This window comes from Lolium perenne, chromosome 4, assembly GCF_019359855.2.
Source record: "Lolium perenne isolate Kyuss_39 chromosome 4, Kyuss_2.0, whole genome shotgun sequence".
In the NCBI taxonomy this organism is placed as follows: domain Eukaryota; kingdom Viridiplantae; phylum Streptophyta; class Magnoliopsida; order Poales; family Poaceae; genus Lolium; species Lolium perenne.
The window spans coordinates 341272245-341376510 of record NC_067247.2 but is presented as its reverse complement, the minus strand read 5'-3'; the positions used below and the strand labels follow the sequence as shown (position 1 = coordinate 341376510).

Here is a 104266-nt window from a genome sequence, read left to right as displayed (position 1 = left end):
CGAGTAGAACACAATGGTTTTGTGGGCGTTGATTCTTTTGTTGTTTTTAGTTAGTGCACTTTGCATCTTGCGGGATGGTGGGATGAAGCGGCCCGGGCTAACTTTACATGACCGCGTCTCATGAGACTTGCTCCACGCTTGACATGCAACTTGTATTGCATAAGTGGCTTTGCGGGTGTCTGTCTCTCCCACCATAGTGAAGATCTAATTTGCTCTTTCTATTGACAACACTAGTATCACCGTTGTGGTTCATGTTCGTAGATAGATTGGATCTCACTCGAAAACCCTAAACAATGTAAAATATGCAAACCAAATTAGAGGCGTCTAACTTGTTTTGCAGGGTTTGGTGATGTGATATGGCCATGTGATGATGATTATATTTGATGTATGAGATGTTCATTATTGTATTATGGCAACCGGCAGGAGCCTAATGGTTGTCTTTAATTTTTTGTTAAGACCTGCGTGTCTATTCATCATGTAATAGTTGTTATAGTAGCTATAAGTGATGGACAACCATGACGCGGCGCCACTGACCTTGACGCCATGCAGGTGATGATGGAGATCATGTTCGTGCTTTGGATACGGAGATCAAAAGCACAAGAATAAAGGCCATATCATATCACACATTATGAATTGCATGTGATGTTAATCCTTTATGCATCTTATTTTGCTTAGATCGCGACGGTAGCATTATAAGATGATCCCTCTCACTAAAATATCAAGATAATAAAGTGTTCATCCTTAGTATGCACCGTTGCTAAGACTTGTCATTTCGAAGCATCACGTGATGATCGGGTGTGATAGATTCTACATGTGCATACAACGGGTGCAAGCCAGTTTTGCACACGCGAATACTAAGGTTGCCTTGACGAGCCTACCATGTACAGACATGGTCTCGGAACACGGGATACCGAAAGGTAGAGCATGAGTCATATGAATGATATGATGAACACTTTGAGTGTTCGCCTTTGAAGCTACATCTTTTCTCGTGAAGATCGGACTTGGTGTAGTGGATTTGGTTCGTGTGATCACTAAGACAATACGAGGGATGTTGCTTTGAGTGGGAGTTCACTTAGTTAATTTAAGAATTAAAATTGAACTCATTTTGTCATAAACTTAGTCTAAACTCTTTGCAAATATGTTGTAGATCATGGCGGCCCCCTCCATCAGTTTTAACCAGTTCCTAGAGAAAGAAAAACTTAAAAGCAATGGTAGCAACTTGACCGACTGGTTCCGTCATGTGAGGATTTTCCTCAATGGTGGAAATCTACAATATGTGCTTGATGCACCGCTAGGACCCCCACCACCACCTGCAGTATCCCAGGACGAAAAGAATGTTTACGAGACTCGGGTCATTCGGTACTCTCAAGTTCAGTGTGCCATCCTGTGCAGCCTAGAGGCGGAGCTCCAAAAGCGTTTTGAGCACCACGACCCTTATGAGCTGGTCAATGAGTTGAAAACTATCTTTGAAACTCATGCGGCCGTGGAAAGCTATGAGGCCCCGAAACACTTCTTTGGCTGTATGATGGAAGAGGGCAGCTCCATTAGTGAGCACGTGCTCGCTATGTCCGGGCATGCGAAGAATCTCAGTGACTTGGGGATAGGGATTCCTAACCAGCTGGGTATTCATCGTGTCCTCCAATCACTGCCACCTAGTTACAAGAACTTCGTGATGAACTACAACATGCAGAACATGAACAAAGAGTTACCTAAAGTCTTCTCCATGCTGAAATCTGCTGAGGTTGAGATAAAGAAAGAGAACCAAGTGTTGATGGTCAACAAGACCATCAGTTTCAAGAAGCAGGGCAAGCCTAACAACAAGGGAAACTTCAAGAAGGGCGGCAAGAAAGTTGTTGCGCCTCCGGAGAAGCCTAAGGCTGGCCCTAAGACTGATACTGTGTGCTATTACTGCAAGGAGAAGGGGCACTGGAAGCAAAATTGCTCCAAATACTTGGCTGATCTGAAGAGCGGCCTCATCAAGAAGAAAGGTATATTTGATATACATGTTATTGATGTCTATCTTACTGTATCTCGTAGTAGTGCCTGGATATTTGATACTGGTTCGGTTGCTCACATTTGTAACTCGAAACAGGAACTACGGAATAAGCGAAGCTTGGCGAGGGACGAGGTGATGATGCGCGTTGGAAATGGATCCAAGGTCGATGTGATCGCCATCGGTACGCTCCCTCTACATCTACCTTCGGGATTAGTTTTAAACCTTAATAATTGTTATTTGGTACCTGCGTTGATCATGAACATTATATCTGGATCTTGTTTAATGCAAGACGGTTATTCGTCTAAGTCAGAGAATAATGGTTGTTCTATTTATATGAATAATGTCTTTTATGGCCATGCACCTGAGATGAATGGTTTATTCTTGTTAAATCTCGATAGTAGTGATACACATGTTCATAACATTGATGCTAAGCGAATTAAATTGAATGATAATTCTACTTATATGTGGCACTGTCGTCTTGGTCATATTGGAGTGAAGCGCATGAAGAAACTCCATTCCGATGGACTTCTTGAGTCACTTGACTTTGAGTCACTTGATAGATGCGAAGCATGTCTAATGGGAAAAATGACGTAGACTCCATTTTCTGGTACAATGGAGCGAGCTACAGACTTATTGGAAATCATACATACCGATGTGTGCGGACCAATGAGTGTAGCATCGCGCGGTGGTTATCGTTATGTTCTAACCTTCACGGATGATCTGAGTAGATATGGGTATATTTACTTTATGAAACATAAGTCCAAAACTTTCGAGAAGTTTAAGGAATTCCAAAGTGAAGTGGAAAATCAACGTAACAAGAAGATTAAGTTTCCAAGTTCTGATCGCGGAGGCGAATATCTGAGTTATGAGTTTGGCATGCATTTAAAGAAATGCAGAATACTTTCACAGTTGACACCGCCGGGAACACCACAGCGCAATGGTGTGTCCGAGCATCGTAATCAAACTCTCTTAGATATGGTTTGGTCTATGATGTCTCTTACTGATTTGCCGTTATCGTTTTGGGGTTATGCATTAGAGACAGCCGCATTCACTTTAAATAGGGCACCATCCAAATCCGTTGAAACGACATCGTATGAATTATGGTTTGGGAAGAAACCTAAGCTGTCGTTCCTTAAAGTTTGGGGTTGCGAAGCTTATGTAAAGAAGTTACAACCTGACAAGCTAGAACCCAAAGCGGAGAAATGCGTCTTCATAGGATACCCCAAAGAAACTATTGGGTACACTTTCTATCACAGATTCGAAGGAAAAATCTTTGTTGCCAAGAACGGATCCTTTCTTGAGAAGGAGTTTCTCACTAAAGAAGTGACTGGAAGGAAAGTAGAACTCGACGAGGTTATTGACCCTTCTCTCATAGATCAGAGTAGCGTAGTACCGGAAGATGTTCCGGTGCAGCCTGCACCGATAGGAGAGGAAGCAAATGATGATGATCATGAAACTTCAAACGAGAAAGCTACTGAACCTCGCAGATCGACAAGGGAACGTACCACTCCTGATTGGTATGATCCCTGTCTAAATGTCATGATTGTGGACAACAATGATGAACACCTGATACGTCTCCAACGTATCTATAATTTCTGATGTTCCATGCTAGTTTTATGACAATACCTACATGTTTTGTTCACACTTTATATCATTTTTATGCATTTTCCGGCACTAACCTATTAACAAGATGCCGAAGCGCCAGTTCCTGTTTTCTGCTGTTTTTGGTTTCAGAAATCTTACACAGGAAATATTCTCAGAATTGGACGAAACAAAAGCCGAACTTCCTATTTTCCTCGAAGGGTTCCAGAACACCGAAGGAGGGACGGAGAGGGCCCACGAGGTGGCCACACCACCTGGCGGCGCGGCCAAGAGGGAGGGCGTGCCCCCCTAGGGTGTGGACCCCTCGGGACTCCACCGATATCGCCCCTTCGCCTATATATACTCTCCGTCGCGAAAACCCTAAGACACGAAGTCATATTCCACGAAGAGTTCCGTAGCCGCCGCCATCGCGAAGCCAAGTTCGGGGGACAGAAGTCTCTGTTCCGGCACGCCGCCGGGACGGGGAAGTGCCCCCGGAGTCATCTCCATCGACACCACCGCCATCTTCATCGCCGTTGCTGTCTCCTATGATGAGGAGGGAGTAGTTCTCCCCTGAGGCTGAGGGCTCTATCGGTAGCTATGTGGTTCATCTCTCTCTCCCATGGTGTGATCTTTATGAATATGTAGATGTTACTCTTGTCTATTATGCACTCTAGAGGTTACTTTAATATGAACTCCGGATGTTGTGGAGCTTGTTTACTCCGGCTTGAGGTGTGCTCTTGTAGCCCTACACAATGAATGGTGTTTGTTATCCAACAAGAGAGTGTTTGAGAGTAGCACTTATTTGTTCATCTATGTGATCGTAGGCTTTGCAATCTAGATGTCATATGCTATTCAAGTATTTATTATGTGAACTTTGGAGTTACTGTGACCTCGGTGTAATGGTGACAGTGTGTGCGCCGTGTGTAACTCCCTTATGAATTGTGGTGTGTTAGTACCTCCTATGAATGCTCACGGTGACAGTGTGGGGTGTTTATTAGTACTTGGGAATACGCCTTTGAGGTGTGCTTTTGCACACTTGCCCAATGAATTTGAGTTCTTTATCCAACAGGAGAGTAGTATGATGAAGTGCTTATATTTATATTCAATTATGATTGCAATGTTGAGAGTGGCCACTAGTGAAAGTAGGATCCCTAGGCCTTGTTTCCAAATACTGCAAACATCGCTTATTTACTGTTTTACTGCATCTTTACTTCCTGCAATATTTACTTCAGATCGCAATTACCGTTTACCACCATCTATACCACCTGCGTTTTAATATCTCTTCGCCGAACTAGTGCACCTATACATCTGACAAGTGTATTAGGTGTGTTGGGGACACAAGAGACTTCTTGTATCTTAATTGCAGGGTTGCTTGAGAGGATTATCTTTGACCTCTACCTCCCTGAGTTCGATAAACCTTGGGTGATCCACTTCAGGGAAACTTGCTACTGTTCTACAAACCTCTGCTCTTGGAGGCCCAACACTGTCTACAGGAATAGAAGCGTGCGTAGACATCAAGCTATTTTCTGGCGCCGTTGGCGGGGAGGTAAGGTAAAAGGTATTCACATCCTCCGACTACTAAGCTATTTTCTGGCGCCGTTGCCGGGGAGGTAAGGTAAAAGGTATTCACATCCTCCGACTACTAAGCTATTTCCTAGCACCGTTGCCGGTGTGTGAGTGCTCGAAGCTATTTCCTTTAGATTCTGCAATTATATCTTTTTGTTTCTTGTTTTTATTTCACTAGTTAGGCTTAATAGAAAACAACAAAAATATTAGAGATCTTTATAGTATTTATCTTGAGTTAGGACATCAGGTGTTTGAAGAGAAAATTAAAAAACCTATGGAACTTTATATGCATGCTAATGGCAATGTTATTAGTATGAATGCTTTGAACACCATTGTTGCTAATGCTATGGAAAATTCTAAGCTTGGGGAAGCTGGTTTTGAGGAGCATGATATTTTTAGTCCCCCAAGCATGGAGGAGAAAATTTTCTTTGATGATACTTTACCTCCCATTTATGATGATTACAATGATAGTGGTATTTTGGTGCCACCTACTATGGAGGATAAAGGTTATTATGATTATACCATGCCTGCAATTTATGATGATTACAATGATGAATATGATATTTTCAGTCCACCTACTATTAAGGAGAAAATTAATTATGATTACAATATGCCTCCTATATATGATGATTATGGTGATGAGAATAATAATGAAGGCTATCTTATTGAATTTGCGCCCACTACAATTAATAGTAATGATTATGCTTATGTGGAGAGTAATAATTTTATGCATGTAGCTCATGATAAGAATGTTTCATGTGATAGTTATATTGTTGAGTTTGTTCATGATGCTACTGAAAGTTATTATGAGAGAGGGAAACATGGCTATATGCATCTTAATAATATTAAGTTTCCCCTCTTTATGTTGAGAATTTTGAAGTTACTCGTGTTTTATCTTCCTATGCTTGTCACTTTGTTCTTCATGAATTTATTTGTGTACAAGATTCTTATTCATAGGAAGTGGGTTAGGCTTAAATGTGTTTTGAATTTGCTTCTTGATGCTCTCTTTTACTTCAACTCTTATTTCTTGCGTGAGCATCATTAAAATCACTGAGCCCATCTTAATGGCTATAAAGAAAGCACTTCTTGGGAGATAACCCATGTTTTATTTTGCTACTGTTTTGTTGTGTCTTGGAAGTTGTTACTACTGTAGCAACCTCTCCTTATCTTTATTTTATTGCATTGGTGTGCCAAGTAAAGTCTCTAATAGAAAGTTGATACTAGATTTGGATTTCTGCGCAGAAACAGATTTTTAGCTATCACGAATTTGAGTAGATCTCTCTGTAGGAGAACCTAAAAATTCTGCAAAAATTCATGCGTGTTCCTCAGATATGTACGCAACTTTCATTAGTTTTGAGTTTTCTGATCTGAGCAAGTTAAGTGCCTCGAAAAAATTCGTCTTTACGGATTGTTCTGTTTTGACAGATTCTGCCTTTTATTTCGCATTGCCTCTTTTACTGTATTGAGTGGACTTCTTTGTTCCATTAACTTTCAGTAGCCTTGGGTACTATCCAGAAGTGTTGGGAATGATTGTGTCCTTGCTGAACATGTGAATTTTTGATTATGCACTAACCCTCTAATGAAGTTTATGAGAAGTTTGGTGTGGCGGAAGTTTTCAAGGGTCAAGAGAGGAGGATGATATACTATGATCAAGAAGAGTGAAAAGTCTAAGCTTGGGGATGCCCCCGTGGTTCATCCCTGCATATTTCAAGAAGACTCAAGCATCTAAGCTTGGGGATGCCCAAGGCATCCCCTTCTTCGTCGACAACTTATCAGGTCACCTCTAGTGAAACTATATTTTTATTCCATCACATCTTATGTGCTTTACTTGGAGCGTCTGTTTGTTTTGTTTTTGTTTGAATAAAATCGGATCCTAGCATTCCTTGTATTGGAGAAAGACACGCTCCGCTTTTTCATATGAACACTGGTGTTCTTAGCTCTATCTTTAATGTTCATGGCGGAATTGAAAACCGCTTCGTTGATTGCTATTTGGTTGGAAACAGAAAATGCTTCATGTGGTAAATGGTATATGGTCTTGAATAATTTGATACTTGGCAATTGTTTTGAGCTCTCATAGATCATGTTTAAGCTCTTACAACATGTAGTTTAAACCTATTAGTGGAGAACTACTGTAGAGCTTGTTGAAATTTGGATTGCATGATTGATCTCTCTAAGGTCTAGATATTTTTCTGGTAAAAGTGTTTGAGCAACAAGGAGACAGTGTAGAGTCTTATAATGCTTGCAATATGTTCTTATGTAAGTTTTGCTGTACTGGTTCATACTTGTGTTTGCTTCAAACAACCTTGCTAGCCAAAGCCTTGTACTGAGAGGAAATGCTTCTCGTGCATCCAAAAACCTTGAGCCAAAACTCATGCCATTTATGTCCACCATAACTACCTACTATGTGGTATTTCTCTGCCATTCCAAAGTAAATTGCTTGTGTGCTACCTTTAAAATTTCATTCCTTGTCTTTGCAATACATAGCTCATGGGAAAATAGCTTAAAAACTATTGTGGTATTGAATATATCGCTTATGTATCTTATTTCTTATAAGTTGCTTGTTGAGCGGTAACCATGTTTCTGGGGACGCCATCAACTTTTTACACCTTTGTTGAATATCATGTGAGTTGCTATGCATGTTCGTCTTGTCTGAAGTAAGGGTGATTTATCATGATTAAATGGTTTGAGTATGCATATTGTTAGAGAAGAACATTGGGCCGCCAACCAAAGCCATGTATCATGGTGGAAGTTTTAGTTTGGACATTAAACCTCAATCTCTTATGAGAATATTATCTGTTGTTGAATGCTTAAGCATTAAAGAGGAGTCCATTATCTATTTTCTATGTTGTCCCGGTATGGATGTCCTCAAGTTGAGATCTATCAAAACTGAGAAATCAAATGCGATCTATCTCCTTGGACCTTTGTACAGGCGGCATAGAGGTACCCCTTTGTGACACTTGGTTGAAACATATGTAATGCAATGATAATCCATGGAAATCCGAGCTAATTAGGACAAGGTGCGGCCACTATTGGTATTCGATGCATGAGGCTTGCAACTTATAAGAGGTCTTATGCATAACACATATGAATTATTACTACCGTTGACAAAATTGTTTCCATGTTTTCAGAATAAAAAGCTCTAGCACATGAGTAATCCATGCTTCCCTCTGCGAAGGGCCTTTCTTTTACTTTATGTTGAGTTAGTTTACCTACTTCTTTCTATCTTAGAAGCAAACACTTGTGTCAACTGTGTGCATTGATTCTTACATGTTTACTTATTGCACTTGTTATATTGCTTTATGTTGACAACTATCCATGAGATATACATGTTACAAGTTGAAAGCAATTGCTGAAACTTAATCATCCTTTGTGTTGCTTCAAACCTCTTATTAAGAATTTATTGCTTTATGAGTTAACTCTTATGCAAGACTTTTTGATGCTTGTCTTGAAAGTACTATTCATGAAAAGTTTTTGCTATATGTTATGTCGTCGTGGTGAACGAGCAGATGCCATAGGATGGCTTAGATTGGGGCCGAATGGACGCTAGAGGATTCGGGGGAGGGTTTGTGATCGGGTAGGATGAACTTCCGGATGGTTTCCTCAAGAACTTGGCCAAGGCCAGAGGTTGAAGAAGAAAGACACAAGGAAGAACTCGCTCTAGATCACCATGTTCATTGATTCTCACAAGTTACAGGTTTGTGCTGCTCATGTCCCGCGCCCGTAAGGAGGGCTGCCCCCTCTCCTTATATAGGGGAGAGGGTGGCTTACAATGCAAGAAAACCCTAATGGCATCTTTGACTAGACAAACTACTTTACAAAGTTACTTTAACCGTAGATGGCCTTGAGTCCTCTTTAATCAGAGCTGCTGATGTCCTCAAGCTTCTTTCAGCGTCACCCTTCTCTTTGGCGCCGGGCTCGATTAAAGCCACTTTGCTTAGCTCATCCTTGTCTTCTTGCTCTGAAGAGAATCTTTGACCAGTCTGCCGACAGACCTTGAAGCCGGTATCTTCTTTACCGGGTTCCGGCATACCCCCTTGGGGATGCCGGCTTGGCTTCATTCAGCCCAAACTCCTACCTTATCTTCCGGTAAGAATACTAAACCGGTATCTCGATGGCTCAAACCATCCGGTTTGGCATGCCTTTGGCATACCGGGGTTATCCCCCAACATTAGTCCCCGAAAGGCTGGGATAGTCTGGAGGATTCTATCCTACGGACCATGCCGAGTTTTCATCTTTCTGAGGATACCGGTTTTAATTCCTCCGGCCTGAGCTTGGATCCGGCATCTTTGCCCTTCTTTGTCTTTTCTTTTCTCTGCAAGGCATCTTCCGGCATCTCTCTTTTCCGGCATCTTTCGCATTTACTCCCTCCTCGGCGAAGTCGAGAATATTTTGGGCCCCGCGCCTGTCAGTGACATGCGCACTGTTAACTGCCACGCCAGTGTCAGTTGTCACTTCGCTTCGACTTCCGCGCGCTCATTAAATGCATCGCTGCGGATCCCACTAGCCGTTTTGGATCCCGTGTGTGCCTCCGTGTGGCGTCCCATTTTCTCGCGTGTATTCCCTCGCCACGTGGCGGCCCGTGGTGCGAACCGCCGCGGCCCGCGATGCGAACCGCCGCGGCCCAGCGGTTTCCAGCCCACCTTCTCTCTCCTTTATAAGCACAACTGCCCCTTCTTCTTCCTCTTCTTCGCATTCCTCATCCTTTGCGCACAGTGCTTCTCGCCTTCGCGCTTCCGCCGCTCTCCGTCCGCCGTCGCTCGCTCAAGCTTCGGCGCCCGGCGAACTCACGCCGTGCTTCCGCCGGACTTTGCTGTGCGGGAATCTTCAACAGCACCTTCACCACGCCCGCTGCATTCGCACTTCTCCGCGAGCTTCTCCGCCTCGCCGTCGACAGTGGTCGTTGGCGACCGCAGGCCCTGTCCTTCGCCGGCGAAAGTCTTTCTCAGCGACCGCGCCGCTCAAGGTTGGTGGCAATCTTACTTTGCTCACCGTTTGGTTGCTTTTCAGATTTTGGGTCTACGGTGTTCTTATTTCCTCTTTTTCTTTGGTTTTCTTCTTACTCGTAGATCTTCACGCGGGGTTCAAGAGTGGGATTTCTGTTTTTCCGCGTAGCCATCCAATGTCTGACGAGGAATCTTCCTCCGCATCTTCTTCTTCTCTTTCCGTTAAGCGCCGTAGACAATCTCCCGGCGAATCCACGGCTTCAGATCCGATGGAGATCGATTCCGGCAACCAGCAGGAATCCGGTAGCCGCCAAGAGTCCGGTGGCCATCTAGAATCCGGTAGCTTTAGCCAAGCTTCCGGTAGCCAAGAAACGAGTAGCTCTGGCCAAGCCTCTAGTAGCTCTAGCCAATCTTCCGGCGCAGAGCCTTCCCCACTCACTCGCGGAGCCTGGATGGGCTCCAATGTTACTGAGTTTGAGATCGACTGGTTATACCGGTCCCGCCGGATTCCGGAAGGAGTCACCTGCCGGATTCCTGGTGACGAACTCGAACCGGACCCCGAGCCCGGTGAACATGTTGTTTTTCTTGCTCACTTCGAGCGCGGCTTCGGCCTTCCTGCCTCCCCTTTTTTCCGGGAGTTTTTAGATTTTTACGAACTCCAACCTCACCACCTTCCTGGCAACGCCATCTTCTACCTCTCTTGCTATGCCACCTTCATGGAGGCCTATATCGGCATTCGTCCCACTCGTGAGACGTTTGCCCGCTTCTTTTGTTTGCGGATTAATTCCGTCCAGGGCAAGGAAATCCCTAAGCCCAAGCCGCCCGTGGAGTGCGGATCTTGTATCGTTGGCTCCCGCCAAGGGAGCACTTTCCTTAAGTTTTCCGGCCTCGAGTCCTGCCGCGCCTGGCAAGGAACTTTCTTCTATGTGAAGAACAACGGCCGCGCCAATCTTATCGATCTTCCTCCATACCAAGCGGGGCCTCCTAGCAGAGCCAATTGGAGCTACAACCCAAGGACGGATCATGCTGAAACCAACCGGGTGGTGCGCTTCTTGGCCTCTTTGAAGAAGGAGACCAACATCTGCTCGGATGATATCATCCGCACCTTTATATCGCGCCGGGTGCTTCCTCTGAAGCGCCGCGTGCATAGGATGAGCGAGATGTACGGCCCCGGCGATCCTACCAAGATCACAGGCCGTCCCCTTAGCAAGAAAGATGTTGTTCGCAAGGCTAAGCAGATTTGCCAAACTGCTATGCCATTTGCTTGGGAATGGGGCCTTCTTCCCCTCAGCACTACTAACCCTCCGACTCAAGAAGTAAGGGATTACGCAACTGGGATTGTTTTTGCCGGTAACTTTTTGCCTTTGTTAACCTTCTTTTTTCGTGTTCCAGGCCAAGGACCGCTTCCCTCTCATCGAGGCAGAGCGACGCGGGATTCCGGTGAAGCGCGCCCTTGACTCCTTCGACCCAGACCCCTATATTTTTTGGAAGGATGCGAAGATGGGCAGGACTCCGGCTGCGCGCCTTGGCCGGGACCCGCCGGAGCCAACCGGGTCCTCCGATGACCTGACCATGCTCGAGGTATTTTCTTTTCCGGTTTCTTGTACTTTTCCGCTATCGCCTTCTTGCGAATTTTTCCTTAGCTAAGTTTAACTTACAGATCCACGAGCGCGCGCCGCCCTGCGCTGGCGAGGCCGGCCAGAGTTTGTGGACAAACTCATGGCCCAAGGCCAAAAGAACAAGCAGCCGGCATCTAATGCCGGTTCCAGCCAGGCCCCTCCCTCCAAGCGCTTCCGGACTGAGCCCTTGGGGGAGAAGGAAGTGGGCGTGCGCCACTACGGGCGCAAGGTGATGCCGACTGCTTCCGGGTAAGTTTTTTATTTTCTTGCTTGCCTCTTTTGCCAAGTTCTTTTTCCGGTTGCTTTTCTCCAACCATCCTTCTTTCTTTCTTTCAGCCCCGCGCTCAAGCTTGGCTCAAAGCCATCGGGCTCTGAGGGTTCCGCAAGGACCTCAACCCCTCCTCCTCGCTCAAGCCCGGCACCATCTGGTGCCGCTAACACCTCTGCCTCTCCCTCTCGGGGCACAACAAATTCGGGCGTGCGGCCCCTTCATCATCAGATCACCGCACGGAGGAGGATCTTTCCTTTCTCCAAGAGAAACAAGACACCGGCGCCGGCAACATCGGCGCCGAAGAAGAAGAAGCTGCCGGGCGGGCGGGCGGAGCCTCCGGCTCCTCCCGTCCTTGAAAAGACGACACCTTCCGCGCCGGAACCTTCCGCGCCGGAAGGCTCCAAATCGGGTGACGCGCCTAGCGCTCCCCCTTCTCCACGAACTATCCTCATGCCACCGCCAGACGGTCCTCGCGCCAAACCCTCCAGGGCCGCTCCAACTGCGCCGCCGCCCAAGACTTCCGGGGCCGCTCCTTCCGCGCCGCCGCCCAAGATTTCCAAGCTCATTAAGGGGACGGCGACGGCCTCCGGCGCCTCTTCGGCGGCCGGCAGCCTCTGGTGCTGCATGTCTCCAAGGCCGCCGGGGATACCGCCCACGAAGGCCACCGGTCTTCTTGGCCGTATTGCGAGTTCCAACGCCAAGGCCGGGACACAGGGCATCTCCTGCCCTACGCCCAAAAGTGGAACGCCGCGGACATGACTCCGGCGACTGCGGTGCAGGCAAGGACAGGCTGCCGGCACCTGACCTGTCGGGGACCGGTCTTCCGAGGAGCACTTCATGCGGCCCGCGGCGCCGTGAAGGAGCTCGACAGCGCGTGGTACGATGCCACGAACAATCTGATGGTATGTTCTACTAACTTTTTTCAATCTTTACCGGTTTTTTTTGCTTCCATCTTGCTCTATCTTTTCTTTAGTTCATGCCGGTTTCTCTCTTGTCTATCTTCCCAGTCCCCGAGTTTTGTGGTGAGAGCGCAGCTCTTAGCGCAAAACTTAACTTTAAAACTTAGCGTGAAACCGGCACTGCCAGTCCCCGAGTTTCGGGTTAAACACCTTCTTCTTAGCGCACAACCTATCTCGAAACGCGCAAAACCGGCCTTTGCCCGATCCCAGGGTTTCGGGTTAAGAACTTTGTTCTTAGCTCAAAACTTATCTTAGAAACGCGCAAAACCGGCCTTGCCCGATCCCGAGTTTCGGGTTAAGAACTTTGTTCCTAGCGCAACACTGAACTTATTTCTTTTCCTTGAACAGCTCACGGCTGACGCTCGGAAGGCCCTCTTTGAGGAGCTCTTATGGGAGCATCGGGAGCTCGCTGAGGCACATGATAAGTGCCAAGGTAAGTTTTTGTTCTACCGGCATCTTTGTTACCGGAAACATTTTTTCCTCCTAACATTCGCAATTTCTGTTTAACAGTGATCCCGGAAGCTTCCATTGACGCTCTCAAGGAGCAGCTCGCCGCCGCCCAACGTATAACTTTTCTCCTTTCTCCTGTTAACTTGGTTTCCTTTTCATATTTACTAGCATAACCTTGTTAACATCTTCTTTTCCGGGTTGCAGGGGAGAAAGACCAGCTCATCCGGCAGCATCAGGAGGAGCTGAGCGCCCACAAGACCAGCTACCAGGAGCTCAAGTCTCAGCTCATTCAGCTGGGGCTTGACCACGCCAAGGCCCTCAAAGCCGGCTGAAGGCGATGCGGCGGCCAAGATGGACGAGGCTACGGAGGACGCCGACAACGCCACCGTTGTCTTGCGAGCTGAGCTGGAGGAGCTGGCCAAGGCCCGGAAGGGTGCTGAGGAGAAGGCCGCGCGGCTGGAGGAGGAGCACAAGGAATGCAACCAGTTGATCCTGCAAACTGACACACTTGCCTACCGTGAGTCCTTTTCTTTTACATACTTTGACTACTGCATACGAGCCTTTTTCTTCCGACCCCATTTTCTTTCCATTATCTTTCCTTCCGGTCTCTTTTTCTTCCGGATTCTTTTCCTTAGCCTTTTTCTTTCTTCGCACAGGCCTCTTTCCGGACTCACAGAGGTACGCTGTCAAGAAGGTTGACGCGCGCCGCAAGGACCAAGGCCAGGCGAATCTTACCGCGCCATGGACGCCCAATGACCATCTGGTCGCGCTTAATGCGCGGGTGTCTCATATGCGCGCCATAGATCGCAATCTATCTGACATTCCTGATGTAGCTACCCAGCTCTTCAGGACCACAGCTTTGGCGAAGAGGTGCCGGATACCTTCTCCCTCATCAGCGACCGTCTCAAGGGCGCCGGCAGGAGGATCCGCGAGTGGCAGTGCTCTGCTGCCCGTGCTGGAGCGGATTCTGCCCTCCGCGTCGCCTGTTCCTGGTACCCGGAGCTCGACCTGGATGCCCTTACCGGCGTGCGTGAAGGCGCGGAAACCGATTTGGACCCGATCCTCACCGCTAAGCGGCAGGATCGTGCGTACCACATTGCGGAGTACGCCGACATGCGCACCTTCATCCCTCCCCCTCCTGATGTCAAGGACTATCTCGACGAGGAGAAGGATGAAGCCGATGAGGAGCCTCTGGACGACGCTGGTGCTGGCGACGCTCCTCCGGAAGCCCCTGCTGCCTGATTACTTGCCTTAAAATTTACCTTGTCATGCTGTTTGGCCCTGCGTGCCTTAAGACAATGTTCTGTTAAATTCTGCCCCGGGATGCCGGGGCTTATGATGTAAAACTTTAAGTCTGCTTGTGGTTGCCGTACAACATTTTATGCCGGTAAGTTATACCGGTGTTAATTATCTTATGTTTACCTTAGCATACTTGCTTTTGGTTTTGATTTTATCACCTTGCTTTGCAAAGATTTCCAAATTGTTTCCGCATCCAATTTGATGCACACTTGGCTCTTTTGCCTTGGCTCTGCCTGCCTTCTCTGGGCGTTCTTTGGCGTATGAGCACAAGGTTCTTTCACCAAACAAGCATTTTCTTGAACTTAGAAATAATTTCGAAATTTTGCAAAAAACCGGTTAAACCGGGGTTAGTTAAATTTTCCGGATTGTTCTTTCCTGCTCTCCCTCTTCGCAGTTCATGTGCTTATCTCCTACCGGTTTATCTTGCTTGCCATGAAGCCGGTTTATGCGGACAACGGCAGTCGAAGACTCCGGTAGGATTTAGCACACTACTAAACCGGAAAGAAAAAACATTCAATAAGCAACCGGTAAACTGAAAAAATAAACAAGTTACATGCAACCTTATTGGGGTAGTCCCCGAGATTCATTCAAGGTTCCGGCATCTTTTATTCATAGCATATAAGGTACAAAAAGGAACTTCTTACACCACCACTTCAAGAGTAGAAAGGACGCAACAGAGCTACGTTCCATGGACGCTTGCTCTCCTCTCCGGACCTGTCCGCCTTTCCTTTCTTCCACTCCTGCGCATCGATCAAGTAGTACGCATCATTGTGAAGCACCTTGCTTACAATGAAGGGACCTTCCCACGGTGGCAAAAGCTTATGCCGGCCTTCAGTGCGCTGCACTAGGCGAAGCACAAGATCTCCTTCCCGGAAAACTCTCGGGTTAACCTTCCGGTTATGATAGCGTCTTAGGTTTTCTTTGGTAAATGGCTGTTCTTGCCAAAGCCAGCTCTCTTGCTTCTTCTAGCAAGTCCACGTCATCTTCTCTGGCCTCTTTGACCTCTTGCTCAGTATAGAGCTGTACCCTTGGTGAATCATGAATGATGTCAGTCGGTATGACCGCTTCTGCTCCATAAACCATGAAGAAAGGAGTGTATCCGGTAGACCGGTTTGGAGTTGTTCTTATACTCCACAGTACTGATGGTAGCTCATCGAGCCAGCATCCCGGTGACTTTTCCACTGCATCAATGAGTCTAGGTTTGATACCGGAAAGTACCAAAGCATTCATTCTTTCCACTTGGCCATTGCCTTGTGGGTGTGCCACTGAGCACAAATCCAACCGGATGTTGTTGTCTTCACAGAACCTTTTGAACTCACCTTGAGCAAAGTTGGTTCCATTGTCAGTGATGATGCTGTGCGGGTATCCATACCGCAAAATGACATCTTTTAAGAATTTCACCGCTGTGTGCCCATCACATTTTGCGATAGGTTTCACTTCTAGCCACTTGGTGAATTTATCTACCATAACCAAGATGTGAGTCATGCTGCTTCTTGCAGTTTTGAATGGGCCAACCATGTCAAGGCACCAAACGGCAAACGGCCATGTTAACGGTATTGTCTTTAAACCGGATCTTTGAGGTATGATTTTGCTTGGCGTACCTCGGCACCCGTTGCATTTTCTTACCAAATCCTCGGCGTTCTCCAAAGCGGTGGGCCAATAAAACCCATGCCGGAATACTTTTGCTACTAGCGCCCTTGATGAGGCATGATGCCCACATTCTCCTTGGTGAATTTCCTCGAGCATTTCTTTCCCTTCTTCCGGTTCCACACATCTTTGAAGGACACCGGTAACGCTTCTCTTGTACACCTCACCATTGATGAATGTGTAAGCTTTGGACCTTCTTTGTATCCTCCTTGATTCATTTTCGTCAGCCGGCAAGGTGCCGTTGATCAGGAATTCCTTAATAGGTTTAACCCATGACGGTGTCTCTTGAACCAAAAACACCGGTGCATCTATCTCCATGCTATCTACCAGCATCATTTCTTCCGGTATGGGTACAACAGTCCCGAGCTTGCTTTGGAGGGTCCTCAGCTTGCCGGAGCAGTCCCGAGTTTGCCGAGTACAGTCCGGGTTTCCTTCATCAATATCCATGGGTACTACATGTGATTCCGGTACGAAAATTGATTCTGATTCTGGACTTGGTTTGATCGATGGTACTCTTAAGTGAGCCAAAGCTATTCCGGGAGGAATTTCTTGCCTAGATGAGCCCAGCTTGGACAAAGCATCCGCGGCTTCATTTTCTGCGCGCGGCACATGGTGAAATTCACATCCTTCGAAGAATCCGGCAATCTTTTGCACGTGAAACCGGTATGAGGCCATGTTGGCATCTTTTGCATCCCAATCCCGGAACAACTGTGTACCACAAGATCTGAATCTCCATAGCAAATGATCCGGTGTGCACCGATTTCTTTTGCGACCTTAAGCCCATGGATCAAAGCTTCATACTCAGCGACATTATTCGATGCCCTGAAATGCACTTGCAAAACATACCGGAGGTGATCCCCTTTAGGCGAAGTAAGTACCACACCGGCACCTAGGCCCTCTTTGAGTTTGGATCCATCAAAGTGCATTTTCCAGTACTCTATCCTCTGATCTGGCGGCTTGTATTGCATTTCCGCCCAATCAACGAGGAAATCAGCCAAAGCCTGTGATTTTATGGCATCTCTTCTTTCATACACCGGCACGTATGGTGATATCTGGATTGCCCATTTTGCAATCCGGCCGCTGGCGTCTTTGTTGCACATGATGTCGGAGATTGGTGCTTCACTCACCACCTTCATGGGGTGCTCCTCAAAGTAATGCTTGAGTTTTGTGGCGGCCATGTACACGCCATAAGTCATTTTTTGGAAGTGAGGGTAGTTTTGTTTTGAGAGGGAGAGCACCTCGCTCAGGTAGTATACCGGCCTCTGGACGGTTTTTCCTTCCTCTTCTCTTTCAACCACCACCACTACGCTCACAACCCGGTTTGTTGCCGCTATGTATAATAGCATAGGCTCTCTTTCTAAAGGTGAAGCCAGTATGGGTGCTGTGGCCAGCATTGCTTTTAGCTCTTTAAACGCTGCGCACTGCTGAGGGGTCCGGCACGAACGTGTCAGATTTTTTCATGAGAGCATATAGTGGCAGAGCTTTTTCTCCCAACCTGCTTACGAACCGGCTCAGCGATGGCAAGCTTCCGGTAAACTTTTGCACATCTTTTAGCTCTCGAGGGACAGTCATTCTTTCTATTGTCCGGATTTTTACCAGATTGACTTCTATGCCCCGGCTTGATACCAGGAAACCGAGCAGCTTGCCGGCAGGGACACCAAAGGTGCACTTTGCCGGATTGAGTTTCATCCGGAACCGTCTTAGGTTGTCGAATGTTTGCCGGATGTCATCGATTAAGGTGTTTTTTACCTTAGTTTTTATCACAATGTCGTCCACATAGACTTGCACATTCTTTCCGATTTGATCAAACAAGCATTTTTGCATACAGCGCTGGTACGTTGCACCAGCGTTGCGCAACCCAAAAGGCATAGTGACATAGCAATAAGCCCCGTGCGGGGTAATGAACGCAGTTTTTATTTGATCTTCCTTTTTCAAGGGAATTTGGTGGAAACCGGAATACGCATCCAGGAAGGACAACAACTCACACCCAGCAGTTGAATCAATCACTTGATCGATTCGTGGCAACGGAAAAGGATCTCTTGGGCAGGCCTTGTTTAGGTTGGTGTAGTCGATGCACATGCGCCACACCTTCGGAGCTTTTGCCTCCAGGTTCTCATCTTTCTTCTTTTCAACCATTACCGGATTGGCCAGCCACTCTGTGTGCGTGACCTCCACAATGAATCCGGCAACAAGCAGTTTGGTTACCTCTTCTCCTATGATTTTCCTTCTATCTTCAGCGAACCGGCGCAAGGGCTGTCGCACCGGCTTAGCATCTTTTCGGACGTTTAGAGAGTGCTCAGCCAGCTCCCTCGGAACACCCACCAAGTCATCAGTGGACCAGGCAAAGATATTCCGATTCTCACGGAGGAAGCTGACGAGCGCGCTTTCCTATGCCTCATCGAGCCCAGTACCAATGCGAACGGTGCGCTCTGGGTAAGCCGGATCCAGCACAATGTCCTTTGTTTCATTTGTCGGCTTGAATGCCGGTGAGCCCAAGTTTCCACTCATTGCCGCTAAGCTCAACTGTGAGGACTGAGCCAGCGCAACAGCTATTTGCATCCTCTTCTTTTCCTCCGCGATCACCAGCGATTCCGCTAGGTTTGATCCGGCAGATGCGGTTTCCAGTGAGACTTTATAGTTTCCCACAACAGTCAGCGGTCCACGAGGTGCCGGCATTTTCATCTTGAGGTAAGCCGTATGAGTTGTGGCCATGAAGGCTGCCAATGCCGGTCTCCCCAGTAACGCATGGTAGGGACTGTCTAGATCCACCACCTCAAACTCAACATTTTCAACCCGGCAATTGTCACGGCCTCCAAATGCTACGTCCACCCGAACTTTTCCTATCGGGGCGCAGGACAAACCCGGAACGATTCCGTGGAACGTTGTGCGCGTTGGCTGAAGCATGTTTTCTGTTATGCCCAGCGTATGCATGGTATGCTTGTACATGATGTTTATGCTGCTGCCGTTATCTATCAGCACCTTGCTGAATTTTACTCGAGCTTGCGGCCCTTTCATGATTGGGTCCACAACAAGAGCATATCCACCCGGATTCGGCATGATTTTGGGGTGATCCTTAGATGACCAGGTAATTTCTTGATTGGACCACATCATGTATTTGGGAACTGCCGGCATCACGGCGTTTACCTCCATGGAGCGGCGATGCACACTTTGCCTGTCTGTTGGCTCAGTGACAAAAACAACACAGCACAGATGCGGGTCTTCGTAAACATTCCGGCCTAAAGGTGCCGGTGGAGGTGATTGGTTATCGTTTTGCTCCACCCGGTTAACTTGCTGGTACTGTTGCCGGTTTGGCTGTACCGGTAAGGCGTTTGCCCCGGTAAGCGGCGGTGGTGGCGGTAGCTGTTGTTGCCGCGGCATGTCTTGCGGTGGTTGTGCATCTTTTACCGCTCCCTTTTGCATCAAGTACTTTGTCCAGGTACAATCCTTCGTCAGGTGGTTTGACGGGTGTGCCGGATTCGGTGTGTGCCACCGGCATGGTTGGTCCATGCCAGCATACATGGTGTATTTGGCGGGTTCTTGCCGCTTTCTTTTCTGGACCCAGGGTTTCTTTTCTACCCATTGTTTCTTAGGACCTGCCCACGGCTGCGATCCGGTTCTTTGCCTCTGACTGCCGCTGGCCTCAGAGTTTTCCTGCACAGCAGCAACTTGCTGCGGACCGTACCTTCGATCTGGAAAATCTTCCCTTCTTTTGTTATTCCGGTTATCCCGGTGTTGCTCTTGGCGTAGCTGTTCCGGCTCAGGTTGCACTACCGGCTGCGTTGGGTCTCCCAACGCATAGCTATCCGCCACACGTATCATCTCTGCCAACGTTGTCGGCATGTTCCGCTGCAGCTTTTGCCACAACGGTGAACCTCTTCTGCACCCACTGCTAAACCAAGCAATGGCCTGTGCCTCGATTACTCCTTCACAGGAGTTCCTCGTAGTGTTCCACCGGGCCAGATAATCCCGGTCTGTTTCGTTCGGGCGTTGTACGCACAGAGCAAGTTGCTGCGGCCTGTTTGGCCTCTGATAGGTGCTGCTGAAATTGCTCACAAAAGCTTCCTCAAAATCCAGCCAGCCATTTATACTTCCTGCCGGCAAGTTGTTTAGCCATATTCTTGCCGGTCCGACCAAAAACGATGGTATGATTCTCACGGCCCAACGCCTGTTTCCTCCTCCTGCTACGGTTCCTCCACCGCCTGCGACGTATACCGCGGTTACGTAATCCGCGAGCCAATCTTCCGGCTTCGTAGTGCCATCGTATGTTTTTGTGTCACGGGGCAACATAAAGTTGCGCACTGGTGGTTTTTCTTTCATGATCCTTGGGCCAAAGCACTTTGGGCCTGGAGGACCTTCCTCCTCGATCATTTCTGACAAGTACACTCTATCCAGACGGTGCCTCGCATCCCGTTCCGGTAAGTATCTCTCTCCCAAGCGTTCTCCCAACGCGTTCCGGTATGCTGCCGGTCTTGCAGAATCAGCTTCATCATAACATTCCGGTACCGCGGCCCTTGCCTGCCGGTACCTCGGGGGATCTATTTCCTCCTCATCGTACGCTGCCCTTGCAGCTCGATAATTTTGCCCGGTCTCATATCTACCGGCATGATTGTTTCCGGCATAGCCTCCTTTGGCGTAGCCTCGCTCTGCCCCTTGGCTTTTTCTACCGGCATCATGTTGCCCGGCTTGTTGTTTTCCGGCAAGAACCGGATCGTACACAGTCATCTGCTGCGCATTCACTTCTTTTTCCCTTCTTCTGTTCGGATGGGGGGACGATGCCTGCCCATGGGACTTGCTACCGGCATTCCTTGTCGAACGCGCAGATTTTGAAGCCACAACCTTGTTCAGCTTATCAAGCTGCTCAGCATTTTGCTGCTCGATAGTTTCAAGAAGTTCCCGGACACGCTCTTGCTGTTTTGCCAGAGCGTCCCCGGAAAGCGAGTCACATAGCGCTACAGCAGCTTTAGCAGCTTTTATTGTTTTATCCGGGCTACTGTACTTAGGTTTTTCCACGATGCTAACAGATGCAGAGGTACTCTTGCCGGCATGAATCTCTTTGCGCAAATCCTGATCTAGGTTGCGAGCTTTTAGCCGGTTTTCCGGCATCCTAGCAGCATGCGCGCTAACACAAGCAAAGCCATGGGCAGCGTTATACTCACGTACAGTTAGGTTCAGCTCGCGCTGCGCCCTGACGATGTCCTTGCCGCTCTCGAGCATCTTCTGGCGCTGCGCCTCCAGCTCCGCTTGAGCCGCTGCCGGGTCGATGTTCTGCGCGATGGGGGTGGCGAGGACGTTCATCGCCGCCTGGAGCGGTGTCTCCGGTGGTGCGGACGGTGCTCCCGCTGCGCCTGCGCCTCGCTCTAGCGGTGGCTTGGCTGCACGGGTCGAAACCGCACGCCCAGCGCCTTCACCCACAGCTTCTTTGCCGGTGTCGACCGCGCCAGCCATCATCACCTCCACGCTCCCTGGAGCGCGGCCTGCATGTAGCCATCTTGGCGGATCCGGCGCCACCAGCACCGGCGAGAGGCATCGCGCATGTGAACGGTGCCAAAGTAGACGCGGTGGCTGCCGAACTCGATGATGCGGCCGTTCTTGGGGAAGATGCCGCCGTTGGCGAAGCAGCCCGCGTTGTCGTTGATGAAGTCCATGGCGTAGATGCGCTGCACCAACGCGGACACCGTGCGCTCTCCGGCGACCTCGAGGATGCCCGCCCGAATGTGAACTCCTTCAAGCGCCACTTCCAGCCCCACGGTGGGCGCCAACTGTCGTCGTGGTGAACGAGCAGATGCCATAGGATGGCTTAGATTGGGGCCGAATGGACGCTAGAGGATTCGGGGGAGGGTTTGTGATCGGGTAGGATGAACTTCCGGATGGTTTCCTCAAGAACTTGGCCAAGGCCAGAGGTTGAAGAAGAAAGACACAAGGAAGAACTCGCTCTAGATCACCATGTTCATTGATTCTCACAAGTTACAGGTTTGTGCTGCTCATGTCCCGCGCCCGTAAGGAGGGCTGCCCCCTCTCCTTATATAGGGGAGAGGGTGGCTTACAATGCAAGAAAACCCTAATGGCATCTTTGACTAGACAAACTACTTTACAAAGTTACTTTAACCGTAGATGACGCCGGAGTCCTCTTTAATCAGGGCTGCTGATGTCCTCCGGCTTCTTTCAGCGTCACCCTTCTCTTTGGCGCCAGGACTCTGATTAAAGCCACTTTGCTTAGCTCATCCTTGTCTTCTTGCTCTGAAGAGAATCTTTGACCCGATCCCGCCGACAGTTCCTTCTGAGCCGGTATCTTCTTTACCGGGTTCCGGCATACCCCCTTGGGGATGCCGGCTTGGCTTCATTCAGCCCAAACTCCTACCTTATCTTCCGGTAAGAATACTAAACCGGTATCTCGATGGCTCAAACCATCCGGTTTGGCATGCCTTTGGCATACCGGGGGTTATCCCCCCAACATGTTATCTATTTGTTAGCAAGCTATAGATCATTGCCTTGAGTCACTTCATTCATCTCATATGCTTTACAATAGTATGATCAAGATTATGTTGGTATCATGTCACTTCAGAAATTATTCTTTTTATCGTTTACCTACTCGAGGGCGAGTAGGAACTAAGCTTGGGGATGCTTGATACATCTCCAACGTATCTATGATGTTTCATGCTAGTTTTATGACAATACCTACATGTTTTGTTCACACTTTATATCATTTTTATGCATTTTCCGGCACTAACCTATTAACAAGATGCCGAAGCGCCAGTTCCTGTTTTCTGCTGTGTTTGGTTTCAGAAATCTTACACAGGAAATATTCTCGGAATTGGACGAAACAAAAGCTGAACTTCCTATTTTCCTTGGAGGGTTCCAGAACACCGAAGGAGGGACGGAGAAGGCCCACGAGGTGGCCACACCACCTGGCGGCGCGGCCAAGAGGGAGGGCGCGCCCCCTAGGGTGACCCCTCGGGACTCCACCGACATCGCCCCTTCGCCTATATATACTCTCCGTCGCGAAAACCCTAAGACACGAAGTCATATTCCACGAAGAGTTCCGTAGCCGCCGCCATCGCGAAGCCAAGTTCGGGGGACAGAAGTCTCTGTTCCGGCACGCCGCCGGGACGGCGAAGTGCCCCCGGAGTCATCTCCATCGACACCACCGCCATCTTCATCGCCGTTGCTGTCTCCTATGATGAGGAGGGAGTAGTTCTCCCCCGAGGCTGAGGGCTCTACCGGTAGCTATGTGGTTCATCTCTCTCCCATGGTGTGATCTTTATGAATATGTAGATGTTACTCTTGTCTATTATGCACTCTAGAGGTTACTTTAATATGAACTCCGGATGTTGTGGAGCTTGTTTACTCCGGCTTGAGGTGTGCTCTTGTAGCCCTACACAATGAATGGTGTTTGTTATCCAACAAGAGAGTGTTTGAGAGTAGCACTTATTTGTTCATCTATGTGATCGTAGGCTTTGCAATCTAGATGTCATATGCTATTCAAGTGTTTTATTATGTGAACTTTGGAGTTACTGTGACCTCGGTGTAATGGTGACAGTGTGTGCGCCGTGTGTAACTCCCTTATGAATTGTGGTGTGTTAGTACCTCCTATGAATGCTCACGGTGACAGTGTGGGGTGTTTATTAGTACTTGAGAATACGCCTTTGAGGTGTGCTTTTGCACACTTGCCCAATGAATTTGAGTTCTTTATCCAACAGGAGAGTAGTATGATGAAGTGCTTATATTTATATTCAATTATGATTGCAATGTTGAGAGTGGCCACTAGTGAAAGTAGGATCCCTAGGCCTTGTTTCCAAATACTGCAAACACCGCTTATTTACTGTTTTACTGCATCTTTACTTCCTACAATATTTACTTCAGATTGCAATTACCGTTTACCACCATCTATACCACCTGCGTTTTAATATCTCTTCGCCGAACTAGTGCACCTATACATCTGACAAGTGTATTAGGTGTGTTGGGGACACAAGAGACTTCTTGTATCTTAATTGCAGGGTTGCTTGAGAGGAATATCTTTGACCTCTACCTCCCTGAGTTCGATAAACCTTGGGTGATCCACTTAAGGGAAACTTGCTGCTGTTCTACAAACCTCTGCTCTTGGAGGCCCAACACTGTCTACAGGAATAGAAGCGTGCGTAGACATCAACACCCTGCGACGTATGAAGAAGCGATGATGAGCCCAGATTCCAACAAATGGCAAGAAGCCATGAAATCCGAAATGGGATCCATGTATGATAACCAAGTATGGACTTTGGTAGACTTACCTGCTAGCCGCAAGGCTGTCGAGAATAAATGGATCTTCAAAAGAAAAAACAGATGCTGATGGTAATATTACTGTCTATAAAGCTCAACTTGTCGCAAAGGGTTTCCGACAAATTCAAGGAGTTGACTACGATGAGACTTTCTCACCTGTAGCGAAGCTAAAGTCTCTGAGGATTTTGTTAGCAATAGGTGCATTTTTCGATTATGAGATTTGGCAGATGGTTGTCAAAACGACATTCCTTAATGGTGACATTGAGGAAGAGTTGTATATGGTACAACCCAAAGGTTTTGTCGATCCTAAAAATGCTGACAAGGTATGCAAACTTCAGTGTTCCATTTATGGACTGAAGCAAGCATCCCGGAGTTGGAACCGACGCTTTGATAAGGTGATCAAAGACTTCGGGTTTATACAGACTCATGGTGAGGCCTGTATTTACAAGAAAATGAGTGGGAGCTTTGTAGCATTTCTGATATTATATGTAGATGACATATTATTGATTGGGAATGATATAGAACTATTAAGCAGTATTAAAGGTTATTTGAATATGTGTTTTTCAATGAAAGACCTTGGTGAAGCAGCGTATATTTTAGGCATCAAGATTTATAGAGATAGATCAAGACGCCTAATAGGGCTTTCACAGAGTACATACCTGGACAAGATTCTAAAGAAGTTTAGAATGGATGAAAGCAAGAAAGGGTTCTTGCCTATGTTGCCAGGTAAGGTCTTGAGTAAGACTCAAGGTCCGGCTATGGCAGAAGAAAGAGAGAGGATGAACAAGATCCCCTATGCCTCGGCAGTAGGCTCTATCATGTATGCCATGCTGTGTACTAGACCGGATATCGCACATGCTGTTAGTTTGACCAGCAGATATCAGAGTGATCCAGGAATGAAACACTGGACATCGGTCAAGAATATCCTGAAGTACTTGAAAAGGACTAAGGATATATTTCTTTGTTATGGCGGTGACCAAGAGCTCGGTGTAACCAGTTACACCGATGCAAGTTGGAACACTAATCCTGATGACTCTAAGTCTCAGTCTGGGTACGTGTTTATACTGAATGGTGCTGCAGTGAGCTGGAGCAGTTCCAAGCAGTGCACGGTGGCAAAATCTTCAACTTAATCTGAATATATAGCGGCTTCGGAGGCTTCATCGGAAGCGATATGGATGAAGAGGTTCATTGTTGAGCTTGGTGTGGTTCCTAGTGCATTGGACCCGTTAGTCATCTATTGTGACAACACGGGTGTCATCGCCAATGCAAAGGAACCAAGGTCACACAAGAAGCTAAAGCATATCAAGCTGCGTTTTCATTCGATTCGCGAGTACATCGAAGATGGTGAAGTATAGATTTGTAAAGTACACACAGATCTGAATGTGGCAGATCCGTTGACTAAAGCTCTCCCTAGGGCAAAGCATGACCAACACGAGAATGCCATGGGTGTTAGGTACCTTACAATGTAATCTCGATTACTGACTCTATTGCAAGTGGGAGATTGTTGGAGATATGCCCAAGAGGCAATAATAAAGTGGTTATTATAATATCTTCGTGTTTATGATAAATATTTGCATACCATGCTATAATTGTATTAACCGAAACATTGATACATGTGTGTTATGTAAACAATAAGGAGTCCCTAGTAAGCCTCTTGTATAACTAGCTTGTTGATTAATGGACGATCATGGTTTCGTGATCATGAACATTGGATGTTATTAATAACAAGGTTATGTCATTAGTTGAATGATATAATGGACACACACCCAAATGAGCGTAGCATAAGATCAAGTCATTAAGTTCAATTTGCTATAAGCTTTCGATACATAGTTGTCTAAGTCCTTCGACCATGAGATCATGTAAATCACTTACACCCGAAGGGTACTTTGATTACATCAAACGCCATTGCGTAAATGAGTGGTTATAAAGATGGGATTAAGTATTTGGAAAGTGTGAGTTGAGGCACATGGATCAATAGTGGAATTTGTCCATCCTGATGACGGATAGATATACTCTGGGCCCTCTCGGTGGAATGTTGTCTGATTAGCTTGCAAGCATGTGATTGGATCACAAGAGATGACATACCACGGTACGAGTAAAGAGTACTTGTCGGTAACGAGGTTGAACAAGGTATGGAGATACCGATGATCGAACCTCGGACAAGTAAAATATCGCGTGACAAAGGGAATCAGCATCGTATGTAAATGGTTCAATCGATCACTAAGTCATCGTTGAATATGTGGGAGCCATTATGGATCACCAGATCCCGCTATTGGTTATTGCTCGGAGAGGAGTCTCGGCCATGTCTGCGTAGTTCGCGAACCGTAGGGTGACGCGCTTAAGGTTCGATGTCGCATAAGTAGATTTGAATATGGTATGGAGACGAAGTTTGTTCGGAGTCTCGGATGGGATCCAGGACGTCACGAGGAGGTCCGGAATAGTCCGGAGAATAAGATTCATATAAGGGAAGTTGATTTCTAGGTTTCGGAAAAGTTCGGGATTTTTCCGGTGGATGACCGGGAAGGTTCTAGAAGGTTCCGGGGGTCCCACCAGTGGGCCCACGACCCTAGGAGGCCTAGCATGGGCCGAGGGGGTGCTCTCTAGCCTAATGGGCCAGGGGCACATGCCCCTCAAGGCCCAGCCGGCCAAACCCCTAGGGTTTCCCCAAAACCCTAGGGGGGATCAACTTGGGGGGAAGAAATCTCTCTTCCGCCCACTTGGCCGCCGCCCCCCTAACCCTAGATGGGAAAGGGGGCCACCCCACCGACCTGGCCCCCTATATAAAGAGGGGAGGGGGTGGCCGGCCACCATCTCATCCATTGTCCCCTCCTCTGGCCGCCTCTCTCCTCCACCATACGCTGCTCCGGCTTAGGCGAAGCCCTGCAGCTTTTCTTCCTCCACCACCACCACCACGCCGTCGTGCTGCTGGAACTTGGAGGAGATCTACCACACCTCCGCTGCCCGCTGGAACGGGGAGAGTAAGGGCTTCATCGACACCGTACGCGCGACCGAGTACGGAAGTGCTGCCGGATTGCAGCACCGGGGACGATCGTCTACACCAACAACGAGATTAATCTCGTAGGCTTTGGAATCTTCGAGGGTTAGTCTCATGTCCATCTCGTTGCTCCGATCTTGTAGATTAGATCTTGGCTTTTCCATAGAGTAGATCTTGGATTTATTCGTCTTTGCGGTAGGAAATTTTTTGTTTTTTATGCAACGAACCCATCAAGGCTCACTAGGGACTCTGCTTTGTTTACATACCACACGTGTACCAATGTTCCGATTGATACAGTTATAGCATGGCATAAAACTTATTATGAACTATTGAGATATAATAATAAATACTCTTTATTTTATCTAGGACGCTATCTCCAACAACTTCTTACATGTATACTTGTTATCTCTTGTTCCTTGTTATCTCTTTTGGGCTTGTGCTTGTTCATTTACGATGTCCATCATTTTGCATATGGGATGTCCGATTAATTTTTGTTTCCACCGCAAGTTCACTCTGTTTTTGTTTTGAATATGTGTTCTTGTATATCCGTACTCGAAACCACAACCAGTCATTATCCGATCCCTCCAAATCCATCGGAAAAATGATATAAGATATGAGGGCAGAATCCGATCCAATCTGATCCCATTACACCCTAATGCCCAACAGGCCTAACGTGAATGGCAAAAGAGAGCGCTAGTCAGCATCGATGATATAGTTTGGACTATTGGCATGTAGTTGATGGGTTTCGCTACATAGAAAACAAAATTTTACTACGAGATGTGAACGAATTCAAGATCCAATCTAGAAAAGAGCCAAAATCCAACAACAGTTACATATGGGTTTGAGAATCTCTGGACATGATCCAGACACCTCTCTGATTAATAAGTAATAGTGGTACCTGGATGTCCATACTGATTCCCACACATTCAAGAAAGATCTTTATCGCCTGAACCACGATGTCAAGAATTCAAACGATCTTGTATTCCATTTTCTTTGTCTCGCGATATTACTTGCCCGAGATTAGATCGTCGGTATCACCATACCTAGTTCAATCTCGTTACCGACAAGCATGCTTTACTCGTACGCAATTCAATATCACCTCGTGATTGAACTCATTAACCACGTGCTTGCAAGCGGTGTAAAACATTGCATTGCCGAGTGGGCATCCACAAATATATTTGTTCATCATGTGAAAGTACAAATCTAGTCTTGATACATGCAAACCAACAAGTACTTTCTGAGATATCTAAAGACATATTTATGATCACCTAGTTACGAAGTGACGTTTGATTCCAGTAACATAATGTCATTGTATAAGAATAAGGATACTTGACATTGGAAATCTACAACAAATTAAACATAGTGACATGGTCATATTTCTTTGCTTAGTTAGGTCTTGTCCATCACGTCATTCTCCTAATGACATGGTCCCGTTGTTAATTGAAAACACATGTCTATGGTTAGGAAACCTCACCATCAGTAACGAACGGACTAGTGCAGTAGAGGCTTACTAGGGACACCGTGTTTATTTATGAAACCGCACAAGTATTATGTTTCTGGTTAATACAATTCTAGCATAGAGTATAAACATTTATCATGAATAATGAAACATGATAATAAAAAAATCATTATTGTATCGGGGACATATTTTCAAATGCACTTGATTTTGGCCGACACGGAAAGCTAGCGAGAGGGTAGCAAAGTTCCTTGGAATTTTTACCTCCCGATCGCGTCTCTCCCTCCTGGGTCACTCCTCCCCTGAGTTGCTCCGGAGGCGCACACCCAATCTAGAAATCCCCATCCCCGATCTCGGCTCCACGGGCTACGTTGCTGCCGCTGCTGGCAGCGGTGGCGCCCATCCCATCGAAGACGGGGGCTAGAGAGGCGCTCCATGGGCAGAGGTGGTGCGCTGGCTAGGGGTGTATGTAGGTCGGCCCGGCCTAATGTTCTCCATTGGAGTGGCGGCGTGGAGGTGTTGTCGCGCCACCGGGTACGCGGTGCTCCGGTCTGATTTGGGCCTCAGGATCGATCGAGGCCAGTGCGGACGCGCGGGGATGCCTTCTAGTCTATGGCCATTCTGGAAGGGAGAAAACTTGTGGCACGGGGAGGGGGCGTGGGTTGCTGGTCTTGTGAATAAAGGTGGGGTGACCTTGCTGATTTCGGAGAGCCAAGTTGTCGATCTGCTTCATGTCGACCTCCTTGATCTAGACCTTGTCGGCTTTTGGTCTACCTATCGGAGATTTCCGATGATTGGCGCATGGCACCGCCGGATATCTAGAGCGGTGATACGATCATGCGCGCCCTTATCTTCATCCAGTGAGGTTTCATGAGGGCATGGGCGCATGGCACGAAGACTTCTTATGGGCATATGGCTTGAAGCTTTGCTTTCTTGTCGGTACGATGGCACATGTCTAAATAAATATAGTTTTCCATGAAATTAATAGAACTGAAGAAAATCATGACGGCTGTGGTTGAAGATTTGTGATGGCGGAGAGATGCATTGGTTGCGATGAAGACTATGCATAAAAAAAAGGTGTGTCAGGCCCGGCGTCGACCTCTACCCTAGTGTACGCTCGCCTCGGTCGCCCTGTTCAGGCCGCGAGCCACTACGCCCAACTCTCGCCAAATCCTGGACCGGCATTGACCTTGCGGGACTAAAATGTTAAACTAATCAAACTTGCCTCGTCAACCACACGCAATCCGCGTTGAATCCCGTCTTGCACTGCTGCACACACCAGCAGCGCATGAGGTACGATACGACCTCTACACATCGTCGTTAATCCGGCGTGATAGAAGGAAATTCACTGGCTGCTAGCTAGTGCGTGTCGAGCGATAAAAACGTAAGGTCAATCCAGTCGATTTTCTGCATCAGTTTCGTTCGTCGTTCGGATCTGAAAAGACTTTGACCGTAGCTACGTAACAAAACTAAACGTGAGGCGGCCATGCGGTGATCGCCGCCGTACGACGTGCTCCCTGTTGACTGTGTACCAGTTCTTTTTCTCCGTTGTTGTTCAGTTACAGCCGCAAATTTTTTTCGTAAAGACAGACACCGTCGTCTACGCTGTGCAACCAGCCTGGAAGTGAAAGCTAGAGTTCAGAGCTTCAGAGGGAGAGTAGAACACTTGTTTGTTTGGTTCTTTCTTTTTGACACTCGCAATGCTTCTTTCTGTTTACTAGTTAGGTAAATTTGGGATGGACTTGTTGTTGCACTGCGTTGTGATCCGTGCCCCCAACCTCACAAGTCAGCACCAGCACCCGTACTCCATTTTTTTCGTTTCCGGGTGAAAAGTGGTCAGAACTCGGGAAGAAATTCAGACCTGAGAGCACGCGCATGTGATCTGAACGAAGCTTCGGACGTCACCGGCGGCGGGCGAATGGCGAGCCCACTAATCAGGGGTAAGCAACTTTGCAAGTGATCATGTCATCCCGCCCGATGAATAATGGTCGGGGGTCAAAGTAGGATCAGGTGTTGGTCGGCTCTACTGGCATCAGATGTGTGTAGGACGTCCATTTCACCTATGCCTTTGCGGCTCGCTGTCTCGGTGCTCTCACTGCTTTGGTGCTCATGATTGTAGATCGCAGGAGCGCGGTTGAGGATGGCAGGAGATCAGATTATTTACACTTGAAAAACAGCATGATCTCAGAAGATATCGATGCTTAGTTGTGATGTGAATGTATAGCAGTCAGCGACGAGCTGAGGACTTTTTTTTTTGTAACAAAAGACTTTCGTTCAGCTTGTTTCCAAATGGTATAATAAACTGGAAAATTGACAGCAGTAAGGTGTCCCTAAAAGCATGACAAACATATCTGTATGAAGGTGAGACAGAAGTAACACAAACACATGGCTGGTGCAACATTTTCTTCTCACAATTTTAACTCCGAGCTAAGAAAATGTAAATGTACAGTTTATTTGTATACGTCAGAGACCCAGAATCAAATAATACATCACCATTTCACCAAGAATCAGCAAACGACTTTTACACCCTCCTAACCAAATAAGCAAGAGTTCATTTTTTTTATAGCACAAATACACAAGAAACGAGTAGCATATAGTAATAGTAGTTAGGACAATAAAATTAACAAATGGATGTGCGTCCCTCTCTTCATGAAAAGGCAGCTTGTTGCTTCAATAACACCTCTTATTCGGGACCAAATGGATCGTACCTGTGTCCATGAGTTATGGACACAGAAGAATAAGATCAATCTTCTCAGATATACTCCCTCCGTTCAGATATAGCTAAGCCTGCAAATATCCGTTCTTTTCAAGGTAGAACAGAACTTGCATGGCCATTGCCTTGGGTGAAGGGCACTCCCCATCTTCCATCTTAATTACTATCTGTAGAAGATCATAAAAAATCGTTTCAGCTTTTAAAGCAGATGAATATATTGAGAACTGAGTGCTAACTCAGCGGCAGGGCTAGCAAGTGCGCAGCCAGCCCACTGGTGTTCGAATCCCCACCTAGCAGTAATTTCGCTAGGAGGGGCAGACTTTAAACCGGGTTATCATCCTAGCGTCCATCCACAGGGAGAGTCTCATCCTACCTAACAACGTATAGCCAAGGGAGGGATCATTCCCCCATTGGTCAACATTTAATCAGATGAATATATTTGAATTTTACATGGTGGAAGTTGCAGTAACAGATGAAGGTCTTAAGGGTATCGTTGAAAGCTAATTGATTATCTAGGCTCTAGCATACTGGATTTATTCAAGTAAATGAGTGGTTCAGCTGTAACCTACATGAGCTACCAACATGTATCCCAGGTTCAAAAAATAAGTTGGACTTTCCATACAAAAAAAGAAAAGAAACAAGTACAGTTCTATTTCTCCAGCTTAAATGAAACAATCAAGAGCTGGCAAATCATTAAGTCTGGGACTGGATGACATCCCATTATGCATTAGCGCATAATAAAATACAAAATGGTTGCTTATATCATCTACTAAGTAATCAATATTGGACACATTGACATAGGAAAATACCTAGACTCACTAACTATTACTCGACTTTAAAGTTCTATATTTTGCCATGTATTCACCAAATAAGAATTAAATGGAGTTAACTGTGACAGATAAAGAGTACATCCGATAAAGGCGACCAAACTCAAGGGAATTGTCACACTGGAGCATCCCACAAAAACCTATCACTCAACACTGGAGATATTACCAAGAGATGATTCACCCCGAAAGGTATATTTTCCAGCACAATAACACATCCAGTACTTCGGGGCAGTATCCACTCCTTTACTAACACTAAGTGAAAAGCCTGGTGACCCAAGTCAAGTTCTTCGCCTGACTAGTTGTGCAAAATTAGCACGGCCGACAAATTGTTCAATTACAACTATGCATTGTGCATGAGATCTTTGGAATCAGTTGGTCACCTATCCCCCCGCCCCCAACCCACCCCATCCCAATGATGTTCTTATATGCTGGGTCGACGAAAATGGTTAACACCTTCGGCACTAATGCCTGTTCAGAGAAGATGAAATGTCTTTTCCTTTTAGGTTTGAATTTTCTTCCTGGTTAATCAAAAAATGAAGAAAGCAGGAAGGAGGGGTATGATGAAAAGCTCACCTCACTATTCACTGGTGATTCGTATGGATCATCAACTCCGGTGAAGCCTGTTTGTCAAAGGCAATGCTTAAAGCGTAAGAAAGTCTTGTACTTTCAGCATGGAAGTTCTTTTAGTTGGCGTTCAATGCATTATAACATGAAACTTAAATGTTCAAAATCATGCCCATACCTTTAATCTTTCCTGTGCGTGCAAGCTTGTATAAACCTTTAGGATCACGAGCTTCACATAATTCTAGTGGCAAATCCATAAATACCTATAAAGCTTGTGTGTGGTTAGACGGGGTTAACATTTTACGAGGCTTCAAGGAATCATAAGATAGGCATACCTCAATAAATCTAGAATCTGGAAGTAGAGCTCGGCATGCATCACGGTCTCTCCTGTATGGAGATATCAAACTAGCAATGCATATGGTACCAGCATCTGCAAAAAGTTTTGCAACTTCTCCTGCACCAGAAAATAGGACTGTAATTGAAGTACAAAACTGTTTATAATGAATGAGTCTTTTTTACCAGAACTTACCAACTCTGCGTATATTTTCGGTACGGTCTTCTGCCTTGAAGCTTAGATCTCGATTCAGACCATGTCTGAGGTTGTCACCATCAAGGACATATGTGTGGTGGCCTCTGCAGTGTAACTCCCGGCTCAATGCACAGGCAACGGTGCTTTTACCTGACATGAAAACATGGTACGTCCTTGTGATGGCTTCCTTAAGTGTTAGATACTTTTGAAGCTACAAGAGAACCAAGATATTCCTAGCGGTGGTTCATGATAGACCAAATCAGCTGAAACATGTTTTACTTTTAGATAGGAGAGAAGCTCATGAGCCAACTCAAAACCACAGGGTAGGTAACAAAACCTGTACCATATAGGTTAAAATCAAACTCGCAGGATAATATGGTGCTAATCACTATCCAAACCATTATCTACCAAAGGAAAAAATGTTATACGGCAATGAAAATGGATTTCAAAATGAGTGACTAGTAGCAAAGTGAGAGTGAAGATCATGTAATGATGGACAATATAGTGAATATCATGTACTTGTGATGGCTTCCTTAAGTGTCAGATACTTTTGAAGCTACAAGAGAACCAAGATTTTCATAGCGGTGGTTCATGATAGACGAAATCAGCTGAAACATTTTTTACTTTTAGATAGAAGAAAAGCTAGGAGCTAACTCAAAACCACAGGGTAGGTAACGAAACTAGTACCACATAGGCTAAAATCATCATCCAAACCATCATCTACGAAAGGAAAAATGCTAGTATACGACAGTGAAAATGGACTTCAAAATGAGCGGAGAAGCAAAGTGAATGAAGATCATGTAATGATGGAAAACACAGTGAAGATCATGTACTGATGCCAGTGCAGAAAAATCGACAGTTATGAGAAGGTGGTACCTAAGCAGTGTACCAATCTGTAACTTATGTCAACATCAAGGACCCAGCTGCCTATAGAGCAGACACCAAACTAATATGAGCACAATCACTCACAGTAATGGCCTATGGAAGAAGTTTCTAGATTGCGTGAATGCTGAATTCTGAAGCTTGATTTGGTCAGACATGCCAGATTAGATGAAAATGTCTCCTCAAACTAATATGGAAACATCTCTAAATAATTGTATATCTATTGGTTAAGATTGAATGCTAAAAGTAAACTGTCAATTCTTCGGTTGTAACACCAAACCAACAAATTAATCAGAAGAGTAAACACCATCATAACAGGAAGAACCCATTTTGACGAAACAGATAACTGTGCCAAGATACTTGACCAACAATGTGAAAAGGTAACACCACGTGAAAATCAAGAAAATACTGCAAATATACCTGAACCACTGAGTCCTGTGATCCATATGACACATCCTTTTTGCCCCAGCAATTTCTGCCTCTCAGGCTGTCCGATTGGGCAATCATGCCACAGAATATTAGTCGACTTCCCAATGTTTGACATGACAGGCTTCTCTTGCACTGATAATGGGTACCAAGAAATGGTTAGTGTGACTCTGTTCCTGTTGTTGATCAAACCCATTCCCAAAGGAGTGAACATAGCAAAGGACAAACTACATCAGAATAACCAAGCCGTGCAGTTTTCGTACAACTTTTGCCTTCACATTATTGCCTATCAACTCAAAGTGTTTGTAGAATATACTCCAAACATTAACACTAAAAGGAAAAGACTACATTTTCCCATACTTAGCATTCCCATTATAGCTACCAATCTTGTCCATCAACCAGCCACGTTTTAAAGCTTTCACTTAAAGATCATTTTACCCTCATAATAATCTAATAAAAGATCCCGAAATGGAAACATTAAAGCATCAAGCCGGGGAAGAACTTTTCCCTAGCCCGAGAAGCTTCCCCTGTAGCATATATGGCACACAATGCGTGAACTCAAAATTTTATTTCAAGTTCATAATAACTACTCTGTTTAAGTAGATTAATCCCTACAACAAACAATTGTATTGCTACTGGTTTATCTATACACGAGGTACTAGTACATGACTTGGACCCATGGGACCAAATGTGGCACGGGCAATTATGCCGAGTTCCTTCTTTCCCTCCACCGAAACCAACTAGTGGGAGAAGCATAGCTAGTAACATCACACATCTCAAGGTATTTTGGTGACATGGCATGCTAATAAATGAAGAAAGAGAGTGAGGTGGTAACTACTTCCTCCGGATCGGTTTAATAGGCGCGCAAGCAATTTAAGGTAAAGTTTGACCGTTGAATTGGTCAATGAAATATAAGTTATATATCTACAAAATATAAACCATTAGATTTGTATTTAAACAAGGTTTCCAATGATATAATTTTTGTAACATATATTATATATTTTACTGATCAAAATAATGGTCAAAGTAATTTTTTGAACGACGTGCGCGCCTGTTAAACTGGTCCGGAGGGAGTAGTTATGTTACCATAACATCACACACCTCAAGGCAAGATGAGTTTACAACATAATAAATGATACAATGCATGACACCACATATAAGTTACTACCCACTGTGGAATTGCATGCACTAACCAGTTCAACCAAAAGACCGATCTAATGGAGGAGGGCTAGGCAATTATATTCAACACCCACTATAAAGGTAGTAACCTAAACTAGTAACATGGCATATGTTACTAGTCTAAGTTACTCTCCACTATGACCAGTCTAAGAGCATTGCTGTCAACTGTGCCACTGGCTCAAATGAATAAGTTCTACTAGTAGTTCCATACATATTTATTTCCCTAGTGACGTGCCATTGTCCACAACACCTTCAACTCTATCCATACGCCCCATAATATGAACGTTCTAGTTCAGTACACCACGGAACTAAGGCTGCTAATAAAGCAGCAAGTGGATAAGAGGACACGATAGGCGCAACTCCTCCTATAGCCACCAGATTCCAGTCTCACCACCCCCTCTTGGAGATTCCGGATTCTAGCGCGACTGAACCGAGACAGTGACCCCGCAGCAGCCAACGCCCAAATGGGAGGAGAGGAGATGCCGAACCTGGGCTGCCGGAAGCCTTCCCCTGGCGGAGCTGCTCCATCCCGCTCCCCCCGCACCCGCCGTCGCCTCCCAGCGCCGCCACGACCGAGGCGCGCGCCGCGTGCTTCCTCCGATTCGCCGGTGCCGGTGCCGAGGGCGACGACGCGCGCAGGCGGAGCGCGGGCGGGAACGGGAGCGAGGACATGGTCAGGAGCGGGGCATTGCGCGGGCGGGCGGGCGCGCGCTGGGATCTGGAGGGTAGGTGAGCGGAGCTGGCGTCGGCGGCGGAGGGAGTGGGCAGCGCGGGGAGCTGACGACGGGTGTGGAGGTGAAGGAGGATCAGCAATTCAGCCAGCGCACAGCCTGGCCGCGTGCGGGGTTCGTGATGGACGACGGGTTAGTTAGTTTATTCCGTACGGAACAAAAATAAATAAAGCGGTGCCGTTGGCACAGTGCCCAGCAGCTGAGGCTCAGCACATAACCAAGTAATCACGACCTGAAATTAACGGAGACCCATAATGAAATCGTAAATCTGACCTAATTTCTGAACAAAATTAGGTGGTGTGGCTACACCAAGCAGTGAAGCAGCTGAGCACACAAGGCCACCACCTCCCACGCATACTCGCGTGTCACCTGATCACGGGTGGAGTCCCATAACTAATCCATTGATCTGACCAAATTTCTGACAAATATATGCGTGTATATATGAATCTTGATCAAATGTTTCAACTGGTAGCGTCTGTATAAGTATGAGTGTCGAGATACATGTGGTTCTCGCCAGATCCTGGCAGCTACAAAAATTTCAATTGGCAGCGATGGCACGCTCACCGAGGACTACAACAATCGATATATCTACATCCAGCGAATGTTGCGCTTGGCTCTATATTATTTCCTTTATCATTATCTTTTAAAAAACTCATAAAGAAACGGCAATATTTTCCATAACATAATATTTCCATTATTTGGACCTAATAGTCTTATATTAGTGAATGGAGGAAGTAATTTTTACCTTGTTACACTTTTGTAGCTCCTACTACTGAAAAGAAGATACATCTTTTTTCAAAAGTTAAACTATGTAAAGTTTCACCAAGCTATAAAAAGAAGTCATTACATTTACAATACAAATCCAAAGTTGCCAGATGGTACAGTTTTTTGAAAAACTTGGTGAAACCTTACATTGCTTGAGTTTTGGAAAAAGTTACAGCCTTCTTTCCAAGGACAGAGGGAGTACCTAGTAATTCCAAAAAAAAAATTGCTAGTATCTGGTAACCTGTCACATATGGCTCAATTTTCCCAAGCAATAGCATCGTTTTTATACGGCTTTATTCTATGGTAGAAACGAAGTTGACGGCTAGCAAACACGACTAGTTGTACTGAAACTAAATGAAAATCTTGAAGCAATCTAGAATTTAAACTTGAATGCTACTCAAGCCTCACATTTGCTTTCGCAATAACTACCAAAGATTACTTGTCAACTAATCCTTATCGCCACTATTGGTGTCTTAGAAACGGAACAGGCTACTGTGAAAGAGATGCTGCAAAAGAAGTGATACATAGAAAGGATGAATATATATCCAAACAAGCAGTAAATCTCACCGAGTGGTAAAATGAACTAACACGGCATGGAAAAATCACATGTAGCTTCGTCATGAAGCAGACTACTGTGAAAGCTACTCAGCACTCACAGCAGAAAGAAACAAGCTTCATAAGTCTCCCAATGACAGGTATTTTCATCAACAGACCAACACATCAAGGTAAAGGCCGATCGATCCTGCCCACAGGGGGTACCAAAAACCTTGAGAGATTTAACAGAGCAAGTTGGAACAAATTATTGGCCGTAGCTTCCCAAAAAACAATCAAAGAATCCGGAATTCAACTGTCAATCATCAATCACTAATGATCTGATCAGGGCTTGAGGGCGAATGTGAGGCCAAACTTGGGGGCTCTGTCCAAGGCCTTGGTGTCGAATTCACCAGAGATTGTCAAGAGTGACTTCGGTTTAACCTCGTGCTGGAGAAGAGCAGCAAGCGTCCCAGTGTTGTTGAGCCTTGCCTTCACGGTTGTCTGAGGGTCAACTGTGTACAGGCCACCAACAGTGAGTGCGTTCTCGTTGGCTGAGAGCTTCCGGGTAAATTCAGCCACAGCTGAAGCCTTCTGCTTCTCATCAAGGTGGTAAACACCTGACACTTTAATGGTGTCACCTTTGTCGGCCCTGTACATGTTGGTGCAATGCATCAATGCTAGTTTCAATCTTGATTAATGAAAAAGTCACAATAAAGCAAGAACTTACAGAATGAATGCAGCATGAAATTCTGGCTTGGTTACACCTATCCCAGCACTGTACTTGGTGAACTTCCCTGAAGAAGTGTCAAACGCAGCTTCTCCACCGACGGCAAGTCCTTTAGGACCTACTGCTGCAGAAAATTCAACCACAGGAGAGGGCTTCGTGCCAACAGCAGTAGCCAAAGTTGCATTCTCATGGAAGTATTGCAGCTCCACCTGTTAAGAAAAGAATTCAGCTCATGGGCTATTTTCAATTAAGCAACAGAAATGACAGCCAAAATATACGAAATTATATTACCTTCCCAGAATTGTAGTCAGGCAGCTTGACAGATGTCACAAGCTTTGTTGATGGCAGGACATCCAAGACAGTCAAGGTAGTAGAGACCTGGAAATATAATATAAAATGTGTTACAGCTAGGCAAAGGCTACAAAGAGGAAAACAGAAATCTGGGTATTAGAAGTCACTAACATTTGACTGTGTATCCACTTTAACATCAACAAGAGTATTCTTGTACTTGTACACTCCGGCGACATCAAACGAATAAAGCCCTCCTTTCTTCACAGCTGTGGAAGTGAGGGCCTGGAAAATTTAAAACAAAATACATGACACACAGGTTCACCGAGGGCAAATAAATTCAGATAACAGATAAGTACATCAGCATTATTATTGCAAATACAGGCAAAGGTAGCGAAACAGAGATATACAAAGCCTAATCCAACTTGAACAACCAAACCGGACAGCTATCCTCTGTTACATCGGTACAAGATACGATGGGCGATTTTCATATCAGTGGTAGATGGGTGCATAGGAAGTACATAATATAACAGCATAATCAACGCATTCCAAATGCTAGTTAAATACAATGATTGCTGTAGTTCCAACAAACTACAGGGTGGCACAATCATTAAAGTGACCAGAACTGAAGATGGAATTACTTTGCATTTTAACTTGGCAATATTGATTGCACAGTGCTTATAACTTCCTAATGTGGAGAATGGACTATTGCTGATCAACTGAAGACAAGTTACCCAAATAAAAAAGGGAATCGCCACTTGCGCAGTTATTGACTTGATTATACTTGGTAATTAAACCATAACATTAAAACTTTTTCAATTTATCAAATGTTTCATACTCAATGATCCAGTCAACCGGAAAAAATGCAGAGAGAATGAGCATTTGGTTTGCTGAGAAACTAAAACTATTGAAAGCCACAGCGCATATGCATATGCAGGGAGCCGCAACGGCAGCGCCTTGGATGTCCCTATGCTTGGCGTCATCGTCCATGTCTCCTGGATATGTCGCCCGCCGCTGATCCATTCTGCCGCAACTGCTGCTTTGTTCACACCCACCGCTGTTCAAATCTGCAGCTGCCCACGGCTGCTCCTCCTCGAGAGAGGCAAGAAGTTTTAACCCGAGGAGGGGATTTCGGATCTTGAGGAAGAAGATAATCGAGGAGGATTGCAAATTATTTATCAGGCTTCGGTTATAATTGCTGGCGGTGAGATGGGGCAAAGATTTAAAACCGGCTGGAATCCTTCCTGGGCTGAAGGGAACTAGAGCGTTTGAGAAGGACATGGCAAGGAATGAATATAATCAACACCCTAGCAGAGATGAACACACACGTTGCACTGTTACAACAGTTCTTTTATGATTCTACATACAACTAAAACATCTAAGTATTGAAGTTTTATCCTACAAGAAACCTTTTACTGCAGCTAGCATCACTGAAAATAAGAATTGAAGAGATCAAGTTATGAACACACAGAAAATGCAGAGGGGCAGAAACCGTATAAGTAGTCTGCATAACTGTCAAAGTGTCGTGATGAAAATTTGGATATCTTAAATGCGAAAGTGTTAACTCTCTTAACAATTTCAGAAAAGAGCCATGTGTGTGTCGATCTGACCCTTCCACCGACCAGAGGTTTGCAAGTGAAATAACCGTAGATAGACTGAGGACTGAGAGTGAGATTAGACTGCAGAAATCACATGACCAAAACAAAAATGCTGATAAATGTTGTGTCACACATCTAAACTTTTCCAAAGGGATGTTTCAGAGCATTTTTTTTTTTGAGAATCAGCTGCGATTTTGTTGCATCATCGAAGCATCCAAAACAAGAGAGTTCACAATGCATTGATGTAGTCATATCTAACCATGGCATAAACTAAATTACGTCTCAAATTTCTTTATAGATATAACATGTTTTTCATCTCGGAAACTAAGCGCAAACATTGTAAGCCTTGATTATCCCCAAATTCCAGTGGCAACCATCAGGACAGTAAGACAACAAGGAACCAAACAGTGAAATCACTAAAACTGTCGAATCAAGGACCAGGTCTACTGCTTCGAACACTTGCATAGCCTTCATAAAAAGGGGTAGCAAATGATCATGGCCGCAAAAGAGCCAACACCAAAGTACGCCAACTGCAGCGTCACAGCAACACCGCCTGTTCTAGAAGGCATCCCCATGCGCAAGTTGAATTTGATGGTCTTGTTCACCCAATCAACTCCGCCCACCAAGTACCTGCATTCCTCTACAAGGATACTACGAAGCTCCCATCTCCTGTCAGGCCACCACACAGCTAGCAACGTGTAGGAGTACCAAACGCGACCCAGATTCCCATCCAGCGTACTAAGAGCATCTCCAACAGAGGCTCTAAAATTTGGCGCTGTAAAAGTCGTTTACAGCGCGCTTCATCCGGATACAGCGCGCAAAACCGACCCGAGCTTCAGCAGAGGCTCTATTTTACAGCGCGACTAAAAAGCTAAAAACGAGCCCTTCGCCAGAGGCTGTAAAATAGAGCTCCACAAACAGGTTTCTTCAACATACATACATCAAACAAGATTAAACAGCCCACAAATAAATCTGAAAAAATCAACTAAATTTCACAACTCTAAACAGGCCACAAATAAAAGAGAGAGAGCAAGCTAGTATGCACTCGAGGCCATTCACGCGGCCGCTGCAATCAATCTAGCTAGCAATAGCAATGCGCACGCGGCCGCCGGAATTGATCTAGGCAATGCACGCGCGTGGCCGCCGAAGCAACGATTAAGCAGCAATCAAGCAAGGCGGCCACAGCAAGCAAGCGGGAGGCGAATCTCGAGCTGGCTACGGCGGACGCCCCGGGCAGGCGAGCGAGGAGGGCCGCGACGGGCGGAGCTCCGAGATGCGGGGGCCAGGCTAGGCCGACGGAGCTCGACGGAGATTCAGCGGAGGTGCGCGGAGGGCGAGGCGAGGCCAAGCGCGGCTGCTCGATCTCCTCGGCGTCGCAGCGAGGAGGGCCGGGCGCGGCCGGCGGACCTGCTCGTCGCGCAACGCGGAGAGGCAGGCGAGGCGAAGACGTTTCACGGCAGTTTTTCTTCGCGCGGTGGGAAGAATCGTGGTGCCAGTTTACAGCGCGCGCTAGTCGGCGCACCAGATATACAGCTTTCGATAGCGCAAACTACCGCGCGCACTAAAATATTTACAGCGCGACCTACTTTACAGCTTCTGCTGGAGGGCGCAAAATCACGTTCGGCGCTGTATATTGACGGTTTTTTTAGCGCGCGCCTAGTTTACAGCCTCTGTTGGAGATGCTCTAACATGTGGAATTGTGGATGCAACGGAACTAGAGAGATTGTAAGCATTGTTAAGTCGTAGAAGACCCCGGAGAATCCAACCAGCGAGTCAGCGGCAGCAGACGATCCACATCTACCACGCATCCCACGAGGCGGGTCTATCGCAAGGCTGAAGCACAAGGCAGAGGTAATCTGACTACTGCTAGATCACGCGGGTTACGGCCGCGCCAAAGGCGAGCGAGCGCGGCGCCGTGGGAAGGAGCGAGCGGGATGGGATCGGGGGGATCCTTACCACTCCGGAGGAGCTGACGCTGGACACGGTGAGCTTCTGGTCGTAGGTGTAGTCCCTCGTGAGCAGATCTGCAGATCACAAGACGCAGGTCAGACTGGCCAGATTATAGATGCGAGGGAGAGTAGGAGGAGGAAGAGGAGCCGGGTGAGGTGGTGGAGGGAATGAGATGTACCCTTGGCCGACTTGCCGATGTTGGAGAAGAGGCCGGGTCCCTTGGCGGCCATGGCGACGGCGGCGGCGGCGGCGGCGGCGGCGGCGGGTTGGGCGAGGAGGAGGGAGACAAGGAGAGGGTCAGAGATGCCAGCCAGCGAGTCCCGTTCCGCCACTAGTAATCGTGTGTGCCGTGCGACGGAGCAGACGAGAGGAGGCTATCCGGAGCCTCCAGGCCGCACGATCTGGCGATCCCACGATCGTACGGCTCAAGATTGTTCATTCGTGAGGAATGCTGTATTTTGGAGAGAATGTGATCTCCTCCAACTGGATCTGTTGGCGTAATTACATTGCTTTACTCTTCTATTGTTTGAAGAAATAATGCTCCTTTCGATTGTACTATATTAAGGACACTTGACATGAATTGGAGGAAGCACATTATTTTACTCTAATCTTTTATGCCAAACAGTTACAAGAAGATTTTTGAGTGGACATTTTTGGGTCCATACGAGTTTCAAAAAATTATAAATTCGGATGTAGCTAATGATGTACGCTATAAACGTGCAAAAATGTCAATTCCAAATACTTGGTAATATGAGTTACACAAAACTAGCAAAAGTGTGGCATACTCCCTCCGGTTTGAAAATCGTCACCGAGGGAAGGCTAATCTAGCATATTAGTAGTGCACGTACACGTCGATTAAAACGGACCTGAGGTAGTACTTTTTAAATCTCTAAATTTTTATCAGATTTGTTAGTTTTGCGTATCCCATCAGAGAAGGAATTTCACATTGGAATTTTGCGTGCTTGTAGGTTACATCATTGGCTATGTCCAAATTTTTTTCAAAATTTTATGATACTTACAAATATAATTTTTTATATTTTTTTATATGAAGAGATCACTGATGTCCATAAACCAGACACTTTTCGAATTACAATATGTTTTGGATATTTTAATGTGGACTATGTACAGATTGACATGAGTGAAGAAACACACTAAAATGCATCTAGATAATTTAAAAAAAGCTAGAACATCTTATTATTTTAAACTGATGCCATTTTTCAATACTCGGCAGAGATACAGCGCTCCCCAAAGGTTCTTTTTTTCTGTTTGTTTGAGAGCGATTCCCCCAAGCGTTCTTCATTGCCTGGACGGCAGGAAAACAATGTAAATAAAAATGAGCAGCACAGCTCATGTGCTGAGCCATGCCCCCCATGTTGCCAGCTCCGCACATCTCACATGCTGGAGATCTCCACACAAGGCACCATAACTTTGCATTTCCGGTGCCAACCAACAACACGGGACACATGCAAACGAACGTTTTATTATAAGTAAACAGACCAGGAAGCAAAGAAAAGCTCGAGTCCAACGCACCAAGACTCACCGCAAACCCATCCACTCATCAAGTGTCTTCAAGATAATAATACATGTAGATCCAGATAAGAACTAGAGATATATATAATCTACTAATTTCGACAGGAGATAAACCCCACGATGCGCTGTCACCATATGTCCATTGCAAGGCTTAGTTACCAACATTCCAATTGCTATCCACAAAAACCAGGCCTGTGGCATTGTGTCAGCAACAGCAAAATTGTGTTTCCCAGATGCAAGGGAAACACCACAATCCACAATGGCCAAAGTCAGGACTATATTTTAAAGCTTGGTTCAAACTATATGGTGCTAGTTATAATATCACGCGATGAGGCTGATTTTTAAGAGTTTGACTTCTCGATGATATATCGCATAAATAACAAGCGGGACAGAGATCAAAGCCTGAGGTCTTCGATGTCTGACAGAAGGGTGGCACCACCCGCCGATCTTTCATCGGGTAGGCTAACCACCAATTGGCCACAGGCACCAGCTATGTCTTGACCCATCTCCTGGCGAACAGTGGTTCGGATGCCGTAGATGCCTCTCAGGACCTTCTGGAACTTCTTCACGTTCTGCTCACTGCTTGTCTTGAAATTGCTTGACGAGCCAATTGGATTGAATGGTATCAGGTTCACAACCTGCCAGTTATTAAGAGAACAAAGTGATGATTGGTTTCAGTTGGCAGTCATCAAGAACATGTAATGAACTAATGATGTGTACGCAAAATCACAAATCCATGCTCTGCCACCTTTGTTCACAAGATGGCATGCTCTGTACATATACTCTGCCTTCTATAAAATCAAGCTACGCAATTGCGTACTCTCGGGAAAATAAAAATCCATGCTCAAGCGGTCATGGACTCATGGCATTATGTGCTTGCTGTATAAGACTGACATGAAGCACACATTCACATCACATGCAGTTCAGATGGTTGCCAACAGTTTTGGGAAAAAAATGACCAGAGGGAGATACAAGCTCAGAGAGACCAGCTAAAGATGTTGCATGAATTCAAGGTACCTCAATGGGACTAAGAGAACTGAACAAAGTAAACAAAAAGGTCAATTGAAAACAGAAAGGCAATGACAAAAATGAGGTTATCCTTGTGCAATTCAAAAGTGCAGAATCATAAACATCAAGGGTAAGCGTGGTGTATTAGATGATTTGAAATGTTTAAGGGCAGAAACAGGATAAAACATATAGTAGTAAAGCAACACAACGTAGCTTACCACTTTAAATGTTTCAAGTAGTTTACAAAGCTGGTGGGCATGTTCCTCCTGATCATTGACTCCATCAAGCATAATGTACTCGATAAAAATCGTCTGCTTGCTGTGATGAAACATGGAAGTGGTTCTTAATGCTCAAAGCTACACATTCAAACATTTGGAACTGACTAAACATGAGAGTTGTGGAATCTTACCTCACGTTTTGATAGGACTGTAATGCATTCATTAGCTTTGCTAAAGGAAACGCTCGTGCAGCAGGCATTATATGACAGCGTATGTCTTGGTCAGGAGCATGCAGTGACACAGCTAAGTTTATATTTGGAAGGTCATTGTTGAATTTGTTGATCGAATGGATAATCCCAACCTGCAGTACGTCATATAATATCACAATATAAACTAAGATTTACAATAGTTGCTACAAGTCTTATCCTCAATGATGATCAATATTTCAGCTACATTAATCCTAAAGAAAATTCAATAGCTCAACAAAATATTAGCAGGACATAATTTTACAATGGTGAATCATATGGACCCACACAAGCCATGATAGGAAAGATAATACAAGTCAAAAAAAGTATGGAATGACACGTGAGTATAAGATAATATCAAGGTTATCAGCATAGAGACGTCTTCACCAAACAAAAGGATAGGCCCAATGCTGTACTGCAATACAAGTCTATGGAGTAAGGACTGGAAGCAGCTTCAATAATAGGTGGGGTCAAAAAAAGGAAATGCCTATGATCTTTTGGTAACTAACAAGGCCATTGCCAGGACAGCAAAAGAATTTTACAATACTGAAATAGGAGACGACCACATAGCAGACATGTACATCCTTACAATATCCAATGCCCAGTGCACTATTTGCTGGGTGATCTTTGCATGATTATCAACTATATCTTACGCGTAATTTTCCAGTGTGGTTTATCACAAAACAGGGGTGGTAATAGCTCAAGTGTTCAATGAGATTAGCTACTATCATAAGATTTTCATCCAAAAATCATCTCAATAGTCCAGAATGAGATGTCAACATGTAAACAAACTATATACGGAAGTATGCTTACAGTAGATACAGTAACTCTCTTGGGTGAAATCTGAAAGGGAGATGCTGTCAAGACTTGGATTGCTTCAACCAAAGCATTGTAGTTGTTTAATGGCTCCCCCATCCCCTGCATATACAGCAGAGCAAGGACATAAATAAAAATCATATGGAAAATATTGCTTAACAGACATCAAATCCAATAACATAATCTTCTAATTTTCCCACTAATATATATACAAATAATGGGTATGTTTCGTTGGAGCCCAAATGTGTCATTCGGCAGCTTATGATCTTTTGGTCATCACCTAGTTGGTAGCCAAAATTTTGGTTGCCTAAGAAATGTACCTACCTCACATTCCGTTCACAAATCTTGCCAATTTTTTGGCCAACAAGAGTCCAACGTATCTCTAGCCAATATTTTGGCTAGACAATGGTTGGCACAAATTGGTGGGGCATTAGATGGCGTGAACCACACATTCAAACATCTTAATAATTGACACAGATCCCAATGTACAACTTGTATGAGTAAGAAAGTGGAAGCACTCAGCCATACAAGTACAAATTGTTTTCCAGATAATAATTTAAACTTGCATGAACGTTTGTCAACACATGCATATAGTATGAAGCACAGTGGCTCTGTAGTTTCCTCATGAAAAGACAACATCTGATCCTACGTAGCCTCGTACAAGAAGAAACTGATACAGCAGATCAACATTTTGCCAATATAAAATCATAAAATTTACAAACATCAGCAAGAAAACAATAAAAATATATACAGTGGCAACACTTGAAAGATGCATCATGGCTTTTTTTTTTTGGTGATTGTATTTAATTCTAACTATGCAAAGTACACAAGAAAAAAAGTCAAAAACAAAACCAAACAACACAAATGAATCAGGTTCGGATGATTGAAACATAAGATCAGGGAGTCTAAAGCTGCATTATATACACACTTCAGCGGGCATGATTTTCCTTAGAAACCAAATATCAGGAAACTCCAAATAAGTTAAGAATTTAAATTACCATGAAAACAATATTTCGAATTTGAGAATAGCGGGATGCATGGACCATCTGCTCCACAATTTCTCCAGAAGTAAGATTGCTTTTGAATCCCATTGTTCCAGTAGCACAGAATCTACAGCCCATCTTGCAACCTACCTGTGTTATAATGGAGAAGCAAAGTGAACACAATGATCAGAAACTAACAAGATTAAGAAGGATTGTAGTATGCCATCGCACATAAAGTTACTAACACACCCACAGAAGCAATACTGCTAAACAATTTAAGCCATTACAACAAAATTGTTGTTACTAAAGCACTGGTCGTTAATATGAAAGGCAAATATATCTACCTGCGATGATACGCACAGGGTTGAACGCACTCCTCCAGGGCGTGTCTTCCCGTCATACTTCCCTAGCCGTGAATCGTACCGCATGATCACTGCTTCTACAGATTCTCCATTCTAGAGCCACATATAAGTGTTATAAGTCAATGTCCTTCGAGGTAAAATAATATGTGCCATCAAATAGAAACAAGCAAAAGAATCTGAGACAACAATACTAAAAAGGGATTTCTCATAATTTTAGGATGAAACAGCATCATATCTCAGCTTGATCATGAAAAGTGATTCACATGCAAGCAAACAAATCAAGTAAAATTGGCAGTGGTGATGAAATGACACTGAATAACATTACATAGTTTACCTTGTGGTTCTGTTAAAATTAAGATAATTGGGAAACTACAAAAGTAATCCAGCACATGCTGTCATAAGTCACAACACAAACACACAAGCACACACATTGAAGCATTCAAGCTTTGGATCAGGAGTATTATTGTCACATGGATGCGTCACCACACGCTAGATCCAGCTGACCCTAGCTGGCTCCAGTTATTGGGTATAATTGCTGTAATCTTCAAGTTAGGAATAGTATCATTTAGACTAGGGAGTAATCAATTAGAGATAAGATAGCACAAAGCTTGGGCCTTGACCAAGTTAGAGACAACATATACCTTAGACTGGGTCATAAGACAAATTGAGATAAGATCTTTTCTAAGATATGAGATTTGTTTAGATTCGATTGTTGGGATCAGCTCTATATAAAGAGCCTTGGCACATGCATTTTTATCAAGTAAGAAGATCACAATCTATCTCTCGTCTCTTTAGTCCTTTCAATACCTGATCTAATCCTCCACCCAATTAGCCGTGCTGCCCGGTCATCCTCCAGTCGGTATAATAATTATCATGGTCACGTGGGCAGGTGGCATATCTAAAGAGCGAAAACACATGCTAACATAGTGCAAATGAAGGTACTGATAACAATTAGTCCGTATGTTTCCTCGAAAACATTTGTCCGAGCGCTGGTGCTTGCATCAACCAGTGCACTTAAATAAAAAAAAGTGCAGTTCTTACTGGCCTTGGAATGAAGTTCCTATAACACTCACCGGAGAAGCTCATGGTGAAGCTTTGTAATTAGAACATTTCTCAAATGAGAAATCGGTTACGCTCCCGTACAACTAAGCATGTACTAACCATATCTACATACATTCAAACCCTAGTGGAATCAAAAAGGTCTGACTTTTTGCAAAAACAAAGCCAGTGAGTATGATTCTAGCTCGCATACTCAAAACTACAACTTCATCCAGTTGTGCAGGGAAACAGTGGAGGAACTGATGATCAGAAAAGGCGGATTAGGTTTGTGAACTAAACCTAATCCCCAAATAGCCATTATTAGGGCTGAAAAGACCAAATTGCCGCACCCAACATCCAAATCTGGTCTGACGCGAGCAGATAAACAGTCACCTGGAGGCGGATGAGCAGCTTGGTGGTGGTCCGGTCCTTGGACTCGGCGGCGGCGCTGAGCGTGGAGGTGGTCGGGCGGAACTTGGTCCGCAGGAGCGCGTACGCGGCCGCCGGGAGCGACGGGACGCCGTCGAGGTCGGCGCACCTGGGGTTCTGCAGCACGTACCTGGAGAGAGAACACCGCCGGTCAGAGCGAAACAACGAGGGGCGGGGACGGGGTGCGGCGGCGTGCAAGTAGGGTTCCCGGGGGTTCCGAGGCGTACTTCCAGATGAGAGGGATGAAGTGGGGGGAGACGCCGGCGGCCTCGAACTCCGTGCGGATGTAGCCGGCGTCGAACACGGAGCGGTGCGACGGCTGCTTAGACGACGACGACGCCATTGGGGAGGAGGGAGCGGAGGCGAAGGGGAGGGGAGGGGAGAGAAGTCGAGGTGTTTGGCTGAAGCAATGAGTGTGGGTTTTGGGGGGTTTCAGGGCTAGTTTGCTCCGAAATGAAATGGAGACAGGTAATGAATTGATTTGGAAAACCGGAAATTAAGGATGAGATTTATGTGCAGTATTTAGCGTCAAATTTACGAGAAAGTTTAGCTTTTTTGTATAGCGTCAATTTTACTACAGTATATGATGTCAGAGAATTTTTTTAAGCTTATATATAAGTTTTCAAATGGCTCAGCCAACGCTGATTTTGCATCGAACATAAAAAGCATTTTTGCGTCTCAAAATCGCAACTCATGCTAAGATGTACATTGAACTGATTGCCCACTATTAGACAGTGTGTGTGAAACATAGGATAGCACTTCAGGATATTTGGAACAGATACAAATTTAGTGGGAGTTTAACATGTTGAAGAACATACTTGTTCCATAGATCCAACAGACATTTCCCTCCAAAGGGAAGAAGAGATCATTTTCATCCCAAACAAAGACTTACATGGATCCCATATGAATAAAACTGATATTACTATTTAGTACAGGCACTACACTTCAAATGGACGAGAACATCGTCAGAATGAAAAAGGCTAGATAATACCAAACCAGCAGCATGCCATGTATAGTTAACGTTGATACCAGCAAAACCAAGTACATAGCAATCAAGCCATTCTGAACAACTCCATAGTCCAGGCAACAATAAAGATAGCTATCGTCTACCTGTCTCAACTCGCAAGTAACTCCAGGCAACAACAAAAAAGGGTAGCTACAGCGCCAAGAGTGCTTCAACTTTAGCAATCTGCTCTTCTTCTGTCATCGGAGCTGGGGTATTGTCTTTCTGATCATAAAGGTCATGCTTCCATTTCTCTGTTTGTTCCCCAGCATCCTCATGCATGTTGTTTCTTCCGCCATACTGGTAGTCAAACCTGTCTCTGCCCCTTCCCCCTCTACCAGCAAAACCACGCCCCCTTGAATCATACCCATTCCTCTGACCAGCACTCCTGTAATCAGAAAATCCCCTCCTGGCACCTCTATCGTCAGGCCTTACGAATTCCCGTGAGTGGTAATTCCTCCTTTCTTCTCCCATTCCAGAGGTTAGCCCACGTTGATCAGGTTTACGTGATCTTGCATCCGGTTCTGTAACAGCTGACCCTTGCTCCTCAAGTGGCATTCCCCTCTCCTTAAATCCTGGCCTCCTTTTGGCAACAGGAGCTTCTTCCTCCAACTTGAAAAACCCATCATGCTTCCATGTAGAATCAACATCATTCTGCGGTTGGGCCTGCTCAACCTTTTCCTGCAAACCATGTCCCTCAGACTTGTGTTTATCTCTATCATCAAGATGTTCATTTTGACCCCAGTGTCTTCCATAGTCTTTACAAAATGAAACAAAAAGTAATATAAGCATAGGGATCGAAAGATAAATTAGTGCAGAAAGTAGGACTGATAAGGCAGCTCATCACTACCTTGGCGACCATAGCGTCGACCTCCATGCCCAGCACTGTCACGTTCATCATGCTGTACATACAAGCATAAGTAGCCTAATGTTGTTAATATGGTGCGGCATTTGAAGGTATGTGTCATAAAAGAGCTACCAATAAATCACCAGAGACATAGTACTTATGCATGATGACCTGACAACAAACAGATATTCTTTAGCGACAACACAACATTCTCACCAAAAATACACTTCCACAACAGTTCAAGGAAACAACATGAACATGACTACCAATGTAAAAGAGTTAAATAAAGCACATGGTTGTTTTTCATGAACATCACTGAAAGATATGTGTGTTTTAATACAGCCGGAGCAGTTATATTCCAAACTACAAAGATGAAGAAGCATAATTTGGTTTAGATAAAACAATCCTATGGGAAGACATCTAGACTCTAGAACATATGTGTTAACTACAATCCAGATGAGCTAAGTCTTACTCCCCCATTCTCTAAGTATATAAATCGCCATACGATCCAGAGTCAATCTTAAAAAAACTGACCATTAGCATATGTAAAAACATATACGGAGTACTAATGACTACATGCAAATTTTGGTACTGTATTTGACTTGCAAAATACTTCCATAGTCCATTTCCTACATTATAATATATACTCCGTATTAAACAAAGTCTAAATCTTGCACTGTGGGCTGAGAGAAGCAAATGTAATCTACGTGTCAACAACGTACACACAAAAATGTAAACCAAGTGCCCCTCTTGTTAGTAAGTAAGGTTCAACGAGAACCAGCGCAAGAATTGGCATTTACTACTGCTCCAGCAGGTGTAAACATTGAGGCAGCGATCCGTCGATTGGGAGTTAAGTGCATAGCAATCAAGCCGCTTAAAGCAAAGAACATAAGCCACTGGTGGTGGTGGTAGTCCCTTTCTGTTCATAGAGTAGAAGACAAGAACCTGGAAGAACGAAGATCGAGGCTGCCAGGCCTCTCTCGCCTCGGAAAACCGCTTGGTTCCCCTGGGAGACCTCTCGTGGCTCGCCGGAGGGTCATCCTTCACATCGCCCACCGGTTTCCCATCCCAGCGAGCAGGATCAGGGTCATCGGGCCGCTTCCCCTCCCAGCGCGCAGGATCAGGACCATCGGGTCGCTTCCCCTCCCAGCGCAGGGAGCCAGGGTCATCGCGCCGGGCCTGGGCAGCTTGCAAGGGCCTGTTCCTCCTCTCATCGTGGTCGGCCGCATTGGCACTCTCCTCAGCTCGACGCCTGTGGTGGCTCCTGTCGGATTCTTGCCTCCTGGCATCCCTCCACCTCCTCGGGCTACACAAAAACAAACGCCGGAATGGGGTTAGTACGGGCTCGAATCGCATTGCCACAGACGAGTAAGATGACGCCGGCCGAGAACTGGATGTCCGAGGATTCCATCGGCCCCCTTGCACCACAAATCGAAATCCAGCGACACGGATCGAGGGAACTGCGGCCAAGATTGGTTTGGTACCTGGGGGGATCGTCCCGCCGCGGCCTGGACGAGGAGTGCGGGCGCCTCGCGTGCGATTCACGGCCCTCCCGCCGGAACGGCTCGCGCGGCGAGGGAGCCGCCGTCGTCGTCGTCGTCGTCGTCATCCGCTTCCTATCTTCTGGTTCTTCTCCCATCTTGGCTTCGATTCCCCGGAGAGCGGAGCGGAGCTAGGGTTTTTTACCCGGGGCCAGACCAGACCACACACGCTGCGAACCGGTCCGGGCTTAGGCCCGCTTTAAGATACGTGCTGGGCTTGTTGCGCTGGTTGTGATAATATTACAGCGAGAGTGAGCGTCTTCCCGAAATATCCGTCCGAAGAAGCGACGCCTGCCGCTGAGCGCTGACGCCGCAGCGACTGGACTGACGATCTCCGAGCGTCCCCTCTCGCTCGCCGGCAACATGACTCGGTATGATCTTTCCCCTCCGCGATCAGCATTGTGTTTTGGCGTGTGACGATGGCATCCTCGTCGCGTGTCTCGTCCTGGCGTGTGACGATGGCGTCCTCGTCGCGTCCCGGCGATCGCCGAATTTCCCCATCCTCGACGGAGTCCTTGTGGCTCACCATGCTCGGGCGCGCCTCCTCCTTCTCGATTCCAAGGAGCTCATCGTCGATTCGAGGGCGCTCGGTGCGAATGAGATAATCAAGTTCGGCGGCGCGATCGCTTTTCCCCGGCACGACGCTCGTATCCCGTCCTGGCCGTTGCCGCCGGAGTCGCTCTTTGGCGGGGGAGATGCGGCTCCTCAGACGCAGAGACCAGATCCGACGCCATTCCCAGCCTCTATTGAGGAGCTCATCATGCCACGTCCCCGGGCTCTTCATCAACAATTCACGGTGGCGCAGCCGTCGCGTAAGGGAAGACCACCTCATTGATCCAGGGCGGTGGAAGGATTGGCTCGTACCACGGTCGCCGGCGGCGGGAATTCTCGGTGGGCCGCCATGGCCATTGGAACCAGAGATCGCCCAGTCGCTGGACCTGGGCTGTGGCCCAAAAGCCCTCTCGGCCATGGCAACGCGAGATCCGAGCACGTGTCCTGATCCTACGACCTCCGCTTCTCGCAACAATGGTGGTCGCCGCCAGGTAGGGACAGGTAACCCTACGCCTCTTATACCCAACCCCAGCGCCGCCACCGGATCAGATCTCGACTCCCTCCTCGCCCATTTCTGGTAAAAAACTAGGGTTCCTCCTTCCCCCGCTACCGAATCCTTCCGTTGGTGGAGTGGGAAAGTAGCCGGCGATCCTCGGTCCTTTGCTCAAGTGGCGGCTTCTCCTCCGCGTGCTATGGGTGATGGCGGCGGCGGGCGTTTCGGCCCGGGCAGGGGAAACCGAAACCAGCCGGCAGCTCGTGGGCGCGGCTGGCATGTCTGGCAGAGGGAGGATGTTCCTCAGACTTCCTCCAACAACACCAGGGGCTCTGGCTCGCTGCAGTCCGATGACCGTTGGGAGAGGGCAGCGAGGGAGTCGGAGCAGCGCCGGCAGGAAGCTATCTCCTCAGCCCCGTCTGGTAAGACCATGCTTGCTCAAGGGCCTGGTCCCAATCGTCCCATGGCTGCCGCTGATCCCCCTCCCTGCCTCCATTGCAACATCTCTGGACATTATACTGCTCGTTGGCCTACCATTCGCTGTGATCGGTGCAAAAAATTGGGCCATGTTGCTCAGATCTGTCAAACTATCCTACCCTGGGAGTGTGTTCCATCAATGTGTGGGTTTCAGGCTCATGGGCGTGGCTTCTTCTATATGCCGGACCATAGTTCTGCAAAGCAGAGCAAAGAGAGAGCCAGCAGTGTAGTGATTACTGTGTTGGAGGGGGACATAACTCATAGAGAGCTTGAGAAAGAGTTCAATATCGCTTTTGGAGACAGTTGGAGATGTACAACAAGATCCTTGGGCCCTAACCAGTACATTATGAGGTTCCCTACTGCTGTGGAGGTTGAGCGTGCTGTCTATTATGGGGCTAAGATGCATCTCAAGACAGTAGATGCGACTCTGAGGTTATCTGCCTGGACAGCCTCAATTGGGGCCAAAGCTGTCCTGCAGAAGGCCTGGGTCAAAGTGAGCAACATTCCCCTTGATAAAAGATGTGATGCCAATGTTTTCTATGCTGGTGGGTTGGTTGGTGTCTCTCTGGAGTTGGACCCTTCGACCCTGCACAAGCCTGAGTATGTGATACGTCTCCAACGTATCCATAATTTCTGATGTTCCATGCTTGATTTATGACAATACTTACATGTTTTGCTTGCACTTTATAATGTTTTTATGCGTTTTCCGGAACTAACCTATTAACAAGATGCCACAGTGTCAGTTCCTGTTTTCTGCTGTTTTTGGTTCCAGAAAGGCTGTTCGGGCAATATTCTCGGAATTGGACGAAATCAACGCCAAACATCCTATTTTTCCCGGAAGCATCCAGAACACCGAAGAAGAGTCGGAGGAGAGCCAGGGGGCCACCGGGAGGGTGGGCCGCGCGGGCCGGACACGGCGCCCCCCTATGGGGAGGCCACCCTGTCGACCCTCATGCGCCGCCTCTTCGCCTATATAATCCCTTTCGACCTAAAAACACAGTACCAATTGACGAAACTCCAGAAAGACTCCAGGGGCGCCGCCGCCATCGCGAAACTCCAATTCGGGGGGACAGAAGTCTCTGTTCCGGCACCCTGCCGGGACGGGGAAGTGCCCCCGAAGCCATCTCCATCGACGCCACCGCCTCCATCATGCTCCGTGAGTAGTTCCCCCATGGACTACGGGTTCTAGCAGTAGCTAGTTGGTATTCTCTCCTCCATGTACTTCAATACAATGATCTCATGAGCTGCCTTACATGATTGAGATCCATCTGATGTAATCGGTGTTGTGTTTGTTGGGATCCGATGGATGATACATTATGATTAGTCTATCTATAAAGTTTGTGAAGTTATTGTTGCTGCAATCTTGTTATGCTTAATGCTTGTCACTAGGGCCCGAGTGGCATGATCTTAGATTTAAGCTCTATATTATTGCTTAGATTGTATCTACAAGTTGTATGCACATGTCAACATGTCAGGAACCAAAGGCCCCGAAGTGACAAGAATCGGGACAACCGGAGGGGATGGCGGTGATGTGAGGATCACATGTTTTCACGGAGTGTTAATGCTTTGCTCCGGTACTCTATTAAAAGGAGTACCTTAATATCCAGTAGATTCCCTTGAGGCCCGGCTGCCACCGGCTGGTAGGACAAAAGATGTTGTACAAGTTTCTCATTGCGAGCACGTATGACTATATATGGAAAACATGCCTACATGATTAATGATCTTGATATTCTTTCTTAATGCTTTGAATCCTATCAATTGCCCAACTGTAATTTGTTCACCCAACACTTGTCACTTATTATTGGAGAGTTACCACTAGTGTAGATTGCTGGGAACCCCGGTCCATCTTTCATCATCATATACTCGTTCTACATGTCATTGGAAGTAGTATCAACTATTTTCTGGTGCCATTGCTCCTGTGTTACTATTATCACTGTGTATTCTTGTTACTACTGCTCTCATATCACTGCTACTTTCACATCACCCCTGTTGCTAGTGCTTTTCCAGGTGCAGCTGAATTGACAACTCAGTTGTTAAGGCTTATAAGTATTCTTTACCTCCCCTTGTGTCGAATCAATAAATTTGGGTTTTACTTCCCTCGAAGACTGCTGCGATCCCCTATACTTGTGGGTCATCAAGACTGTTTTCTGGCGCCGTTGCCGGGGAGGCATAGCTCTACTCATAAGTTCACCTGGGGAGTACACTCCACCTCTCTCTCTGTTTTTATTTTGTTTTATTTTGTTTCGCTTAGTTTACTTTTGCCTAGTTTATTTGTGCTTAGTTTATTTCTGTCTAGTATTACTTTGCTTAGTTTCTTTTTGTCTTGTTTTATTCATATACCCAAAAATCCATAAAAATTTGAAAAACCTAAAAATTAAAAACTGCTGTTATGGGAGAACCAACAACCTACTTGGAGCTTATAGAATGTTATAATAATTATAGAGAATCAAGAACTGGTAAAGTAATGAGTGCTATGATAGAAAAATTGAATACAATGGCTAAAATCTTGCTTAAACGCCATGATATAAACTATTGCTCTCAACAGGATACTAAACATCTTAAATTTCAATGTGGCTTTAGTGAGGAATTTTTAATTAAGAACTATAATCGGAATTGCTATATTCATTATGGGTTCGAAGAGGTAGAACAATTTGTCTTATTTATGGGAGCCTCCGAGATAGAATCCTTCATGGTTAAGAATTATGAAACTTGTGTTGCTTGTAAGGACCTTAAAGATTATGTCTCTTGTATCCTTAATTCTTGCATAGAATGCTACAATGGTAATCCTTATATCATTGATTTTAAAGAGAGACTCATTAATGCACAAGAATGCACTCACAATTTGCAGGAACCGGTGGAAGAAGAAATTGATGAACCTGAAAGCTCATTGGATGAAAAAGAAGAGGAGAGCGACGAACAAAAGGAGGAAGAATGGATTAGCTACCCATTCCAACCTTCTAATGAGAGTAACTCTTTATCTCTTACATTATTTGATTGTCCTCCATGCTTACCGGAAGAGGTTGAATGTTATGTTCCTGTGGATTCTCTTGAAATAGTACCTACTAGTAATACTTGTGAGAATAATTATGCTATTGTTATCTATGATAATCCATGCTACTTTGATAAATCTTATGATAATGCTTTGTTTGTGCCTGATGTCGAAATGCATGGTACTAAAGATTTTTGGTTGGCAAATGTTTATGATAAAGCTCTAGATGATGGTCCTATGTTACTTGATACTATTAATTGTACTACTAATGAAAATGGGATTGGAGAGTTCTTGACTTTATCTATGTGTCCCATATCTCTTGAGATTGATCAATCATCCTGTTATATAATTGATAAAAGTGGATTCGAAAGTTTTAATCCAACTATTTTTGAACTTGATAAAAATTATGTGTTTGAAAATCATGAAAAGTATGCTGCATGTGATAGTTATATTGTTGAGTTTGTTCATGAAGCTACTGAAAATTATTATGAGAGAGGAAAATATGGTTGTAGAAATTTGCATGGCACTAAAACACCTCTCTATATGTTGAAATTGTTGAAATTACACTTGCTCTCTCTTCCTATGCTTGTTACTTTGCTTTTCATGAACTTGTTTATTTACAAGATTTCTTTGCATAGGAAGCATGTTAGACTTAAATGTGTTTTGAAATTACCTCTTGATGCTCTCTTTTGCTTCAACTCTTATTTCTTGCGAGTGCATCATTAAAACTGCTGAACCCATCTTAATGGCTATAAATAAAGAACTCCTTGGGAGATAACCCATGTGTTTATTTTGCTACAGTACTTTGTTTTATATTTGTGTCTTGGAAGTTGTTTACTACTGTAGCAACCTCTCCTTATCTTAGTTTTGTGTTTTGTTGTGCCAAGTGAAGCCTCTAATCGAAGGTTGATACTAGATTTGGATTTCTGCGCAGAAACAGATTTCTATCTGTCACGAATCTGGGCTATTTTCTCTGTAGGTAACTCAGAAAAATATGCCAATTTACGTGCGTGTTCCTCAGATATGTACGCAACTTTCATTAGTTTTGAGTTTTCTGATTTGAGCAACGGAAGTATGTCTTTAAAATTCGTCTTTACTGGCTGTTCTGTTTTGGCAGATTCTGTCTCTGTTTTTTGCATTGTCTCTTGTGGACTTTAAGCGAGGTTTTCTAGACATGGAGAGCTGTAGCTAATGTTTTATTGAGTTCTTGCAATGTGTCACTACAGGACCAAGGTGGATTCAAATTTTTTGAGTACTAACCCCTCTAATGAAGTTTATGAGAAGTTTGGTGTGAAGGAAGTTTTCAAGGGTCAAGAGAGGAGGATGATATATGATCAAGAAGAGTGAAAAGTCTAAGCTTGGGGATGCCCCCGTGGTTCATCCCTGCATATTTCAAGAAGACTCAAGCGTCTAAGCTTGGGGATGCCCAAGGCATCCCCTTCTTCATCAACTTATCAGGTTTCTTCTATTGAAACTATATTTTTATTCGGTCACATCATATGTGCTTTACTTGGAGCGTCTGTGTGTATTTATTTTTGTTTTTGTTTGAATAAGATCGGATCCTAGCAATCCTTGTGTGGGAGAGAGACACGCTCCGCTTTTTCATATGAACACTTGTTCTTCGTTTTACTTTTAATGTTCAATGATAAAAGTTGGAAGCTACAATACTTATGGTTATTTGGTTGGAAACAGAAAATGCCTCATATTGTCTTGAATAATTTGACACTTGGCAATTGTTTTGAGCTCTCAAGTAGATCATGATTAAGTTTTTTCATGTAGTTTAAACCTATTAGTGGAGAACTACTATAGAGCTTGTTAAAATTGGTTTGCATGATTGGTCTCTCTTAAGGTCTAGATATTTTCTGGTAAAAGTGTTTGAGCAACAAGGAGGACAATGTAGAGTATTATAATGCTTGCAATATGTTTTTATGTAAGTTTTGCTGTACTGGTTCATACTTGTGTTTGCTTCAAATAACCTTGCTAGCCCAAAGCCTTGTACTGAGAGGAAATGCTTCTCGTGCATCCAAAACCTTGAGCCAAAACCTATGCCATTTGTGTCCACCATACCTACCTACTACATGGTATTTCTCCGCCATTCCAAAGTAAATTGCTTGAGTGCTACCTTTAAACAATTCAAAATGCTTCTCAATTTGTGTCAATGTTTTATAGCTCATGAGGAAGTATGTGGTGTTTTATCTTTCAATCTTGTTGGGCAACTTTCACCAATGGACTAGTGGCTTCATCCGCTTATCCAATAATTTTGCAAAAGAGCTGGCAACGGGATTCCCAGTGCCAAATTAATTAACAAAAATAGACACTCCTCCATGGTATGTGATTGTTGGACAGCACCCGAGGATTCGGTTAGCCATGGCTTGAGAAAGCAAAGGTGGGGAGGAGTGTCATCATAATGAAACTAAAATAAAAAGGCACTCCTTCATGGTATGAGATTGTTGGCAGGCACCCGAGGATTCGGTTAGCCATGGTTTGTGAAAGAAAGGTTGGAAGGAGTGCCATCCAAAAAAATAAAATAAAATGGGAGCCGCTCTTTGAAGGTTTGTCTGGCGAGGGGGTTAGAGTGCCCACTACCATTCGTTGACAACAACAAACACCTCTCAAAACTTTACTTTCATGCTCTCTATATGTTTTCAAAACCAAAGCTCTAGCACAAATATAGCAATCAATGCTTCCCTCGTCGAAGGGCCATTCTTTTACTTTATGTTGAGTCAGTTTACCTACTTCCTTCCATCTTAGAAGCAAACACTTGTGTCAACTGTGCATTGATTCTTACATACTTGCTTATTTGCATTCATCATATTACTTTATGTTGACAATTATCCATGAGATATGCATGTTGAAAGTTGAAAGCAACCGCTGAAACTTATATCTTCCTTTGTGTTGCTTCGATGCCTTTACTTTGAATTTATTGCTTTATGAGTTAACTCTTGTGCAAGACTTTTGATGCTTGTCTTGAAAGTACTCTTCATGAAAAGTTTTGCTATATGTTATCTATTTGTTAGCAACTATAGACCATTGCCTTGAGTCACTTCATTCATTTCATATGCTTTGTAATAGTATGATCAAGGTTATGTAAGTAGCATGTCACTACAGAAATTATTCTTTTTATCGTTTACCTGCTCGGGACGACGAGAAACTAAGCAGGGATGCGATACGTCTCCAACGTATCCATAATTTCTGATGTTCCATGCTTGATTTATGACAATACTTACATGTTTTGCTTGCACTTTATAATGTTTTTATGCGTTTTCCGGAACTAACCTATTAACAAGATGACACAGTGCCGGTTCTGTTTCTGCATTTTTGGTTCCGAGAAAGGCTGTTCGGGCAATATTCTCGGAATTGGACGAAATCAACGCCAAACATCCTATTTTTCCCGGAAGCATCCGAACACCGAAGAAGAGTCGGAGGAGAGCCGAGGGCCACCGGGAGGGTGGGCCGCGTGGGCCGGACTGGCCGCGCCCCCTATGGGGAGGCCACCTGTCGACCCTCTGCGCCGCCTCTTCGCCTATATAATCCCTTTCGACCTAAAAACACAGTACCAATTGACGAAACTCCGAGAAAGACTCCGGGGGCGCCGCCGCCATCGCGAAACTCAATTCGGGGGACAGAAATCTCTGTTCCGGCACCCTACCGGGATGGGGAAGTGCCCCCGGAAGCCATCTCCATCGACGCCACCGCCTCCATCATGCTCCGTGAGTAGTTCCCCCATGGACTACGGGTTCTAGCAGTAGCTAGTTGGTATTCTCTCCTCCATGTACTTCAATACAATGATCTCATGAGCTGCCTTACATGATTGAGATCCATCTGATGTAATCGGTGTTGTGTTTGTTGGGATCCGATGGATGATACATTATGATTAGTCTATCTATAAAGTTTGTGAAGTTATTGTTGCTGCAATCTTGTTATGCTTAATGCTTGTCACTAGGGCCCGAGTGGCATGATCTTAGATTTAAGCTCTATATTATTGCTTAGATTGTATCTACAAGTTGTATGCACATGTCATATGTCCAGGAACCAAAGGCCCCGAAGTGACAAGAATCGGGACAACCGGAGGGGATGGCGGTGATGTGAGGATCACATGTTTTCACGGAGTGTTAATGCTTTGCTCCGGTACTCTATTAAAAGGAGTACCTTAATATCCAGTAGATTCCCTTGAGGCCCGGCTGCCACCGGCTGGTAGGACAAAAGATGTTGTACAAGTTTCTCATTGCGAGCACGTATGACTATATATGGAAAACATGCCTACATGATTAATGATCTTGATATTCTTTCTTAATGCTTTGAATCCTATCAATTGCCCAACTGTAATTTGTTCACCCAACACTTGTCACTTGTTATTGGAGAGTTACCACTAGTGTAGATCGCTGGGAACCCCGGTCCATCTTTCATCATCATATACTCGTTCTACATGTCATTGGAAGTAGTATCAACTATTTTCTGGTGCCATTGCTCCTGTGTTACTATTACTGTTGTTGTGTTACTGTTACTACTGCTCTCATATCACTGCTACTTTCACATCACCCCTGTTGCTAGTGCTTTTCCAGGTGCAGCTGAATTGACAACTCAGTTGTTAAGGCTTATAAGTATTCTTTACCTCCCCTTGTGTCGAATCAATAAATTTGGGTTTTACTTCCCTCGAAGACTGCTGCGATCCCCTATACTTGTGGGTCATCAATATGTCAGAGTTCTTATTGGTTGTCGTGATGTGGAGATGATCCCTGCTTCTGCGGAAGGCTGTCTTGGGGATAATTTCTATGACTTCTTCTATGAGATTGACAAAATTGTCGTGGGAGGTCCTCCTAAAACACAATCTTCTGTGGTGGTGGGTGCCCATTCGGGAGCTCCTTCTCCTAAAAGGGCCAGATATGATCAAAGCAGCAACCTCCATGATGAAAGTTCTAAAGAACAAAACCTTGGCAGCCAGTCTGATACAGTTGGGCACACCAGGAAACAGGATGATGTTGTGGTGACTGACATTAACACCGAGTCAGACTCACAGGAAGATGATGAGGCTGGGAGCTCTGAGTTGCTCATTGAGACCATGGCTAGAGAGCATGAGGCGAAGATTGCAGCTTCTCAAGCTGTTCCACCTGCAGTTTCTCAGGCAATTACACCGAATAAGTGGCTGGTTCCCTGTCCTATTCTCCAAGAAAACAAGACGTTGTCTCCTACAGAGGTTCCGCTGCAAAATATGCTTCTTCCTTATGCTCATAACCTGTCTGCTGGATCTTGGCCTTCTCTGCCCACCATTACTGAGATGGCGGAGAATTCCTCATCGCCACCTGCTGGTTCTCCGGCGTACATTGTGCAATCTCCAGACTCGGCGTCTATGTAGGAGGACAAATCCATGCCTGATGACACCAGATGCAGCACCAGGCTTGCGGGCAACGTCAACATGGACATTATGGAGAAAGTGTCCGAGGCTGCGAGGAAGAGAGATCTTGAAGGTATGTCGACTCACTCATCCTTGCCCGTCCAGAACTCCTTTGCTGTCCTCTCTAATGATGAGCTAGTGTTGCGTGCGCAAAAATTGGGTGTTCATATTCCTGATAACAATTTCTCCTCGGTTGATATGCTTAGAGATTTGGAAAATGCTAGAAATGACTTGGCTAATAAAAATGTTAATAAATCCTCACATGCTAATACCCTTTTCATTGAGGATAACACAGGCGAAAAAACCCCTTTATCTATGGACTGGGCAGATAATTCTGACAATGAAAATACTTTTGTTATTGTTGAAAGTAGGAAAAAAAGATCTGCTAGGAAGAAACCTGTTGTAGTTTGCTCTAGGCCTAACACTCGAAGTAGATCAAATGTTGCGAATATCTCTGATAACAAATCTGCCCAGAATCCTGGCAGGGTTGTCAGAGAGAGAAACAAACCATCTCGTTTTAAATGAAAGGTGCCTTTTGGAATCGTAGAAGTGTGGGGAAAAAAGGTATTGTGGCCTACATCAAAGATATGATGCATGATTATTCCCTTGATTTCATTGGTATCCAGGAAACCATGAAAAAAGAGTATAAGATGAGTTTTTTCCGTAAGCTGGATCCCAGCAATAACTATTTCTGGAAGTGGATTCCTTCTGTGGGCAAATCAGGTGGTATCCTTTGTGGCATTAAAATTGACTAGGTGGCGGTGGCGCGGCGGCACGCCGCGCCCGTGCTATTGATTTGTTGGCAACTTGGCATAAACGGCAAGTGCTATCTACTCTTGAGTGCTAACTTTTTGTAATGCTGGTGTGAGTTGTTCATCTTTAGGCAAGTGCTATCTACTCTTCAGCGTTAGTTTTTTTTAATGTTGGTGTGAGTTGTTTGCGTTTGGGTTCATGTATGAGCTATTAAGAGCAAGACCTTGAATAAGAGACATAACGTCTTTTTTTTCAAGGATGTGTAATCTGGTTGTGGGGATCAGGATATTCTTATCTAAATCAACATTGGCATGGATTTTCATTTACATGTTAATGACTGCCTTGGCTTTATGCGTCACAATTTTCTCTGTATGATTGGCCTGACTGTCCGCTAAGATTTTTTTGAACATTGTTAAGAATTAATTTTAGTAGACAGTCTGAGAGTGGGAGCCTGAGACTGGGAGGCAGCAGTGCGGAAGTTATGTGGATAACGGGGCTTCACCGCTTTAGTACTGAATCTATCAGCAACAACGCAACTCAGCCACTCACGCCATAGTCCACCGTCCCCTTCCTCAACTCCATCCCCAAATTGGAAGACTCACCCCCTCCTCCCAAAATCCATTGACATATCTCACGCGCCCTGCCACCAGCTCCATCAGCACCACCGGCTGGGTCTGTTGTCCCCTGCTCCAAGAATCAGCCGGTGGATGGCCAAGTCGGCAAGCAGCGCCTCCGTGTCTGCGTGGAGGAGGACCAGTGGCGCGCTCCACCACAACATCACCACCGAGCAGCTCGTGGTGTCCTTCTTCGCAGTAGGAGCTGACCAACCCGTAGCTCCCGGCCGACGCCGTGGCCTGCGTCAAGGTCAGCTACGTTGTGCTGCGGCTTCTCCAGCGAGACATCCTCGGCGGCTCGTCCTCGTTGTCACGCACGGTGACGGGTGATCCCGCTGTCGCAGTCCTCTCCTTCAACCCTCGAGCCTAGCTGCCGCACGGAGCGGCATCCTCTCTCCGCCCTGCCTAAGTCCGTCGAGCAGCCAGCAGTCAGGTTTGCTACGGCCCCATCGATTTCGGTCCGTGGAGGAGCTCAGCCTCCGTGGATCCCTCAATGTCAGCACCGCCAACTTCGGCAGCCAGCAGCGTTGGGGCATGTCAACTCGCGCTTGCGCAGCTCCTCGGCTGCACCTCGTCAACCCAAGGCAAGCCCCGAGCGACTGTGGCTAGGAACGGAAAAAAATAATCAGTGGAAAGCGAAGGAGGGGGCTGGGGGCGATAGGGATGGCGGCGGACAACATGTTCTCTCGTCGCTTGTTGTGGGTCGCTTGGGCCGCCGCTGAACAGGAGCGCGATGGTCAATCGCTGTGGGGGACGAACGGCCTGCGTGTTTGGGGCAGAGGGCAGCGCGGAAGAAGTTCTGTCCGTCAGGAGCCACTGAAGACTATTAGCGTGGCACACCGTGTCGTAAATGGGAGCACGCAGCCAGGAGAGAAGCGGGATAATGCAATGGACCGACGATGAGCTCGAGCTGACTGTGGATTCAGTCATCAACAGGCGGTATGTCAACTCTTTCTGTATTTGTTCGATAGCAAGGACTTTATTTCTTCTAACAATTGTGGGCACCTAAAGGGAAATTCCACGCAGTACAATATATAGCATAGAGTAGACACTGGGGAACGGTAGTTGATAAGAGAGCTGAGCGCTGGTCATGCATCCCTTTTATGCAACCTAAGTGAGCATGTCGCCTGCGATATGAGTCTGTTGTAGGAAACATGTGAGCTGTGAAACCATCTCCATTAGCTGCAATTTCTTTAAATTAAAGAGAGCTGGAGTGAATAAAATGGTTTAAAATATCTGGAAAGAATTTTGTTTGCTGCTACTAAGTTATAATATAAAAGGTAACAACAACAGATGAACTGATCATCCTATCAAGTTTTCTTTTTTAAAACTGATCTAGGTTAGTTAAACGATCATCTTTTGAAAAGGAGAATTATACGTGCATTTATCATTAGGCGAGCTCAAACACGATATGTACTATTTTGGCAAATATAGCAGAATGAGACGTGAGTGTCATCCCGGATGGAATGTTCAGAACCTTATCACCATCCAGATTTGTTGATCTGCTTAATGTAGCAACAACATCTTGACACATAGTGTAGGCGGTATCACCCAAGAATGAACACATGAGACCGAGCACTGAGGCTGGAAGTGGCATAAATAAGGTAGTGTCTGAACAAAACAATGGAGAGCACAATAAAATTAGTAAGCAGAAAATGGTACCTCATATTACAGTCATATGAGGTAGGTAAAAAATAAATGTATGTTGCAACTCAGTAAGTATCTCAAACTATCAACTCACTTACAATAGTTTTTATTTGATCTCTAAACTCGGGTTTAACCCTGTCTCCTACCTTAGTAAGCCAAGCCAACTCTGAATACTCTGAATACTATGAAAATGCCTCCTGTTCCTTTGTTTCCAAATGTTCGAAGCACGAAGGATATACATCAAACAGTAGCTTATTCCATAATCGTGCAGTTGTGGAGATTCTACTACTCAGATCAAGGCTCGTGTCCCAAACAATCCCCAAAGCGGACACTGCACTAAAATGGCAAGTGAAAAACAGATGGTTACTTGTCTCCCTGACAAAATTAACATTGGGAATAGGACAATTTCTCCAAACCAACATGTCTGGAGCATTGATTCTATCCATAGTCAGAAGCCAGGCGAAAACTTTGGGACACATCATACATTTTGTTTTCCAAACCTTAGGAAGAAAAGGAACACGACAGATATTTCTGAACACAAACCTGTAGTATTTATGTGCTCTGAAATCCTTAGCTCCCCACGCATAACTCCATTCATCTAGCTGCAACACCTCACTCTAAATATTATTGACATACTCGTCCAAGATATGCAACTCCTCATGAGCTTCCAGAGACAACGGCAAAACAAAGTGGATGGCTAGGTCATTCTTCTCCAAGTACTCTGCAATACTAACATCTTTTAGATCTGAATAGGAGAATAAATGAGGTTATTGATGGTGCAGGATATCATTTGCAGTACAGACGTATTTCCATAATAATACTGTGTCTCCAGCCTTGAATGAACAATGCTTGATTCCTCTGAAAATATTAGACAAACTGCACATGTCTCGCCACCAAAACGATCCACGGGGAGAAATAGCATGTGGTACACAGTCTGAAAAATATTTGAACCAAACTAACATCAACCAAGGAACGTCATGTTTGTGAGAAGGAGACGCATATCAACCAAATCAGGAAACCCAGCAGGAACTTCCCCTTTATCGAACACACTTCCTGCGAATAACAAACAAAATTTAGAAACTTGTCAAGATTAACATCATGTAATGTTTGCCCGTATTCATATGAGTCAATGCACATTTAATATTGGTGGAAACATTGATATTGAAGGAAGCTTAGTAGCAAGTTTCTTGCAGTATAACGAAAGAAATACATTATGAGAAAGGTAAATGAAAAATAGAGCTGTTTCAGTGAATATGGTCCAGCCACAGTTTTTGATTTGCTCTTCAAGTTATCATGAAAAATCACCGATGACATGCTCAGCATCTGTGCAGCAATGGACATAGAACATCACCAATACCTGGCGAACCTTGTTCTATAAATTACCATTAAAGATGATATGGCAGACATAAGCTGATCTTTTTTCTTGCTTCTGAGGTCCTGATATGAGGCCAATATATCATTCCAGTAGATGCAAAAATTGCTTCTTTTGAGATAGCGATTTGCATCAACAATTCAAGACATACTTTGTAGGCCTCTATGTACAAAATCACTAACACCTTGCAGTACCTGAAGGGAAAAAAATTAGGCACATTGTAGATCGAACTTAGTAACAACAAAAGAATCAAATCCGTAGATGGAACCTTCCTTTAATTTAGTCGTTCTCTGAAGTTGTATATTTGATTGGATCGCACACAGCCTTCCATTGTGTTGCCCTGAAACATCAGTTAAATCTGAGTGTATATTTCGTGCAGATAACAAATAACTTTGTTAGCAAGTAACTATACAATAGATGGAAACCTAGCATTTCTTGGTTACATTACAGGAAAACAGTGTGTGTTTTGTCAGCAAAGAAACATAAGTGTTCAATTATTTTTCTTCGATAATGGAGTAGACATTGACACAGGCTAAGACGAATCCCTATAGCTAAGTCTAAATAGTATGTTTATGAGTGATAATAACTGAGTGAAGTATCTGAATATTTGAAGGTACCTCTCATTAGTAATAATAAGGTTCAAGTGGAGCAGTTTTTGCCAGGTCGCTTGGTCCCTATACTCCCAGATTTGGGGGACACACAATGGTTTTCGTTGAAACCCTCCAGGCAACAAATCTTTCACTAAGAATGGCTGCATAGCTACCCTATTGTTTTCCCTGCAATTTTGTTTTAGTATTGGTTGATATGAACCGCCGTAGAAATCGTAGTTCCAACAATGCAGAAATCAAATATAAATTGATACCTTAGAACGATGTTGAGAACACACAAACCTAAACACCTAGGTAAACAAAAAGATACCAGTATAATGGAATAAATAAGAGGGGGAAAAAACCTAGGCTCACAAATAGATTGAAAACAGGGAATTAGTAAGAGGGAAGGGAGAGAAGCCTCACATGAACGACGGGATGGAGAGGAGGCGCAACGACATCCCTCAACGACTCGGCAACTCCTGTCCAGTCAAATCGGCGCCTCTTGTCCAATCGAACCGCCACCGCTCGTGAAGACCTGGCTGCGCGACGCGACACATCAGGCCGTGGGCATGGCGGCAAGGGCCGGCCAGTCGAAGCCCTGGGCATGGCAGCAAGGCCCGGGTAGTGGAAACCCTCCACCACGCAGGCGCATGGCCCTCGCGGCCATCCCATGGCGTTTCCGGCGCGAGCTCCTCCTCCACGCCATCAGCCACCTCGGTATGTTGCATGGTAGCGAGAGAGGGAAAAACGTGGGGTGCAGGCGTGCAGCAATCTACACTATTTAAAAAGGAGGAACATGTTCCTTATTCTGCCTACCTCTCAATACGTCTAAGTTTTCGTCGTCACAAGCGATACGTCGAGTCCTTTCGCCATCCTCCATCGATAGCACCCAAATGGGCCAAAGCCCAACAAACGCTTCGTCTCTAACCTACAGTCTGATCCCTCGCTTTGTCTCTCCGCAAACCCCGCTCGTCGCCCAGTCCTCTCACGCTGGGGAGATTGATCTGGACGATCTCATCGGCCTCATGCGGAGGAGGGTCCTAGCGTCCCTAGCCCGCCGACCTCTCCCATCTCCCCTCAGCCTTCGATCCGCGACGTCACCGTCGGGGAGTGCTGCGTGGAAGAGGACGACGTGATGGAGACGGCTGGCTCGTGGCGGCGGCGAGGCCCTACAGAGGTCGATGGCCAAGATTCGTGCCCAAGCTCCTGGTGCGCACCGCGGCTGTAAAAGAGGGCACGATCCAATCTAACCTGTATGGCTCTCTACGACCAATCTAACCTGTATGGCTCTCTACAATCCTGTTCTATTTTGAACCTCTTCAGATTGGTTTATTGAGCGAAGGACGAGCTATACGGTTACACCGACGACTGCTTGAAGCATACCAGACGTTGTCAGTGACACTAGGACGGAAGGCCACAATTTTTGTTTGATTGGTCGCTGGTGGCTATTGCATCCACGCAACATGCACTGAACTCAATATACTTGGATTTCATTGCCCAAATTATTGCTCTTATGTGTAGAACGTCGATACTACTCTGCAATTTGGCCGAATTGGATACAATTTCCTGATGGTATGTGAGCAGTCGGTGTTGTCCGCTCAGATGTGTCTCCCAATTAGCAGTGAGTGGTTATAATTCAACTTGGGATGTTGAACAGTTGATGTGCTTCTTGCACTGCATTGTCCAGTTTTCTTGTTGCCATTGGCGCTCTGCCACAGCTCCACCCAGCGACCATTGGGCTGATGTGCTGTGCATGGATATTTTCACCGTCAATGCATCTTTCAGGTTAATAAGGTAGTTAATGTGGTACTGAATTGAGGTTTAACTTTCTTTTTTTTAAAAAATAGTCATTCTTCCGTATGATGGAGAAATATTTGGGAATATCATTTATTTCTGGACTTCTTTACCATCAATTATTTTTGTGTTTTAAATTATAACTCTGCACTATTTCCTCTCCGAGTTATCAAACCTCCACTGCATTGAATGGGTATAGCCTGTACATATGGTTAATTGGTGAATTTTATGTGAAGTGAAATATTGTAACTTCAGTGCTTTCTGTTCAGTTAAGCTTGGTTGCTACTTTAAGTTCTACTCACTTGTTTGCAGGATGTAAACGCTGTGCTAATGTGGCTCAGAGGTTTTTGAATCTGATTAGGATTTTGGGCGTGCAAGAGTTTACAACCAATCAGGGACTAAGAGATAATTCAAGAAGCCATTAAGAGCTGGTGAGCCTGTCTACGCCCACTGACTACCTTATTTGCTAAGCATCTGTCAACTACCCTAACATACCTACTGAATGTGTTTTCTGCAATAAGTGCTTCATCCTACTAACGACTCACATTATTCTGATAAACTTGAGAACTTCCTTGTGTATCCAGTAGGGTTGATTGAATCCATTCATTGGATTTTAGCTGTGTAACTTTGTATGAACTGTATCCATGATTTGTGTTTAGGAATGGAGACTCAAAGATGGATGGAAACCTCATTGCTTTGTGTTTTATGTAGAAAAGAGTATCTCCTGTAGTAATCTTTAATTACTCTGCGATTTGTGTTTAGGAATAGAGACTCAAAGATGGATGGAAAAGGAGACAGAAGGTATCTTGCATGTAGGGTTTGCCAGCTACTGATCATTTTTTACACTTAATATCTTAGTCAGCAAAACTATTTCAAAAAAAATGCAATACATATTGGAAGCAAGTATCTTTCTTTCTATGATTTTTATTGTGTGATATTAGTATTCAACATCTTTTCTGCTGTATTTAGTACCGACGCTGGAGACATCCTGTGGTGGCGGCACCCGAACCTGCGACCCCTGCGCCCCTAGCTGCACCGACCAATGACTAGACGCCACAGATGCTTCTTCTGCCCAGCTCCAGCCACCGAAGGTAAATTCTCCACTGTAAATTTAGATGATAATCTGTGATGTTAAATGTGGCCTTTCAACACCTTTGGCTGGGAGAAAATTTGGTCCATGACTCGTGGATGTTAATGTCAGGTATGGATGAGTTGTTACTCTACATACATCCATCCATCTCAGATTAAAGCAAAGATGCTTTGAGGTCTGTGCTAAAGGTTAAATTAAGAGGTCATGGTACTACTACAACTTATGTTGTGCTAGCCAATGCTACATGAAGCAAGAGCGGATGTAGGTAATAATCATTTTTGCACATAGATTAGTCAATATTTGCACTGTCATGTTTTCCTTTTTCTATTTTCTGAAATTCTAGGTTGCTCACTGTCCAAATTGAACTATCTGGATATATAAAGTGTAAACGAATGTGATGTCATGATCTTCTTGCTAGCAAAAATTTGAACTTAGCGTATCGTTTTTGGATTTGAAGGTTATTTATGTCATCCAATACAACCACGATCCCATTGCATGATTTTCATCGCAAAAGAGGGGGCCTATCATATACTGACAAATTAAGTATGGAAGTTATGCAAGTGACATGGAATGGGTTGGAAATTTGAGTTATGATGCACTGATAAATATAAACAGATCTCCTTGACTTTATCACCTGTTGAATTCCACATATTGTTTATGATTAGTGGTATTGCGCTACTATAAGCTACGAAGCACCATATGGTAGTTGAAAGCCCATCACTTAATTTTTTATGTTATTCTGGTCTGCATTACTTTTCAAATATTCTCCAAGTGTATGATAATCAGAACTACATATAGGTTATAAACACACTAGGGCATTCTCTTTTTAATGAATATTTTGGTTTCAGAAAATGATACTCATACTCCGGAAAGCATTATTCTCTCCTAAGGCAAGCCAAATCCGTTGTACGGCAGATACTTCCGCAGGTGCATTACCGAATTTTCTGGTTAAATACATTACAAGATGTTTCCCGCGATCAGTTATATCAATTTTTGCACCCCCAAGTCGACCATGATAACAAAAATGTATCCCTTCCCCCATATTTGGCTAACTGTCCAATATTCAGGCAGGTACCCTTCTGTTGAAAATGCCTAATTATGTGTTCTCTTCAATCTATCAATAGTAAGAATTGGTGCCCATGCCTGATTTTTTACTGTTGAACTGCATGGCTCCTGTACCACTAGAATTGTTCAAGCTATAATTAGGAAGTTGATTGCACAAAGGTATGAATATAGAAAATTATCATTTACAGCTTCACTCGAGGCTGTAAATGATAATGTAACAGAGCTTTGTATATTGTAAGGCTTAACTATTTGGAGTTGTTGACTTGAGTGAAAACAGAAAAGTAACGTTTAACAATAATTAAATTCTCCTATGTACTGATTTTTTGTATTCCCTACTACCACTTCACTGTAATGGTTTTCCATGTTTTATGTCCTCTACAATCGAATTGTTTCTGGATGGTTGCATGTGTACTCATGAGGTGTTCATGTTCTATAAATTTCCAAAATATTGGCTAAGTCTACTGCATGGTTCTAACAACCTAATGGTTATGTTATACTACATGGTCAATGCAATTCGGTTTGCTAGCCAAATTTTTTTTTGGGTTGGATAAGCCAGAGACAAAAATAGAAAAAACTGAACTCTCACCGTACTAATCTGCTATGGTGGAGGCACTATCTGCTTTAACATCAGAACCCACATGTTTGAGATGACAATCAATTCGAGTTATTATGTACTCTGCAAGTGCACTACAAAATGGCTATTTGTAAGCATGGTAGGATACTATAATTGTATATTTGTGAACTAACCCTTTGCAACCATGCTACTCTATTTCACCTTACAGAAGGATTGCATCAGCGAAACCACCCATGCATATCCTCACCCCACTGAAAGTATCAACTACAGTAAGACACATCCTTTATTTCAAGAGCCACCAAAGGCGATCGGGTTGGGTGTTGCTTCCTAAAAGATGTTGATATTTGTGGGTCTCGAATTGCAGAACTACAAGAATATATCTTGCTAAGACACAGGCAATTAAGTCTTGATATGATGGTACAAGAAATTGTTGAAGGTTACAGCCAGGATCATCGTGTATGAGTGGTGAACTAAACGTTCAATCTATTGGTGTTCAGGGCTTCATAGCACGATCCACAGACCTCTGTTGTCTTAGCATTTGTAGGCAACTTTAGGAGCTGGCAACGATAATATCCTCTATTGGCACCCATTTTCTTGGTTTTCAAGGTCATCCTCTTTTGAAGCGGTTAAGGAATCGCTGCCTAAAAAAATTAGCATCCGCACCACTAAACTATCGACGGAGTTTTTTTTTACCACAACTATTATTGAAGATTTGCTAAGTCTCTTTTGTATGTTTGAAACAGAAGGCTAGGATCCAGGCTGTTCAGTTGTACCTGTGTTTTTGCAGCATCTACGTTTTGTGAGACAATAGTACATCCAAAAGGAGAGGTTTTTGAGTTGACAGTTATGACGGTCTAGAACATATGTGTGGGACTTTTACCACAGAAGAGTAACAAGAAGGCCTAGAACTACGCAGATGCGCAATAATGTTGTCTTGTTATCGTGTTTGGTATTATCATGTTGTAGGATATCACTGATTTATTTTGAATTTTATAGTGAGTTGTGAATTATATATATGCATTGAGAAATGAAATTTGAGAACCCGTAGCAACGCACGGGCATTTTTACTAGTAGGGAGAAAGATTGGAAGAGAGATGGGGATAGGGACTCGGGTTCACCGCTTTGACCAGCCGCTTTGACGAAATCTACCAGAAACTTGTGGATGTAAATGGAAACGATCCAAAATAATAGGAAGGCAGGAGGGAGGCCAGCAGCCGGTTGCCGGTTTCCACTCTTCCTCCAAAAAAAAGTGGTGCAAAGAGCAAACGTTGGAGGGGAAAAAAGAAAAGGTACGTGTCACAGAATAATTGGATGAATCAGTGGATAAATAGGCAATGAACAGTGGGCAAGGCAAAGGGAGCGCTGTAAATCAGCCACCCTTTATATAGGGTATAATTCCCTGGATGTAAGTGCGGTTAAGCTTGGTCGTTTCATGCTTCAATTTGTGCTTTGGGATAAAATGAAAAAATGTAATTGGGCCTTGATTGTGGTTTATGGTGCTCCACATGAGGAGGATAAGCCAGATTTCCTTACTGAAATGTCCTCTTTTTGCCATAATCTCCTTATGCCTTACATTGTAGGGGGTGACTTTAATATTTTAAGACATAGTGGAGAGAAGAACACTAATTTCGTAACCAACCACTCTTCTGACCTCTTCAACTCTGTTATCCATACCCTTGGTTTGCGTGAAATCTACATGCATGGAGGGAAATTTACTTGGTCTAACAAACAAGCGTCGCCTACCTTGGAGAAGCTCGACAGAGTTCTCATGTCCCCTGATTGGGAGGACCTTTTCCCTTTGGTTTCGGTTAGGAAGCTAGTTAGAGAGCTCTCTAATCATAATGCTCTCTTGCTTGACTCGGGCTCTATCCCTATTGGCAATGTTAAGAGCAGAGAATTTCGTTTTGATACGACTTGGTTCAAAAAGGATGACTTCCTTCCTTTAGTAACTGAGATTTGGAGGAAAAAGGTGTATAGCAATGATCCTATTGGCATCATCAACATAAAACTGAAACGTTTTAAGAAATTCTTTAAAGGCTGGGGCTCAAATATTTATGGCCATGCCAAGAAAAGAAAATTGGAACTTAAAGAAGAATTAGCAACTCTTGAGGCTTTTGAGGAAAGCTCTGATTTACCCCCTTCTCTTAGCATTCGAAAAACCATTATTTCTATTGAACTCATGGAGTTATATGCTAATGAAGAACTCTTGTGGTATCAAAAATCTCATGAAAAGTGGCTCCTTGAGGGGGACTCGAATACTAGCTATTTCCATCGTGTGGCTAATGGCCGCAAGCGAAAAAACACCATGCTCTCTTTAAAAGATAATGACCTTGTGATTGAAGGGACATATAATTTGTTAGAGCATGCTACAACTTACTATAAAAGCTTATTTGGCCCTGCACCTGGCAACATCTTCAAGTTTAATCATGATATGTGGGAATCACATGAAAAAATTAATGATGTGGACAATGAAATCCTTAGCAAACCTTTTACTATGGAGGAGGTCAAAGATGCTCTTTTCTCTATGAAAAAGAATAAAGCCCCGGGTCCCGATAATATTCCTATTGAGTTTTACCAACATTGTTGGGACATTGTTAAAAGTGACATCATGAATTTATTTTATGCCTTCCATGAAGGTTCCCTGGATGTTCAAAGGCTTAACTATGGTATCATAACCCTCCTTCCTAAAATCTCGGATGCCGAGAAGATAACTCAATAGAGACCTATTTGTCTTCTCAGATGCATTTACAAGTTGCTCACCAAAGTTCTTACTATTAGGGTGGAGCCTTTCTTGCAAAAAATCATTAGTACCCATCAAAATGCTTTCATAAAAAACCGCAATATTGTTGACGGTATTATGTCCCTTCATGAGTTGATGCACCATACACACAGTAAGAAACATACGGGGATCATCCTCAAACTTGATTTCGAGAAAGCTTTCGATAAAGTGAATTGGGAGTTTCTCCTTGATTGTCAAAAAGCCATGGGCTTTGGTGATTTCTGGTGCAATAGGGTCAAGCAAATCCTTCATAATGGTACTATCTCGGTGAAGATAAATAATGTGATGGGTTCTTATTTTCAAAGTGCAAAAGGGATTCGGCAAGGCGATCCTCTCTCCCCCTTCCTTTTTAATTATGCGGTTCAATGCTTAACAAAAATGGTTTTGGAGGCCCAAGCCAATGGCTTGTTGATTGGTTTAGCTCCTGACCTGATTGATAAAGGGGTGGCGATAATGCAATACGCCGATGATACTGTCATTTGTATTTCCCATGATTTGGAGAAAGCTTTAAATCTCAAACTCCTCCTTTACATCTTTGAACTAATGTCGGGCTTGAAAATAAATTTCCAAAAAAGCGAGTTGTTCCTCATTGGAGGTGATAATACCATTGCTGATCATTACTCTTCTATGTTTGGTTGTCAAATTGGTACTTTGCCTATGAAATATTTAGGGGTTCCTGTTTCCTTCCGCAATCTTAAAAACTCTGATCTTGTTTTTATCGATGAAAAATTTGTCAAGAAGCTGGATGCTTGGAAAAGCGCCTCCTCATCTGGGGGCAGATTGGTGCTGGTGAATGCTTGCCTCTCAAATCTCCCATCTTATATCATGTCACTTTTCCTTTTGAACAAAACGTTCATTGAAAAGCTTGATAAGCACAGAAGACGTTTCCTATGGCATGGTAAAAAAGGAGAAAAGGGCTACTATATGGTAAAGTGGTCTAGAGTTTGCCGCTCTAAAAACAAAGGTGGCCTTGGGGTCAAAGACCTCCGTAAGCAAAACATTAGCCTTCTTTGCAAATGGTGGTGGAAGCTTGAAACGCAAGATGGCTTGTGGCAAACCATTGTCAAAGCGAAATATTTGAGAAGGAAAACGATAACGAATGTGACCCCTAAATTTAGCGACTCTCCATGTTGGAAAGCATTGATAAAAGTAAAAGATACTTATCTTGCGGGGAGGAAAATTTCCTTAGGTCAAGGCAACATTTGTAGGCTTTGGAAAGATACCTACATGGATGATGTTCCTCTTTGTGATCTTCACCCTGTTCTTTTTGATCTTTGTCAAATGCAAGATTGTACTGTCCAGCAGTGTGTGGACAGTAATTATGTCATTCCTTTTCGGCGAAGGCTTCATGGAGGCTTGCTTGAAACCTGGAATCGCATTACCTCCAAGCTTGAGAATCTTCCCTTGTCTAACACCTCTGACAGAATCTCTTGGAAACTAAATAGAAACGGTATCTTCTCGACCAAATCAGTTTATAAGCTCTTGGAGTTACCTCTAGCCGGTTCTCATAATAAATGGATTTGGAAAGCCAAAATACCTTTGAAAATAAAGATTTTCATGTGGCAACTTTGTAGAAATGCCTTGCCTACCAGGGAGAATTTGAGGAAAATAAATTGGATGGGTTACCCCTTATGCTCTTTTTGCAATCAGGTTGAGACAAATGATCATCTGTTCTTTGCTTGCAACACGTCCAAAGTGGTTTGGGGTGTCTTAGGATCAACAATGGGGGCTAGTTGTGCTCCAACAAATTTTTGGCAAACGATGGCTTGGTTTCATAGATTCAGTCCTGGTTTTGAGAGATTTTTTATGACTTTGATTGCGGCTACTTGCTGAGCCATTTGGACAGTAAGGAATAAAGTGACCTTTGATGATCATATGTTGAGGTCTCCTAGTGAAATCACTTTCTCCTCTATTGCTTTGTTGATCTATTGGGCAGGGTTACTGAAGGCCGAAGACAAAAGCCGTCTGTCGATGGGCGCCCAGAAGATGATGACAGCAGCTTCGTCCATCTATGCTTCGCGCCCCAGCTCCGCCGCTCCAGGGCAACTGCTGATGATTACTGAAGCCTGATCTTGCGCCTGATAGAGTCGTACCCTTCTTTTGGTTGTTGCTTGGATCTGTTCCAGAGTTGTTGTGGTGGTTTCTGACATCCCTAGTCTCTGTAGCTTTTGGATCTTGTCCTTCCATGTGGAGGTCTATGTGTGTGTCGCTTGAAACTCTAGTTTGTTTGTGGTATCAGGTTTTTGTCCCATGGCGGGTATTCGATGCCGAATACTTGCAGTGGGTTTCCTGATAGCACCAGCTCGCTTCCGTTCATCCTACTCCCCTTTCTTCATTGTAAAAATATGACTTTGTAAGACCTGTTATTTCCGTTATTGCAATGGAAAGGGGTGGAAGCCTGGTTGGAAAAAAAAAGCATTGTGTTTTGGCGGCGTTGGACGAGGCAGCCGATAGTGATTTCGGCGGGGTTGGGGATTGGGGAACCGACCTTGGGATTGGGCTTGGGGGGCTGGGGGTCGAGGCTGCCGACGCGGCGGCGGTTGGTGGTGCGATCAGAAAGGGAGAGAGTGAGAGAGAAGAGAAGGGGTTATGAGAGTGAGGAAGAGATGATTGAGCTGGTTGACGCGGCCCCCGTTGCTGCCATGCTTGGGCTTCGCGACAGAGGAGAGGCTTAGGTGATTGCGCTAGATTGTTCGTGCAGGCATTTTCGCGTGCAGCAGGATTTGTGGTTATTAGATCCATTATTCTTGTTTTTTTTCTCGAAAATGCATTTTTCATGTATTGCTAGTTTGGTTTAGTATTGTTTAGCCAAGTGAAGTAGAAGTCCTAGGCCCCCGCAAAAAAATAAAAGTAGAAGTCCTAGGATGGGTAAGTTCTTTTAGATGTCAAATAGGTTGGCTGAATTCTGTGTTAATCGAGTTGACACTTGACACCAATTGCCAGGTCTGCGTGTTTGTTTATGTGACCAGTGTTTGGTTTATAATATCAGTGTTTGGTTTATAAAATCCAGATGTCTCCCTTGTATGGAGAGGTTGATTATTTCTTCAGGAGAAAAATAGAAAATGCCACAAGAGAATTTGGTGACTTTGAGACGTGGTGTTTACAGAATTTATAAGGCTTTGCACTGCTGGACAATGATATGAGATTGAACTGCTTCTCTGGTCTTGTGATTGCCTGATTGGTGATTGATTCTTCCTTGAGGTCCTCTCCGGACATACTGTTTGGTGAAGTTCGTTGTTTATAATAGTTCTGTGTTCTTACAATGCATATGGTTGCTTCTTCTACTTTTTGCTGAGTTCAATAAAAGGGCTGGGTACATTACTACTGCTTGCTAGCCGTGGGATCTACATGTACTTTGCGCTTGTGTTACATTTCTGTTTATCAAATCAATCCAGACGCTTATAGTCGTTGTCGTAGCTTAGTATTGTGTTGTTTTGTTTCCACATATTTGCTTTCATTATTGCATCATCAGATATGGATCTTTTTGACGTTTCGCTGAAGTATCAGTTCTTTAGGTTTTCAGTCATCTTCTACTGAGAAATTTCTATCTGAAATTGCAGCTCCTTTGCCAAGACGTATGGGTCCTGACTCCTGAGCCAAGGACAAGAGTAAGATGGCAATGAAGTGTGGGTTCAACGACGAGGATGAGGAGGATGTGGCAGAGATGCCACACACAAAGAACTTAAAGGAGGCCACTCACATAGACAAGATCACAAAGGAAGCTTAGGCTAAGGTTATGGTGCACAGGAAGGTCTCTGCCTTGACTGCCGCCCTGGAGACCACCACATGCCCCATCCCTGCACCAGAGAATGCCCCAGCCCCAACCGCTGTTCCAGAGACCGCCGCAACCCTCGCCCCGGCACTGGCCCCAGCAATCAACTAAATATGGGTAAAGCTTTTTCCTCAGTTTTTTCCTAAAAAAATTAGGTAGATGGTATGATGGTAAATGATCTAGCATGAATAAAGGATGTGTTCACTCTCTTAACTATAATTTCTTATGTATGGTGGTTTGGATGTTTCACAGCTTCAAGTCTTTTGAAATCTTTTAAATATTTATAATTTCCATTTTAAATGGTCTACATGATGTCTGATCGTTTCCATCCTCCGCAGGTGAAGGGACTTGATTTCTGATCAAGAAATGACAACAATTGCCACAAGTCAAAGATTTCAGGAGAATGTTTGCATCAACTGGGTTTTTTTGGTTTCCTCTTTTTCTCAGTTCTTTTGTAATGGTGATCAGTCACAAACCTTTAAATCAGCTGAGTTTGTTTCTTGAAACTGGTTGAAGGGGACCAGTAAATGATGGTAAAGGGATCAGTTTAGCCGTGGTATCCAAATACAATCTGATGGTAACAATGTGGATAGCTTTACATGCATTTGTCTGTGTTCACTCTGAGATTATGTCTTTCTCATTGTGGCGGTCCATGATTATTGTGCTTTCATGTGAGATCATATGTTTATTTGCTGCCGATGTGACGTTGCTTCCTTATTTTTCATCTTGTATGTACGAAAATACTGTGCATTTCAGATGTTTATTTTCTTCTGAACAAAGTCGCAGTATGCATGATCTGCCGAGAACAAGAACAACAGCTACCTAAAGTTAATTAAGCTCTAACAGTTCAGGCAGCACTGTCGATCCAGGACAGTCCGAGAAAGGAGTGCAGCATAAAAGAGAACAAGGTGTTCGTTAGACATGATAAATTACAAGTGTTACATTCCATAACGACAAGCCAGGTACCATTTTTGAAGGAATATGAACTATGCCTTCAGTTCACGGTGACCATGCAACATTACACAACCATATGGTAAGGTTTCTCAAACCAGTATCAGCAGCACTGAATCAGCAAGCTGAAACACAGAACACAGAAGCTCATCTCATTGTCGATCCAGAAGCACAGGCCCGCCATGGTTTTGTGCCGCGTGTCTGCGTGGCAGCGGCGCCGGGAGCTGGTTATGGAGTCGGACGAGGACCATTTGTGCCGTGCAAACGGAAACGCAGGCTGCACGAAATTAACGAAACTGCCGCGTACAGCACTACTGAATCCGATTGCAAGATGGTGACGAAACCTTTCCAACCTGAATACAAGTAGAGGTCGGGGCTTCACTTCTGCGTCGATCGCCGTTGCGCGTACAGCTTTCTGCCCCCGCCTTCTCCATCGATCGCGCTTTCCCAGCAACCAACAAGCCGTCGATCGAGCGCCATGGCCGCCCGCAAGCGACCTGCCGCCGTCCTCGACGCCGTCCACGCGACCACCACCCAAGGATCGGCGGCGAGCGGCAGCAAGAGGAGCCGCACCAGCATCGGCAGCACCGACGAGTACGACGAGATTTCACGCATCGGCGAGGGCGGCTTCGCCGTCGTCTACAAGGCGCGCCACTGCGACACCGGCAAGACCGTGGCCGTCAAGTGCCTGTCCTTGCCGGACGACACCGAGGAGCCACCCGACGTCGCCGAGGCCGAGCTCCTGCGTGAGGCCCAATTCCTCGAAACCTGCAGCGGGAACCCTTACGTCGTCGGCTTCGAGGGCCTCGTGCGCGACCCGACCAACGGAGACCTCTTCCTCGCCATGGAGTACGTCCCCGCGCCGAGCCTCCAAACCTTCCTGTGGGGCAGGCGCCACGGCCCTCCTCTGCCAGAAACCGAGGTGCGCTCCTTCATGTGGAAGCTACTGTCCGGAGCCAAGATGATGCACGACCGCCGCGTCGTCCACCGCGACATCAAGCCGGCCAACATCCTCGTCGGCCAAGGCGGGGAACTCGTCAAGATCTGCGACTTGGGGCTGGCGATTTCCAAGTCCGAGCTTCCGCCCTACACCCAGGCCGGCACCGCGTGGTACATCGCCCCCGAGATGCTCCTAGGGAAGCCGGACTACGACGCGCGGGTGGACACATGGTCGCTCGGGTGCGTCATGGCCGAGATGCTCACCGGCAAGACGCTTTTCCTCTGCGAGGATGACGATGAAGATGACAAGGAGATCGACGAAGAGATCAAGGACGAGATAGTGCAGCTCCGGAGTATCTTCCGGGTGCTCGGGATGCCGGACAAGAGGACGTGGCCGGGGCTCAGATCTCTGCCTCTCACCGCCAAGGCGCTGCAACTGCTACCGGCGGAGCACAAGCGCAGCAGCCTGCGAGATATCTTCCCAGAAGAGAAGCTGTCCAAGGAAGGATTCGAGGTGTTGCAAGGGCTTCTCACGTGCAATCCCAACAAGCGACTCACGGCGGCCAAGGCGCTCAAACTCCCATGGTTCATTGCTCCTTGCCCCGCCGCCGCTCCAAAGATTGGCCCTTCCCTCGTCGTGCCGCCGAGAAAGAAGACGCCGCGCATCAAGTTCATCCCACCAGCAGTACCAGAGAAGATCACCTTCACGATTCCAGTGGCGATGTGGAACGCACAACGAGTGTAAAACTGTTCAATTGTATTTTGCTTTCGATGATTCATCCATGTAAAGAAACGATGTAACTGTTTCATGCAGAGCTTGGATGATCGATCCATGTAAACTATCGAATTGTAAAGAAAGCGATGTAACTGTTGTATGCAGAATTGAATTGCAGAGCAACTGTCTTTTTTTCAGATTATGTGATTGTTCTGTTTAGTTGGGAGAAATTAATTTTTCGATAAGGGACGCTTTATTACTCAAAAAGTTTTTTGGAAAAATTAATAGATCCATTCTGTTCATATCATAGGCCCTAAACATTGTACTGCAGTTCAAGTGTATATCCCAAATTCTGCATCTTGCATTCTGCTGCACTTGTGCATGCCCAGATCCAACTGGTTGCCCAGGTACAGAGTTGGATCAGCATGAATTACAGATACATGTATCCGTCAACACAATTTCGTTACCACTGGCAAAACAGATGGAAGTGCACACACATCTTCTATCTCTAAATAGCAAGCCCCCACTACAAGGATTTCTCTGTGATTTCGTGCAGCCACGTCACATGTTAGCTTCAGCAGTCATTGTTTTGCGCCAGTGAGCCACGCCTAGACCTTCTCGCGGAGAAAAGAAACGCCTGGACTGATAATTCCATTCTCTCCCTCACCAATTCGGCCTTTATTCCTCTTGAAGTCTTCAATCTGCAAGATCTCCGAGGGAGGCGAGCGGTCCGCGACCCACCACTTGGGCCTCTTTGTCTTCAATCTGCGTGGGCGCTAAAGAATTATCTCCTCTTCAATCTTTGAGGGAGGAGAGCAATCCACCGTCCCACCACTTCCGCCTTTTTCTCTATGATCGATTGATCGGTAAGGAAGGCGAGCACCCGGCCGCCCATATTCTACCCAAGCGACGCCCTTCTCGTAGCCCAAATCTAATGTACTCTCTCCTGATCCTGCAGCGCGGTCTCTTCATCTGCCCTTTGAGCTGCAAGGTCACAAAGGAAAGCCAGGGGAGAGTACGCCCAGTCGGCAGATCACAGGAAACCCCATTCCAAGGTGAGTTTATCTGGCCTTGACTTGATTTCCCCCATTTTATTTGGGGTTGTGCAGGAAAGGGTGGACTGCATGCTGGAGAAGATTGATCTGCTCATCAGAATGGTCATCTCTATTTTGACTTCAAGGAGAATGAATCCATCGCCAAATGTATTTTGTTATCTTTTCATAATATTTTTCTAAGTTTTTCTTATGTTTATGGTCGGATTTTCATAGTTGGTTTGAGTGGTGAGAATCTACTGGGGTAGAACAGCAAATCAATTGTTTGCTGAATCAATATTCAGATTGGAAATCATTCAGTGATTTTGCTGGTACTGTTCTTAAGTTCTCCTCTGATGCGTCCATTAAGCTCGAAGGTAATCGTCGCCGCCGGCCGGCCGGTAATTTCTTTGCTGGTAGCAATAATTCCATTGCACGATGGTCAAGTGCCCCTCTTTAATATTCAGTTCATCTCCTTACCTAGTTGTATATCACTGTATGCTGAATAGCGAGTTGGTTTCAGTAAGTGAGTACGCAATGGGTTTTGATTTTAATTCATTCACCTCTATTAATTCTGCTGACTGCAGGGAATGTTCATACGCAAGCAAGACTAAACCTTTGCGCAGTTGCGAACGACTAGGTTGGTTAGATGTTATGATCAGTCATTGCATGACTATTCTCCCACTTTTATTTCAGATTCCTCTTCAATACTGTTTAATTTGATTTCAAGTCTTTTCAGCTCTTGCATGTATCATACATTTTTCAACTTTGGAAAGCTGAAATCTACATCTTGCCACTCTCCATCTCATGGAAGCTATATTTCTGTTTACTTTCTCCCAATAAGTTACTTTCATATGGTAAGTAAATACCAGACCACACAAATATCTCTTCCTTATTCATGCTTGACAGAATTTTCCACGTTCAAACTTTAATTTGTAGATGCATTACTTTGTACATTCCATGTTCTTCTGTTGAATGTAGATAATTTTCAAGGTTCTGGATGGATCATAAATAAAGCTTCATCAATAATATTATCCCCTATGTGTTCATGAGCTTTGGTTAATTCTCTTGAAGTATGGTGAGTTACAGCAGCTGTGCATTATCTATGTATGATTGAGCCTATCAGATTCTATAAGTCGGCACTACTTTCTTTTTGCTGCAGAATTTTTTTGGGCAATCTGTTTCAGTCCATATTCATTTATTTCTGTTCTAAACTACAATAGGGGTTTGCATTTAAAGGTTGCAAATACTGACACCAAGGCAAAATTAGTTGCTCGGTTTCTTCAAAAGCTTTTATATGTCATGATATTTCGTAGTTTGGTATGCTTAAAATGGAGACCAAGAGGAGAGCTTTGCGAGGAGAACAAATGTCTACATATACTCAATGTGAACTTCTGAAGGTGTTTACTGGCACATTTTTAAAATAATGCACACTTCCATTTGAACATCTTGATTAAGTAATTTGGTTGATTTCGGTGACAGCTGTACATTGCGAGCTGTAACTATTTATATATGTGTATTTCTGTACCGTAAGAAAATTTAGATTTCAGTAATACACAACCAATGTATCACAAGTAATTTATACAGTGATTTGTAAGCAATGACTCATTGATCCCGTGGGCTTAGGTAGTGTTGCTTATTTTATCTTTTCTTATCCCCTTGCTAAAACATGTTTTGTTGGGTCAGTCAATTGATCTTAGAAAGATAGTTAGTTAAATCGAAAATCAAATTTGATGTCAGGTGCCTATACTCGCTTTACTTAAACAAATTAGAATGTTAAAATATTCAGATATTTTTGCTTGCATATCTACACATTTTTTGTGCGCACATAATATTTCACTGGAAACCTAGAATATTTGTACCCTGTATAAAAAAAAATTATATATCTCTAGAAATTTCTTATTTTTAGCACTCAATTTTGAATTTTTACACGGGATGCACAAAAGGTTGATTTTCGCTGACACAACTTTGTGAGCATGTAGGATCTGGAGATATGCACATAATATTTAATTTTCATTTTTTAACATGTTTAAAATGCATTTCAAATAAAGGGAGAATATATAGCCGGGAGCCAAAAGGCAGATACATACATGATGCTCTTTATCTTAAATTTGAGCCAAGCTCATAGTTGATTGAAAAGGGGCGTTAATTGGTTAACACCTTGCTATTATATCCCGTCTATAAGTTACATGCTAGAACATAGGTTGTTTCATAATTTTTACTGACCAGAATATTTATTTTATTTATGCAATTATCCCGCAGCACCGCGCGGGGTATCATCTAGTTATTCTAAAGCTGTTACCCTTGGAGAAAGTAACAACACGGGGACAGGTACCTATGTGATCTGAGAACAAACTCAAAACTGCACATTTACAACTCTGCTAACATCTACAACTGGCCTATACAACACGCAACCAATGTGTGTCAAATGTCTATAAATCCGCATCTATCAAACGTAACAAACATATTAGCAACTTCAATTTTTCAAGAATCTGTCCACCCCTCAGGGAGCCGCCACCGTCGGTCCCAGTAAATCGACACCCGGGACTAGAGAGGGAACATGAAGCTGTAGTCAGCAGCCTCATCAGGCAGCCCACCTACTATCAGTGGTATAAGAGCATCTCTAGCGGGTCCATTGAAATATCATACCATAAAACCTGTTTGACTTACCTAGAAAGCATTTTCGTGGTGTCCCAGGCCTAGAGGGAACATAATCTCTGAAGTTGCTTTATGGGCCTGCGCGATACCGCAAAAAATGTTTAATTTGCATATAGGTTTTAACAACAATGACATGAAGTAATGGACCAAGTATGGGGCAAATAACTTCACAATACTAACTCAATAGTCTTATATCCAAAGTTATGCACAATAGAACAAGTAGAACTCAAGGATGTCCAAAAGAATGTGCAATCAAATATCATTAGCAGGTGATAAAATGAAGCAACACATCAATGCCGCCGAGACCATATCTATCATCATATTCACGACCACCATTACCACCACCACCACTTGATGAATGCAAGTGCACAGGTTGCATGTAGCTAGCTAGTTTAAACGTAAGAGTATCAAACCACGAAAGCTCTTGTTAATGGTCTTTATGCCCCTTGTTATGGTTTTACCAAAGTGTACCTGGAAGTTATCTTTGATACCAAGCATGAGTGTGTTGAGAGTTTTCATGGGTGTTTGTGTTTGAGAGCAAATCAATATTTTAAAAAGTGAGTAGAAATTGCAAACAGAGAATAAGTGATGTTAGTAATGATGAAACTGCAATATGGCTACAAGCGTTCTCGGGAAGTCGCGAATTCAACACTAGCATTAATAGAATAGGATTAGGATGTAGTATGTCTTATTTGTATGCACGTGCACAGGTGGAGCACGACATACACTGCCCAGAAATATCGGTCATCACACCCCGCATAACCACAACTAGTCCTCCAATAATAATTAGTCGAAGTGCGTTAGAAAATAAGGGTCTCCCCATGGTTAAGGATATCCATACTTGGATCTCCGTGATCCCTTGTTGATCCATGACTAGTGATGGCGATGAATCATATCACAGCTATGGCCACAAAGCACTAACTCATTCACTAACTATAACTTCCTTGTATTTCCCGAAGGGCCGAATATTATGCATTCGATGTTCGCACAATGTCATCGAAGAAAGTTACTACACACTTATACAAGTATAGACAACATAATCTTTATTTCAATTCATGGTGGTGCTAGGGTTTTTCCATCTCCCCAAGAACAAAGGGAATTACTCACACATGGAGCAAAACAAAATATACAATATACTAAGTTGTATAGCATCCAATTTTCTCGAATGCCCTAGCGATTTTTCCTGGCCCAACATGTTAGATTTTTGTGAGCCAGATCCTCTGACCTCTGCGCCTTACATTGTGGCCGCATCGCGCTATGGTATGCATGTGTCGCATGACGTTTTCCCTCCACCCTCGGGTTACTTTGGTCTTCTCCCTTCCCTCCTAGGGTCCTGTGGGGAGGCTTCCGATGTATCTGGTCAGTTGTCAGGCCTGCCTGCTCATGCTACACGCGCGGGTGCGGGCTGGTTCCCACCACCTTCTCCCTCTCACCTTCCCCCGGGTCGTGTGGGGTGCCACCCACCTTTTTGGGGCGGTTGTGTGCCTCCTGTCGGCTTATAGGTCGACTGCATGGCTTCCTTCATGCCGCGTGTCTTGTATCATCAACATGTGTGCCTCTGTGTCGGTGTGCATGGGTCGCATGTTGACGCGTTGACTACTGTGTGCTACGTGTTGGTTGGGTCTGCTGATTTTTTTTTTGCGTGTCACTTCTACGTTGTATGAGCCTCTTCCCTTTTCATCTTCCTCCCTTCACTCCTCTTCTTGGTCCTGCAACCCTCTTCCTCATATCGTCTAGGGTTTTGTGATGCCGCGTTGTTCTTCTCATGTCGCCGTTGTTGCGCATCTGCATTGATGCAGATGACATGTGTTATTTGTTGCGTGGGGGTGCTGCTGGTTGTGGGTGTTCTTGTGGTAGTGTTGTTATGTCTCGTGGTGTTACATTTGCTTGTTTATATTCGTCCGCAGCTAGTGTGGTGCGTTATTCTTGGCTTGTTGTTTGTTTCATCCTAGGAAGGTGTTTGTTTCTTGCATGTTTGTGATGTTGTTTTTTTCCTGAGGTTTGTTCTTGATGTTTGGGTGATGGGAGTCATGATAGTAAATAAGAGTTGATGATCACTCTAGTCGAGTTAAACGTCCAAAATAGAAGCGTTTCATGGGTGGCAACCGATGTGAAATAAGTTTTTTAGTTAAACTAGTTAAAATGCCCGTGCGTTGCCACGGATCCTCAAATTTCATTTCCCAATGCACGTAATACTTATGAAAAAACAAAAGAAATCAGAGTTACAGATTCCTGTGATCAATTTCAACAAGATAAACAATGCATATCTTCGCAACCTTCCCCCGAAAGTCAGCGGCCAAGTAGTAAACATGTGATCAATTTAAACTCTATATCATTTGAAAAGATAACAAGCATAGATTTTGCATGCCAGCTATACATATTGCGTAGAAATTTATCAAACAGATATTCTAGTGATTATTGATTCATTTTATCTGGCCAATTCGGAAGCAAAACCTAAAATATGGTTTACCATTTTATTCAAGCAGCAATCGGAACCCACACCCCACTCCGCCACCATTGCCACATTACCCCACTCCGCGAGACAACGATTCATGCAAGGAGTATTTTACCATTTTTCATAGCAAAAAAAATAACACCATGAAATTCATTATAGAGATAGTGCCAGCATTCATGAACAGATTTACACATATTTTGACTGGTTCTAGTCTCCAAGAATGCATGTGTGATAGTTATTTATGAGCATGTACGAACTCACAGAATACTCACTTAAATTCCATCAACATTAATCTTTGTCCATATTTACAAGAAAACAGTACTGAGTGGCTGGCAGAGAAACATACATTACAATCAGATGATGTTAGAAGTAATTTGATTACTATAAAATTATCTGTAATATGAATTAGCAATATAGATTACGTCGTACATCAGTACACGAATGCTAAATCAGTTAACGGCTAATGCTTCAGTCCATCTAACACTCCTCACTCATATTCATTTCTGATATCGGGATCAATCAAAGAAGAGTAAAATACATCAAAGGTCACCAAACTTGAGTCTATTACTCGCTTTGGTCACCGTACATAGCGATACACGATTTACGGTCATCGAGTACGCACGGAAGCTCATCTAGGTCACTCACTTGTGGTATAGGTACGCATTTGCTGATGTCGCAAGTGGTTGACCCCACATGTCAGGCGCCATCTCTGTTTCATTTTGCAAAAAAGGACCAAATTTTGTTTTCTTATACTGAGAGCTCCCTCCTAAATTCCATACGGAAAAATAAAAAGGAAAAAGTCGCAAGGAACCTCCGGCGTTCCTCGCCTCCAGTGACAAATCCGGGGACGACGGAGTGCGCCATTGACGCTGGCTTGCCTGCACCTGTATCACCGCGAGTTCTAGCCGCGACCACCACGAGCCTCATCTTCCTGCTACTCGAGGGGAGAAGCACCGCGCCATGCGTGGTGGTCCCCGGGAAACAAGCCTCGACTTCCTCCTGCTCGCCGGCCGCCTCTGCTCTAGCCTGCGGTGGACAAGCTCGATCTCCCGGCCATCCCGCGTCCCAGCCGCCGTGAGCTCCTCCACCTACGCCTCTGCTCCGGCCTCCGTCGTTCGAGCTCGATCTCCCACACCTAAGCCCGAATCCCCTACCACACCCGGGCGGCCGCGCACGTAGCTAGCAGAGTGGAGCGCGGTGGTTGGAAATGGGGAGACAGTGGCCGCGTCGCCGCTCAGGTATTCGTCCGCTACGGCGCGTCCATCCACGACGCAGCCCAGATTGTGAGGAGCGGGACGAGACCAGACCCACTTCGCCATCCGCAAGGCTGCGCGGCGACGAGGGGTGAGACCGACGTGCGCTGCATCGCGCCGCCATGGCGGAAGCAGCTTCAGTCACGACGACCAGGACCTCACTGGCCGTCCGCGACGGTGCAGCAACAGGGGAGGGGGAGGAGCAGCTGAGCACGATGAGGGGAAGCCGGGAAGGAAGTCCAGCAAGACGGAGGCCCCTGCGGCGGAGGGCGCCGGCCGCCGCTGGTCGCCGGAGAAGTTGCCAGCTTCAGTGCGGCGGATGGAGAGGAGAGCCACGGGCCTATCTCTTTGTAAATTTTACAGTTTAGTCCTTTTACTTGTGTATTATTCTAAATCGTCCATACAGTTGGTACCAATCTGACATGCGAGCTCGACCACTTGCCACATCACCCAATACATACCTATACCACCGCTGAGTGACCAAGATGGGCATCCGTGCGTATTCAATGACCTTAAATCGTGTATCGCTATGTATGGTGACCAGGATGAGTAAGAGAGTCAAGTTCGGTGACCTATGATGTATTTTACTCATCAAAGAATATATATTTCTAAAGCTGATGGTAATCATTACCCAATACTCCCGTTGGCCAGATATAGCGTTGCAGACATGTAACACTTTTATCTCTAAAGGCTGATGAGGAGTATTATTTAACAATAAACAGATATAGCGTTGCAGACATGTAACACCTCATCCCTTTGACCATTCAAACAAACTTAGAATTAGATGCACTTTTATCTCTACTTCAAGAAGATGACAACTTCCCAGGTGCATAAACCAGCGACCAAGTCACCAAGCATCTGAACCTAGAATTTTCTTGAACATCTCTCGGTACGTTTTACTGGTATAAACAAACCAGCATGGCAACTCAGGAGAAATAACATGACAAAAAATGACATAGAAGTCTCTGAAATAATGCAAAGAATCTTATTCTCATATTTTATGAATAAGATGGATAATTTTGTATGGTATTTTAAGTGTCTTGGTCTTGATTTCACCCAAACCATGCATGTTTTGGAGATAAAGAGAACTGGAATTCAGTGTCTAACTAAGCAATACAAAAGAAGGTACCTGTTATATAATTCATTGAATTATGATTCTCCTCATTGCCATCACACTTACAGTCGTCATATTGGCAATTTCGTACTACAAGGTGGGCATGCGCATTGTGCAACATTGCGTGCAGCCCTGCACTGCCCAAAAAAGTGAAATGTAAGTTCAGTTTGAAAGGCAAAACAAGTTCTACAGGAGTGCAGATCCCATGGATTTAACTGTAACTCTACCCGGTGATTTGAAGTTCATGTAAGAAGTTGCTCCACCTGATTAAATGGAGCAGATCATGCCGATGCTTCTACCTTGTCGCCACACAAAAATTTGTTTTTTCTTCTTACCTAGCATTCATATCTGTAACCCCCAAGTCAGCTCGTTCTCTTTGCATGGCTGATGTAGTGATGTTTCTTCTCCACAATAAGTCAATAAGTACACCTCTTTCCTCCTGATGCTATTCCCTGTTATTGTGGAATAGCAACCATGGCTGCGTTGCTTCCATCAGGATTTCACAAACCTACCCAAACCTACCCACACGAAGACTATATTTAGTACATAACACCTTCCTGGAAATTTGATTCAGTGCAAGAAGCTAAAACACTCATCAACAAGAAAACTTATTTAGTGCAAGGGAACTAAGTCTAATTGCAAACCCAGATTAGCCCACGAAGGCCGAAGCTGCCACGCCACACCTCACCATGCAGAGAGAGGTCAATCTTGTCTAGGAGCGGTTCGCCCGCTAGAAATCTTCGCATCGGCGTCAACGCCGCCAACGCCTCCCAAACCAACCGGATGAAAACCCACGCGGCCCTGAGTCATGTTGTGCTCCACCTGCGTGAGGCGAGGCGAGCCTGTGGACCGCCGAAGACGTCCCTGTGGTGTGCAGCGTGCCCTTCCCCACTACCATGGAATCCACCAGGTCCGGGTCATCTTCTTCTGGCGATAAGTGATGCATCCTCTCCAAGGCCTGCGACGTGATGTTGAGCCGCTGGTCGAGCACCGCGAGATGGCGCACCGCTCCGCATTCGCCTTAGCCCCCTCCTGGACCGCGACGGCTTTGGGGTTGAGCTGCGCCACCAGCGATTGCCCGGTTGGTGCTGGTGTTGCTAGGCAATGAAGCTGGGGTAGGCGGGGTAGATCGAAGGAGTGGCAGGATGAAGGCGGCATACGACTGGGGACCATGGTCGTGGGATTGGGGATTCACGAAACACTGATTCTGTATGATTTCTTTAGCGTGGGCGGTTTTCATCCGGTTTCTTTTGCGTGAGTTATGGACGAAAATCTCGCGTGGGAGGGAGTGATGGAAAGAAAAACCTTTCTAATGGAATTTCCTGTAATTCATGTTGCCTGATTGGTCGTCAAAAAAGTGTAGTGCTATAAATATTCTGCGTGAGTTATGGACGAAAATCCCGCGTGGGAGGGAGTGATGGAAAGAAAAACTTTATTTATGGAATTTACTGTAATTCTTGTTGCCTGATTGGTCGTCAAAAAAGTGTAGTGCTATAAATATTTTGCGTGAGTTATGGACGAAAATCCCACGTGGGAGGGAGTGATGGAAAGAAATACCTTTTTGATGGAATTTCCTGTAATTCTTGTTGCCTGATTGGTCATCAAAAAAGTGAAATCCCATGAATTATGGTCGGGCGCTGATGCATTGTTTGATGTTGTGGTGGGAGGGCAAAATGGTCAGATGAAAAATATGTAGGACGAAACCTTGGACCGGAGGAAACAGAACCAGTTCCTCCTTTTTATATAGTAGAGATTTTTTATTTGGTTTTGTTTCATAAAAAATATTTAAAGTTTGAATAACGGGGATGAGAAGAACATGTGACCCGCTCCCTATCATATTGATATGTTCTCTGAAAATTTTATATTGGTATTATGCTGCAAAAATATTGCACATTCGATGTATTGAACTAATATTTCAGATCCTTATATAAAATATGAAGAAAACAAGCCGTTTAGTGGCAATAGTGGAGTAAACGACCACTGATATGGTCACACATGACCATATTGTGTGGTTGTACAATAACCGCTATGCTAGTCACGACTAACAACATGATTAACAGAAGTTTTAACGACACCGTATGGCCTGGCCATACCAACCACACGAAGAAAATATTAAAAAAATTACTATTCATTTTAACGAGGACCCGCATGAGCGGGCACAAATGCAATGAAGAGAACATCTACGGCGTTTGTAAGTTTAACGAACATACATACGGTCGGAGGCGACTATATCAAGTGCTTGTACCAAGGCCACGGCAGCAACAACAGCTCCAGGCCGAACATAACGATCAGTGGTACGGTGAGGTCATCTGTGTATGTACCCATGCCCGTACCATCGCCGTAGCTCAGAAAAACTGTTCAAGAGAGGTAGCCCTAGATCACAATTTTCATTTATTTGTTTCTTCTTCCTCCAAACTCGACACAAATCTTTGGGATCTCTTTCCTACTCAATATTTGTTCAATACCTCGCACACAGACAATATAGGATATATTTCTCCTCCCATCCACCAATTACTATTTGCAAATCTTTGCTCAATATATCTCCATTATCAATCTAAGTTCATAGCCGAGTATGGACTTTTTTCTTGTTGAACACCTCGTTTTGTTGTATGTAGATGATTCATATTGCTTCACTCTAGTGGGACCAAGTCTTTATTTATTCAATTTTTATTATTTGTTAGATATGAACGCAGAGGGACATGCGCCCGTGCATGTCTTCCCGAACAGGCCAAGAAGGGCAAAGCTCGTGATAAATTTCTAGGAATTGAGCTAGTTGCAAAGGAACATTTTGGTCAGTTCAAACAACTTCGGCACCGAGATGCCAAGTCTATTAAGTGGCCATGCACTGCTATTTTCAATCATCTAGGACAGGTCACGATTTTAGTATTCTTACTAAAAAACCTCGGTTGATAGTAGAGTTGTTGAGCACACTAAAAGACACCATGACTCTAGTTTATGGAGGTGGGGAGGTTGGCGGGCCGATAAGGCCTTCTTGCCGCTGCATGTCCTCCCATCGTTGTGCGTCGAAGAAGTCCTCTTGAACCACCGCTTGCTGCTGACACGTGGCGCCAGCGGGACGCCGATGCCATTGGGGCCATCCTCCAGACGCTGGCTAGGCACCACATGTCGGGCGACACTGGGTACCATTCTTCATACATCGCCCACACTTTGGTGACGGTGAGGTTTCCTCTCCCGAAGCCGTTCGCGGCGGCGCCTATGGAGTGGCGACTGCTCGACATGGCGGCACATATCTTTTAGGTGGGCGAGCGCTAGGGTTTGGGAGGGAGAGAGCGAAAGTGGAGAAAGCGACGAGTGTGAAGGAGACCGATGTGTGGTGGAGCCTTTTATGCGCGAGAGGCAGTCGAGGGGGCGGTGGCTCGCATTAACGCCAACGAGACCCATCCCTGCGCACCAATGGAAATGTTGGAAAAAATGTGCATCCATAAACGCCGCTTGATCAGAGGTAGGTGACGTGTTAAACCCGTATGGCTAGAACCTCTGTTTCAATGACAAGCATGGCCCACCACTCAACACGGCTTTTCGTGTTGCGTCTGATGCCCCCGCAACTATCCCTCTGAGCGCTTAATTGTTCAGCGCGCCTAATCCTTTAGCGGGACGTGGCTGGACATGTTCTTATATTAATGTAAAGCCGATCTCTATGACAATTTGTCTAAGAAAAAAGGCTTACTATTTTTCATCTTCATGCAAAAAAGAGGTACACAGCGGCGCGGGGAGCTGGACAGCTGGTCGATTGTTCCGTGTCTATAACTTTACCGCAAGCGGCAAGGAAAAGAAAAGGCCACGTGGCTGTCGGGGCCAGCTCGCAGCCACCGTAATTATATGGAATCCGATAGCACGACGGTGTCGAAACACTGAAACAGAAGCAGTAGTCAGTTAGCCTTGTAGTTCAACTTCAATCCGAATCGACTTTGGAGATGCAATGTTGTGTATATATGCCGCCGATCCACACCGTGTTGCGTACATGTATCCTACCAGCCTCCCGAATCCATCATCTGCTTCCACCTCGCGCTACCATCCTCTCCTGTCTCCAGCAACCAGACCGTCGATCGAGCCGAGCGCCATGGCCACGGTCGCCCGCAAGAGACCTGCCGTCGTCCTCGCGAAGACCACCAAAGGACCGGCAACCACGTCCCGCAAGAAGAGCCGCACCAGCGCCGATCAGTACGAGAAGTTGGCCTGCCTTGGCGAGGGCGGCTTCGGCCTCGTCCAAAAGGCGCGCCACCGCGCCACCGGCAAGATCGTCGCCACGAAGCACCTCTCGTCGGCGGGAGCGGACGAAGCCGTGCTCCGGCGGGAGGCCCGCTTCCTGGAGACCTGCAACGGGAACCCCTACGTCACCGGCTTCGAGGGCCTCGTACGCGACCACGCCTCCGGAAACCTCTGCCTCGTAATGGAGTACGTCGCCGCGCCGACCCTCCACACCTTCATGTGGGACAGACGCCACAGCCCGCCGCTGCCGGAATCAAGGGTGCGCGCCATCATGTGGAAGCTACTGACCGGGGCCAAGCTAATGCACAATCGCCACGTTGTCCACCGAGACATCAAGCCGGAGAACATCCTTATCAGCGAAGACTGCAAACTCGTGAAGATCTGCGACCTAGGGCTGTCAATGTGCATGTCCGAATCGCTGCCCTACAAGCTTGTCGGCACGGTGCCGTACATCGCCCCAGAGGTCCTCCTGGGCAAGCCGGATTATGACGCGCTGGTCGACACCTGGTCGCTCGGGTGTGTGATGGCCGAGATGCTCACCGGCGAGACACTTTTTGAAGAAGATGTTGACGACGACGACGACCAGGGCGAGGTCAACGATGCGGACCCCGTAGTCCCTCTCTGGGGTATCTTCCGAGTGCTCGGCGTGCCAGACAGCCGAACGTGGCCGGAGTTCAAGTCCCTGCCGCTCACAGCCGAGGTGCTGCCACTGCTGCCGAAGGAGCAGAAGCGCAACAGTTTGCGGGACATCTTCCCGGAACAGAAGCTGTCACAGCAAGGGTTCCAGGTGCTGCAAGGGCTTCTCACCTGCAATCCCGAGAAGCGACTCACGGCGGCCAAGGCCCTCAAACTCCCATGGTTCGCTGCTCCTCGTCCGTCGGCCGCCGCTGCCAAGGTTGAAGCATTGCCATTGCCGAGAAAGAAGACCCCGCGTTTCATGGTTCCTCCTGCGGTACTGAAATCACAACGGGTGTAGAACTGTCCAAAATGTAATTGTGCTAGGATGGTCGATCGAGTTGTAAAGAAACGATGTAAATGCTTTATGCAGATTTGAGTTACAGAGTAATTATCATCTTTTCAGATTATGTGTCTGTTCATATGCCATAATCGTTGAACTGTTTACTTTCGAAATTAGATTTTACTCTTGCGTATACATGCTCTGTCCCTTCATGACGCCTCGAGAACAAATCATGCTTTCTGTGCGACCAAGAAGTATCATGAACGAAGGGGGGAAATTGTGTGGATCGTGGCCGTTTACTACTACTACTTTCTGCGACGGAATTTTGGAAGAGAACACTGAAACAGAACAAATTTGCAGACTGAGAACAAATTTTGCAGACTGAGAACAAATTTTGCAATGCAATGGAATATAAGTGGGTGGCAGTGCAACATAGACCGACATGTGCCTTCTGCTAATGCGATAACAAATTTGCGCATCTAACCGAACAAATTTTTGGAGTGCTGTAATCTGTATAGGAGGAAGGTTTGTAAAGAACCCAGATTCCCATGGTGGTTCCACCTAGTTCGTATAGGACCCTTCAGGTTAGCAGATTACTTACAGTGTCAATCGAACAGTCGATGATGCTTTTTTTTTTTTGCGGGGGAACAGTCGATGATGCTTTAGCTCCATCCTGCCAATGCTTTGTGGTCACCATCAGCAGGGCGCAATGTTGATATTCTTCGCCGGCGCAATCGGATGGCACGACTATGTCTGAAACTATGGTGCAGATCAGCGAATCTGCATTGTTTCAGTTTCTATAAACCCTGGCGTGGGAAGCATAGATACTTAGATATCATCTTACTTGTGGGTTGTTCCTGAAAAGCAGAGCAATATAATGCATAGTCGTTCCTGGTGAACCAGCATTGAGGGAGGCTCAGTGCACGAATGACATAACCATCTCGGGAGGAAGATAAGATATGTTAAGCCTTTGCTACAAACTGAGGATAATACCTCTCTTTTCCCATACAATGCAATAACAATCAGAGTGGCGTGGGGAGTGGAGTGGACACGGACAGCTCCCTCCCAGTCCACATTTAATATGGCGCCCGCTCCCACCGACAGCTGGGTCCAAGGGAGACAAGCAGGCGAGTAGGCAGACGCGATCGGATGCCGCGTGCCATCCGCGGCCACGCAAACCTAGCCCAGATTTGGTCTGGGTTTGCGTCGTCCCGGACACCGTGGTCATCCGCATTTGTGATGCGGGGCCGCGTTGGACCGCGGATTTATCCGGTTGGATCCATCCGGACACGTGGACACGGGATGGGTCGCCGCGTTGGAGATGCCCTTAGACTCCAGCCGTCTCTGTGTATGTATGGAATTAACACCAGATGCATGTTAGCCTTCTGACAGAGCGGTTTCATAGTCACAATGATAATATCAGAGTGTGATCCATAGTCCCTAGTTTGCAGCCACCATAACCATGACTATGGGATCCGATAGCCCTGTGAGACCAACAGGGGGGAGGAATCCCTGTGACATTTTGTTAAGAAGGTGTGTGACACACACGCCCAGCCCATGGGTCGAACTCGAGCTGCTTGAGAGGCGCCATTGTGCTCTAATCACTAGGTCAAGAGCGAAAGAATTAGCCATATCTAGCCGGTGCTAGAAACATAAAACTAAAGCCACCCAAGTGATATTACATGGCACTCATGTAAGCCCAAGCAACAACAAATAGCTACTCGATACTTCTTTTGAAACTTCCAGGATCAGGTACTGCAACATCAAAGGCGAAGCCAGGTCAAGCATTTCATCTTCATCTGAAAGAGAACTCCCGAGCATCCACGATCCTCATCGTGCGATTTAATGACTATGTGCAGATTCAAAGATGTCAAATGCAGGACCAAAATAATATCCTTATGACCATCTTTCTGTAACCTTAAAGAAGAGTGGTCATAACAAATTATTTCGGCCGGAGATTTAATCAACTTTTTTCTCAAAACATGCCTGTTTTGCAATTTTCAAATAGCCCAACATATAGCTGCTAACCCCACAACAGGCACATTAGGCATACTTTTTCTTTTGCAAATTTTAAATCCATGAGAAAATTTAAGAGAAATTGCGAGGCCATATGGGGGACACATGAAATATTGACAATACTCAATGCATATTTATCCCTTGGGCGCGAGAAAAATAAATGGTGAATATGGTTCCCAACTCTTCACAAAATCTCCACTTGTAAATCACCTTGCAACTCCCTTTTGCTAATATTATCTTTCTGAGCTTTAGATGGGGTATTTTGGGAAATAATATTACGTTCATATATTTTGGCATGAGGCTTGCTCTAATCATGGCTCCAATTACATGTGATAATAATAAAGCTAATGGCCTAACAACCAGGCCTCCCCGATACGTTCGGTGCTGGACAGAGTGTTTGTCTCGCCTTCATGGGAGGTTATCTTTTCCCTTGCCTCACTGGCGGCGGTCACGAGGATTGGTTCTGACCACTGCCCTCTGATCTTGGACAACGGGGAGAGAGGTCTTGTGCGATCCCCACGTTTCTTCTTTCAGACGTGGTGGTTCGGGGTACCGGGCTTCGGGGAGCTGGTACGGGGCAAGATTGACTCTGCCATTTCGGCTGCAGGGACACAGAGGTCAAGTATTGACCTTTGGCAGCTTATCGCTCGTGGGCTCAGGCAATTCCTCAAGGGATGGGGTGCCAATCTAGGGAGAGAGCGTCGGGTGTTCCGCGAAGACCTGCTTAAGCGGATTCAGGAGTTAGATGTGGAGGCGGATGCTGACGGGCTGGATGAGGAGGGATGGGCTCTCCGGTACAGCCTGGAGGATCAAATCATTGTGTCAGATAGTCTCGACGAGGAGTATTGGAGACAGCGGAGCCGTGTGCAGTGGACGCTTAAGGGAGACGCGTGCACGGCCTATTTTCATGCGTTTGCAAACGGTAGGCATCGGAAATGCATGATACCACGCCTGATTACGGATAACGGGGAGATTTCCGTGCAACAGGACTTGGTGGACCACATTTACGGTTTATACCAGGGGCTCATGGGGTCGGTGGGGGAGGAGAAGGTGTTTTCCTTGGGCCCGGACCTGTGGCCGGCGGCGGATCAGGTCTCTCAAGGGGAGAATGATGACTTGCAGCTTACTTTCACGCCGGAGGAGTTGGATGCGGTGCTCGCCGAGATGAAACCGGACTCGGCTCCTGGACCGGATGGGCTACCGGTGGCGTTCTTTAAGAGGTTCTGGGAGAGCCTTGATACGTCCAAAACGTATCTACTTTCCCGAACACTTTTGCTATTGTTTTGCCTCTAATTTGTGTATTTTGGATACAACTAACACGGACTAACGCTGTTTTCAGCAGAATTGCCCTGGTGTCTCGTTTTTGTGCAGAAATTCAACTTTCAGGAAAATCCCCGGAATTTATGTCGAAGGGCCTATTTTTCCAGAAGAATCACGGAGCCAGAAGGGCAGACCTGGGGGAGGCCCAGGCCCCCCAGACAACAGGTCGGCGCGGACTGGAGGGGGGTGCGCCGCCCTAGCGTGTGGCCCCCTCGGCCAGCCTCTGACGCCCCCCTCTGGACTACTTAAGGGTTTCGATCTAAAAACGCGAGGGGAGAAGTCGAAGTCGCCAGAAACCATCTAGTACGCCGCCACCGTCGCGAAACTCCGTCTCGGGACCAGAAACTCCGTTCTGGCACTCCGCCGGGACGGGGAATTGGAGGAGATCATCGCCATCATCACCACCGACGCCTCTCCATCGACCAGCATTGTTTCCCCCATCCATGTGTGAGTAATTCCCCCGCTGTAGGCTGAAGGGGATGGTAGGGATTGGATGAGATTGGTCATGTAATAGCATAAGATTGTTAGGGCATAGTGCCTAGTGTCCGTAATTGGTACTTTGATGATATTGTTGCAACTTGTTATGCTTAATGCTTGTCACTAGGGCCCGAGTGCCATGATCTCAGATCTGAACATGTTATTGTTTCATGATGATATGCATTGTTTTATGATCTTACCTGCAAGTTGTATACACATGTCGCTGTCCGGAACCCGAGGCCCCAAAGTGACAGAAATTGGGACAACCGGAGGGGAAGGTAGTGATGTGAGGATCACATGTGTTCACGGAGTGTTAATGCTTTGCTCCAGCGCTCTATTAAAAGGAGTACCTTAATTTCCAGTAGATTCCCTAGAGGCCCGGCTGCCACCGGCTGGTAGGACAAAAGATGTTGTGCAAGTTTCTCATTGCGAGCACGTACGACTATATACGGAACACATGCCTATGGATTGCTTAGTACTTGGATACCGTTTTATTATTATCTGCAAATGCCCTTCTTTGATTGTTACATGAGCTTCTCTCATCCATGCAACGCCCGTCATCCATCCCTGTGCCTACAGTACTTTAATCCTGCTGTTTACTATAATCACTACTGTTGTCTTTGTTCCACTGCTGTTGTTATTTCACTACTGCTGCTACTATAAAACTGTTACTACTGATAAACTCTTGCGAGCAAGTCTGTTACCAGGTGCAGCTGAATTGATAACTCCGCTGTTAAGGCTTTCAAGTATTCTTTGTCTCCCCTTGTGTCGAATCAATAAATTGGGTTTTACTTCCCTCGAAGACTGTTGCGATCCCCTATACTTGTGGGTCATCAAGACTATTTTCTGGCGCCGTTGCCGGGGTGTTATCACCAGAATTTGACCGAGTCAGAGGTGGGCTGCGATCAAGATGGGCTTGAAGAATATACATGGAAGAAATACGTGAATCGGCCTGTTATGCAAAGTTTGGGCTAGTTTGCCCGTGTATCTGTAATATAGTAGGATACGTGTCGGTTAGTTAGAGTTTGTCTCGTGCACGGTTGGGATTATTCCCACGTTAGAAAGTCTACGGACTATAAATATGTATCTAGGGTTTATGAAATAAACAACAATCACGTTCACCAGAAACCAATCTAGGCGCATCGCCAACTCCCTTGTCTCGAGGGTTTCTTCCGGGTAAGCATCATGCTGCCTAGATCGCATCTTGCGATCTAGGCAGTACAAGTTTATTCGTCGTTCATGCGTTGCTCGTACTGAAGCCTTTTTGATGGCGAGCAACGTAGTTATCTTAGATGTGTTAGGGTTAGCATTGTTCTTCGTATCATATGCTGTCGTCGTGCAACCCTTAGACATCTAGCCGCCCTTACGCCTATCTTAGGCGTAGGGGCGGCACCCCGCTTGATCATTATTTAGTAGATCCGATCTGTTATGGTTGCTCCTTGTTCTTCAAGGATTAGTTTAATATCTGCATAGTTAGGCCTTACAAAGGGTTGGAGGATCCAGCGGCGCGTAGGATGTAGTTTGCTAGCCCTAGACAGGATGTTCCGGGGATCAACCTCGTGTTGGTTTTTAGGCCCTGTCTAGGATCGGCTTACGATCACCGTGCGCGGCCGCGAGGCCCAATCACGAGTAGGACGTTCCGATTATGCGGTGAAAACCCTAAATCGTCGTAGATCGTTTTAGCTTCATCTTGATCAAGCAGGACCACCATATATTCGTACACCTCGTGCGAATCATGGGTGGATCGGCTCTTTGAGCCGATTCACAGGACAACCTGAGAGCCGATCGAGGCTCGTATTTAATGTTTACGTGTATGCCATGCAGGAAACTAAGCAAGGCATCTCCATCACCTTCCTGACCAGGTATAGGTCAGGTGGCACGCCCTTGCACCAACATCGGACGTGCGAGCCGGAGTCTTTGCGGGCCGTCGCTCGGAGGGACCAGGGCCAGCCGCAGCCCTAAGTTGCTCCCGGCTCTCCTATGTTGCCCGTCGCTGCTCGCCGGTGGGTTTCTGACCGCAACACATTCTGGCACGCCCGGTGGGACAATCTTCGACATCAACCACATCGCCATCTACATCTGAGATGGCGGACGGCACCCCAGTCACGTACGAGGATCTGACCGAGGAGCTCAAGAAGAAGTATGACGAGGTCAAAGCGATCCTCAAAGCCGACCTCATCGGCTCTTTTCACAGAACCCGCTCACATGGCGTCAGGTGGAAAGGGTTCTCACCTGAAGGCGCGCTCGATGGAGTGGACCTGTCCGCCCCGTCAGAAGAACGCACCAGGTCCCTGCGTCAGGAGATTAGCTACATGGTGGCTCACTCGCTGCACCGCCACTCTGAGAGCCTGGTGAACACTTTGGAGCGTGTCGCTTTTCGGATGATCCAGGAAATCATGAGGCATCAGTACTCTCCGTCAGGACCAGCTCTCGGGACTTACCAAGGAGAGATGCCACTCCAATCCCGTCCACCGCTGCCATTCACGTTGACAACACCGGAAGTGCCGAATTCGCCGGCATACACCGTCGACATGGTGGAATGCACATACCCCGGGAGGTACCAGCCAAGTTTCTCGTTCAACATCAACATGGTAGGACTTGGGCGCCACCCTGGTAAGGACAGAGACGAGGGCAGCTGCTCTCATAGCAAGGACAAGGAGGGAGCCGTTTCACGCGATCGGTCCCGACACTTCCAAAAAATCCTGGTTACGATCAAGAGGAAGGCCGATTCCAGCAGTCAGCCCGTATTATCCGTGCCACACGCTCTCCCTGCATTTGGTGTCGACCTCACAGGTGACGGGAAGTTAGGGTATGGGTTTACATCGGCTGATGAGCTAGAGGAAGTCGACATCGGTCCTGGGGATAAGCCGCGACCAACTTTTATCAGCAAGAAGTTAGATCCACAGCTCAGGGGTCAGATGATAGCTCTGTTAAAAGAATACCCAGATTGCTTTGCATGGGATTACACAGAGATGCCTGGGTTAGACAGAAGCATCATTGAACATCGGCTCCCCCTTAAGAAAGGATTTCGGCCGTTCCAACAACGAGCACGTCAGATGAGGGCCGAAATTCTGGAAGAAGTCAAGAAAGAGATCGAGAAGATGTTGGCTGCCGGGTTCATTAGGCCATGCAGGTATGCTGAGTGGATCTCCAGTATCGTTCCTGTAGAGAAGAAGGACGGCCGATGGCGTGTGGCCATCGATTTCCGATATCTCAACAGAGCCACTCCAAAAGATGAATATCGGATGCCTGTGGAAGAAACATTGATCAATGCAGCTGCTGGCCACAAGGTGTTGAGCTTCATGGATGGCAACGCCGGCTATAACCAAATCTTCATGGCTCCAGAAGATATACACAAGACCGCATTCAGAGTACCAGGGGCAGTAGGCTTGTTTGAATATGTAGTCATGACCTTTGGGTTGAAGAATGCTGGTGCAACGTACCAACGAGCCATGAATTATATATTTCACGATCTGATCGGCAAGTTGGTGGAAATCTACATCGACGACGTGGTGGTCAAATATGTCTCCATGGAGGGACACTTGGATGATTTACGGCGCATCCTAGACCGAACTCGGAAGTTCGGACTGAGAATGAATCCGAAGAAGTGTGCTTTTGGTGTGACGGCTGGTCAGTTCCTAGGTTTTCTGGTTCATGAACGGGGAATTGAGATCGGCCTGAAAAGTCAAGAGGCGGTGCGTACCATGCAGCCGCCCACCACGAAGAAGGAACTCCAACGTCTCATCGGCAAGATCAATTTTGTCCGACGATTCATCTCTAATCTGTCAGGACGAATCGAGCCGTTCATGGCACTGGTGAAAACTAAATCTGACGACGAGTTTCACCGGGGCGTAACAGCAGCAGGCGTTTGATGAGATTAAGCGGTATCTGACGACGCCGCCTGTGCTAGTTCCGCCCCAACAAGACAGGCCGTTCTACATCTACTTGTCAGTAGCTGACACGTCCATCGCTTCGGTGGTGGTGCAACTCTACGAGGGTGTTGAAAAGGTCGTTTTCTACCTCAGCAGAAGGATGTTGGACGTGGAGAGCCGGAGACAAGGTATCCTGAGGTCGAGAAGCTTTGCCTCTGCCTGTTCTTCACCTGCACCAAGCTTCATCACATCCTTTTGACGGCAGAGATCATCGTCATATGCAAGTCAGACGTTGTCAAGCACATGTTGTCAGCCCCTGTTTTGAAAGGCCGACTTGGTAAGTGGATGTTTGCGTTGTCAGAGTTCGATCTTCGGTATCAGCCTGCGAAAGCAGTCAAGGGGCAAGCGTTGGCCGATCTTATAGCTGAACGGATCAGTACCAATATAGCAGCACTATCTATACGTGCATGGGCTATGTTCTTCTATGGATCAGCTTGCGACGATGGTTGTGGCATCGGCATTCTGCTCGTGTCGCCTCGGGGGGCAGCATACTCCTTTTCCATCAGACTATCTACCCCTTGCACCAACAACGTCGCAGAATATGAGGCAGTGCGTAAGGGAATGGAGTTGCTACTGGAAGCCGGGTGATGTCTACTTCCCCCTCCTTTTCCTGTAGACAGTGTTGGGCCTCCAAGAGCAGAGGTTTGTAGAACAGCAGCAAGTTTTCCCTTAAGTGGATCACCCAAGGTTTATCGAACTCAGGGAGGAAGAGGTCAAAGATATCCCTCTCATGCAACCCTGCAACCACAAAGCAAGAAGTCTCTTGTGTCCCCAACACACCTAATAGGTGCACTAGTTCGGCGAAGAGATAGTGAAATACAGGTGGTATGAATATATATGAGCAGTAGCAACGGTGCCAGAAAATAGCTTGCTGGCGTGTAGTTGATGGTGGTAGTATTGCAGCAGTAGTAACGCAAAGAAACAAGAAACAAGCGATAGTAACGCAGCAGTATTTAGGAACAAGGCCTAGGGATTACACTTTCACTAGTGGACACTCTCAACATTGATCACATAACAGAATAGATAAATGCATACTCTACACTTTTGTTGGATGATGAACACATTGCGTAGGATTACACGAACCCTCAATGCCGGAGTTAACAAGCTCCACAATAATGCTCATATTTAAGTAACCTTATAGTGTAAGATAGATCAACAGACTAAACCAAGTACTAACATAGCATGCACACTGTCACCTTCATGCATATGTAGGAGGAATAGATCACATCAATATTATCATAGCAATAGTTAACTTCGCAATCTACAAGAGATCATGATCATAGCATAAACCAAGTACTAACACGGTGCACACACTATCACCTTTACACACGTGCAGGAGGAATAGAACTACTTTAATAACTTTGCTAGAGTAGCACATAGATAAATTGTGATACAAACTCATATGAATCTCAATCATGTAAAGCAGCTCATGAGATTATTGTATTGAGGTACATGGGAGAGAGATGAACCACATAGCTACAGCGGAGCCCTCA

General features: G+C 45.5%; 5 protein-coding genes, 4 long non-coding RNA genes and 1 other non-coding gene across 18 annotated transcripts; 4 read left to right on the top strand and 6 right to left on the bottom strand.

The window, feature by feature from the left end:
• Positions 1–31424: 31424 nt before the first annotated feature.
• On the bottom strand, positions 31425–37009 carry LOC127296632 (adenylyl-sulfate kinase 3). The gene is made up of 7 exons (XM_051326801.2): positions 36647–37009; positions 34974–35114; positions 33672–33821; positions 33478–33596; positions 33321–33405; positions 33152–33198; positions 31425–31918 (listed from the first exon to the last, which is right to left on the bottom strand). Exons 1-7 carry the CDS (start codon positions 36828–36830, stop codon positions 31820–31822), a joined length of 825 nt encoding a protein of 274 aa, XP_051182761.1. The 5' UTR covers positions 36831–37009; the 3' UTR covers positions 31425–31819.
• A 1305-nt stretch (positions 37010–38314) lies between these two features.
• On the bottom strand, positions 38315–43090 carry LOC127296631 (mitochondrial outer membrane protein porin 5). The gene is made up of 6 exons (XM_051326800.2): positions 42930–43090; positions 42758–42825; positions 39378–39488; positions 39207–39293; positions 38916–39124; positions 38315–38837 (listed from the first exon to the last, which is right to left on the bottom strand). The coding sequence occupies exons 1-6, from the start codon at positions 42979–42981 to the stop codon at positions 38531–38533; spliced, it is 834 nt and encodes a 277-aa protein (XP_051182760.1). The 5' UTR covers positions 42982–43090; the 3' UTR covers positions 38315–38530.
• Positions 43091–44402: 1312 nt separating this feature from the next.
• LOC127296630 (uncharacterized) lies at positions 44403–49812 on the bottom strand. The gene is made up of 8 exons (XM_051326799.2): positions 49608–49812; positions 49345–49510; positions 47896–48006; positions 47567–47701; positions 46566–46670; positions 45699–45868; positions 45508–45607; positions 44403–44919 (listed from the first exon to the last, which is right to left on the bottom strand). The coding sequence occupies exons 1-8, from the start codon at positions 49721–49723 to the stop codon at positions 44677–44679; spliced, it is 1146 nt and encodes a 381-aa protein (XP_051182759.1). The 5' UTR covers positions 49724–49812; the 3' UTR covers positions 44403–44676.
• Positions 49813–50117: 305 nt separating this feature from the next.
• On the bottom strand, positions 50118–52904 carry LOC127296626 (uncharacterized). The gene is made up of 4 exons (XM_051326797.2): positions 52715–52904; positions 52176–52536; positions 51234–51285; positions 50118–51141 (listed from the first exon to the last, which is right to left on the bottom strand). The coding sequence occupies exons 1-4, from the start codon at positions 52867–52869 to the stop codon at positions 50537–50539; spliced, it is 1173 nt and encodes a 390-aa protein (XP_051182757.1). The 5' UTR covers positions 52870–52904; the 3' UTR covers positions 50118–50536.
• Positions 52905–53012: 108 nt separating this feature from the next.
• On the top strand, positions 53013–79421 carry LOC127296628 (uncharacterized). Its single transcript, XR_007848597.1, has 3 exons — positions 53013–53142; positions 78513–78841; positions 79063–79421. It is a non-coding gene; the product is annotated as an uncharacterized lncRNA (long non-coding RNA).
• Positions 63954–72677, top strand: LOC127296627 (uncharacterized). Of its 9 annotated transcripts, none has more exons than XR_007848591.2 (7): positions 63954–64980; positions 69757–69875; positions 70207–70256; positions 70414–70535; positions 70646–70799; positions 71383–71461; positions 72382–72677. It is a non-coding gene; the product is annotated as an uncharacterized lncRNA (long non-coding RNA). The 9 variants fall into 9 exon arrangements; XR_007848596.2 differs by having other exon boundaries at positions 71606–72677; XR_011743928.1 differs by having other exon boundaries at positions 71383–71657.
• On the bottom strand, positions 65638–68393 carry LOC127296629 (uncharacterized). Its single transcript, XR_007848598.2, has 2 exons — positions 67329–68393; positions 65638–67254 (listed from the first exon to the last, which is right to left on the bottom strand). It is a non-coding gene; the product is annotated as an uncharacterized lncRNA (long non-coding RNA).
• A 722-nt stretch (positions 79422–80143) lies between the features above and the next one.
• On the top strand, positions 80144–81398 carry LOC127349130 (putative cyclin-dependent kinase F-2). Its single transcript, XM_051374909.2, has one exon. The coding sequence runs from the start codon at positions 80154–80156 to the stop codon at positions 81357–81359; it is 1206 nt and encodes a 401-aa protein (XP_051230869.1). The 5' UTR covers positions 80144–80153; the 3' UTR covers positions 81360–81398.
• A 503-nt stretch (positions 81399–81901) lies between these two features.
• LOC127349129 (uncharacterized) lies at positions 81902–83944 on the top strand. Its single transcript, XR_007880134.2, has 2 exons — positions 81902–82195; positions 82288–83944. It is a non-coding gene; the product is annotated as an uncharacterized lncRNA (long non-coding RNA).
• Positions 83945–87695: 3751 nt separating this feature from the next.
• On the bottom strand, positions 87696–87799 carry LOC127297786 (small nucleolar RNA snoR103). The gene has a single exon (XR_007849474.1). It is a non-coding gene; the product is annotated as a small nucleolar RNA snoR103 (small nucleolar RNA).
• Positions 87800–104266: the final 16467 nt, after the last annotated feature.

What these genes read in the sequence shown, in the direction of transcription:
- LOC127349130 (XM_051374909.2), top strand. Translation starts at nt 80,154, where the DNA reads ATGGCCGCCCGCAAGCGACCTGCCGCCGTCCTCGACGCCGTCCACGCG.
- LOC127296632 (XM_051326801.2), bottom strand. Translation starts at nt 36,830, where the DNA reads ATGTCCTCGCTCCCGTTCCCGCCCGCGCTCCGCCTGCGCGCGTCGTCG. An exon ending in CGAAAATATACGCAGAGTTG is followed by an intron (nt 33,597 to 33,671) that starts GTAAGTTCTGGT and finishes TTTCTGGTGCAG; the next exon opens with GAGAAGTTGCAAAACTTTTT. An exon ending in ACGCACAGGAAAGATTAAAG is followed by an intron (nt 33,199 to 33,320) that starts GTATGGGCATGA and finishes TTTGACAAACAG; the next exon opens with GCTTCACCGGAGTTGATGAT.
- LOC127296626 (XM_051326797.2), bottom strand. Translation starts at nt 52,869, where the DNA reads ATGGGAGAAGAACCAGAAGATAGGAAGCGGATGACGACGACGACGACG. An exon ending in CGGCGGGACGATCCCCCCAG is followed by an intron (nt 52,537 to 52,714) that starts GTACCAAACCAA and finishes GTTTTTGTGTAG; the next exon opens with CCCGAGGAGGTGGAGGGATG. An exon ending in TCGACGCTATGGTCGCCAAG is followed by an intron (nt 51,142 to 51,233) that starts GTAGTGATGAGC and finishes CATTTTGTAAAG; the next exon opens with ACTATGGAAGACACTGGGGT.
- LOC127296631 (XM_051326800.2), bottom strand. Translation starts at nt 42,981, where the DNA reads ATGGCCGCCAAGGGACCCGGCCTCTTCTCCAACATCGGCAAGTCGGCC. An exon ending in CATCGGCAAGTCGGCCAAGG is followed by an intron (nt 42,826 to 42,929) that starts GTACATCTCATT and finishes TGTGATCTGCAG; the next exon opens with ATCTGCTCACGAGGGACTAC. An exon ending in AAGTGGATACACAGTCAAAT is followed by an intron (nt 39,294 to 39,377) that starts GTTAGTGACTTC and finishes TTATATTTCCAG; the next exon opens with GTCTCTACTACCTTGACTGT.
- LOC127296630 (XM_051326799.2), bottom strand. Translation starts at nt 49,723, where the DNA reads ATGGCGTCGTCGTCGTCTAAGCAGCCGTCGCACCGCTCCGTGTTCGAC. An exon ending in TTCATCCCTCTCATCTGGAA is followed by an intron (nt 49,511 to 49,607) that starts GTACGCCTCGGA and finishes TTCTCTCTCCAG; the next exon opens with GTACGTGCTGCAGAACCCCA. An exon ending in CCCTGTGCGTATCATCGCAG is followed by an intron (nt 47,702 to 47,895) that starts GTAGATATATTT and finishes ATTATAACACAG; the next exon opens with GTAGGTTGCAAGATGGGCTG.